General features: G+C 49.6%; 4 protein-coding genes across 5 annotated transcripts; 3 read left to right on the top strand and 1 right to left on the bottom strand.

Moving 5' to 3' along the window:
- Nucleotides 1-17,736: 17,736 nt before the first annotated feature.
- On the top strand, nt 17,737-22,819 carry CCN5 (cellular communication network factor 5). Of its 2 annotated transcripts, XM_077187375.1 has the most exons (5): nt 17,737-17,891; nt 20,169-20,385; nt 21,013-21,261; nt 21,837-22,030; nt 22,535-22,704. In XM_077187375.1, exons 1-5 carry the CDS (start codon nt 17,832-17,834, stop codon nt 22,556-22,558), a joined length of 744 nt encoding a protein of 247 aa, XP_077043490.1. In that variant the 5' UTR covers nt 17,737-17,831; the 3' UTR covers nt 22,559-22,704. The 2 variants fall into 2 exon arrangements, with proteins under 2 accessions (XP_077043490.1, XP_077043491.1); XM_077187376.1 differs by lacking the exon at nt 21,837-22,030 and having other exon boundaries at nt 22,535-22,819.
- Nucleotides 22,820-27,192: 4,373 nt separating this feature from the next.
- LOC129127711 (P2Y purinoceptor 1-like) lies at nt 27,193-30,084 on the top strand. Its single transcript, XM_054644552.2, has one exon. The coding sequence runs from the start codon at nt 27,794-27,796 to the stop codon at nt 28,844-28,846; it is 1,053 nt and encodes a 350-aa protein (XP_054500527.1). The 5' UTR covers nt 27,193-27,793; the 3' UTR covers nt 28,847-30,084.
- Nucleotides 30,085-41,900: 11,816 nt separating this feature from the next.
- On the top strand, nt 41,901-47,981 carry KCNK15 (potassium two pore domain channel subfamily K member 15). The gene is made up of 2 exons (XM_054644547.2): nt 41,901-42,270; nt 45,656-47,981. Exons 1-2 carry the CDS (start codon nt 41,988-41,990, stop codon nt 46,567-46,569), a joined length of 1,197 nt encoding a protein of 398 aa, XP_054500522.1. The 5' UTR covers nt 41,901-41,987; the 3' UTR covers nt 46,570-47,981.
- Nucleotides 47,982-49,777: 1,796 nt separating this feature from the next.
- On the bottom strand, nt 49,778-105,593 carry RIMS4 (regulating synaptic membrane exocytosis 4). The gene is made up of 6 exons (XM_054644631.2): nt 105,225-105,593; nt 73,844-73,985; nt 60,396-60,508; nt 59,657-59,758; nt 59,266-59,405; nt 49,778-57,417 (listed from the first exon to the last, which is right to left on the bottom strand). Exons 1-6 carry the CDS (start codon nt 105,319-105,321, stop codon nt 57,199-57,201), a joined length of 813 nt encoding a protein of 270 aa, XP_054500606.1. The 5' UTR covers nt 105,322-105,593; the 3' UTR covers nt 49,778-57,198.
- Between the last annotated feature and the right edge of the window lie 6,389 nt (nt 105,594-111,982).

Here is a 111,982-nt window from a genome sequence, read left to right as displayed (position 1 = left end):
TCTGGTCCCTGAGGTTAGCTGTTTATCTTTTGTATTTTTAGGGAAAATTCCAGGCAGCAAAGTAGGGGTAAAACTGATCTTGGAAGTTATTCCAATGCTTATTTCCCAGGAGCTATATTTAAACCTGTTCCCTTTCTCTTGCCCCCAGAAGTTAATACCAGCTGTGTGTCAGGGCTGCTGACACCTGCAAACAGCTTTCCAAAAATAATAAGAAGTATGTTTATGCTGGGCTTAGATCTTAAAAAAGGCACTTTTCTATTTTGGTTTGGGGATTTTTGTTGGTTTGTTGGGTTGTTTTTTGTTTTAGCTTTGTTTTCTTTTTCTTTTTTTTTTACCAGATAACAGTATCTCACTACAGCCTATTCTAAGGGGCTAATGGAAGAAAATGTGGTTAGATTCTTTAATTCTATCAGTGTAAATGCCACTGTCATGTATAAATATGACATAATGCTGTATTAGTCAACTTTGCCAGATAAGACATTCTCAGCCCAAACATCCATGGCTTCTGCAAAAGTTTTGTTTTTGAAACAAAGCCTTAACTTATCTCAGCAATTCCCATTTCATTTCTGCAGCTTCCTTGCAGGGCAGGGAGAAGCTCTGCCCCAGGGTGAGCCATCACTGGGGTCACTGGTGGGAACTCAGCTGTGTCCCATTCGGCTCCTGCTGGGGATCATGGGCTCTGCTCAATGGGAAGGGCACAAACCCCACTGAGGACCCACCCTGCTCCCCAAAGGGACTTCATTTCCCCTCTGCTCTCAAAGGAGCTGGAAGCAGACTCAGCACTGGCCTCCAAAAGCAGAAGCAGATCCTGAACTACCCCCTGGTTTCAAGCAGATTTTCTCCCATCAGCAGTGAGTGGGTGCTGGGCTTTTCCCAAGGGAATTGCAACTGCGGGGCCAAGAGTGTCAGAGAAAACAGAGAGGGCCACCAAGCAGCTCCTCAGAGGGCTGATGACTCCTCAGAGGCACCACTGGGCAGACCCCTCTGGGGAGCTCCTGTCTGGCACTGCTCACAAGGAAACCACAACCCTCACACCCCTAAAACAACACCAGCCTGGAAACAGAAAGAACTTCCACAGCAGAAACCCCCAAGACACACCCCAGGGAACAGATGAGGGTTAAACAGGTTGCATTTTCCCATCTTGGGGCATTTTTGAGCAGCACAGAAATTCACAGCCAGCTGATGACATGCCCAGCATGGGCACAGGATGCAGGAACTGGCAGAGCCACGTGGGCTGCTGCAGCCTGCTGCACTGATCCCCTAACCAGATTAGGGCTGTAACACAGAGGGCCAATTTGCACCCAGCATCGTGTGTTCCAACCTATTCTGAGCATCTCCTGCTCAATAAGGCTACCTGAAATGAGCTAGGGGGGAGTTGGACTTCTCCACATCCCACTGGACAAGAATGTCCCCCCCAGGGCTGGTATACAGCACAGCTTTGAAAGTGAGAAAACAGAGAGAAAGAAGGCAGAGAAACACAGTCAGTGCTTTGGGCTGTGGGAAAGAGCAGTGCTCTAAGTCTGGCAAGGTTTCAGTTTTGGAAATGCCTCCAAGGCCCACCCTGGAAGCTGTGGGATGTCTAAGAATAAAGGCAGCCCCACTCTAACACAGCAGTTTGGGTCCCAGGTGAGAGGAGCACACAGTCCCTGCAGTGCAGAGCAGCCTCCCCTCAGCAGGGGCACCACCCTGCCCTCTGCTCTACCTGCTCTGTCAGCCTTTGTCACTGCTCAAATCCAGTGCTCAACTTCAAGGATAAGGCTGTTATCATCACAAATGGAAGCAGGGTTCACCAGGCCAGATAGCTCAGCTCCTCCTGAGCTCTGGCTGGCCTTGGATTTCTCTTGTGGGTAAAGACAAGGAGCAATCTCAACCCTGTGGGTAAAGACAAGGAGCCAACTCCACCCTGTGGGTAAAGACAAGGAGCCAACTCCACCCTAGGGCAAGATGTGGCCCCGTTCCTCTTGTGCCAGTGCTGTCAAGAGAAGCTGAGAGAAAGCTGAACCAGCCACTGCAGCTGAGACAAAAACCTCGCCAGGATGTGATCTCTGCCAAGGACAAACCAACATAATTTGATGCCAAGACCAAGGAGATGAGGGGGTGGGTAGGTACAAGGCTTCCCTGGCCAAGTGCATCCACCACCTTCACCACAATGGATGATGCCTCAGGGTCTGGGGAAAAGCTTTGCTGCTGGGAATTACTGAACCTGCTGCTGTTTGCAACATTGGAACCACCTTGTTTACAGTGGGATGGTTCCCCCTCCTGCCTGGCTGAGTGCCCAGAGACCCCACCATGCAGGACAGGGGACCCTGGTGGTGCCTGCACAGCGTGGGACTCCAGCCCAGGTGCACAGCAGTCCCTCCCTGTCCCGAGCTCAGTTTTCACAAAGAGAAGCCCAGAGAGGAGAGCAGCACGTGAGCCAGGCATGTTCCAGCATATCCCAGTGGGTTCCCCCACCACACTGGGCAGGTCTCAGTGCAGCTCAGTCTGATTTCCAGCAATCAGGACCTGGGGACACGTTCCTCTTTTGTGTTCCTTAAAAGAATAAACACATCCTGATCCCAGCTGGGTGTAGCAGAGCCGTGACTCAGCAACGCAGCTCTGCCACCCTGTTTGCTGACATTGCTGCCCTCCTTGTAAACACCACACACCACCAGAGACAAGGTTTGCACCCAGATTCACCCAGTCTAGCACAACAAGCTCCTCCTAAGGGTTTTTAGCACCATCTCAAAAGGTTCAGCTCACCTGCAGATCAAAACCTCCACAGGAACAACACTGCTGTGTCCAAACTCTGGTTGGAACATGACCCCAGTGTCCCACTCTCACCTTCCTGCCCTCTTCCACAGAGCTGGAAGAGCCCTCCTGGCCCTGGCCCTGAGCCCACAGCACAGCCTATTGCTCTGGGACCTGTTGGGGAGGGGTGGAGGGAGGTGTTCCAGGCCCCATCCAGAACACATTCCCCCCCCTACCCCTTCCTGCAGCACTTCTCTCCAGGGAATTCCACCAGGAGCAGGATGCCCTGCTCCAGCAAAGGGTCACTGAGCAGGGCAGTACAGATGCAGCTCCCAGGCTGAGCACAAGCCCAGCTGTGGCCAGGGAACACATGGCTCTATTCAAGTCCACTTTTTGAATGAGGACCAAGACACACACAGGCTGACACCTCTGATTTTATCTCTGCAGGACAGGCCCAGGGGAACCAAGGCTTTTGCAGTTTTTCACGTATGCAAAGCTCCACAGCCCCAAACCCACAGTGCCCCGAGCTCTTCCCCCCATTATCCAGAGCTGAATGAGGAGCAGGTCTCCATCCTCACAGGCAACTCACAGCTACATCCAGCAAAGGAGCTCGACCAGATGTCACACCACGTTCCATGGCCAGGTGCTGCCTAGAAGTCACAGAGTCACTGGGCAGTGTGACAGGGATCCCAAAGGAAACCTCTGGCCAGGGTGCTGTCTGCACACCCAGCAGCTGTGCCCAGCAGGACAGGCTGCTCTGTCCCCAGAAGAGACTCTGATGCCGGGGTTTAGCAGCACATGTCACACTGTGGAGGGCTGAGCTGTTCCCCAGCCCTCAGGGTAAGCAGGTAATTAGATTAGCAGCACACGGCCAGACCCGGGCCACTGGAGGACAGAGAGGAGCTGAGGACAGCGTTTCTCAGGGCTGTGGTGCCACGGGTCAGCACCATCCTCTCTGGAATGGCACAAAGAAAAAGAAAGGGAAAAGGCTTTTGCCAAATCTGACCTTCTTAGAGATGGTTCGGATGGGAGGGAGCAGCAGGAAGCAGAAATAATCAGCATAATATTGCCCCCTCAGACTCTTTCTAATATCACAGCCTCAGCCCAGGCTGCTACCACAGCAGGAAACCCCAAATCTCCCCAGCTAAAAGCACAGCACATCCCCTGCACAGGGGAATTTGGGAGCTTCCAGCTGAACCAAATGCCACTTCTCACCTCCCCACAGGGTGCCCAGACAGCACCTTCTGGAGCCTGGTTTGTTGGGTTGTGGATTCACAGCACCAGCTTTGTGCTTCCTCATGGATTTTAGCTGAGCTCTCAGCCCTTCGTCCCACACTCATTTTGGGTGGGACAAGGGGGAGAGGGCTGGGAGCAGGGCTGGTCAGCTGCTGCCAGGATGCAGGAGACACAGCTCACACGTGGGGAGCTGCTCTCTGTGGAGCCCCTCAGAGCTGGGGAAAGGAGGGCATTTCATCCACTCAAACCCCCAGCACAGCAGGGATTTAATGCTGGGTTATTCCATGGATACAGGCTCTGCCCAAGCCATCCTGCTCAGGCTGGAACACAGCAGTGCCAGAGCTGAAGGGGGGCCCTGATCTCCTCAGCAGCACTCACACACCAGGGCTAAAGGATCCATCATTGCCCCAAAGCTTCATCTCCAGCCCAGCCCAGGCCAGATCTTCGTGGCTGTGCCCAAACCCAGATGTCAGGCCAGAAAAGGGAGCAGCACAGACCCAGAGGTGGCAGCCAGGTCCAGCCAAGAGCACAGATAATGAGGCAACATCACAGTGATGGGGCAGGTCCTAGGCCAAGCCAGAAGTCAGTCTGACCCTCAGGGCTAGGATCAGGTCCAGAGCAATGGTGCAGGGATGACACTGAGCCAGGAAAACAGTCAACAGGTGGAAGTCAGGAACAAAAGGACCCATGGCCAGGCACCACCATGGCTGTACTGGAGCCCAGCATTGCCCCAGCACAGCCAGGAAGAGTCTGAAACTCTCTTTAAGCTGAGCTTAAATACAGCTCCTGGGCCCATGGGCATGGGGCAGGTGAGGCTGGCCAGGGCTACAAGGCCCATGAGTGTTTGCAGAGCTCTGACATTTGCAGGTCACATCCTGCAAAGCAAAGCAAAGCTGGGGGGATTGTCCCCACTCTCCTATCACCCCGACCCTGTAGAGCCCTTAAACCTGGCAGACAGCAGGGTTTGGTCCTGGCATTGGTCCATCCCTGCTACTGCTCCACCCTGCCTGTAGATGGTTTTGGTACAGGAGCTCTTCTCCTGCCCAGATTTAGGATATGAAGAGCAGAAATGTAACTTAAATTGTCCTCCCTGATCCCAACTCAAAAATGCCAACCCAGGATGTCCAGATCACTCATCCTGAAATGCCAGTGAGGGTCTGGCTGATCCCAAACTGAGCACTCACATGAGTTGCTGACTCCTCAGACAGGGCTTGCTGAGCACCACCAGAAACATCAACAGCAGGAGCTACTGCAGGTAGAGAAAGGCAAGTGAAGGGGAGAAGAAGCAGAGGGACAAGGGGAATAACCAGGTGTTCCCACATTTCTGCCCAGTGCTGGCTCCTGGCAGGACTGGTACTGCTGGGTTGTACTGGAGCTCTGTCATGGCAAAGGTGGCTGCAAGCCCCAGGGCCAACGGGTCACAGCCTCTGCTTCAGCAAAAAGTGCTTGAAGAGCATCCAGTCTTCACTGTTTTGAGCTGGAACTTTCATGAGCATGAGATGTTTTAATTCATCTAATCCAGGGTTCTGACCCAATTAATATTCTCTAGGATCCCCTGGAGCTCTTGTTTTGTTCTGTTCTTGGCTTCAAGGGCAGGAGAATTGAAATCAGATTATTTGGAATAAAACAGCTTCAACTTTTAGGCCGCTGACTCTGGTGAGGTTGGCTTTGTTTCCAACCAGGTGAGACGCAAAACTGCCCAGAAAGAGTTTCCCCCCAGTGGCAGCAGAAAGAATTTGCTTAAAAGCGAGAGGTGAATGTCCAGGAGCGGTTCCGGCCCCGCTCACACCTCCAGCACCGCCGGCTCCGGCTGGGATGAGCCGGGGTGTGCGCCCAGCTCAGGGGCACGGGGGACACGGGGCAGGGCGGGAATGGGCACCGGGGACACCGGGGACACGGGGCAGGGCGGGAATGGGCACCGGGGACACGGGGCAGGGCGGGAATGGGCACCGGGGACACCGGGGACACGGAGCGGGGCGGGAATGGACACGGGGGACACGGGGCAGGGCGGGAATGGACACCGGGGACACCGGGGACACGGGGCAGGGCGGGAATGGGCACGGGGGGCACGGGGCAGGGCGGGAATGGGCACCGGGGACACGGGGAGCTCAGCACAGCGGCCACGAGAGGGAGGCAGAGCCCGTGCGCTGCGCGGACCAGGGAGAAGGGATCGGCCATAAGGGATAGGGGATAAAGGATCGGGGGTAAGGGGCTGGAGGTAAGGGATTAGGGGTAAGGGATTGAGGATAAGGGATCCAGGACAAAATATCGGGAATAAGGGATCGGGGCTAAGGGATTGGGCATAAGGGATAGGGGATAAGGGATCAGAGGTATAGGATTGGGGATAAGGGACTGGGGATAAGGGATTAGGGGTATGGGATTGGGGATAAGGGATTAGGGGTAAAGGATTGGGACTGCGGGATCGGGGCTGTGGGATTGGAGCCGAGATACCAGGGATAAGGGATTGGAGCTGCAGGACCTGGGCTGGGGGATTGGGGCTGCAGGACCGGCAGATTGGGGCTGTGGAACCAGGGCTGCAGGGCCACCACCACCCACCCCACCGCAGGCTCAGTCCCTGCCCTCTGCCCCAGGAGCCCTCAGTTTGTCTGCTCGGCCTGGCCAGGTGAAGAAGCCAAGCACCTGAGCACACAGGTTATGGCTAAATCCTTCCCAAGGGCTGTTTTCTCCTCCTCAGATGCCAAGGCTTTGTGTCATTCCCAGCTCACACTAAGGGACATCTTGCAGGCCAGCAGCAGGGCCAGAGGAACACCTGGGCAATCCCTGTGGTAGAGATCCCATCCATAAATCCAGGGCAGTCACCCCTCTATGCATTACAGAGGGACTGACAGACAGATGCATGAAGCAGGGCAGGAGCTCATGGGCTGGGCTGTCAGTCCCCACTGTGCACCCTGTGTCAATGGTTCTGGCTCAGCCCCAGTTAACACCATGACAGATTGCACCAGGTAGGGTCAGAATCCCAGTCCTGCCACAGGTTTGGTGCTCAAGCAGGCCCCAAAAGCAGTGAGGGAGCCCCCAGTGAAGCCCATCATTGTCACACACTGAATGAATGGTCCCTTTGGATACTGCTGACAAACCTGGACACTTGCTGCCAGCAGAGACTGGCCACTGGCAGCTTCAGACATGCCTGGCTGGGGAGAAGCAGCTGAAAAACTGCAAAATGTGTGGACTACCAGGGCCAGAAATATGCCAGGGGCAGGAAAGCAGCTAGTGGAGGGGAGGGAAACATGGGAAAGCTTCTGGTTGTTTTTAAAATCACATCATGCCAGGTTTAAGCATAGACTTGACAGCGACATACAAGAGAACTGGCCCAGACAGTGACTCACAATAGCCCAGTGACATTTTAAATACCTGATTTCCAGCTAACCAAGAACAACCTGAGGTCAACCCTGTAAGCTGCCACGTTGTGAACAAAACATTCCTTGCAAAAGTCAGCCTTTGGAGGGATGTTGCACAAGGAGTGGCACCTGGACATAGTGGAGCCAGTCCTCTGGCACTGTCAGCGTGCTCATGTGGCCAGGACAGTGCCAGCAGCACTCTGAGCCAGTGCTTGGCTGCCTCATGCATTTCCAAGACAGACCAAAAGCCCAAGGCTGCCCACCCTCCCCATTGACCAGCTCAAGAAAGAAACTGGGGATGGCAGAGGAATGCAAACCAGGCCAGAGGACTCATTCATCCTCCCACTCCAGCTCGGTGCATTCCAGGCAGCCTCAGCACAGCGTTCTGTGTGCTGCAATCCAGCCCTGCACACGCCTGCCTCTCATCCCCTGCCAGCCCTGACTCTCCAGAGCCACCTCGAGCTGAGGCTGTAATAAATCAGGCAGCAGCCTCCATCCAAGACACGCATTCCCTGGGTTGCTGTGCTGAAAAATGAGTGCTGAGCTTTTCATGTGAACACCTGCAGCCACCAGGCAGCCGTGCTGACCCAGGGTGGGGTATGGCTCCCAAATTAAAGGCACCTTGCTGTTCAGACTCTGTGAAACTGTGGCCAGTTTGCTGTGCTCAGGACTGGGATTTGGCTCCCACACCTGATCCTGCAGGTTCTGGGAATCCTGAACTGGCTCAAAGCTGAGTTTGAATCCATCAGCCTCTGAATTCAGTGATGACCATTGCTCTGTAATGAGCTGGTGAGAGATTGGCTGCTGTCATCTTATTGCAGGGGTTCCATGCTGTTGTCTCCTTACCACAAAAGTCCCAAACCTTCTGGGTGTTTTTCATGGGCAGCTCCTCAGAGCACTGACTCTTTCTCCTTCACAAAGCAGCCAACTGACCCCAGTTCCCTTCCCACCCAGCCACCCCAATCTTTTATAGCTCTCTTCTTCTCATTGGCCTGTTAAAGTCAGGTCTGTTCCTGATCTTTGATAATTGGCCCAGCTGCAACTCCTTAGGGGTAAGATTACTTTCTACACTATCTTTATTTTCTTATATTCTATCCCCCTACAATTGGCAGCAAAATCCTCCCAATGGAAGGAGGCTGGGAGGGAGACCTGGGAATGGGTACTCGCTGGAGGGATGTGCCACAGGCATCTGGAGAAATATCTCCAGCAGAAGAGATGGGAGCAGGGAGATTTTGCCCGGGGCTTCTGTGGTAGCACCCTGGCAGATCCAGCCTGGGGCAGGAGCACATCTCTGTCAGCCATGGAGGAAGGGCAGCAGTGCTCACTGATCCACTGGGGAAAGGCAGGAGAGTGAGCAGAGCCAGGACACAGGTGCAGCAGGGGCCACACTCCCAGTGACAGTGGCCAGGTCCAGTGCTGGTCCTGCTGGAGCTGGGCAGAGCCTGCAGGGCCAGGGGCTGGAGATGGGGAGTGCACAGCCTGAAGCTCCCTGTGCACCACAGAGGAGCATGGCCCCAGCTGGGGAAGCTGGAGCCAAGGCCAAACTCATCTGGCTCTGCTTTGCACACTGCTGAGATCTTTCTTGGGTTTATTTTCATGCAGATTCCCAGAGTGCAGAGACAGGCAGGAAAGTGAGAGCTGAAAGCAAACAGGAAAAAGGCAGGTTCTCTTCATTTCTATTTTTAGCACTATGAACAACATTAGTGTCATTATATTTAGGAAAAAAAATATTCAGAGCATTTCCTGCCTCCCCTTTCAATACCTTCAGCTATTTCCTTGCAGATGTTTCCAGGGACCCGGATTCAGAGGCAGGAGCAGCAAGGCTGGGCTCTCACCCTACAGACAAGTCCTGGGAGATGGAATTTGGCTCAAAGCAGGTGCCTGTGATCCTGCATGGGGACAAGGAGGACAATCAGGCCATGTAGGATGTGTGCAGGTCCAAGCAGAAGCTGTGTGACAATGCAGGACCTTCAAGCTTCCTCTCTGTGGGCTGTAGGACCTTTGGTGTAGTGCAGGGGAAGGCACAGTAGCCCTGTAGGGTTGGGGTTACAGGGGAGGCTGAACAGCCAAGGCTGGAAGCACAACTCTGCTTTGCTGCAGGGACCCTGGGCTGAGCAGAGCATCCCTGACCAAGCTGCTGGAGAAGGGACTGCTCTGCAGGAGAGGTTCACCACGAGTCTGTGGTGAACTGTGGCAGCAGCAAAGTGAGATCTCAGAGCTGGGGCTGCTGATGTCCCCTGGAGCCAGAGCCTGAGGCCACATTTCCCTTCACAGAGAAAAGCAAGGCACAACTTCCCAAGGAGATTTTCTGGGAATTGCAGCAAGGCACCTCAGAGAAAGAAAAAACAGTTCTTATCTCAATTGCTGCTCCTCTTGTTGGGCACAAGTGGAATTCATTATGGAACATTGTTTACCTGAAGGGAATTGGTAATTGGATTCTGTTTTGTTTTCTTGACCAATCTCTGCAAGCTGTGTCCTGTTGGTCAGGAGACAGTCACAAGGTTTGATTGAGTTCTTGTGCAGTTTCAGTTTAGATGTAGTGTAATATAGTATAAAATAATATAGTATAATAAAGTAATTAATTAGCCTTCTGATATCAATGGAGTCAGATGCTTAATTTCTCCCAGATTTGAGATCACCTTTCTTTTCCAATAAGAGCCCCTGCATTTGTCCCTTGTGCCCTTGTCCAGGCTGGCTTGGCCTGTCCTGCACAGCTCAGAGGATGTTCCTTTGCTCTGACAGTGCCTCACACTGGAGGACTGCAGCTTGCCAAGGGGTTCTGTTTGATCCTCCCAGGGATGATCCAGAGCAGGATGTGAGGGTGGCAGGCCACAGCTCAGCAGGACCACGGAATGTGAGGAAAACCAGGGTTTGACTGTGGTCAGCTTCTGGCAGGGGAGAGAGAGGGCAGCCAAATGCTGGGGAAAGGGCTCTCCTAACCCCAGCCACAATGCTATGTGTGGTTTGCAGCAAAATCACAGACCAGCATTTCTCCATGCAGCCTAGGGAGCTCTCTGCCCCAGGAAGAACATGCAGATAATGTTGGAAAAGTATCATGGAGAGCATACACAGCAGTGCCTCAAAACATTCTCTGCAGCCTGGGCCAGCAGGGAGGGCAGAGGAGCAGCCTGGCTGCGCCATGCACACACTGCTCCCCACACTCCAATTGCTGCCTGCTGACAGCAGTTCCAGGCCACAGTTTCCTTCCTGGAGCTTGGTTCATGAGAGGAGCTGCCTTGTAAGATGCTCCTCTGGGGCTCTGGCTAACTCCAAACGGGCTGGGAGCAGCTCCTGAGACAAGCCCAGCCATAGCCAGGCTGCCACCACCAGCCTTGGACAGCCAGGTGCAGACAGCCATAGAAGTCAAACATTCCCTTTCTGTATTTCTCTTCCCAAAACCCTGCAGCAGGTGGAAACCCACCCCAAAGGGTCTTGATTTGAAAGTACAGGAGGAATGCCTTGCAATCCCCAGTCCAGCCCAGCCCATCTTCCTGGGGAACAGCAGGACAAAAATGAGATTGTAACAGCCATTCTTCCCTTTTCCCCCCATGTCAGAGAAACCACCAGTTCATGGGAGACCCCCATGCCCCAGGGCACCTTTGCCCCAGCCTCAGCTTGCTTTCACAGGGGGATGTTCCTCCACCTTCATATGGCCACTGGCATCATTGATGGAGACCTGCTGCAGGGCATCTTTGAATCACAGGATGGCTTGAGATGAAAGGGATCTTGAAGACCATCCAGTTCCCAATCACCTGCCATGGCCAGGGACATCTTCCACCAGACAAAGTTTCTCAAAGCCCCATCTGACCTGGCCTTGGTCTCCAGGGATGTCCCAGGTTCCTCCAATACTCCTCCTGATGTTCTCCTGTGGTGCAGCTCCCTCAGACACAGCCCTGAGCAGGAAGCCCCTCTCCAGTGCAGATTGACTCCACCTGGCACAGCTCAGGCAGCAGGAGGTCTGAGGACACTGTCCTCTCCAGCTGTGTCCCCGTGGTCCTGCAGTGCTCCTCTGTGCCCACATGAGCCCCTGCCTGGGCTGTGCTGGTGCCAGCCCCCAGACCCTCCCCACACTCTGGGGGCACCTCTGAAAGGCCAATCTGGGCTGTTGCTTTGTGGTCAGAGCACAGAAGAAGGCCAGCCAAGCAGGCTGGCTGCTTTTATTTGGGCTCAGGGCCTGGATGGGGCAGTCCCCTCCCTGCTCCTTTGGGGGGATTCTCATTTGAGGGGGGATTCTCATTTGAGGGCCACCAGTTTACAATCAGCAGATCACTGCTCTCCCCCAGCACCGGGTCACCCAGCTCAAGAGGCAGGGAGAGAGCACCCAGAGCCAAACACCTTTTACAAATCACTCTGCATAGTTCACATTCTCGGCCGGTTTATGAGCGTTTTAGCTCCTCGTATTGATCAGGGCTGGAGCCGAAGTAATTACATTAATCAGAAATCATTTCCCATGATTTTGAGTCATCTTTGAGCTGGTGCCCAGCTGCTCTGCTCTCCCCCTGCTCCCTGGTACATTCTTTCCAGGCGACATCGCTGCTTCCATAACCGTGCTCAGACCCAGAGGTTTGTTTGTCTCAGCTGGATCCCACACACACCCTAAAGGTTTCAGTCGTGTCTTTGTTGATTTGGCTGGGGAAGGGGACAAGAGGAGGTGGTTTAGGTGAAGTTCATGCTTGGGAAATGTCTCCAGATGTCTCTGGCATCAGGAGGGGTGTAGGGAAGGGCTGGGGGCCTGGGATTCCTTGGCACATGGAGGCATCACTTGCTTCAGCTTTTCCAGTCTTGCTCAGAAGATGGAGAGCAAGCCCAGCCATTGCTTTGTTTCCTCAAGGTGGAATTTGGAAGTGGGACTCACCTGCAAATCCTTTGGCATGAGCAGGTCCCCCTGCCAGCTGGCTTGGCTGGTGACAGTCATTTGGGGTTTCCAGGTGCTGGGTGTGAGGGGTGAGCTGGCAGCTCCTCATTCCCCCCAGCCCAGCTTCCCAATGTGCCCAAGGCCTGTGCTGAAAGCTCCTGCAGGAGCCAGGCTCCTTCCAATCATCAAGGCCACTGAGGAATGCCCTCTTCCCTGCCTTTGGGAAGGTCCCAGCCACCACCAGGGGTTTCAGAGCATCCCCTGGAGATGTGCCAGCTGAAGGGAGCTGTCTTTGCCCCAGGGCACTGTCCCCTCCCCAGCACTGCCCTCCCAGCAGCCTGCATTCACCAGCACCCTGGGCTGCTCCTGCTGCTGGCCAGCCAAGAGCAGCCCTGGGGGTGTGAAGGGCTGTGACATCTGGGGACAGACACAGCCTGTGTCACCCAGAGCTCCTCCAGCACCACACACCTCAGGCACAACACCACTGCCTCATGTGTGCAGCACTTGCATCCTTAAAGCCTTCCCAGAGGCACAGAAAGCAGGGAAGGAACACAGCCCTCCCCAAAGCCTCCTAGAGCAGGGCTGGGAGGGATCACAGCCATCCCCAAACCCTCCTAAAGCAGGGAAGGAGCACAGCCATCCCCAAACCCTCCTAAAGCAGGGCTGGGAGGGATCACAGCCATCCCCAAACCCTCCTAGAGCAGGGAAGGAACACAGCCATCCCCAAACCCTCCTGGAGCAGGGCTGGGAGGGAGCACAGCCATCCCCAAACCCTCCTAGAGCAGGGCTGGGAGGGAGCACAGCCATCCCCAAACCCCCCTAGAGCAGGGCTGGCACAATTACAAGGTGAGTTTGGAGACACCTCCCAGCATCCCTGCCTGTACACCAGTGGGTGCCTCCATTTGCAGCTCTTTGGTGCTGCAGGGGATATGGCAGCTGTGTGAGAACATGCAGCACCCTCGAGCAGGACAAGAACTGAAGGAAAAACAATGTCTATTTTAGCCTGAAACCACGAGAAAAATAGAGATAGCCAAAAAAGAATGAGCAATTTGATCAGGAAACATGAGCAAGCCATCCAGCTCCATGGAAAATACAAAGGGTCTGTCAGTAACCACACAAGGTCAGGATCTGGGGATTATATCTTGTCTGAAAGATAAAACTTATAGTGATATTTTTAAAAATAAGTTTATGTTTGATACTCAATAAAAAAAAAAATTAACTCCCAGAGGATCACAATATTGAATATGTGATGATTTCTGACACTGTTTTCCAGATAACAATGGAAAACCTCATCTGGCTTAAGTTTCCAAGCTTTGTTTTACAAAAGTCTTATTCTTTGAGTTATCTGGATGTTTAACTTAGTGGGACAATTATGAATTGCTCTTGTCTGGACTGCAAGGAAAAAAAAAAATCTCCCAGAAGTATTGCCCAGGGTTTGATCTTTCTCTGTTGTCCCTTCACAACAGCTGATGCAAGGCTGTGCTGTGCTAATGAGAAGCCCCCTCAGTCTGAAGGATGAGCTCTCACTATAATTTTGGCTAAGCTAAGTTTTTCTTGGTTGTGATAGTCCATTTGCTCCTCATGTAATCACTCAGCTCCTTCCTCTTGACAATGTCAGACTCTGAGAGCAGAACCAGCCCCAAGCCCCATTTATCAGTGCTTCCTTTTTAGTGAAACCTCCCTAAAAACCTCTGGGAGGAGGTGAAGGATGCAGTGCTCCCAGCACCAGGCAGGGTTCCTGTGTCTCCTTTGGCAGGGGCCATGCCCTGCTGGCCTTGCCACCGTGGCTGGGAGCTTGGAGGGCTCAGCTGGTCCCAGATGCAGCCAAGGTTCCTGGTGCAGTTGCCTGACCATCAGAACCTGGACAGCAGCCCTGAATTCTTTTCTTACAAGTCACTTGGCCAGGCCCCAGCTGGTAAATACTTTCAGTCCCTGCATCCCAGCCTGGGGTGGGAGCAGTGACCTCAAGGTGAAAGAGTGCCCGGCCCATCCCTGGTCCCTCAGGGCAGCCAGTCCTCTCAGCCTGGCCCTGCTCAACAGTTCAGGTGTGAGAACCAGAGGGAATAAAAATGCCCAGACAGGGGTGGAAATAGCCATCAGCACCTCTCTCTGCTCTTGCTGTTTGAAACTGGAGCCAGATTCATTCTGGGTAGGAAACAATTCTCCCATCTTGCCAAAAAGCAGAGATATTTCAAAATTTCCCAAAGCCATGGTGTTTTCCAGAAGTCTCAGGAAAAACATGAGCAGCCACCCCAAAGTGTCCAACAGCCAAAGGAGACCTGAGGCATCTCCATTTCAGCTCAGGGCTCTTGGTTTTTCCAAGCTGGGTGTCTGTCCAGCTTTCCAGCAGTGCTGTTCACCCTCCATGGGCAGCCCTGCTCCTCTGCAGAGGGGATTTGGGCCAGGAGTGCCCAGGAGCAAAGGGAATGTTCTCCCCACCAAGCCATGGAGCTGGGCTCACCCACATTTTCACATCCAGGACCCAGAACAGCCTCACAGAGCTGGACAGACAGACAGCCTGCCAGAGATGGACATCCAGACCCTGCTCTGACTTCCCCCAGCCCCGGGGAGGGTGCTTAACACATGATGTAGAGTGAGGAAGGGGAGTGTCCAGCAAAGGAATGGCATGAAGGGAGAATATGCTCAATACCCATCCCAGATGGATGCAATTTCAGCTGAGCAGGGTGTGCAAATGAAGCTTTTCTGTGTTATTCACGATGGCACGTTCGGAGAGCAAACACATGAAGAACTCAGCTCTCTAAAATGTAAATTCACTGGGGCAGTTCCTTCATTTCTATAGAAACAGCACAGCTTGCCAGTGGCTAACTCAAAGGAGATGTATTCAGATGCCTGTATCAACTATTTTCTTGCACAACTGACCACAAAAAAAAAGAAAAAAAGTCATAACCCCCCAAAAACCTGACAATAATACCATGGCAACTGTGGAGTGAGACATATGGACTGAATTACTTGCTCTGAAATCACACGTATGGTACAGAACACTCACAGGTTACGTGCTCCAGAGGGGAAGGGCTATAACAGCATTTATAAAATGAACTGCTAATGTGCTGTTCTGCTGCAGCTTTGAACATCAAAACAGTTGCAGGGGCTGGATTCCTGTGCCAGGCTCTGCCTGCAGCCCCAGCACAGTGACCTGGGTGGGGATGTGGGACCCAGAGCTGGGAGAAGGGAAGCCAAAGCCAAATTCACCCATGGAGAATCCTCTCTGCAAAGGCAGATCATGGGAGAATTTGTGGGTACAACTCCAGCCAGCTCCACTGGGCACCTCCAAAACCCAGCCAGGTCCCAGTGAGGATTGCCAACGCCATCAGAAGTGTGGGCAGCTTGCCAGGCATGGGATGCTGGGTTTGGCCCCACCTGACTGCTTGACTTGGGGGTGTTGGCCTGGCTCAGGCTGGACTCGGGCTCTCTGTCACTGCCTGAGCTCTCACAGCTTCCTGGTGGTGTCAAACCATCACAGTGACATCAGGTGTGGGGGGAAGCAAGGTCCCCTCTTGTTCAGAGCTGAGAAAAGAATAGAGAAAGGAGCTGACCCTGTAGCCAGGACACATCAGGTGACAGGGGTTTCATGTCCAGCTGGCTCCCCTGGGCAGCCCTGAGCCTCAGCCTCCCCCAGGGGTGCCCTGCTGCCCCCTGAGACCTCACACAGGGGTCTGTCAGCTGCTCCAAGGGTGCCTCATTGTGGGAAATGAGAGGTTTTTATTTCTGTTACCAGCACTGCCACCTGATTTCTACCAGGGAAATTAACTCATGGCCATTAATCAGGAATCCCTAATAAACACAAGGCTGGAATAAGTAATTGTGGCAGGGCTGGGTCAGTACTTTGGCTCTCCCAAGGCACTCCCAGGGTGTTTGGCTGAGCTGTAGTCAGTGGGAGGACACTGCCTGTGGGGCAGAAAGTTGAACATGAGAGGCATCTGCAGCCTCAGATATCAAACCCTCGAGCTTGTGAGCACCTGTCAGTGGGTCCTGAACCACCCCCTGCCAGGGAGTTCAGAGCAATGTGCCCTCCTCATGCCTGCCCTGTCACAGGCAGGGCTGCCAGAGCAGCTCCCTGACCTCCAGGCACAGCCTGGGTGATGCACAGAGCTGGGGCTCCAACATGCAGAGCAGGGGCTCTGACCCTTGCATAAGTGACAGCAGCCTTTGGAAAGTGTCCTGGTGTTCCCACAAGCTGCCATGACCTCGTTAACAGCCTGGCTGCATGAAGCACAGCCACAGCAGAGATTTGGGGTGGTAATGTGAGAGCTCAGCCAGCCCTGCTCCCTGCTGGGCTGTGCCCACCCTGTCTGCCAGGCTCTGAAAAGTGTGGAGCTGAGCTCAGGATTGCTGCTCAGGTGACTGAGAACCTGTTTCACAAAGGCAAAACAGAGGGAAAAAGGCCAGAGGGAGAGATGGGGCATCACCCTTGGTTGTGTGGTTTTGGTGCTCTGCTCGTAGCAGCCAGCAGCTCCTGTCACAGACCTGATATCCAGCATCACAGTTCTCATCATGCCTGAATGAAACAGGCACTCTGAGCACACAGGATCATCCCCTGGCCAGCACAGGAGCAGCAGTCCTGGCCCCAGAACACATCCTGCAGGAGCCAGAGAGAGCTGCAGGACATCCTGCATCCTTTGAGCTCTGGGCTCACAAACTGTCCTCTCAAATCTTGTGATAAGGTCTGGGGAGTGGGAATATGGGGAAGTGGCTCTGTCTAGTGTAGGTCTTGAGGTGCTAAGGTTTGTCTTTCCTAAGAGCCAGCCTCACAGACATCTTCAGTCAGAGGGGACAAGAGAAAAGCTTGCAGGGGGCAGAATGAGAAAGCATTGGGAGGCAATGGTTGAACACCCGCTTTTCATCCCCAAACTTGGAATTCTAATTCTCACAATTGATTAAGATGATCATAATACTCCAGGGGCTGAATTGGCATTTACAAGGCTTGAAATCAGCAGGGTCAGACTGCAGCCTTCTCTGCATCAAGACAATGCAGCATGATGTGCATCCAACCACCCCACCCCACCCCACAGCCTCCCCAGGTGGCCACAGTCCCTCTCAGGGTGGGGATGATGTGGCAGCACCAGCACAGCAAATCCATTTCCAGCTCCTTTGGGTGACCCTGCTTCCACAGCCTGCCATGGACCGGGTGCAGCATTAAATACAGGGGTGGATGCCCTGTTGCTGCCTGCTCCCACAGCAGCAACAGGTCCCAAACCCTTCAAATCCCAGGAGGAAGGTGCCAGCTCTGCCTGGCCAGACTTTGATCAGTAGGACAGGGTGTGAAGCTTCCCTGCCAGGCTAGGGAAAGGGAGCTGGATCACTCCAGCAGCCTGGTTCCTCAGCCTGCTCCCCAGGGACAGCACAGCATCCCTTCCCTTCACTCCTTGTCCCTGTGGACAGCATATTCTCACCTTGAGAAGAGTGGAAATGGCAGCTGGAATGTGGGCTGGAAAAAAAAAAAAAAAAAGAAAGGAAAAAAAAGAAAATCTTGAGGCCTGTCCAAACCTACTCATGTTTATATTGGAGCCTGTGAGTGACATCAGAGCAGGGAGAGTATAAACACCAGCAGGACCTACCCTGGGCTTTAAAACCTGCAAACACTGCCTCCAAACTGCCTGGGGGGTGATGTGCTGCAGTGGCACAGGGAGAGCAGCATGAGCCTCCAGCTGGAGAAGCAGCTCCTCTTCCTCTCCCTGCTCTGCATTCTCTCCAAGGTAAGGCAGACGGGGCACCGGGGCAGCTTTAGCCGAGGAGCCCCCGGCTCTGGCAGCGTGGGCTGCAGGAGGGATGGGGTGTCACGGCCACTGAGCCCGGCAGCCAGGCTGTGCTGATGCAGGGGGCAGAGCTGTGCTCGGAGTTCGGGATGAAGCAGCGGGGTCCGAGCGTTCCTGGGCCGAGGCTCGCTGTCAATCCCCGGGGCGCACAGCAATGCCAGCAATGCGCTGCCCGCCGCCCCTGCCGCTCTCCGCGCTCGGTCCCCGCCAGGCAGCGAGCAGCAGCTGGGCGGCAGCGGCTCCTCCAGGCTCCTCCAGGCTCCTCCATCCCCGCCCAGGCTCCCGAGGCAGGGGCCAAGCCACGAGCACCAGCCCTGGCATTACTCAGCTCTCCCCACTTCTCGGAATGCTCACGCCAAGCCACTGCCTCCAATGGGATTTGGGTTGTCGTAGAGGTTTCATTAATTTTATTTTTTTTCTCTTGGACTCTGTGTGAAAATATTTGCCTGTGCAGAGAACAGGAATGTTGAAAAATTTGGGGCATCTCAGCTCCAAGTTCTAATGGCTGCCTGAATCCCCAGGCAGGGGTGTTGTGGCAATGTCGTGCCTATTTGACAATTTTCCCAGAGTTCAGACCTCTGACAGAAGCCACATTGTCATCTAAAGACAAGTAAATTACAAGGAGCAGGGAGAAATGGATTTATGGCTTGCCTAATCTTTCTAAAACATTGATTTGTAATAACAACCTCCTGAAAGATGAAAAATGCCCTTGGCAAACTGTAACAGAGCAGTGATTCCTGCCCCAGGTGCTCATGAGTGCCTGGAGAATCACCAAGGGCCATCGTGCTGCCAGCCCAAACCTGGCCACCACAGCTGGTCCCTCAGTCCCTGCCACATTAATAATGCTGCCCACTGGCAGAACTAGGACAAGACCCAGATTACCCCATCCCAATCCATATTTTAATTCCAGTTATTGGCACTGACACTCCTACAGCCCCTTGGAAAGCGTCTGAACTGCTGCAAATGGGGAGCAAATAGAGCACCAGGAGCCACCCTCTCTGTCTGACTCATCATGTCAGACCTGGTGCCCCTGGGAGAAACTGAAAGAAAAAGAAAAATGGTGTCTAAAACCTACATGGTCTGGCTGAGCTCATCGCTCTCCTGGCAGACTGAGCAGTCACACCAGTACCTGGACCAGGGCAGGGATGAATGTTTTGGTTGCAGGTTTGCTGTTCTGGCCCTGCATCCAGCAGCACGTGCATGGTGCTGAGCAGCAGGGCTGCCAGGGGGCTCTCATCACTGTCAGGCCAGCACTGATGAAGGATTCACTCCCAAACTGCAGAGCCAGCTCTCGTGGCTTCGGGCTCTATATGCAATAGCTCTGTCACATGTGATGTGATGGGAGCTCAGGAGCTGCCTCAAAGAGCTGTTGGGGCCAGGGTGGTTGTGGAGCAGGAAGAGCCAAGGGTATAAAATCCACCTGCCCAGGTGAACTCCTGTGGGCACCTCCCTGGCAGACAATTGGCTGAGCAGGCAAAGACTGCAGTGCACAGCCCTGCCAAAGTGATCACTCAGTCCAGGCACGAGGGAAAACAGCTCCCAGTCCTTGAAACATGTCTGTCTCTGGGCTCCTTGCCCAGTGGGCCAGGCCAGGTGAGGATGCTGCAGCCAGGGACAAGCAGAGGATGCAGCTGGACCAGTGAGGAATGCAGCGAGCTCTGCCTGGCTTCAGATCCCCACTGCTGATGCAATGTCCTGTTTCCTGCCATGAATGAGAGCTCTTAAGGCTGTAAGGAGCGAGGTGCTGTGCACTCACCACGTGGATTCAGTCCCTGCAAAGCCACCCCTCCTGGGCTGGGCACAGCCTGCTGCCTTGGGGGCAGGCATGGGGGTGGGCTGCTTTACCTCCCTGCCTTCCTCTCTCCCACTGGGCTGCCTGGGACTGCTGACCTCACTAAATAACCACCACTGCCTGGGATGTTCACCTTGTAGCTCCATCCTCCTGTGTGTTCAGAGCAGTGGCACATTAAAGCCCCCATCTTTCAGAGTGCTGAGCCTCTGAGCATCCTTGATTCTCCCTGGTTTTCCATAGGTGCCCTTCAAAGGGGACAGTAGCTTTGTAGCTTTCCAGGATGCTTTGAGATATTCCCATGGATTTGGAGCCTCCCTCCACCAAAAACTTGCCCCCATGGTTGAGACAAAGTTACCTGGCTGTCCCAGTGACAAAGCAGCTGCTAGCCCAAAACCACCTGTATGGATTCAGCTTTGCCCCCACAGGTTTGTGCCCAGCTGTGCCGGAGGCCGTGCTACTGTCCCTGGGTGCCACCCCGCTGTCCCCGCGGCTCCCCCCTGGTCCTGGATGGGTGTGGCTGCTGCAAGATCTGTGCCCGGCGCCTGGGAGAGCCCTGCGACTTCCTGCACGTCTGTGACCAGAGCCAGGGCCTCGTCTGTGACTACAGCTCAGCACCTGCGGGGACAGGAGGCACCTGCAACTGTGAGCACAGGGGTGCCCCCTTTCCCCGGGGGTACCCGCACAGTCCAGCCCAGCACACAGCCCCGCTCCAGCTCCAGCCATGGCCTCTCATGGCTACAGGCACCCTGCAGCACCAGCAGGGGAGTGGGTGAGGCTAGGAGAGCAGCTTTCCTGAGGATGGTGCATGCAGCTTGGCCGTGGGGCCGTGCCCCATCTCCTGCCGGCTCTTGTGCTGCTTTCTGGCTGAGAATTCAGGGTGGTTTCAGTGACAATGGACAGGGGGGTCCCAGGGGTGCCAAGGCTGGAGCCTGGGGGTCCTGCAGGGGAATCTCAGAGAAGCTTTTCCTAGCCTGGAAATCCTGAAGGCAGGGTCAGAGCCAAAGGGCAGGGGGGCTCTCACAGCTTGTGAGCTGTTGCTTTGAAAAAACAGAGATGAGGACAAAAGGCAGGGAAGGGAAGGAGACTGAGTGATGAACATGCTGCTGCACACCCATGTCTGTCCTGCACATTGCTTGGTCAATTCTGTGGTTCTCCACCTCAATCCCTTTGTCCAGCCCCCCAGATACCCCCAGCACTGCCCCTGCCGTCCCCATCTCTCTGTCCCTCTGTCCCTCTGTCCCTCACGGGCTCCCCGGCTGTCTCTTGCAGTTGAGGATGATGAGGAGGGCTGCGAGGTGAACGGCCGGCTCTACCGAGACGGGGAAGTTTTCCAGCCCAGCTGCAGAATCCAGTGCCACTGCCTGGACGGGGGCTTCACCTGCATCCCGCTGTGCCAGGAGGATGTGCGGCTGCCCAGCCCCGACTGCCCCTTCCCCCGGCGCGTGGAGATCCCAGGGAAGTGCTGCCCTGAGTGGGTCTGCGAAGGTGCCCAGGAGCAGCCCCGGGATGCCAGGGCAGGTGAGATGCAGGGCAGCTCCAGGGAGGGGAGGTGTGACCGTGTTCACAGGGTTTTTGGTTGAGGGAAGAGATGAGGATCTGATTCTGTGTTTCAGAAGGCTTGATTTAGTATTTTATGATATATATTACATTAAAACGATACTAAAAGAATAGAAGAAAAGATTTCATCAGAAGGCTGGCTAAGAATAGAATAGCAAGGAATGATAACAAAGGCTCTGTCTCGGACTCTCTGTCCGAGCCAGCTGGACTGTGATTGGCCATTAATTAGAAACATCTAACATGGACTAATCACAGATCCACCTGCCACAGCAGCAGATAATCATTGCTTACATTTTGTTCCTGAGGCCTCTCAGCTTCTCAGGAGGAAAAATCCTGAGGAAAGGATTTTTCATAAAAGATGCCTGCGACAGGGATGCCCACGCAAATCTCTGGGCATGGCCCCTTCACCCCAGGCCGTGAAACGCCAGCAGGGGACACCTCCCAGGTCTCTCTGCCACGCAGGGCTTTGCCTGCAGCACCCCAGCGTGCACAGCACCTGCCTGCAACCCCCCTTTCCCCTGTGTCGTGTCTTGCAGCCCCCAGGGCGGTGTCCCCGCTGCTGTGGTCCCCCTGCCCGCCGTGGGGCACGGAGTGGAGCCCCTGCTCGGCCACCTGCGGGCTGGGCTTTGCCAGCCGCGTGTCCAACCAGAACCGCCTGTGCCGGCTGGAGACGCAGCGGCGGCTCTGCTCGGCCGGCCCCTGCCCGGCCCTGCCCGCAGCGCTGCCGGCGGTGAGTGAGGCTGGGGGAGCTGCTGCTGCTCCGGGGGGAACGCGGCTGATGGCAAAGGGAAGGGCCAGCAACTCTTCTTACCTGTGGGCCCCCGTCAGCCCTCCTCAGCCACGAGCTGAGCGTGTCTCAGGACACACAAACCATCTCCTGAAACAGCCGATGGCCGGTGCTCACCAGAATGTTGGGGTCTCTGGATGTCTGAATCCAGGAGCTCTGTGGATGCCACACAGGTGAGCTCGGCCTGCCCCTACGGCCAGAGATGGATTTGCAGCTCCTGCCTGGCTCACTGGGCACACACGGGAGGTGCTTCTGCCACCTCTTTATTATCCTGGCACAACCCCAGTGTGGACACAGTGCTAATCTGCCTTTCTGGTGTGCAGGTGGCACTTTCTGCCCATTTCTTTCCCCCTGCACTGCCATGCTACATGCTCCTGCTCCCCAGCTGCACGGGACACACCACCAGCCCTCTCCATCTCCCCACTGATCTCCATTCTGCCTTTCCAGAGGGCAAGAGGAGGTCGTTTGTAGCTGTGCCCACCCCGGATTCACCCTGGAGCCAACGCCTCATCCTGGCAAAGAGTCTGGCACAAACCCATGGCACTGTGGTTATGGTGAAGATGGAGGGTGTTTCCACTGGGAAAACAGAGAAGAAATGATGGACTTTGGCTACAAAGGAGGCTGGAAACAGAGAACAAGATCCCTGTGTCACCCATCACCTGTCTCCTCTGCACACCCCGCTGCCCCAGGCAGGGCTACTGGGCAGCATTCCGAGTTCCTTAGGCTGAATGAAATGGGAAGTGGGGAAATGCTGCTCTGAACATAAACCCACCCAAGAAACCAGGAATTGGTCCTTTCCTGGACCAGTGGGGTTTCTGAAGAGATGATGCTGCTTCTCTGCCACATCATGCAGCTCTGCTTTGCAGGGACTTCAGGAGAAACCATCTCCAGCACCTGGAAGCCAAAATCCCTGGAGGGAACCCTCATGCCCTGGCCCTCCAGGGAAGGAGCAGGTCATCGAGCTCCCTGTGAGCCCACAAGTCACTGCCACACCAGGCTGAGCTGCTCAGCCATGCAGGAGCTCAGCCAGCCCATGGTACCCACCCTGCCTTCCCGGGCATGGGCAGGGTCGCCCTGATGGCAGCTCTAACTCACCTTCCCCTCATCCCTCCAGAATAAACACGAGCCTTCCCGCTCTGCCTGGCCTCCTCCTCTGGTGGTTTGGCAGGGCTTCGGCAAGCCAGGAGCTCAGACAGCAGCAGACAGACCGCCTGCCATCCAAGCACATTCCCCATGAGCCGGGGCCAAGGGAGAAGCAGGGAAAAGGGAAAACAAATCGCAAAGATGAGTCGGGGCCGTCTCCCGACGGGCTGGAGCTGCTCCAGCCATGCAGGAGTCGGCGCAGGAGAGCTGCTCGGCTGCTCTGGCTGTACTTTGTCCCAGTAAAAAGTGCTTCTGGGTGATGGAAAGTGAAACCCAAATGCCCTCTAACGGCCTCGCATAGATGTGCAGAGAGAACGTGCAGCCGGAAGGAGCTGCGGTTTGGGTGATGCGTCCAGGTGAGAGATGGACTTCTTAGATGGGTATTTCTGGAACTAAAAATAAAGATGTGCTCATCCAGGTGTGGAGCTTGTGTGTGCAGGGCGAGCCCAGCCCTGCTGCTCAGGGCCAGCTCGGTGGGTGCAGGGAAGTCCTGGCACAGGGTGGGGCAGCTTGGAGGCACCTCAGTTCAGGCTGCTTAGAGTAAGAGAAGGAAAAAGAAAAAGAAAATGTGAATCAAAGCATTGAACACATTTTTACAATTTATTATATCTTGGGTTAAATCCTTCACTCTTACCCAGCCAGAAGCTCTGCTGATGGCACAGCCCTGGCCATAGCAGTGCCCAGGTCTCCAGTGTTGGGATGTGCAGGAGAGCAGGGCAGGACATGGCACTGCTGCTGTGTCTGCAGCCACAGGCACAGCCCCTTCTCAGCTCCCAAAAATCAATGCCCAAACTCCCCTGTAGCTCATCCCTCCTGCTGCCAGGCCCACATTTCCTCCATTCCCCTGGGCTGGGATTTCCCCAGCATGGCACAGCCACCATCAGCAGCTCGCTGTGCTCCTGACCAGGGCAGGTCTGGGGCTGAAGGGACCAGAGCCTGAATGGCAGGGGGAGCTCCTCTCTCCAGCCCAAGGAAAAGCCTCCCCTGCAGCAGCAGAAATGGCTGCAGGGCCAAGGCAACTCATTCATTCCCTCAGGCCCTGCAAGAACTGAAAAGAAAATGAAAGTCAAGGATGCGGCTCAGCCACCTCATGGGGGTAAAAAAAAAAAAAGAGAAAGAAAAAAAGAAACCTCACTGCTCTTGCAGTAAAACACTGCCTACAAAGAGAATTATTTACTGCAATCATCTGGTGCTCAGCCTGAATACAAATCATTCATTCTGTTTGATGTGGGGCACATGGTGAACCTCCAGCAGGCGGCAAATCGCAGAACAAACAGTTTGGGTTAGTTTTTTAGTTCTCTGGTGGCCATGCCAAACAAGTGGTGACCCAAAGCCCATGTAGACTTCAAAACTACCACATTCCTCAACTGACATGGATAAAACACATTGTGGGTACTGAAAATCCTGGTTTTAAGCCAGTTCTTGTTCAAGCGTGTTGGGACTCAGCCACCAAGGCTGGGTGAGCTGCCAGGGCTGTCACACACTCCCAGATCCTGCCTAGCCACCTCTGGGTGATGGTAAAAAATCAGAAGGTCACTTTTTAGGCAGCAACCTGCAATTCTCATCTCAAACAAATGACTCAACACACCTCTGCTATAATTATCTTTTTTTTTACCCTGCAGAATGTCTCCCTGATTCACTAAGCATCTAAATAATGAATTAATGATTCCAAATAAATCAGAGTCATTTTTCCCTATGAATACAGGGAAATCAACTCTTGCAGTTTGATTGCTAATCTCACAATATTTCCCTCTAAAGCCCTGCTACCCTGGAAACGTGGTTATTTGAGGCTCTGACGCAGGGTCCTGGCTTTGCCTGCTCGTGTGGGGCAACAGAGGAATATTCCACCCCATCCACAAGTGATGTGTAAGGATAAAAATCCCCAAACTGAAAGAAAATTCACTCCTGTCCTCGAGGCACATCTGCACACAGCCCAAGATCTGCCAACCACACTCCTGAGCCGGTGATGAGCAGCAGAGCACAGCTCATTTCTGTGCAAGCACACGCAGCAGCTGAAGGAAAACTGTCCTGCTGGATGAGTAAACAACATGCATCAGAATTGCTTTTCCCAGCCATTCTCATGATTGATGATTTTTAAAACATAGAGTTGGGTGAGAGAGGGCTGGATGAGCCCCTTGTTAAAGTGAAACATTTTCAGAAACTGAGCACAGGAATGCAGTGCTCAACTGAAAAAAAAAAATATCAAGTAGATCAAATGGGTTTTTTTATTTTTCCTGGAAACACATGATTCAGGTTCTGTGTTTGCAGGAGCTGTCTTGGCCCTGAGTTCTCATCCTGACATCAGCACTGCTGTTGCCTGCCAGAGCCAGCAGCCAGAGGGGAGCATCCTCATGCAGGATGTTTGGGCAGAGCTGGCAGTAGCACCTGTTACTGTGAGTGAAACCATGGGTCAAGTGAACACCTAAAGCACACAGGAGGCAGGCACAAGAGAAAATCTCTGTGCTTGTGCCTCCAAAGGGTCCAGGGAACAGGAGATGTGGAGGGCATGGGGCTCCAGCCATTCATGGACAGCGCTCCCCATGCCCTGCCCTGCTCCTCTCTTCCCATGGCAGGAGGCACCAGCTCCAAGCTTTCATTCTCAGGACAGGGAAAATTTTGCCCTCATTGCTGAGAGCAGTTCATGACCCTTCCCATGCTCACAGAAGCCCTCCCAGCCAGCTGCTGTCTCTGCCTCAGTTTCCCCAAAGGTTGATGCTCTGGGACAAAGGGAACTGTTCCTCTCCTCTCGCTGCCCTTCCACAGCTCCATAAAGTTGCTCTGCAAGTGCCACCCCAAGCCCAGGCTGCAGGAGCAGCTGAAGTGCACAGAGACGAAGGGGGCAGCAGCAGGGCAGGACGGGGCCACTTCCCTGAGGGGTGCACCCCCATGGACCCCCCCGCTGCTGTAACTCCAGCGGCACAGACCCACCAGAGCCTCTGCAAACCGCAGAAAAGCCATATCTTCACCACAAGGAAACAGCTTCCACGCTTCACCTTTTCGGCGGCACACCCATAACGGTGAGATTTTATTGCACCGGCAGGAAATAACACACATTTCCCATCGCTTATCTGCTCCAGCAAGCACTTTCTGAAGTCAACAAGCACACTGGTACCTTCAACACTCAGCTAACCCCCACCTCATCTGCGTCTTGGGCCTGTCCACCGTGTACCCGAGCGTGGTCCAGCGGAGATGCTCGGCCGCTCCCGAGGAGGGATGGACGCGAGTCGGGATGGCTGGGCAGGACTCACCCTTCCTCCTCCTCCTCCTCCTCCTCCTCCTCCTCCTCCTCCTCCTCCTCCTCCTCCTCCTCCTCCTCCTCCTCCTCCTCCTCCTCCTCCTCCTCCTCCTCCTCCTCCTCCTCCTCCTCCTCCTCCTCCTCCTCCTCCTCCTCCTCCTCCTCCTCCTCCTCCTCCTCCTCCTCCTCCTCCTCCTCCTCCTCCTCCTCCTCCTCCTCCTCCTCCTCCTCCTCCTCCTCCTCCTCCTCCTCCCCACTGGCTGATGAGATACCAGCCCCCTCCCGCCCCTGCCCGTACTCAATTCCCGGAAAGCAAGCGGACGCGGTCTTTCCAGAGCCTAGCCTTTCACCTCAAGCCGTTTCACCAAGGTCGAAATGGCTTATCAGGGTAAACCTCTGATTGCTTCCCCGTTAACTTCCGCGCCTGCAGATCCGAGTGACTTCTGGCCCCGTTTATGCTGCAGCAGCTGCTCAGCAATGCGATGAAGGCTGCCCTTACTCGGGGTCTGATTTGGGGTCGCTGCTTTTAGCCCTTGCCCAAGTTTGGCATTATCTGCGTGTCTCCTGTGACAGGAAAGGAAAGGCACAGCCCATCTCACGTCCTCCCTGCACGGGTCTGGACGGCTCGAAGGACGAATGGGGAACGGGTTTTTGTATTTGGGGAGGGAGATGGAAGTTGGCAGCAGGAGCAGCTGTAGGGAAGAGGCAGTTCTTGCACAGGGCTCACTCTGCCTGTGCTGGGGGCAGCCTGGTGCATCCCTGCCTGCAGGCACTGCCCGCGGCACCGGCCATGGCAGCAGGAGCCCCATGGAACACTGCCAGTGTCCTCCTTACCTCTGCTCCTGTATTTCTGAGCCTCGCAGCCAGGAGAAAGGCTGTCAGCAATGGCAGTGAGGGAGGCTCATGGGGTGCAAGCTTCCATCCCCCGGTGTAGAAAACTGGGAGGTTTCTCCTGACCGCGAGTGGGACAGAACAGAAACAGGCTGAAAGCTTTGGCTCTCCTCCTCAGGCATCCCTCTGCCACCCCTCTGCCTCCTGCTCCCTCCAGGCACCCCAAGCCAGCCGGGGGGCTGCGTGACCCCGGCTCGGAGCGGGCTGGGGGAGGCGCCGGGGGAGTGGCGGAAACCGCTCGGCTGAGGCTGCTCTCGGCGTACCCTCCCCGTTTCCCGGGGAAAGTCCGGCGCCCTCCGAAGCCCCAGGCTGGGCTCAGCCGGAGCGGAGAGGTGAGGGGAGCCTCAGCCTGTGCCGGAGGACACGGAGCTGCCGTGGCACCGGTGCCCCCGAGCTCCGCCACCCTCTGCCACCCTGGCACGGCTGCCGCAGCCCCCATGGCCGCGGACGCTCTCTCCACGTGGCCCGGCAATGGCACTCGGGCTCCTTGCCCCGTGGATTCCGCCTTCGCCCATCGCTTCCTGCCCGCCGTGTACCTGACCGTGATCCCGCTGGGGCTGCTGGGCAACGGGCTGGGGCTGTGGCACCTCTGCACGGGGCCCCGCGATGGTGCCCGCCAGCCCCTCAGCCTGCTGGTGGGCAACCTGGGGCTGGCCGACCTGCTCTATGTCAGCACTCTGCCCTTCCTCGTCAGCTACTACCGCCAAGGCAGAGTGTGGATCTTCGGGCAGCCCTGGTGCCGCCTCACACGCAGCCTCTTCCACCTCAACCTCTACGCCAGCATCGGCTTCCTCAGCTGCATCAGCATCCACCGCTACCTGGGCATCGTGCACCCGATGAAGGCGCGGGGCAGGTGCCGGGGTGCCACCTCCTCCGTGTGGCTCAGCGTGGCAGTGTGGCTCTGGGTCATCGCACAGATAGCTCCCGACCTCGCCTTCAGCAAGGCAGATGGCAACAGGACGCAGTGCCACGACACGACGGGACAGGAGAACCTGCACGTTTACTTGCCCTACACCTTTGCTGTCACCATTACGGGGTTTGTCATCCCGTTCCTCATCATCATCGGCTGCTACTGCCACGTGGTGTTCGTGCTCTGCAGGAACGACAGCGTGGACGCCAGCCTCAGGAGGAGAAGCATCGGGCTGGTGATTCTCGTCATGGTTCTCTTTTCCATCTGCTTCCTCCCCTACCACATCTTCAGAAACCTCAACTTGTTTTTTCGCTGGCAGCCACAAGGGTCCTGCACACAGGCTTCAAAGGATATCTACGTTTCCTACCAGGTGACTCGGGGCCTGGCCAGCCTCAACAGTGCCCTCAACCCCCTGCTCTATGTGATTACCAGCAAAGACTGGAGGTCACGAGTGAGAAGCATCAGCCAAAGTGCCAGACAGTGTCTGAGGCCACCCTTCTGGAGCAAAACCTCTGGCCAGGCAGCTGAGAAGAAGAGGAACGGCATTATTTGTAAGGGGGAGGCTTCTAATGAGCTCTGAGGGTCCTGACACCCCCCTGCTTCTGCCATATCAGCTTGTGCTTGGCACCTCCCTGGGGGCAGCCCCCACCTTGACACCTGCTTTGCAGAGATGGTGACAGCAGCATTATGGGCTCTGTGCACACAAGGGACAGGCAGGACTGTCAGCATCTGAGAGAAAACTGGGACCAGATTTCAGAAGCAAAACTACTGAACCCGACTATTTTGCCTATGGAAAGAGATGATCACATTTGCTCCAGTCCACAGTATTTCCCTTCAGCCTCTGCTGCAGCAGGCTGAGCTGGTTAACATCCCCTTGCTTTCCAGCTCCTCTGTGACTGAGGGATGGAGGGTGTGACACCTTGTCCCTCCACTGTATCCTCTCTACTCTACTGTACATGGGTTTGAGACAGCATTCCCTCTTTCACCTAAGGAGACGGCAAATTTTTGCAGCGGAGGAAGAGCTTTGGAAATGGAAATATTCATTTAAAAATCAGGTTTTAAGTACATTACTAAGCTGTGCCAGTTCCTGGGTGATTGAGCTGTTTCAGGATCTGTGGGATCCTCTACTGCCCACCTCCTTTGCAGAAGAAAAAGACATTTTTGGCATTACTCCCTCTCTTTTGGAAGAGCACATAGCAGAACTAACAAATGGGCATTTTAAAGTTTTTGGAGGCTATTGGTTGGGGTATTATTTTGGAAGGTGAATGACTGCAGTAGCCTGAACTCCTGCTTTCAGCAGGAAAATGCCAAGAGAGTTTGCAAATCTTCAGGTGGGTGCTTGCATCTTGCATCCAGCCTTGAGAGGACATTAGATATGGCTTGTAAAAATTAGATGTGCAAATAAAAAGAGAAGCAGCACTGGCATGAAGGCTTGTGAAGGCAGGATGTGATGGTGATATCTATCATCACCAGGGGTGACAGATCTCTGCTGTTAAGGTCACAGAGGCTCCCAAGCAGTATTTTCGGTTTTGATCTCGGTGTTTCCCACTACAACCAGCTCGACCACTTCAATTGAATAATGTGATTTGCAGCAGCAGCAGCTTTTGGAGGGCAGCTGAAGGAAGTGGACTGTGAGTTAAAATCAGCCCTTTCTGGGAAAGCACTGGCCAAGGGATGGATGTTGTGCTCTTTTCCTGACATTTATCTCTGTCAGCTGTTCCTCACCCAGACGCACCTTGGCTGGGCAGAGGAGGGAGCACAGCTGGCTTTCAGTGCAGTTAATATGTCTGCAGTGCAAATAAACACCTCATGCTTTCACTTGTGAGTTGTTTGGCTTCTTTTAAAGCTTTATGGGAGCTTGGGAGCCAGCTGGCCTGTGGGCTGGAGCAGGGGCCTGCCTGCTCAGGGAGTGGTGGTGATCTTCCCAGTGCTCTGCAGACAGAAAACTGCTGGGAGACTGCAGGCAGCCAGTGGGGAGTGATCTGTGACAGGCACACACTGAGGAATCTGCTCAGCACCACTCAGGGGTCCAGCAGAGCCTGAAATGTCTAGCTCCCACCTCATCCAGAGGAAAACCAAAGGTAATGCATAAATTCACCAATGAGATCTTCTCTCTGTGTAGGAGGAAGATTGAGACATTAGGATCAGACCTGGTCCCTGCTCCTTGCACACATGCTCCAGATCTGGGCTTCTCCAGAGCTCTGAACTCTTCTCCTTTCCTCAAAAAACACCCACGCCTCTGAAAGCTGTCCAGCTCTTCCATCTTCACACATGGATCCTGTCTAAGATGCTACAGCTCCCCCCTCAAAACCTCCCAGGGCTCTTTATCCTTGGAACCAGAGGGTGGGATTGTGCCTGGAGCAACCAGGGCAGCACCCAGCCTGTCCCAGGTCCCACCTGTGGCATGGAAAGAAATTTTGGGAGTGAGTAAACGGGCAGGGAAGGCAGGGAGCCATCATAATTGTTCTTCCCCTTCTGCCAACTCTCTGCCAGACATCGGCAGGGCCACACAGAAGCATTTGCTGCTGGCAGGAAGGGGCCAGTGTCACTGGAGAAGCTGTGCCATGGTTACCTCCTGAATCATCACCCCTTTTGGGCTCCTGCCTTATGACCAGCTGAACATTCCCCTTTCCCTCCCTTGGCTATCTGTTGCCAGACTCTGAAGATGTCTAAAAGCAAGTGAGAGGAATCCCACCTGCACTCTCTGCTCTTCCCACAGCCTTTCTGCTGCAGCAGCATGGAGCAATGGTCTGAAAGCTGAAAGCAGATTTTTAACTCCTTTATCAAGATTAGACCCAACCAATAAATCAAACATGGTGGGAATTCTCCTCCTGACACTAATGGGAGCAGGATCAAGCCTGGAAATTTGGCAGCATTTCTTGCTTCATTAAATAAACCACTCTTGGTTGAGGATATGTTGCAAATGCAGTCAAGGTTTGTTATGTTACAGAGAACTTTTGAGCTGACAGCCCAGGGAAGCCAGTCAGGCAGAAATATCAGGCATACATACAGATGCACAGATGTACAGCCACTTTTTTCCTCCAAAATGCAGAACTGGGTTTTTTTTTGGCATGCAAAACACTCTACAAGAAGAAAATATTGCTATCAGCAACATCTAAATGCATAGAACTCAACTCTGATTAATTCTTTATTTCATTTTGCACACATTAGCTAAAATCTGGCTCTGACTCAGTTCAGGGGTGTTGGTATGGCCAGTAGAGCCCTGACTGCTGAACAAGTGTGGGTTGGCTGCCCTGTGGGCTCATGCCTTTGTGTCAGAGACTTCCACGGCCCGGGAGAGGGGAGCTGCTGCACACAGGACTGGGGGTGCTGGGGACATTTCTGTGGCACTGGGATGATGCACAGGTCCCTGTTGGACAAACAGGCCATGGCCATAACATGAGAACCCTCAGGCCCAGAGCATGTGTGAAGCTGGAGGAGAAGCAGCCAGAGCAGGAGGCTCCCACAGGATTTGGCTCCCCATTGCTCCAGGCACTCAGCAGAAGGACTTTGGTGGAGCATCTTTTGCAGCGTGGTGGGAGGCTGCAGTGTGCACACAAAAAAGGGATGAGTCACTCAGGTCACTGATGAAAGGTCACAGCATCCTCAGATTCTGTGAGAGCCATTTATTTCTTCAGCAAAACAATTTCATTGCTAAAGTACCTTTGGCTGCAGTGACAACAGACCTGACAGGTTATCTTATTTACAAAGGGTATCGATCAGACTGGGAAGGAATAGTAGATGCAATTATCCAGGTGAGCTGGGAAAAATGGTAAATATACCTGCCACTGGGGTGCAGTTGGTGAATATTTTAATAAAAGAGAAAAAGCTGAGTCTTTGTCTACACTACACGGAGTGCTCTGGCATCCGAGGGACCAACAGCTTGTGCAGAAGAGAGCAAATCACAGAAATAGAACAACACTTAGCATGCCTGTGTGAAGCCATCAGTCCAACGCCCCTCCTGCGGTGCCTGCAGTTATAAATAGGTGATGGATGCCGTGCTGCGCGGACCGGGGCAGCGGGAGGGCAGGAGCGCACGGCGGCTCCGGCCGCGGCGCCGCTCCCATTTGTATGTGCGCTGCACAGCGACTGCGGCTGCACCCTGCGGGCACCGATCTGTCCTCGAGGACTCGCCCAGCCCAGGTTTAAAAGAGTTGTGGCATTTTTTACGCCGTTCCTTTAAATATCCCCCCCGCCGCAAGAGATCCTTGCCCCGGATCGCTGCCCGAGCAGGAGCGGGGCAGCGAGAAAGCCCCGGGAGATGCTCAGCGCACCACGACCTGTGCTGCCTCCTCAGCATCCTGGGAGGAAGCTATCATTTGAATTTTGCCCAACACCTCCATTCTGTCATGAACAGGAGAGGTTCAGATCCGATCTGGCTCCCTGAAGAGCCCTTCGTGCCAACGCACAGCCCAGCCAGCGTGAAATTCTTCTGCTTGTTTGGGCTTATGGGCAAGAAGTTTACCCTAAGGAGCATCAGAGAGCTCCCAGGCTTTCCAAAGGCACCACAGCTCCTCCTTGGAGAGGCTGCTTCCGTGCTGTGCTCAGGACATCCAAGGACAGGAGACAGATTAACTCTGTCCTGGCTGCCTTTGCTCAGGTGTGGAGGTGCAGAGGTGCACCTCTGTGCCCAGCAGAGGTGGGGTTCAGAACCACCCACCACAGCTCCCAGGCTGCTCCTCCCAGCACAGCCCACCCTGCAGAACCTCTGTGACTCCAGGCAGTGGAGATGCAGTCCCATGGCAATGGGGAGCTGCTGGCACAAAGGAGAGCTCAGAGGCAGTTCACTGAGCCAGGAATTCCAAGAGCCAGGAATTCTCACTGAATAAAGTGTTACTTGGTTTGGAGGCACAAACCCCCCTTTGAAAGTGTGTAGTGCTGGCCACACAGTGCCATGCTGAGAGCCCAGAGGAAATGGGAATGCAGCTCCTTTGGGATGCAGCTCATCCATGAGCCTGGGGCTATCCAAGACCCCAGCAGGTCTGCACTTCCCATCATGAGATGCTGCAGCTTCCTCAGGGCTGTTGGAAGAAAGAAACTTTCTGTGTGCAAAGCTGAACCAACAGATCCATCCCTGGAGCCACTATCCCACTGGTCTCAGTGGGGAAAGCTCTGGCAGGGTGCCCCAGGGCAGACACCAGCAGCACAAGGGCCACAGTGAGGCAGAAGGGCTTCACGAGCTGAAACTTTATTTTCCTTTTCAGTGGGGCATGTAGAAGCAGAGGATGGCTCATGGACAAAGCAGCAGACTCAGCTGGGAGCACAGGACACATCCCCTCCCAAAGGCATAGCACATGATGGGTGCTGGACTTGCAGCCACTCCTGCCAATCCCAGCCTGGGGAAGGTTCTCCTTGCCTCCATAAAGGGGGCTCTTCACACGTGGTTCTCAAGCCAGAAACCCCCAAAAGGCCTTGCCCTGAGCCTGTGCCTGTGTGGAGATGCCCAAGGGATACCCAGAGCATCACCTCCTGTCACTGCCTCAGCTCCTGCCTCAAGAGACACACAAAGCACCTAAAAGTCAGTTAAATGTCTCAGATCACTGAAAAGCTTCTGGTTTATTTCTCCATTTACCTCAGGTGGTTTGCCTGCCTCCAAAAAAGCCTATTTTTAATTTAATTCCCTCTAACAGATTCATGGCAGATCTGGTGTCCCAGTGCCTGGAACAGCTGTGATTCCTGTGCCACCATTTGCTGTCCCAGGGACACCACACAGCCCCTGAGCATGGCTGGAAAGAAAGGGCCAGGGCTGGAGCAGGGGACAAGCCGCTGGGCCAAGCAAACACAGGGATGTTTTTGCATTTGCAATGCAGAGAGGATCTGTCTTATCTCCCCAATTAGTCCTTCCAGAGAAAAGCCTGGAGAGAAAGAGCTGGAAACTCTTTGTATATAAACAAGACTTAGTAAAATCTGCAGTTTTAAGGTGGAGGAAGAAACAAGTCACTAAAACAATGCTTACACTGCAAGAGAAAACAGATATTTCATTTTGTTCTTTCATTCCCCACTGGGAACCTGCTGTGCTGTCAGGCATGGGCAGCAGGAACACTTTCACAGAGCATTTACAGCTCCCTTGGCTGGGAAATCGCTTGTGGCCCCAAACCCAGAGCTGTTCTGGCCACTGGAGTGTGGGACCAGCCATGGAGCATCGCTAGCAGGGGAAGAAAAATTAACCTGGGAGGAATCAAACCCTGCATTGAAATAAGCTGGTGCCTGTCTGGGAAGCTCAATCAGCCTCTCAGCACCGGTTCTTCAGAGAAAAACAGGAAAGGACATCTTGAGTTTTACTAATAAATGCACTTTTCTCTGGTTGAAGTCGTGGGGCAGCAGGTTATTTTTAGCATCGAAAGGAGCCATTTGCTGTAAACTGTCTGCCCAGGAAGCGGAGCTCCGGGGGCCGCAGCCGGGACTGCAGCAGCGCCCCGGCCCCTCACGGCCCCTCACCGCCCCGCACGGCCCCACACGGCCCTGCACGGCCCACATGGCCCTGCATGGCCCCACAAGGCCCCACATGGCCCCACACGACCCCGCATGGCCCCTCACGGCCCCTCACGGCCCCACATGGCCCCGCACGGCCCCACATGGCCCCGCACGGCCCCACATGGCCCCACAAGGCCCCGCATGGCCCCTCATGGCCCCACAAGGCCCCACACGGCCCCTCACGGCCCCACACGGCCCCTCACGGCCCCACATGGCCCCGCACGGCCTCACAAGGCCCCGCACGGCCCCACATGGCCCCGCACGGCCCCACACAGCCTCACAAGGCCCCACACGGCCCCTCACGGCCCCACATGGCCCCTCACGGCCCCACATGGCCCCGCACGGCCCTGCATGGCCCCACAAGGCCCCACATGGCCCCACACGGCCCCTCACGGCCCCACATGGCCCCGCACGGCCCTGCATGGCCCCACAAGGCCCCGCACGGCCCTGGGCCCCAGAGCAGGGCTCAGCTCCCCCATTGACCCACCCAGTGAGGCAGAGTGGAAATTTTCCAGAGTAGAAATCCATTTTGATTTAGGTGAAATGTACATCTTTGAGTTAAGTCTGTAGCTTGCTGTTTAGTCTGACTGCCTGTTCTCACCAAGGGCCTGTGCTTGGAAGGACTGCTTCAGCCAAAAGACAAGAGTTAAGGGGGGATAGACAAAGCAGAGCAACCTGACCAAGGAGTTCTTTCTGATAAAGAAGAATTAGAAGCAAGTGCCACGTGAAATCTGTGAAATAAATATGTATGAACTTATTGTGAAATTGGATACATATGTATTTGAGAGGGAGATAAAAAGGGATCTAGAGTTCCCAGAGGTACCCATGTCATTTTAGGGGAACGATTCCCACATGTGTCCAGCGCTGTAATAAACATACTTTCACAAAAGTTGTAAAGTTTTGTTTCCCTCCTCAATCACCACCTCCAGCCCTGCCTGAGGCACATCCAGGCAGGCACAGGCGCTGCCTCCTGCCCCACCAGCCCCAGCGGGGAAGGGCAGTGCCGTGGGGTGGGGAGGACCCACTGAGTGCACCCAGCTTGTGGGCAGAGACCCCTGCACTGAGGGCACCCAGCATGGCAGAGCCCATCTGTTGGGGAAGATGAAACAGGAAAGCCTTATAAATATGATTGTCTGGCAAAAGATTTTGAGAATATAGAAACTATAAGCGAGATTGAAATGAAAGCAAGCTTTGAGATACCTCAGTTACTGAACAACTGGAAAACAACGGTGTGGCTGGACTGAAGGTAATCCCCTTTTGATCAAACAACACCCTCTGCTTGCAGACAGATCCAAGGGTGAGAGCAGACCCTACTAGCTTGGCAGAAGGGGCCCAAAGAGGAGTTTTTAGGGTTTAAAATGTAACACAGTATGGTAATGTAAAGATTCTTTTAGGCTGTATGTAAATGCTATAGGATTTGTATATTGTACTAGATTGGTTAGTGAGAATTAGAATATTCAACACATAAGAAGATTTATTGTATTGTAACGGGAACTTCGCTCTCTTACCCCTTTTACTCCCTTACTCTCTTACCCTCTCATCCTCTCTACCCCTCTCTTCTCTCAGCCCTGCTCTGAGCTGTGGCTGGCAGCTCCCAGCAGGGCCCTTTGCAATAAACCCCAAGTTCCAGACCTGGCTGCAGAGATCTCTCGTCTCTGTCCATCCCCACTGCCCTACCCCCTGAGGCTCCTACACCCATCCCTCCCCCTGGGGTGTCCCACAGGATCCCTGCAGCTGTCCAGGACCTTTCCAATCCCTGCAGAGCCGTGCTACCATTCCTCCTAGGACAGGGGCACAGCTGTCACCGGGGAACCCTTCAGAAGAACCTCACATATTTGTAATTCCTTCCCAGAGCCTTTGTCCCCCCCAGCCCTGACCTTGCTGTCAGTGCCACAGGCTGTGATGCAGGGCAGTCATTTATAGCACCATGATGCTGCTGGGAGCAGAGGCATGCCCAAGCTCAGGCCCTGCTCTCCCTGGAGCCATGTTCCTACACTGAGGCTGTGCTGGAGGCCACAGCAGCTCAGTTCCAGACTCACCTCGCCCAGAATCAGGACCCTTCTCCAGACACACTCCCAAAGCCTCTCTCCTTCATCCCAGGGATCCAGGGTCTCCTGGCAGTAACCAATCCACTCTGACACCAGCAGCAGCACCACAGAACCTCCCAGCCCCAAAACCCAATCCTGACTGGCCAACAGCTTTGATTTAACAGGCTCTCAGCAAATATTTCCACAGATTTTTAAGTAGAGGCATTATGATTTTATCTTATTATTTTATAATTAAAGCCAAGATCCTCAAACAAAATAAATGAACCAGCTAAAGCATCCAAGATCAAGAACTTGCTAAAGCAGAGCAGCACCTTTCCCATTTGGTTGTGGTCCAGGCGCTTTATGGCAGGTACTTTGTGCCTGGCTGATGTTCAGCTGACAGCTTTCCAAGCATATAAAAAAGTTATTAGGCTGAAAATAGAGTTTGTGACCATCAACTCTCAAGAGTACTGTCAGCATTTCCAGCCCAGGTCTGCTTTGTGTACAAGCAATGGCAGATCAGGCTGCTGGGAGGAGCAGGGTGGGAGGATGGGGCTGTGTGTCCCCTCACAGAACCCATTTTGGGTGGGAAGGATAGTTGGGAAAGGCTTCCCAATGAGTTCTGGGCTATTAGGAGGTGGCATGATGAGCTTTAGCATGGTTGGTACTGGGTAAGGTGGTTGAAGACAGTCACAGGTGGAACTGTGTCCAGCTGCTCTGGGGTTGGAAACCTGGAAGTCACATCCATGGGAGAGCACATGCAGGCAATCTGCATTTACAACCAGTTTATATCCAATGCTCCATTAGTTCCCTTGCTGAGCTTCCACATCACAATGCAGAGCAAAGTGCCTGCAGCCATCCAAGCTACAAAGAGCCCAGGAAGGAGGCAGCAGGAATTCTCAGAGCCCAGGGAAAGCTGTGAGCTTCCTGAGCCTGCAGTAACTCTGAGCATGGCCAAAGGACAGCTCCAAGGCAGCTCCAGCATGCAGGAGGATGTTTTACAGGATGATTTGTGGAGTCATGGGACAGAAGCAAACACTCCATCCAGCCTGGATCCAATCAGGGTGCTGTGTCTGCAGAGGAAGGCATTGCCAGGGCCCTGCATGCAGAGAGGAGGGATCTCTCCCTGTGCCCAGCTCATGCCTGGCTGGAGGCAGCCCAGCAGAGCCTGGAGTCTGCTATGGCTTAAGGACATCACCTGGGCAGCTGCAGCTGGTTGTTATTCATACCTTGATACATAATACTTTCTGGAAATTAACTAATCCATTGCTTTAGAAATACCCTGTGGCTTTGCCAGGCTATCTATAATCTAAGTATTAATGGCAATAAAGCTAGAATAGCTGATGCTTTTACTAAAGCAAACAAAAACATCAATTTGGTGAGTTTAAAAATAACCAAAAGAAGCAGAGTACATCAGGATGCTCCCCAAGCCCTCAGAGAGCTGGAGCACTTTGCAGCTGAAACCAGGGAAGGGGCTGACACCTGGTGGGATCTGGGATTGACTCAAGCAGACCCACACAACTGGTCCCTGTTTAGTGCTTTTCATCTGAGACTCCTAAGCAGCTTTGCTTATTTCAATCCATTAGAACTAGAAAAGCTTTTTAATAAACTCCCTGCCAGCCTGGAATTAGTAGATGTGGGCCAATTAGACACATTAATTAGGCACTGGTTTAAACACAGATGAGGTTTGACTTTGTTTACCAGCCTCAGAGGAAGCAGCTTCTCAAAGTTCACCTCCAAAGGGTTGGGAAAAAGGCACATTCACTCCCAGTCACAAGCACCTCCCCACACAAACACAGCATTTGGACTTAGGCTTTATTTTCAGAGCTCCTGCTTTTTCTTTGCCTCCCCATGCAATAAAAATGAGACATTTAATCTCATAATGCAACTTCTCGCTGAAAATCAATGATAAAGTACATTATCTTGCCTGCCCTGAACCCACGGCTCCAGCCTGACCTTCCTCAAGCAGAGTGAAGTCCTGGGAAACACAAAGGATGAACTTATGGTTTCCCATCAGGAAAGTGTGAAACTTCCCTGTGTCTCAGGAGAACAGGACAGGAAGGCCCTCAGCAGCCATCTGACACAGTTTGGTGTCACCCATCCCTGTGATCACTGCAGGCAGGAAAATGCAGTGTGTGAGCAGTGAGAGGCAGAGCAGGCTGAATCCAGCCTGAATTTTGTAAGCCTCCAGTCCCACTCCAAGCACAGTCCTGGCTTGTTACTGGGGGGTTCTCATTAGGAGATGGATCCTGCTACCCTTTCTCCTGCTGAGCAGCATTTATTCTACAGGAGCCTCTGACCTGCAAGAGGTCAAAGCAAGCCCCAAAAGGAGAAATCAGTGGCATCCCAATGTTTATAACTCCCAGGGCAGCAGGAAAAGGCCATGCTGAGGGAAGACCCATGTCCCAAGACACTGCAAGGTAAAGATTTCTCCTGGGGCCAGGAGAAGACCTTGAAGCTAGCCAAGGTCAGCCCACCACAAGCCACAGAGAGGACAGGGCTAGCAGAAGGGAGCACTGAGAGCTGCTCATACTGTGGCAACAGAGGTGCTGCTCCTGTCCCCAGTGTCCCCAGCTCCACAGAGGGGGAAATGCCACCCACAGACCCCTCTCTGTGTAGGCAGCACCTTGGGAAAGCCATGCTGGACCATCTCTGCCCAAGCCCTGCTGGCTCTCATCACAAACACAGGTTTGGAAACAAACTGGGCAGGATTTAATTGATGATCAGCTGAGATTGATGCTGCTCCTAAAGAAACTGGGCAAGCACCTTGTGCCTATTGTCACCCACCCAGTGGAGAGCATCTCCCAGGGGTTTCCAGGCTGTAACTACAATGGCATGTTGGCCCAACATCTGCACAGAGCAGCTGCCTTTCAATAACAGGCTACAGCATCAAATATCACCCAGGGACCCCAGAATCAGACCTGCAAGGCACTGCAGGCCCCAGAACCCCTCCTAAAAGATATGGGACAGGCACCCAGAGATGCAATCATCATAAGATCTCCTTCCTCTGCAACAGAAGCTTAGTTAGCAGCTCTGGCTCCTGTCTCCAAGGTGGGAAGTCATTGCTGACCAGTGGAAAAAATTACCAGCACCAGGTGAAGTGCATCTTCATGAGCAGGAGGCCCCCACACGTGTCTGGGGCTGGAGGTTTGACAGCATCCCAGGCCCTGTTAGCAGGGCTGAGAACACAAAGCAGACACATTCCTCCAGCAGAGGCTCTGCCCCATGATTTAGGAGGCTGCAAGCCCTGAGATGTCGAGCAGCACCCGACAGCTTTGCTGCTCCTGATGGATGCTGGAGTCTATTTTTTCTCCAATAACAACTTTCACTAATGGTGCTGGCACGGAGACTCAGCAAGGAGGAGGGAAGTGGCAAGTGGCCAGGGTGAAAAAGAGTTCACAATTACAGTAGGAAAGGCCACTGTGTCCCTTTGCTGGCCGTGGGAATGCTGAGGACAGGGATGGACGGGGTTCTAGGAGAGCACTGAGTCACCTCCTCCTTCAGGAGAGCACCCACAGCACCCAGAGCACTTTCAGCAGACACCCAGACATCTGCTTCTCTTATTTTTAAATTCCTCAAGTGACAGAGTGCCACAATCTCCCCCAGCAGTCTGTTCCAGTGTTTCACTGTCTTCATGGTTAAAAAGTTTTTCTTATGTCCAGTTCAAACCTTCATTGGTGCAACTAAATCCCAAAGCATCTTCTCCTCTCCAGAGAGGGAAGCAAGATGGATGAAGAAGGATGTAAGCCTTGTTGTTTTTTTCACTTGTGTGTTTTATTCCCAGCCAAAAGAAGAGTTTATTTTCCTGAAAGAGATACTATCGCCTGCAACACACAACTCAGAAGTATCTTTCTATTTTTAAAAGTGAAGTATAGGAGTTACATAAAAGCTATGGTAACCAGGAATGAGAAACAGGGTCTTCAATTTGTAGGCTCTGCCTCCTACCACAGCTAACTTCCCTGCTCCTTGAGGCTGACCTGGGCTGTCCACAGCACATCAGTGCAGAGAGGCTGAGCTCACTGCCCCCCACACCAGCACAGGCTGGACAGGCCCCACATTCCCTGTGCCTGCAGCCTCTCACCAATGTGCCAAAGAAAGCAGCAGAAACATTGAATCTGTTTTTCTTCCTTTCTGCCCTCTTAAAACAGCACTGGACACAGCAGGCCAGACTCTGCTCTGGTAACCAGCTGGGAAAAGGATGACACAGATAAAGCAGACAGATAACACAGACAAATAACACAGATAACACAGATAGATAATGCAGGTAACACAGATAGATAACACAGATAACAGAGATAACACAGATAGATAACATATACAGCACAGGTAACACAGTTAACACAGATAGATAGCACAGCACAGATGGATAACACAGATAGATAACACAGATAGATTGCACAGGTAACACGAATGGATTACACAGGGAACACTTTAGTGTTCCTCAGTGCCATGGGTGTGAAGTGGCCCAGAGCTGGGCAGAGCAGCAGGAGCCAGGGCTGCCTGTGCAGGGGTGATACCACAGGGGTGATACCACAGGGTACTTGGGGACAGCCACAGCCCCAAAGGCCCTTGCTTTCAGGAGGGCAAGCCAAGACGGTGTAGGCACAAGAACCTCCTCCAGCCTGGGAGCATCCAGGGGCAGCTTCAGGGAACAGGGATGTTACTGCTGTCACTGGCACGAGAATGAACCGTGGCCTCGCTAGGGCTCACCTGCCAGGCTGGGAGGGTTCAGGGCACACCAGAGCCAGCCTAGGTGTGCATAGCCCGCAGGAGCCGGTGCCCAGAGCCCACAGGAGCCGGTGCCCGGGGCAGCAGCAGCCGGTGCCCAGCGCCCACAGGAGCCGGTGCTCGGGTGTCCGGGTGTCCGGGCTCGCTGCGCGGTGCGCGGTGCGGGGTGATCCGTGCGCGGCCGGTGCGCGGGGCCCGGCTCGGTGCGCGGGCGGTGCGCGGGGGGCGGTGCGCGGTCGCGGAGGTGCGCGGGCGGTGCGCGGGGCCCGGGCTCGGTGCGCGGGGGGCGGTGCGCGGTCGCGGAGGTGCGCGGGCGGTGCGCGGGCGGTGCGCGGTCGCGGGGGTGCGCGGGGGGCGGTGCGCGGTCGCGGAGGTGCGCGGGCGGTGCGCGGGCGGTGCGCGGTCGCGGGGGTGCGCGGGGGGCGGGCGGGGGGCGGCAGCGGCGGCGGGGCCATGCGGAGCCCGGGCTGAGCGCGGCGGCCGCCCCTCGCCATGAAGCGGCAGAACCTGCGCACGGCCGCGCTCATCCTCTGCATCTTCTCCTACCTGCTGGTGGGCGCCGCGGTCTTCGATGCGCTGGAGTCGGAGGCGGAGAGCGGCCGCAAGCGGCTGCTGGAGCAGAAGCGCGGGGAGCTGCGGAGGAAGTACCGCTTCTCCGCCGACGATTACCGGGAGCTGGAGCGGCTGGTGCTGCAGGCCGAGCCGCACCGCGCCGGCCGCCAGTGGAAGTTCGCCGGCTCCTTCTACTTCGCCATCACGGTCATCACCACCATCGGTGAGTGCGGGCAGCCCGGCCGGCGCGCCCGGCATCCCTGCATCCCTCCATCGCTGAACCTCTGCACGCCGTGTCCCTCCATCCAACCTCCCTGCACCCCGTGTCCCTCCATCGCTGCCTCCCGTGTCCCTCCATCCCCACGCCCCTGCATCCCATGTCCCTCCATGTCCCTGTGCCCCGTCTTTCTCCAGCCCCACACCTCCTGTACCCCCGGGAGCTCCAGGGCAGGCTGGGGGGGTGCCCGCACGGCAGAGGCAGGTGTCACCCTTGCAAGGCTGGGACATCTCTTCAGGCCGTCCCTGAGCTGACCCTGTGGGACCCCAGTGCCCAGTGGTGGGTAAGGTCACCCACGGGCAGGCTGGGGCCGCCCTGTGCTGGGGGTGCTGCTCTGGCCGGGGCCCCAAGACACGACATTGTCCCAGCCAGAGCAGCTTGGGGAGCTCCTGCGGGAACCTTTGGAGCAGGCAGCTGCCAAAGTTGGCAGTGGTGTGGGAGGGCTGAGGTAGGGGTTGTGTCTGTCCCTTGTGCTGGCTGTAGCCAGTGAGCTGCGTGAAGAGCTGGGCAAGAATTGTTGGCTTCTTTGCTGGCTCAAAACTCTGGGCATTTGGCCATGTGAGATCTGCTTCACGGAGCCAAGAGAGCCACGAGCCACTGCCTGCTGCTCTGCCTGCACAGAACCCTGCAGAGACAGGGGTGTCAGCCTGGAGAGGAGTGATTAAATCACAATAAACTCCCCTGTAGACTCACTTATCCATACTAGAGCCCAGTGCCTTGGTTTGTCCACTTCAATTTTGCAAGAGGATGAAACTAAATTGAATGAGGGTTGCCTTAATTGAGGTGAGATTTGCCACATGGGAGTTGAGCATTGTTTAATGAATCCACTTTGATTAATTCATGCACCCTTAGCATCCCGTGGGGGTAGACAGGGATCCTGTCAGTGCTTGTGTCACTGCTTGTGCTGGGATTTCAGCAGATTTGTTTTGGAGGCAGGAATCCTGAGGCCAAATCCAGCCCCGGCACAGCCAGCAGCCCCCTCCTGTTCTTCAGGACAGGACTTCAGCCTTCCCAAAGGGCTTGGGATGGTTGAAATACCTCTGGTAGCTGGGAGCGTCATCCCTCAGGACAAGGGTTGGTGGGATCAGCTGCACTGTGTTACCAGAGGACAAGAGGTGGAAGAGGGACAGGTATCTCACAGGTCTTGCCTGGGGTCTCCCCGTGCTCCCATGGGATGTGGTGTGGGTTTGTGCAGCTGGGAACACACATGGTCAGCAAACCACAGTGGGCTCAGAGCATGGTTCAGGTCAGACCCCAGCAGGAGGGAAAGATGAACAGCTTCAGCAAAAATCCCCATCATCACCTGACAGGTTATAGCTTCATTTACATGATTTTCCTGTTGGCTGTGACAAACAATGGCTGTGCTTATCACACACCCCCTGTGATAAATAATTTCAGCCCAGGTGCCGTATTTCTCAAACACTGACATGTAAGATCTCTTTATATTGGGCTGTGCTCCAAATCTCAGTTTTAATGTTGTTGTAGCTGTGTTTACTCTTTCTAATTCCCTTTGTCATTTCAAAACCATCAGTCAAACACTCCTTCAACAGTCTCTCAGGGTATAACAATTGTTTTTCCACTTACTGCTCTTGTGGATCATTATCTTTACATCCTCATTGCTGTCATTGTATTATCTTGTAGCCTGGGACCTGGTGATTGCACTCAGTTATTAAGCTTGGATCTGACTGGGAGGTTTTGCCACTGCAGTCTCCTGTCTGCTCTCTATTTAATGAAATGTGGCATGCAGGCATTAAATCCATCATTTTTTGTTGTGTGAATTTGTGAACAGAGAGAGCAATTAGAAGCTGGTCCCTTGCTGCCTGCTGGACCAGCTCTGAGCACAGCATGGTGAAGGATAATGCTGTCCTCAGCCCCTCAGCTCTGTCCCATGCAGGAGTTTCCTGGAGCAGGAGGTGTGCTCAGGAGCCCAGGATAACATGGTTATCCTCCTCTGGCCCTTCCATCACTGGGTGCAGCACCTTCCCCAAGTATCCTGGAAATCCACGGGCACCAAGGACTGAGGTGAAGCCAAATCACCACTTAAGACTGTGGGATAACAAGAGGGTGTTTTTCCCCATGTTCCCCATGCAAAAATCACACAAATTCCTGCAGAAAGTGAAAATACAAATATCTGTTTGTGGAAGGCCTGGCAGCAGTGCAGGAAGGAGCTGGCACTGTTCTGCAGGCACTTGCAGAAGGGAAGTTTCAGGCCCTGGTATTTTCTTGTAGAAGCAACTCAAAAGAAAGGCTCAGATGCCTTTGGATGCCTTTGGATGCCGTTACTCCCCATGCCACGTGACTCCCTTGCTCTGATTTTGTTACTCATCCTCTGAGGTCAGGGGCCACCAATTTCTGCTAAGCTGCTGTAATTGAGGTGGGCACGGAATCGCTGGAGCCCGGAAGATTGCAGTGAATACCTCACTGTGCCTCACAGTGTGATTGTGTGTGTCCTTGAGTCACAGCTCTGAAACTTGGGCCAAGGTGGAGAAATTAAATCTCAGAAGGCGTTCAAGGAGAACCTTGTTGTCCTGGAGCTCCTTGTCCTCAGGAAAAGGGCTGACAGGGCTGACAGGTGACATCAATGCTCCCTACCCTGCATCTAAACCAGCACAGCCCCTCCTCCCCAACAGGCCAGTGGTGCTTTAGGTCTGAGTCTTAGGGACACTGGAGTAAATCTGGAGTGGGTCTGCAGAAGTCCTTCCAGACTTAGCTGCTCCTGTGGGGACTGTCCCTATAGCACAGGGTTGCAGGGTCACTCTGGCTCCTGTCCAACAGCTCCTACAGCTGAGACTCAAATGTGCATGTGACACTGAATGGCTTGGGAGGAGGAGGAGCAGGTGACAGGGGAGGTGGCAATGCCCCTGCAAGGGCAGTTGTGGATGGTCCTGGCTGGGTGTGTTCCTCCCCACAGGGTGATCTGGCGCTGTTGGTCTCAGCATCTTGCAGAGCCTCTGTTCCCCATCGCTGTGGGGTTCAGGTTACCCTGCACACCTGGCACTGGCACAGCATCAATCTCTGAATTACTCATGAGCTGCAGGAGGCTTGCAGACCCCAGTCCAGCTCTAGGCCTTCTCTTGGCCTCTCTGACACTGGGGGCTATCAGGAGGGTACCTTCTCACTTTAGGGGTCAAATGAGGTTCTGCCTACACAAATGTGCCATCATCCCAAAGGATGGTCATCCCATGGCCCCATTAGCATTGCCTACAGATCTGTTAATGAGTTCCATTCTTCCCCTCGTTTTTCTACTGCTCCTCTTGGTCACAGGGCAGCCTTGCTGGAAACCCCAGTGAGGTCCTGATGCCGCCTCTCCTCTTCCCTGTGTCCTTCACAGGTTATGGGCATGCTGCTCCAGGCACAGATGCTGGCAAAGTCTTCTGCATGTTCTACGCCATCCTGGGCATCCCCCTGACGCTGGTCATGTTCCAGAGCCTGGGGGAGCGCATGAACACCGTCGTGAGGCTACTGCTCAAAAAGATCAAGAAGTGTCTGGGCATGAGGACAACCCACGTCTCCATGGAGAACATGGTCCTGGTGGGCTTTCTGTCCTGCATGGGCACCCTGTGCATCGGCGCCGCAGCCTTCTCTTATTTCGAGGGCTGGACTTTCTTCCATGCCTACTACTACTGCTTCATCACCTTGACCACTATTGGCTTTGGAGACTTTGTGGCTCTGCAGAAGAACGAGGCTTTGCAGAAGAAGCCCCCGTACGTGGCTTTCAGCTTCATGTACATCCTGGTGGGCCTGACCGTCATCGGCGCCTTCCTCAACCTGGTGGTGCTGCGCTTCCTCACCATGAACTCGGAGGACGAGCGGCGCGACGCCGAAGAGCGAGCCTCGCTGAGGAGAGCCCGCAACAACATCCACCTCAAGCCCAAGGAGGACAGCCGCAGCAGCAACGCCATTTTTCTCCCCGCAGAGGACAGGACGAGCCAGATGAACCTGATCCCTCTGGTGCAGGAGGAGGCCGAGAGGCAGCGGCGCCAGTCGGCCGTGTCTGCGGCCGAGGTGCCGTCCTTCTGCACCTGCCTGTGCTACAGGCCCCAGGTGTGCGGCAGCCCGGCGCCCTCCCACCCCGAGACCCTGAGCTGCCACACCAACCCCGTGTACTACAACTCCATTTCCTACAAAATCGACGAGGTGTCCCTGAGCACGCGGGGGCAGACCGGCTCCTCCCCGGGGAGCACTCTGTCCTCCAGCAGCCCCCGCTGCCGGCAGCACCCCCGGCTGCGGAGGAGATCCATCTAGGAGCATGTGCCGAGCCACACTCACTGCTCCACTCTTACTACGGTGATAAATTAAGAACAGAGATGTCAGGTTCTTCTTACTCATTTCTTCAGTTCCTCTCCCTCCCCCCAGCAGGAGCCTCTAAATCCTGTTGGGAAATAATGATTCCTTTTTTGCAGGCACTGAATGACATTGTTAGTTTTTCTTTGCTTTTTCCTCCCAAGTAGGTTCAAACATTTGGGACTGGCAAGAGCCCCTCCCTCCCACCCCAGTGAGCTGCAGGTTTGCTCTCCCACCTCCCTGCTCCCCAAAGGCTGCATTGCTGCCCTCCCACCCTGCTGAGCCTTGGCTGTGGCTGCTGCCAGCACATGACTCTTGCTCCATGGGCTGGGCTGCATTTGCTGAGAGTGTCAAAAGCAAAGTGTGTGTGAGCAAGCCTTGCAAGGCTGGGGACTACCAAGTTGTCCCCTGGCACCAGGTGCAGGTAAGTCAGTGCCACACAGCAGGTTTGCAGCTGGTGGGTGGGCAGGAGGGAATGGGCTGTAGTCCTGAAGCTCAGCACATGGGGACAGCTTCATGGAGGAACTTCATCTCCTGTGAGCAGCCCTCTGGGTGAGAGCTGAGGCTTGTGGCTGGCTCAGTGCTTTTAGAAGATGGAGGCCCATGTACTCACTCACCTGCCCACCAGCACACCTTGTCTCTTACACCTCCCCACCATGGGTAGGTCCTCCTTGCTGAAATGGCTGGAGGGACACTGCCCCATTCCCAGGGGAAACTGAACTCCTCCAGCCCAGTCCAGCCCAGCCCAGTCCAGTCCCAGCTCTACTCTGTGCTGAGCCCAGCCTGTACTGAGGGCAGCCCCAGGGAGAGCCTCCTGAACTACAGTCACCTGCAAACAGCTTGGTCCTAAGCAGGTTTTTTTTTTTTCTTACCTAAAATCACCCCTTCCTTCCCCACCTTTCCTCCAGCTGGAAAGGTGATGTGTTGCAGCAGCTGTGCTGGCTCCTCACCTCCTCCCAGTCCCTGTGAGCCCACGGGTTTGTGCTTGTTGCTGCTGGGGTTATCTGAGGTGGGGGTGGTCCCATCTCCACGTTCATCCCCCTGTGGTACCTGCACAGCCACACCTGGGCTGCTCTTTCCAGCTGGTGACCAGCTGGTGACCAGCGTGGCCTTTGTCCATCCTCTCTCATCTGCATGAAAGCAGGGCTCTGACAGTGGTAGGAGCTCTATTGATTTTTTTTCCCTCCAATAATGGACATTTTAACTCTCAGTTCTATTTAAAATACCCTCTGAGGGGGTTTTTGTGGAGAAATAGCCCCTTTTCCTGGTGGGGAAAGCATGCAAAGTTGCCAGCATTGTGAAGGTCTCAGGGCAGGCTTTGCTCTCTCCTCCTTTTGTTCTGGGTGGCAGGTTAATAAAAGGTGAATCCATCAGGTGGTGGTTGATTATTTGTCACAAGGATGAGCAAAGGGAAGTGTCCAAGCCCCAAGGCTGGCTCCCCGTGGGCACCCAGGCAGAGAGGAGGATGCAGGTGCTGCTGGGCTGCCACCAGGGGCTGGTTTGTGACACCTTCACCTGGGTGCTCCCAGGCCCTTTGGGTGGGTGACATTCCAGGGGCTGGGAGGTCCAACCACTGCCTCATGTGCAGCAGTGGGGCAGCCCTGCCCCAGCTGGGTGAGCCTTGGGTTAAAGAGAAAGGGGGAGGAGGGGGGAACAAAGCAAGCAGGCTGTGAGTGTGGAAAACAGGCTTAACAATGAGGCTGTCATTGGCTTCTCAGCTCCTCAGCGTGTCACTTCACGCTGATCCCACCAGCTCAGCCCTTTTGTTGCCATGTCCCATCTCCCCCACCCTCCCCATGGATTTCAGCCCAAGGTTTGGCTGTTGCTGTGCTGCCCTTTGCCATCAGAGCTGAGCAGATGGAAATCCCTCCCTCTTTCCACGCTGAACCTTGGACATCTCCCAGTGGCCAACATGGGGCTGCACCTCACCCTCACCCACAGTTGTGGAAAGAAGCAGGTTCTTGATTCCTGCTCAAGGCACCTGCATGGTGAGAACACCTCTGGTGGAGCTGAAGCAGGAGAAAACCTGAACCCAGAGGCTGAGCCAGCCTTGCCCTCTCCCTCTGGATTCAGCAGGGCACTGCCCAAGCTCAATGGCTCCGTGGTTGTGTCCCAGAGACCATTATGCAGCCATGCAGAGGCAGCAGGGCTGGTGGTGTGACCTCCACACCCCGGAGGGCAGTGCTGGTGGTGAGGTGACAGTAGCTGCCTGTAGCTGCTGCTTCCACGTGGCCTGAGCTTCCAGGCAGCACTGCTTGGCTGCTCAGTGACAGCCTCAGCCCCCTCCTGCTTGGCAAGCTGGTGGTGGACTGAGGGGGGGAGATGCTGGGCTGCCCCTTGACACTCTAGAGACACCCCCCTCTTCCTCCTCCTCCTCCTCCTCCTCCCCTTCCATCACTGCTCCCCCAGGGGCTGTAGCTGGGGCAGGAGGGAAGCTGCCCCTTGGTCTCACCCTGATGACCTGCAGAGGGATTTGGAGGCACCACAAACACCTTTTAAGAAATTCTTAGTGAACTCTGTGATCCCTCATTCCCATGGGAAAAGGACTTGCAGTAGCTGCCCAGAGAATGGTGCCTATTCTCAGCACCACCACCTCCTCCACAGACCCCTCCAGCAGCATCCCCCAGACATTTCCCACCCAAGGGCTCACAGCTCCAGGTCATCCAGGCACAGCTGCACACCCAGTAACACCTGAGGGTCTCCTTCCCTGGGGCCCTCCAGGCTCCCCTGCACCCACACTGGATGCTCCCAACAGCCTGGGCCAGGGGTGGCTTTTTTCTGCCAGTAGAGTCTTCACCTCCAGGGTTTCAAAATCACCCTTGAATGGCCAGGGCTGACCATGAAGAGTCTTGGAAAGAAAACAGCAGGAGCTTTAGACTGGGTGGTGAGCAGAGCACAAATGGGAGCAAGCTTAGCTCTGTGCCTGGAGATGCTCATGGCCAAATAACATCCAGAAGTGGCTCAAGGAAATGCAGGTTTGAAGCTGGGGCTGACTGAGGGGGCCAGAGTGACAGCCCTTCCACAGAGCACTGGGCACACCAGGCTGAGCTGCTCTCATTCCCTACAGGCACAAGGAGAAGGAAGGGTCCAGCTGAAGTCTCAGGTTGAAGATGAGGGTGGTGACAAGAGAGAGAGCAGACACACTCCACAGAAAACCTCCAACACACCGTAGGAAAAAAAAAAGGTTTTATTATCACCATTATCAACATTTTCATTAGCTTAACACTGAATTGTAAATCACTTATTCATTACATATTGTCTGAATAAAACCTACAGACAGGAAAAAGTATAGCAGAATCCTCTCCTGACTACAGACGAGTGGCCAGTGTCCCACCTTCCACCCAAGGCAGCCCAGGCACCTCCAAGCCACCTGGGCAAGCAGGCTGCCAGCTCCATTGCCTGTGTTCCCTCTGGCTCCACAGAGGTTACATCCCACCAAATGATGTTAAAAACCTCCAGAAAGTTTTGGAGAGGCCAAAAAGAGCAGATCTCAGCTGCCCCCACTCCTAGGGTAAAGCAAGAGGAGTGTTGTAGTGCCTGCAAAGTCGCTGGGTTTTGTGGAGCAATTAATGAAGTAAAAAGGTTTAACCTGTGAAAGCAGATTTCCCTGCAGTGGCCAGGCCCTGGCAGTGGGGTGGGAGCAGGGATGGGCTGGGGGATGGCTGACCCATCCCTGAGCAGAGGCCAGCTCTGCCACACCAAGGGGGATGGATGTGTCAGTGCAGAGATGTGTGGGCAGCCTCAGCCCCCTCGGGCTGGAATAAGGCCTCGTGTCCAGAGGGAAGTGGGGACCCATGGAGGGAGCAGAGGGTGCTGGGGAAAGAAAAGGAAAGGTGGAGGAAAGCTCGCTGGGAGCTGCCCTTCTCCCAGCCCAGAGGCAGCTCCCTGTCTTCTCCTGGCTGTCAGGGATGCACATCCTGCCTGCCTGGGCTGCCCAGCCCTGCAGAGGAGCCCTGGCTCCTTCCAAGGGTGGGAAAGGAAACAGTTTGAATACATTGGCAGGACATGGGCATCCCTGGGGGGTGGCAGGCCATGGCAGTGCTGCGTGAGGGGGTCTCAGGGAGGCACTGCATCCCCAGGATGCCCTTTCACTGTGCAGGGAGCAGGAGGAAGACAAGCCCAGTGTGGTGAGGCTAGAGGAACATGCCTTAAGATTCACCCTCCAAACCTCACTTTCCCTTGCTCCAAAGCTAAAACCAGCTCCAGGTCAAGAGGATGGAATCACCAAAGAAGAGACCAGCGTGCAGCACTGGGTCAGAAGCAGCAGCCCCAAAGAAAAAAACTGCTGAAGGATTTGAAGCTCCAGGCTGGCATTAGTGGGACTTGGAGTCCCTGTGGGCAGATATCCTAACATCTGGTGCCCAAACAACCACAAAAACCAGCCCCTGCAAAGGTTGTGGGATGGCTTCAGCAAGGTGTGCCTCAGTCATTCTCTTGGTTGGTTCTGCTCCCACCATGGCTCAGTGAGAGGAGCTCACAGCTGCCTGGGCACAGTGTGTGCCCACATGGCCTCTCTGCCAGACACAGCCCTTCCCTGCCCCTGCACAGGGGGCTCAGCCCATGTAACACGCCCAGAGTGAATGCCAAGGCTGTCCATGGACCGGGCCAAGCTGGACTGCTTTGCTTGCCATTTTAGCCACTGCAAAGTCACAAAGGGAAAGTCCTTGGGTCACTGTCTCTGTTTGCTGGTGCTCTGGAAAGGGCTGGTGCAAGGTCCTTCTGTTTCAGCCACTGAAGTCCAAAGAACCAAATGCTACAAAGAAACTCTCCCTGGTTCCTCTCCTCCACCAGGATAAAAGCAGTTACCACGGGGAAGGGAGGGCAGAGGGTGCCTGTACTGTGGGGAGAGTGGAGGTTCCCCAGGGGTGAGTGTGATGCTGCTGTCCAGGGTGAGCAGCTGGGGATGGATCTGAGGCTGCCTGGTGACTGGGACATGGCCACTGAGCAGAGGAGTCAGGCAGTGAGAGCTGAAGCCACATTCTGAGAACACCTGATCACCTGCAAACTCCCTGTGGAATCACCAGGTTCACAGACATACACCTTGCCTGGTGTGCACTGGGGTAAACACAAAAAGCCTTTCACTGATCATTCTCTTTTCACCGATCATCCTCTTTTCCAAATGCTTGGCTCAAATCTGGCAGCTGCAATTTCATTTTAGATGCTCCCTCCAGGTCACAAATAGGCCCTGGACTCCTCTACTGATGGCACTTTGCATTCACACACATCTCTCTCTCTCTCTTCAAAGCATTTAATAAAAACCAGGAATTCTTCCAGCATTCCTTGGGGCTCCCAGCACCACTGGGACCTGCTGCCTGCACAGCCAGCAGCCTGGCAATCTTGAGAACAACATGGACACTTGTCCTGTGGGAAATGCTGGGAGGAATCCACAGGCAATGGACTGGGATGCTGTTTTGAAGCTCTTTTATTCTATCACTGCATCAGTGATGGAGCTGACTTAAAATCCAGTATCCTGATCCTGCCACTTTGGAAAAATCAGAGAGCCCAGCACTAGCAAGTTTCTGAAGCAAGGCACAGAACAACCTGTGCCTGTTTTACACCTTGGTCCCCTGTGATCCCCTGCAAAGGTGCAACCTCTCTGCCTTGGGTGGAATTTTCTAACAAAATGGACAAATACCACCTATGAAATGGACAAAATAACCCACAGAGCCTTTGAAGAAGAGCAGCCCAATCTGCTGCTCTGAAAACAACCCCTCCCTTTAGCCTGCCCCAGGTATCTTGAGGAAAATAGGCAGCTGTCAGGCAGAACTCAAGTGGCCCCAGAGTGCAAAGGCTTTTTTGCTTTATCAGGGCTACAATGGCAGTGGGAACCATTCTCGTCAAGTTACAAATACTAGATAGCCTAAGAAAAACAGGAGATTGAAACAGTCATGAAGTTTATACTGAAACTAATTTTTACCTCTGTAGTATGAAGTCACCTACAGCTGTTTCTTTCTTCACCTAAGAGAGATCTCATGTTGATGGGCACAGACACTCACAGAGAAGTCTATAGAATGAATATATCTCACAAGGCAACAGCCCAGTCTTTGTTTTTTTACAATCAAAGTTAATATGGACCTTTTTCAAAAGTGATGTTGTTCAGATTGAAGACAATTATAAACTGTATCAACAATATGTACTACAGCCTGCAAGTCACAATCTGTGCACACCCAATGGAATATATTATTGCTTGGTAGCCTATTAGACTTTGTTTATAAAAAGATTTTTATACAGAGTACAGGATTATGACAAAACTAGCTTAGTAGTTCTCATCTTGAAAATACAACATCTATTCTTTCAACAAAGTAGCTGAGAGTTAATGAACAATAACAAATATTTACTAATAATTTTATGGCCAGTTTGAACAGAATTTCTTATAGGACTCTTTTCTGGTGTTTATTTACATATGCCTCTTTTCTTTTGGAAAAAAGTTGATAAAATATAACAAGGAACATAGAAATCAAAAGAATGAGTAAACTTCATACCAAGAACATCAAACATTTTTGAAAACACTAAATTATGTTACCTGTTAAAAAACATACATATCATTTTGTCTTTAAAGAAAAATATTTTTCCTGTTTTAAAATATTACCAACAGCATGTAATAAACTAACTTAAAATGAGTTTCATAAAAAAGTTGTCTTGCTGTCTAAACATTACTAAACATGCTTAGGTTGAGATTCTGTTAACTGCCTCAACATCTTAAAAACAGCTCCTTTACAGGAACTTGTGATATTCATACTCCAGAAGACCTGCAAATTTAGAACAGTACAATGATAAAGAATCTGGCAGCTAGGAACAATAAATATATATTTTCACTCAAAGCAAATAATTCTGCAGTGTCCTTTGAAACAATCCATGGCCAAGAAATGCTGTCCCTGACCCTGCCCACAGTGCCTGCAGTGCAAAGGGATGCTCCAGCAGCTCCAGCTGCTGGATGAGGACCCATGGATTGAATTGCAGAGTGAGGACCTTGGCCATCCCAGCTGCGTTGGGGCAAAGGGAAAGAAACACCAGGAGACTGGGAAAAAGATCACATTTTTTTTCCTGAACAAACCAGGACCATGGTCACGGCTGCTTTTTGCTCAGAGCACAAAGAGGACAAAGCCACATGCAAGGCTGCTCTCCCTGTGTGCAGGGGATTCCCACTGGGGAGGGACCATCCCGCTCTCAGCACCAACATTTCTTTGTTTCCATAATGCAGGTAACATTTAGGGATTGGCTCTCCATGGGTTTTTTGGCCAGCAATGCTCCCCTTACCTTTACAATGCAGCAGTTCATGCACAAGGAACAGAGAATCACCCCTGAGTTGGGCAGGCGTTTATCTCTCCTCAGTCTCATCCCTCATAATCATTCACCAACCAAGAATACTCTGACACCTTTTTGTTCTTTTATTTAAGTCTCCTGCTTTTCCTCTCTCCCTCCCTCACTGTAACCAACAGCAAGACTCAGGCACAGGAAAAGACTCAGCCAAGAATTGCAAAGGGGACAAAAATTCAGTTTTCAGCTGCTCATCACTATGGCAAAATGCTGCTTTATACACGACCACACTGGTAATCCCAACTCGCACACCACATTGCCTTAGACAGAAACTGGCCAGCCAAATTTTTGGGGGAAAAGTGGGTTAGGCTTTATAAAAATAGGCTATTCCAAGCCTGAGACTTGTCTTGGATGCTACACTGGGAGTCTTAAACCGATGGGCAACTAGCAGAGTTCTTTTCTGACTACAACACACCATGGCCAGTGCAGGAATCATGTGTGTGAGTGAAGCAAGAATTGAACTGCAGGGTACCATGCAACTCCCCCAGCCTCACTCTGTGTCCTGTGAGTCTGCTTTGTGAAGGAAGCACTTGCCAGTCCGTGTGACTGTGCTGTGCTTGGCAGCCAGGGATTGCAGGGTTCACTTACTGGGGAGAAACAGGACTTGGAGCGAGTCAAACAAAAGCACTGGACCACAATCAACCACGTAAAAAATGCAGAAGAAAATCGCATGGAGCAGACTGTGAAACTGCCTCCAAATTACAGGATTGGAGATGTTAACAAAAATAACACAACTAGAACCATAACTTCTTTATTTCACCCTGACAGTGACCCTTCAGCATGATTAAAACCAGACGGAAGCTAGTCCTCGGTGTTGAGGAGTCCTGTGGTAACTAAATTGATCATCACTGAGCCTGCAGAGCTTTCAGAGGGGCAGGAAACAGAGACAAGTTGCATCTGCCAGGCACACAGGAACTGAGCTTTTCGACAGACAGTCGTTAAACAAAGTTTTCTGGGGAAATATTTTTGGCATTTATAGTCTCCTACTCCCCATTAAAAACTGCAAAAATGCTGCATTCGTCTTACTGGGCACAGGAAACTCAGGATTAACTTAGCTCTTACTGGTAGATAATGTCCAAACTAAGTACCAATACAAAGCTTTTGGCATAACTTAAGACAGAAGCCCTGTTGCCAGGTCTGGTGTGTGCCTGGAGCTCCCCACAGTCCTTTTAAAGTCATAGTTATTAAAAGATCCAGTGCTACAAACCACTAAATCTACCTAATCTAGTCTAGTTCATACACATATTGTACAATATTGCCTAGTACTCACTACATACCAAGAGGAAAAGATGCTGACTTGAATTACAGTAAATGTGCTTCTTTTTTAAAAATAAAAATAAAAGAGAGAGCGCCACAACATAGTTTGACCAGCATGCAACAAACTTTCTTCAGCTAATATATAGAAATTGTCTAATACATTAGAAAAAATAATTAGTGAGAGGCCAGAGACATATTTGATCAAGGAAATTAAGAGATTTATCTGAAATGTTGAGGCTTTTGCCACTGAAGACTCAAAAAATTACTCATTCTATGTCCTTTGTCCTCCTTCCCTCTTCTTTATATTATATAATTTTTTACAGATTATTGTAAGGCCTATATAATTTTTGCATCTATCCTGTAATTTATCTCAAAATAATTTAAAATGCCATAGACAAGCTAGGACCAAAAGCAACTGCTTTTACCATCCACTCAACACTCATGCTTTTACTCTAAGAAAGCTGAGGTCCACATGCAGAAATAAATGCTCAGTATTTCTCTATGACAGGCCAAGAATCTGCTCATTCCTACATGGGACATGGGACCTTCACTTTTAAACCACAAAGTAAAACATCTCTAAAAGTTTATTCTGGGACAGCAGTCATCAAATCCTCATTTAGGAACTAATACAAAACCTAGCCAAAACAGAGCTATCAACAGAAAATCTTTGGAGATTCTCTGTGATTCTGGATAATTTAATTGTCTGAAGGATCCAGAGCCCTTCCTCCAGCACATGGCTCTGCTGGCAGCAGCTGCCACAGCTCAGCAAATGTGCTTTACTCATTTAATGAACAGAACACATGTGCTGTGACCACTGTCATCACATTCCTCACTCACCACCTCTCTGTACTTTGGGGATCACATCTCCTCTTGCAGGACACTTGACAATGCCTGTGTAGTGCCAAGACTGCCTAAAGCTCCCCTCCCTCCACAGGGAGGGTTATGGGCTCTCCAGCGCCTTCTTCTCAGATGGCAAACTGAGATTCTTTTCTTGTGCACCCCCAGAACCCCCCATTTCCTCTCCCATGGCAGAATAAAACAAACAGTCCTGTTTCAGGTCTGGGAAGGAAGGACAGCATCTCCAGCAGATATGTACCAGTACCAAGGAGATGAAGGAAAAAAGCAGGAGATAGAAGACATCATGACTGAAAGATGCACAGCAACAAGTAAGGGAGTCAGCAAACTGCAGAATGTCTTATCTGACAATACAAAACACCTCAAGCTGCAAGTGTGTTGTTCAGCTCCCACTTCTAGCATTTTGGGGTTTTTTACTGAGCAAAATTGTGGTTAATTAGCCTGCTAAACTCGAACTCTGTTTAAACTGTCTGCTCTAAGTGGGTGCTACTTGTTCTCCCACCAAGTATGCTTCATCAGCAGTGTTAGACACATAATGCAGTAAAGACACTTGCTGGTAATTTGGCACAGTTTGAAAACACAGCAACGACAGTGTTACAGCTAACATGACTCAGTGACAGGGAACTGATTCTAAAGAAAGAGTTGCAGGTTTTTTTCTTCTTCTTCCTCTCAGAAAGAAAGACATTATAAAAAGACCTAATGCTTCCTCTTAAACTTTCCGTTCCTGCTCTTTTTTAGGCCAGATGATGACCTCTAAATTTTTCAGGTACCTTCTTGTGAAAGAATTCATATTAGAAATTTCTAACACGCACAGCTAAGAGAAATCAATTCCTTACTCCCCCCAAATTCTTTCGAATGCTGCAACTTTCCAGGGTTAATATTGATCTGAAACAAGGGTCCAAGAATGACAGCGAGAGAAGTGAAACAAGAGGTGTATGTCTAATTTGACAACTAGGACTCATGCCCCATGGCACCTCCTCCTCGGACGGAGAGGGCACAGTGCCCTCCCCCTCGTCTTCTGTCTAAGGTCACTGGGTTATCCTCCTCTTCCAGCTCCACAAGAACTGATTGAACATGCATTGCGCTTGAGGTCAGAGTTCCAGCAAACAAAACCTTGACAGCATGTTTAAAAAACAAAAGCAGTTCCCCCTTCCTTACTCACTAAGACCTGTCACAGCAGGGTCCCACTGTGCTCTCCAGGGAAAGCTGGGAGGACTGGCGCAGGAGCGGGCCTGTGGTGGGATCTACCATCGAGGAAGTTGGGAAGAGCTTGTACCAGCCGATTGCTAAAGTTGACAAATCCAGTTCTTCCAGGAGAACCCTGGCCACTCCCATGAAGTGCTTGCGCTCCATGCGTCCATAGTTTCCCCAGACTATCACCTTAGGGACAAGAAGGGGGAGCACAGTTAATCCTCCAACTTTCACACTTCCTTGGGCAGCACAAGTCTGACCAATCCTTCGACTCATCCAACTTTCTGGAGCTTTGCTACAGTCTGAGAAGACCAGAAATGTTTACTCTACCAACGTGAAGTTCTGCCTGATGATGTTACTATTTTGTTTTAAACACATGTTTACAAATCCTAATGTTATTGGATTTTTTTTTCTCCCATGAAACAGAGGTGAATGTGCATGTGGACAAGACACCATTCTGCTGGGCAGGGGCAGCACCTGCACAAAGTATCCTCAGGGCTGCAGTCCAACACTTGCAGGTAAAATCTGGTCCTGCCATATAACAGGCCTTGGACACCAAAAGGTGGCCTGGGGAGGAAGGGCAGGAGGAGCTCCTGATCTGGAAAAATAAACCAACAAAAAAAAAAGGTGGGCAACAACTTGGGCCAAAAGCCAACAGTTTGAGGAGAAGAGCATGTTTTAACTTCTGCACACGTAGCAGATGGAGATGAGGCATGGCCACTCACCTGGAGGAAAGGCAGGAGCCAGGGACACGACACGAGGGGCACACGTGAGCGACATGCAGGGCAAGCAGCACAGACGGCCCAGAACGGCTCACAGACAGGGGAAGGGCAATGGAAGAGCTGGCAGAGGAGCAGGGAAAGCTGAGTCACACTTACGACACGATGGAGACCAGTGGGTGGAAGAACAAATGCAGTGAGGGTCATGGGCTTAGGCATGCTGGAGGTCTGGCCAGGTGGCCCTGTCGTGACAAAGGTGACGACTGACTGCAGAGTGAGTCCGTGCTCTGAAGAGGAGAGGATGAGTAGGACGGGTTATGATGACAATTAGTGATCTCTGGCTAATCCTGACAGCTTCTTTCCCTAGGCTCCTAACAGCCACAACACTACAGTTTTCTGTAAAATGAGGTAGGAGAGACAATGAATGTCAATCAAAAACCTAAAGTTCACATCTCAGCAGGAGATGCAGCAAGCCACTGCACAAAGTGAGTTTGGTGACATGTCCATTAGCAAAAAAGCCAAGCTCCTCAATTTATTCTTGGAATAAGTGCCTTTCCTGGCAGCAAGGCAGCAGGTAAGGAACCCCATGCAAGGCAAGAGCAGACCAAGCCAGGTCCCACTCTATTTCAGTCATAAATATGCAGTTTTGTTGCATCAGGGGAAAATGCTTCTAATAAAGGCAAATGAGGTAGAAGTCACTGAAGAAAAGGGTCCAGCAGGTTAGCTGGCAATTTAGACACCAGCGGAGGTAAAGAATGGAAACTCATGGATTAATTACATTAGTATTACAAATAAACTTTAGCCAGGCTTTATTGGATGTAAATTATTTTTATAAGATTTAACAATGCAAATCACTCTTTGCTCTGGAAACATAGGTACAGAGTTGAAAATATGAGTATGGCAGAAAACACATGGCAGTAACAGAAAAGAGGTAGAAAAAGGTAAGATATGTGATTGGGTGATGGCAAAGCAGAATGCCCTGAATGTGTATAAGCACAGAAGGCAACCCATGCTGCAAGATCATTTTAGCACCTATAGGTACCACCCATCTCCTAACTGGTTGGGAAAAAAAGAATTAAAAAAAATTAAAAATCAATCCACTCATGGTATCTGGCAGGGTGTCAAATAATCATCAGCTTGGGTATGAAGAAAGAGGGATTCCTTTCCCTTTGCTAAGTTCATATTGAGTGCATTTGGTTTGACACAAACATTGGCTTTTTCTCATCTATGTTAATTAACCAGCACGACAGGACTCAGTATCTTCTTCCATGAGAGGTGGAAGAGAGAGAGGGGCAGACCTGAGACTTGCTCATCTTACCTGTAATACTTTGCCCTGGGGACTCTCAGCAAACAGCAACACCTGATTGTACAAAGGGTCCAATGACTTGCGAGCCACTTTTGTCTTCTTTTTCGCAATGCACACGCCATTCTCTAGCAGGTAAGCTTTGATGTAAGCAGCTGGAACAAAGAACATGGTCAAATATGAAGAAAATCTTCATGTTCACTTTAGAAAAGACAGTGTGGCATGTCTCAGGTGTTTCTAAAGAAGGCAGTTACAGAAGGGAAAAGATTTGCCCAAGCAGCTTTGTTTTCAGCACCACACACAGGCTGCTTAGTCCTGCCAAGCAAAAATTCAAATTTTCCCTGTTCACAAGCATTGTGGGAGGCAGAGGCTCAGGGCAGTACTTTAGGAGATCAAAGCATCCTACCTGGCAGTGTTTTGGAGCCAGGTTTTGGTGTCAGTCCTCGAGCCTGAATGATATCCACTTCAAGCTGCCCATTTCGCTCTTGCAAGCCAATTTCCACGTCCCCTAAACCAGAATGTCAAAATACATAGAAGACTTTCAAAATAATACATCATTGGGTTACAAAAATTTTTAAAAAACAATCTTCATGTCCCTCCTACACAAACTATAACAAACTGTATGTGCCTGATTTCCTCCTGTATTACTCTGGAGCAGCTCCACAGTGATTCCAGGCCACATTTTCAAAAGCAAACTTGACTGGGAGCCCTCTAAAATGGCTTTGGTGGCTCAGTCTCCTACTCTTTGTGGCAGAAAGCTTCTCATCTCTTCCAAATGGAAGAACCTAGGATTGCAAGCTGCTTTGGAAAATGCAATTATGGTGGACCATAACAAAATTCTTACAGAGCCTGATGGGCCTTACAGAAAGAAAAACCCCACAAGATGCATTTTCAGGATTTTAGCTGCATTTTACTCAGTCTGTGCCTTTCAGAGCTGAGGGAGAAAAGCATAAAGCTGCTGCTTTCCTCCTAATGCCACATTTGCTGCAGTCAGCAAAACCTTTCAGCCAAGCTCACTCGATTTAACAGAGAAATGGAGCAGGACAGTGTTAGATCAGCAGATGCTGGACACATTATTAGGTGCCTTGTAGGAGCTGCCTGTTCAAGGCTCAGTTAAAGCCACCCGACTCCTTTGTGTTCCTTACCCATCGAGGTGGTGGCCAAGGTCTGACGGCCAACAAACTGTGCAGGGCCCATGCTCCCCAGGAAGTCACTAAACTGCCCAGCAGATGCCAGATGGACTCCACTGAAATTCAAGCTGCAAGAGAAAATTATTTTGGCTAGTGGTTAATCTGCATTTTAAAGCAACTCAGTAACTAAAGAACCAGATTTATCTTTGAAATGAATGACGTCTATGGAGTCTTTTTTTGAGCAAAACTCGATGGTTTCTACACAGTTTAGTTAGATGGAATCAATTTAAAATCTCTCTCCTCGCCCAAAAAAACCCCAATAATGGCTGCAGTCACCAGCTGGTCAACATTTGTTTAGCTGTAACTAATTGCCTCTAAAGAGAATTTCTGCTATCTCAGGCTCATATGTGGCTGTCACCTCTTCAGGTTGATTGCTAGAATAGCTTATAGGATTGTCTCTTGGTAGCCATCCCTTCCCAATCCTCATTTCTGCAGAGGAAATAATCCATCTAGAGCAGTAGTTAAAAGTGAGATGAGCAGGGCAAGCATCAGTCCCCTTGGGACTCAATTCCCTATCCATTTATAACACACACAGAGCAATACATCTCCTTTTTGATTAGAGGGTCCCATTTCCTCCTGCTCAACATCAGAAGCATCCACCCTGTCCACACTGTGGTTTTCACATCTGCTTCCATGACTGTAGCCACAAAGAGGATCTGACTATGGGTGGCAACAGGACAACATCCTCAAACACCAGCAGTGCCTCTGCCACAGTGACCACAGCAAAAGAAAAGCTGTTGGGAGGACAGAGCCTCCAAATCTCATCACCAGGTACTGAGGCTGGCCCGTGGCAAGCTACAGGTGCTGGTCACTGCACTGGGACGTGTGTGTAGCAGCACAAAAGAGTCAAACTCTGTGGTACACTGATACAAAAGAAGATTTACCCAGTTGGACCCTGATTTACGCAGCTGTTTTGGAGGTTGTAGAAGAACTTGCTGCAAATGGTAAGGAGGAGGCTTGAGGCCAGCATTTGACACCTACATTTGTCCCACAGGCATCTGCCAAGCCATGACACAGCTGCTGAGCCACGTCAGGAGCTCTGTGCCGGGATACCCACGCTGCCGTGCCGGGTGCTGCTCTCTGCCTGCTGCGTGCCAAAGCCAGGCACAATTACAAACCTCCTCCACTTCTCCAAACATCCCTGAATGGGGGCAATTACCCAGGGAGTGATGCAGCCCCCGTTCCCCCAATCCCTCTCTCACAAAGGACGCTGTGAGGAGGCTGCAGGTTGGGTACAAGTGACGGCAGAGAGGAGCCCTGCCTGCGGGGTGGGCAGGCTCTCACACAGCTGAGTCAGCCACAAAGCCTTGGTGATGCCCCCCTGCTAGCCAGTTACATTTAAAAGACATTAAAAAGAAAAGGAATTCTTTTCCAACCCCATTCAACCAGCAGTGTGGTAATTTCAGGTTGGGATTTCAACTCTCATTAGCTATTTGCAGACCCGCTCTCAGCCCCATGGGAGTATTTATTTATTCTGACAGGGAAGGAGGATGCCAGCACACACACATCAGCAGCTCACCACACATGGGGACTGAAGAGGACATGTCACTAGCATGGGTTCATGGGGTGGCTTAGCTCCCTGTGACAGAGGCACTGCATTAAATGGCCCAGCTTTTCCACAGAACACTGCACCTCCCCTCTACGCTGACCTGGCTCTTTGAGAAACCTGGTTATTGCTGCTGGGCAGGGAGAGCTGCTGAGCCATCAGCATGGAAAAACCTGCCCTTGAGCTCTTTACAAATGTCACCTTTGTGCAAAGGGATGAGGGAGTCTTGGCCTCCTGGGTAACAGGCTTGGGAGGGGCTCTGCTTGGGTGTATTTTCCTCAGTTCAGTGTTTTTTTCAGCCTGCATCCACTGTTTGCACCAACACTCCAGGTGATATTCTGAGATACAACAGAAACAGCAGCGTTTATTTGGCACTTGTTGCAGAGAAGGCTTAGCATTTCTCTCAATTTCCTGTGTCACCAACTCCTTAGCAGCACAAGGTGTATCCCCAGTGTCCAGGGCCACACTCTGCTCCCTGTGGGCACACAATTCCTGCCCCACCACCCACCTGGCATCTGTCAGCCCCACCATGGCAGCCATCCCTGGGACCAGGGCAGAGTTGCTGGATTTGTGGCTCCCCAGGATAAACTGCACACAGAGAGAGAGAGAGGCCCAGGGCTGGAAAATCTGCAGGGACATGGGATGGGGGAAGCAGAGGAAGAAGGAGCCCAGAGCCAGACAGGCTTTATCAGGCTCGTGATTTGCCCATACAAGGAGGGAAGAAGTGAGTCCTGGTGCACATGAGGACCAGCGAGACTCCGTGACCCTGCTGGCTCAGGCATTTTGGGCTGCACACAGAGAGTCAAAAAAGGATGAAAACTAGTGCCTAGAGAACTCAAAATAGTGCAGGAAAAAGGGAGATCTGACAGACAAAGACGTAAGATTCAGCAGGAGATGAATGGACCATCAGCCAGAAGGTAAATGTTTTCTTTATTCTCTTCAACTCATGGAAGACAAATGGCCCAAACTCGGGTCTCACTCCTGCCCTGGGGAGTGTGTGACCTGAAGCAGCACGTAAATAACAATCTGGCAAGACAACTCATAGCTGTTCAGGGAAATGTTCACTGCTGTGCTCAGAACAGATGCTTGGGATAATTAGCAAGATGCTGAGGACCAGGACAGAGGAGGGGAAGCCCAGGATTGAGTGAAGCTGAGAGCTATGAGAGTTCACAGCACACCCAGAACTAGGTCTTAGAGCAATTCCTCTCCAGGGGAAAGTCAGCCATGTTACTGCAGAGGACACACAAAGGTGGGAGAAGACCACTCACAGAAACCCCTCTGGCCTCTAAATACTCAAAACAATTCAATAAACCATTTCCTCTTACCTGCCAGGGAGAATCACATCAAAGGCTGATGCCAAGCACTCCTCTGCACTATACCTGTGTGGAGAGAAGGCATCTGTGCTCTCACACCAAGCCACCCCTCCTCTGGCCTAGCAGGAGGTGTCCCTGCCCATGGGACTGGGCAGCTGGGACCCAGCAGGGCTGGAACCAGATGATATTTAAGGTCCCTTCCAAGCTGTTATGTGATGCTAACTATGAATGCTGCTAGCAAAGGCTCTGCCCAGCAGCTGGGGCAGCTCAGGAGAAAGCAAAAACACCTGCTAACAGAGCAGCTGATGCTGCAGCCTGCATTGATGATACAGAGGAAAAAAGCAGGAGAGTATGAAGGACAGTGTTAAAAAGCACAAGAACAAGAGCTGTTGGGGTAAAGGTGAAGCAATGGCAATGGGAAGTGCTTACAGCAAAGCAAAGGCTGCTGTTACCCTCCATAAATTCAGAAGTCAGAGAGCTCTGGATGACCTTGAAATGATGAATGCGCTGCAGTGCAAACTACAGCAAGAGGGCAGGACACTGCTGCAGGGCCACCCAGGCTGGGCCACCAGCACAGAGCCTTGCAAGGAGGGCAGTGGAGCTGCTGCTTGAATGGAGCTGCTGATCCCAAAGGGAATGGCAAAGCTCACTTAAAAACACAGGCCAAGGTCAAGACTCAATCAGTCTGGATAACAGCCCTAGTTAATGGGTTTACTAGCACTATAAGAAACTCAGGATTAAATTAGACAGTTAATGTTCCCCACTGTTGTTATATTTGACTGGGAAGGGAAGACATAGGAATTACTTCTATAATAGATTATGCCATTAGCTGGTGGAACTGGCTGCTATGTTGCACAGAGGCTGACCTTTTGCAGTCCTGCTTTATTAGACATTAGAAGCAGCAGCTCTAAATCTTGGCTTTGACCAATTCCTGGACATATATTTGGGTATTGCCAATAACCCTGGAATGGAAACAATTTCTGTCTGGAAAAATCATAAGCTATCTCCAAGAAAGCTACTGCTTTTCCCTTGAGGGGAGAGGGGAGGGGAAAATAAAACGGCAGAAATATAGTATGAATGTGGATTAAAACCAGCAGGAATGATTTAGCAGAATAGACTAAATTTCAGATGCTCAAATTCAGCTTGATGAGCTGTCTGTCAAAGGCTCAGAGAGAGGCTGAGATGGTGAGGTGAGGGGGACGTGTATGGTGAGATTGCTGGGACAGGCTCTCCCCATTCCCTCACTTGTTTTTCCTGCAGTTAAAGCAGGGAGGAAAAGAGCTCCAGGGAGCACTGTGACTTCTTTTAACTCCTTAAATGCAGCCCTGATGCTCCCAAGAGCCCTTCCCTGCCACTCTGGAACATGCTGCAGGCTCAGCAGACTTTTCCTGCCTGCCCTCTGCATATATCAAGCTGTTCTGACCTGCCCTTGATGCAGAAACCAGCTCTCCAGCTGAATCCCCACACACTGGATGTGCTGGAGACAGGCTCCTGAAGGGATCTGCCGCAGGTGACAGTGGTGTCTCCACCCTGGGTGACAGCCAGCAGATGTTTCACACACACTGGAGCAATCCTGGAAAGCCCTTCCCCTCCCATTGCCCAACATGTCTGTCCCTTAAGGGGAACAATCACTACAACCTGGTTATCACCGACATGAGATGTCTTTTTTTTTTTATTGCATCTAAAGAGAAATGCTAAAAATAGCCAGAGGAATAAAGAGGGAGAGCTTTGCAGCTGACTTGCAAATAGCAGCTGCCAGAGCCAGCAGGGCCCTGTGACAGGACCATCTCACGCTGCAAAGAGCTGCACACAGAGAAGATTAACAGGTGACACTTGTCAGCCTTTTGTCTAAAGGGCACAAATCCTCCACTGAGCAAGGGCAGTGCAGCCTTTGAACAGCAAAGCGAAATTAATTATCTCTTCTCTGGCCCTTTGCTTTCACTAATCATGATTTACGGGCTCTGCTTTGCCACAGCCAAATGGGGATGATTTTAACAGAATTAAAGATTATGGGTTTGCTGAGGAATTGGTCCTAAGTTGAATGCAATGCTGTTGTTGGCCAGAAGGCAGAGGGAGAGCACAGGGAGGTCAGTGATGTCTCCAGAGTGTCAAGGACAAATGAAGGACATTTTGCTGGAGGATGCTCAGACCATGGTCTTCAGCTGTAGGCAAGGAGGCAGAGCAGGGACAGTGGAAAATAACACTGGACACTACTACTAATAATAATATAACTGGATACTATTGATCCTGGGATCTCTGAGCCCACCAACACAGCAGAAACCTGCATCAAGGCTAACCCTGGCTGCACCAGCTCCCACCAAGGCTCAGCACAGGCTGCAAACACCACTTCAGCATCAAATAACCATTGCTGTGCCCAAACTGTGCCTGGCACAGGAGCCAGCAGGGATGGCAGAGGGGACACACCTGGGGACAGCAGAGACACACCTAGAGACAGCATGGACATGGGGACAGCAGGGACACACCTAGCGACAGCAGGGACACGCCTAGGGATAGAAGGAGCCGGGACAGCAGGGACACACCTAACAACAGCAGGGACACACCTAGCGACAGCAGGGAGCCGGGACAGCAGGGACACCGCTAGGGACAGAGGGAGCCGGGACAGCAGGGACACCGCCAGGGACAGAGGGAGCCGGGAGAGCAGGGACACCGCCAGGGACAGAGGGAGCCGGGACAGCCGCGAGAGGGAGACACGAGCCCGCGGCAGCGCCGCAGCTCCCGCACTGCTGCGGGGCCCGAGCAGAGCAGGTACCAAGCAGCAGCCCGGCTTTATGGCACACGTAACAGAGCCCACAAACCCCTTCTGTCTTTGTGGGACACGTTTATATGCAGGATAAGACTGGGTGTGTGTACAGACAGGGGAACAAGAAGCACTGTGGAAAGGGACCTGGGGGTCCTGGCTGATGGCAAGTTGAATATGATCAGCATATTCACATATGATCAGCATATTCACACTCCCTGGAAGCTGGGAGGGCCAATCCTGTCCTGGAGGCATCAGACACAGCATGGCCAGCAAGGGAGGGGATTGTTCTGCCCTGCTCTGGTGCAGCCTCACCTCAACTCCTGGGGGCAGTTTTGGCACAGCAATATAAAAAAGACATTGAACTATTAGAGAACATCATTCAAGAGATGCCACAAGGATAGTGATGGGACTGGAGGGGAAACCTTATGGGAAACACCAGAGGTAGCATGGTTTGTTCATTCTGGAGGAGACTGAGGGGAGACTTCATTGTGGTCTTGAGCATCCTCATGAGAGGAAGCAGAAGGGCAGGAATTGATCTCTTCCCTCTCATGACCAGTGACAGGTCCTGAGGAAATGGTATAAAGCTGTGTCAGGGAAGGTTTACGCTGGATATTAGAAAAAGGTTTTCACCCAGAGGGTGGTCAGGCACTGGAACAGGGCACTGGTCACAGCTCTTGAGTTCTAGAAGCATTTGGACACCGCTCTCAAGCACAGGGTGGGATTCCTGGGGTCTCCTGTGCAGGGCCAGGAGTTGGACTTGAGGATCCTCGTGGGTCCCTTCCAACTCAGCATATTCTACACTCCATGGATCTTAGAAGCTGTGTGCTCAAACTGGGGCTGAAACTGCCCAGACCTTCTTCTTTTAAACACAACATTCCTAATCCTGTTTATTTACGAAATCTGTGCAGCCTCTGAAGACTGTGTTCTTGTGCTGCATGCTGTAGGTCAGGTCATTACTCTACTCTGTAGAGTAATTTAAGAGTGGCTTAAAGTCTCCTTGCCAGCTGCTTGCTTCTCTGCTCTTTCAGGGTAGCAGCATTTCCTGACCTACTCCTTGCAAAGATCCATGTCCTTCCCCTCTGTGGGCAAATCATGCAGTCGCTCCCTTCATGGCACAGCAGCTCCTCCTTATATATGACTGGATGCAGAACTAGCTTTTCAGAGTTTGCTTGTAAACTGATCAGGATTTGAATGCTCAGATGGACAACGCCGATTTCAATGCAAAATGCTATGAAGAAAATGCAGAGCAGCTGTGCTGATGCCTCTCACACAGCGTATGTGGCTCTGCTCAGTCCCTTCTGCACTCCCACCCGCTGGTGGCTACAGATTAGCATGCAGAGTGTGCAGAGGCAGACACTTTTAGGGAAAATGTATCATTAATTTCTTTTCCTGTCCGTGCAGAGTTTGTCCGACCTCTTTTCTAAATCTATTTTTAAATTGCTCCTGGGACTCTGTATGCCAGGTATCCCATTATGCTGTTGAGAGCGTTTGCAGAATCAGCTTGTCAAAATCTTGTAATACTCACAGGAAATATGGTCAGAATGCATCTCCACAGGTCAGACAGTCACACCCAGGTCCCAAGACCAGAGCAGCCTTATTTACACCATCTAGGACAGCTGCTTTTCTAACCTGTTCTTAAATCTTTCCCAGAGAGTTTATTCCTGTGCATTATTTTACTTTCTCCTTCCAAATATTTTTCCAGTTTTTCCTCTTTACACATCAGTCCTAAACGTCCTTTGTGAATTATCAGTTTGAAAAACAGACCACATATTCCCTTTCTTTTCTTCTTGATACTATACCTTTTTATAAGTCTTACAAGACTTTGAGACTGGTCTTGATTGTACTAATGTGTAATGGCCACACACTCGCTGCTGTGCCTGTGCAGAAGAAATACAGAGTAAGGCATTCATCTCCCTTCACAGGCTGGGTGTAACACCCTTTTGGTCCAGGAGCTCTCTCAGAATAGGAGAATTTTGTGTCCTCACCCTTGGACCAAATCCCCATTCCTGTCTCTCTGTTTCACACATTGCACACCTTGACTCCCACAGAGCTCCACTGCTCCGGGTTCAGCGAGGTGGTGAGGCCAGACAGCTTCAACACAGCCACCCCCTGGCACACCCAGACACAGCTATTTCTAGAAGATAACATTTTGTCTTGTTCTTTTCATGGATTCATTTACACTATCCACACAAACACCTATTTGCCATCATCTCAAGTCTCCAGAGGTGATACATTCTTGAAGAGCTGCTCCACTATGTCTGCTATGTGCATGGGATGTGTCTGGGCCCAGGGTTCAGAAATTATTGTTCTGTTCCTGTAAATAAAAAAGCCTCTTTTTTTTAATCATCTCATGGCACAAACTTGCATTTAATAAGCAAGTTGCCTAAACACAGCCATGCATCTCAGTGGTTTGACTTGCACAGCTGAACTAACAGATACACCACACATCTACATCTAACATGGAGCTAAATTCTCCAGCTCTATCTTTAAAAAACAGGGACAGCAACAGATTCCTACAGCCAGAAGAAATGGGGAGAGGGAAGTCTCCTCTGAGACTGATAACATATTTGACAGTTATTTTATTTGAGCATTAAAAAAACCCCATCAGAACTCCAATTTCAGGGAGCAGTAATGTTCTGTGTAACAATCACACTCATCCATATTGCATGTTAACGTCTTTTAAATCGCATCTCCCAGGCAGGAGCCAAGCAGAATCTATCAGCTAAGGAGGAAGGCAGAACTTGCCAGTGTCCATAACCCCATCTTTCAAATATTTATAGTGTGCAGGAGGAATATGCATCCAGGGACTGGGCACAGAGCCCCTTAACCTGCCAAAGTCGATGTGAACGCTGCAGGAGCCTTCACTTTGGCTGGGAAGGTTTTCCATGACCCAAACCCACCCTAACCCCACCAACTGCACACCTCTCCTGTGCCAGGCAAGATCTCCAACTCTGCCTCTCAACAAGCTCTGTTTCTCTCTGGGCCACTCCAGTTTCTGTAGCATTTTTAGCACTGTGACGTGCTGTCTTCTGCGCTGTAACACATTGTACTCCGCTCGCGTATCCCGCTCCTTCTGCTCTGCTCTGTGAATTCTGCCACTGAAACAGTGCTATAAAAACTATGCAGTGAATTCTGCACAAAGACCTCCCCCACTCCCTTCCCCACCTTGCCAGGCTAGCTCCATTTTTAGCAATCACTAGTCATCTAGATGCACTGAATAAAAGATAGCTACCTGTCTTCAGTGAGCAATTCTGTCTGCTCCCAAGGGGTTGCTGAAGGTGGGATTCACTGTATTTCCTGCTGGAACCACAGCTCTCAAGGTCACATCCTTTCCAAGCTGTGCTGGTCAAGCTTTGCCTGCACAAAAGGATGTGCTGTTGCTGAACAGCCTAAGGAATTTTTTGATATATTACAGAAATAATCTCCATGCCTTTCCTGGTTTCCATCTCAAAAGACACTGGTTTCTTACAGCCTGAACTAATATTAGCATGTTTCATTACATTTTTTAAAAGGACTCAGATAAAAAGAGGCCTGAAGATAATCTGTTATAAAAGACTCTAGAAGTCTCTTGGCTTTGGAAGTCCAACAAGAAACATTCAGGAATTAGCTGCAACGTGAATCTCCTGAATGGGGCATTGAGGAATCAAGTATTTTGGTCATTCTTGAATGTTGATGGATAATTTCTGGTGAAGGGAAGTGAATTTTCATGTGGTCACAACCCAGGCTAGTATTTTCTCCTGCTTCCTGTTAATTATTGTTCCACAGTGAAGCAGAGAGGGGCAGGCAGCTTCCCCAGCCTAAGTCCCAGTGTTGGATTACACCAGCCCAGGGGCAGAGCTGGTACAGAAGGAAGCCAAGAGGTGCGAGATGCCCCTGCAGGTGGCACTTATGCCAGGCTGTGTCCTGCTCCTGGCCAGGGCACAACAGGGCAGGGCTCAGGCAGCACTGCCCTCACCAAGGAGAAGAGAGCTGAGATGGAAACAACAAGATGCCTCCTCACTGGACCTGCACACTCATCTCAGATAATACCAGAACAATCCTCCAAGTCTTTGTTAGTCACCACCTGCTGTGCTTTTCTAAGGTAAGAATCACCTGATCTCTCCAGAACTTAATCATCTCAGCAGTAGCCAGCAAGAACAAAAACCCTATGAGTACCACTCACTAGGCACTATGGCAGCTAGCAGGCTTTTGTTCCAGGTCCATTTTTATCTTTCTGCTCCATTTTCAGGAAGAAAAGTGTTTGGCAGGAACAAGTTACATGCAAGTCCAGAATCTACTGCTTTTTGAATGCTGTACATGGTCTCGTGCAGCTGCAGCAAAACCCAGCCAAAACAAGATGTAGATGGTGCAAGAGCCAGGATGGAGCTGAGATTCTGCTGAATCTCACAGGGCTGTTTGTGAGTTATTCCTATATTGGGAATTGTATCCTTGCAGCAATCCTGGTGTCCTGAGACTACCCCACAGGCACTTACTACAGCGGGCAACTGTTTCCTCAAGCGAAGCTTTAAGAATAGACATAGAAGAAAATATTCACTGCTGTAGGATTTGTAACCAGTGCTAAGATTGTTCTGGATGAATTATGAATGGGAACATCTGTGTATGTGAAAGCACAACCAACCTGGCTGCAGCAGATCTGTTCTCCAATGAAAGGGGAAGAACAGACAATAAGGTTAGAGAGCACATCACTTCCATAGCCTGTTTGAGGGCAGACTGTAGCCATAGAAAGATCCCCCCAAAAAAGGGAACAAAAAGGTGGCAGTGCTGCTTGAGATCAACAGAGATGAAAAAGAGCAAGACCCTGAGGTGAAAGATCACTCCAGAACAGCAGGTAAGTCCTAGAAAGTGTAAGAAAAACACAGTCCAAGAGCCAGTCTGCTGTGAAGAACAACTCAGCAGACACAGCAAGGGCTTGACAGATGGTGTCCCATGCCCTCCCTGCAGCACACAACCCAGCCTGGCTCCAGCACCTGGATTCACCAGGCTTGGTGCCCACATGGGGTGGTGAGAGCATGAGGGAATCAAACCTGGACATGGGAATGACTGAAAACAGTTTTGTTCATGGTAAATATCTACTTCTCCTTCTACAAAGTCTCATATGGAGTTTTATTATATTCATTTCCTATACACTAGTGCACAACCACTGTGCAATAGAAAATCTGGATAAGAAGGTTGGAGGACTTCTTGTCTGACAAAAATTTACACAAAGCAGTGTGTTCACAATGTCAGCGTTTCCTGGCATGCTATATGAGCTTTAATTCCAGGAGATGCATCATTTAGCCCAGCTACTCTCCAGTATACTTCATTTTCAGGTAAAGGGAGTATTCAAAAGAAAGCCAAGCACACCTCAGAGGTATTCCCCTACATAAGCCTCTCCATGAAAAAAAATCTGGATATTATGCACGCTGGTATTCACATGGAAGCAGCATTGCTCAAAACCATGCACCTCAGAACAGTCTTAGACTGTGATACCTTGCACTAGCACAGAGCAGCTCCCTGCAACAAACATGAAAATGCAGTCAGTGAGCAACACTTTCTAAAAAGCAGTTTGTATGGCTGAGGTATTTAGGCCTGCTGCAGCAAAGTTTCACCAATCTTTGATCACTTCAGCATGCCATTTTTGGAAGTTGTCCTGTTAGTCCTTAAATTGATAAGGATTATAAGAACACATGGAAGTTGAGAGGTTGTGAATCCATCTTTTTCCAGGTGTGGACACGGCAAAGGGATGCATGGGTGGAAAGAGCTAGAACAGCATTGCCTTGCTGAAAACCAGGGGTTTGACAGTCACTGCTGAAAACTCTCTGACCTGGGAGAATCTTTCTTTTATTAGAAAGAAAATCAACTTGCCTCAGCTAACAGAGACATATGAATCTTCATTCTGCCTCCCTGGCAAGACAGCTACAGCAAACGAGAGAGGTCAAGAGAAATCTGATTTAGGAGAACACATTTCTGTTCCTCGAAGCTATTCCCCAAACAATTCCATTATTTGCTGCAGGAAAAGAAAGCAGAGAAACTCCCCTCCCACCATGTTTCAAGAGAATTGAGCCCTCTTAGCTCTTTGTACTCTCAGCCCTGTTTGCTTATCACTTGTGGCTCAGACAGATAGCTGCAATTCCCACGGGGCTCCCAGAGGATATTAATTATCCCACCCAGGAACAAAGCATCCAGGAACAACTTAATCACACTTTTCAGAGAAAGGAAGAAACCACCCCATCGCTGGCTGAGGTGCTGGCAAGGATGATCTGGCAGGGCTCAAGGCTGTTAGGCTCGTTCTAATAAAGACAATTGCATTGCAAGACAGGCTTTTCCTTTTTCTGTCCAGCTGGTAGCTACATGTCACCTGCCCTCAGGGTGAGACAGCACTGGTAGGGGTGCAGTATTTTGTTGGCAAAAATACTCCTCTTCCACGAAAGCTGATGGAAGCAGTGAGAGGACACAAACCAGGGAACTACACCCCTTCCCAGGAGGATAAGCTATGTAAATATAAAAAAGAAAGAATTTTGCCCTGCATGAAAGCAGATTCTTACTCCTCATTGCCCAGGGAATGAACTTAATCACTAATCCTCTGCATCTAGTAGCGGAGGCAGAACTCCAAGCCACAGGACTGTGCTGGTGTAGCAGGAAAATTTCCCTGGAGACAGCAGCTCACAGAAGAGATAAGGTACATCACAGCTTTGGAGTGACAAGATTGCTATCGCAGTCTGTGCCTCATTACTATTTTGAACCTTCAGCACAGATCTATGATGCCTTTCCAGGATTAGCCTACTTCTAAAGCTAAAGAAAGTCTCTCTTAATTTACAGCCTGTTACTTATTTAACACCAGAATCACATTAATTGAGAGTGCCTTTGGACTATCTCAGCATTTTAGCTGTACAGTGTACTTGGAATACCACACAGGACTCGAGAGAGCATACAGAGTGATGCCAAGTGTAATCCTTGGCTTGAACAGGACACCTTTTAGGTATAGAAACATTGTGGCCACACACCTAGAAAGCACAAAATCAGATGGTATGTACTGCCTTCTTCTTTAAACACTGTGGGTTTTTTGCTTGCAAAGATTCCCATGAATAGTCATCTTAGTAAAATAATTAAATTTCCATATATGGCTTCAAGTAATGGAAATACAAAAACCAGAATTGGAGACAAGTCAGGTCTCAAAGTTCTGGCCTAAATATCCCCTGCTTTGCACTCTGGTATAAAGTCTAAATGCAAGCATGTTGTAACTTCTCTTGGAGTCAAAAATCTTTTCTGAAACACATTCTCTTAGGACACTAACTCAGATGAAACAAAATTAAGTTTTTTTCCGAAGTACACAGAGGCTCTAGAATATATATTTTGATACCAGAATTTTGCCATGTTATCATGTATTTTATTACTTTCACCCTTTTCAGTACCTTGAAACTTCCTTCTGCCCCAAACCAAAGGGCTATTTTGAAACAGGGGAAATGGAAAACTATTGTGCAACATTAGAAACTACTGGCTTATAATTTACGAGCAGTAATGAGCCTCTGCTATTGACCCTGAATTACTCATCCAAAGGCAAAGTGGTTAAAAGTAATGGGTATCTGCTTCAGCTCAGAGTAATGAGGACACTAAAAAAAGTATATAAACAGTCAAGTATGTGCCAGCTATGCAGACAGAGAGATCTGCTCTAATTGCATGGGCAGTACACCTGCAGCACAGGCAAGTCAGAAAAACACATCGTCCATCATGCTGCAGGAAAATTAACAGGTTCAGGGACAGTGCATCCCACGAGTGATTACCCAGCTCCTTTCTGATGACTTACTTTCCCTCTGACCCATAGCTGTTCATGCTGTCCTCGATGGACTCGTGGCTGGCCTGGCGCACGGTCCTGCTGGGCATTTCCACAGCCAGGCCGGTCTCTGTGCTCCTCTGGATGGCTCCCTTCAGCCTCCGGCCATCACCATCTGGGAACACAAGGGGAGAAAAGGCAGTCAGCCTCTATTCCCAGAGCCTTCTGCACTCACAGGGCCAAAGAGAAGTAGAGGAGGTATTTTGGAAGACCAGCCTTTATTATACAGGAAATACATTTCTTTATTCCTTTATTATAAAATATAGAATTTTATAATTTTATAATAAATTTTATATATATATATATATATTTTTATATATATATTATATATATATATATTATATATATATATTATAAACATATCAATTATAATAAATTCCTTCATTATAAAACATAAAATTCCTTTATTACAAAGGAAATTTCCCTTACCCAGCCCTGCTTCATTATCAGCTCCCGAGTCACCTCTGGAACACACTCACTGCTCCACCATGCCAGGCCCAGCAGATACTCAGAGCATGCACACCCTCCCTACCTGCTCCAACCATTTGAACCAATTAATTATCCATTGAGAAGGCAGCCACACCAGCTGGCTACACCCAGAGCTACCCAGTCAGGGAACACAGCAGCAGCAACCACGGACGGGCACAGCTGATGCCTCCAAGCCTCTCCCAAATCCCACGTTGCTGACTCAGGTTGTGTGGAACAGCACAAAGAGTGGCAGGTCCTGGTGGGCATCGAGGGCACAAAAAGGCCAGGCAGCACCAGAGGTGCTGTCAAAGCAGGAGCCCTCCCAGACCTGCCACAGGGGAATATTGGGCACAGCTGAAATGTTCCCTGGTGGCACCAGCATGGAAAGCCCTGGAGAGGACTATTCCCCTTGACAGACGCCCTCAGCCACAGCATAGAGGGAATTAAGTAGGTTCTGGTTCCTCCTGGGTGCAGTCTTCAGAGGCTCAGCCCTCTGAAATTAACAGCTGCTATTTTCATCCTCCATCTCAAGCAGTCTGTTTCTCAGAACAAACCATGTTATGTAATGAATATGTAATGAATACCATTACTATTAATTGCTGTAGCTGGTGTTAGGAAGCTCCAGATTTCATCCCACATAGAGCACTCATCCTAAAACACATCTGCTACAAGTTTTCTGAACAAAGCAAAATTATCTAAATCCTCTAAAGATGCTCAGTCATTACCCTGGATTCAGGCAACAAACCTCTGACCCACAGTGCTCTCAGAAACCTTCCAACTTTTTTGAGTACCACCTCCAGAGGAGAAATGACCCAGCTATTGAGTCTGGAGAACTCAGGATCGCCAAATATTAAAGAAAGCAAATCTTTCAAAGAACCACAGGATGGGTGAGGTTGGAAGGGACCACAGTGGGTCATCTGATGCATCCTCCCTGCTGGAACAGGGTCATCCTAGAGCACACTGCACAGGATTGCATCAAGACAGTTCTTGAATATCTCCAGTGAGGGAGACTCCACAACTTTCTGGGCAACCTCTTCCAGTGCACCCACACAGTGAAGTTCTTCCTCATATTCAGGTGGAACTTCTGGTGAATCACTTTCTGAACTACTTTGGAAATATGAGGGTATCTGTAATAACCTGCCTAAAATACACTGTTATTTGTAGCAGGCTGCTTGACCTAAAATACTTTTCTTTAGATCTTGGTGGGAAGAGGGACTTTGGCAAAAAAATTCCGTAACATATCAGAAATGCTTCCTATCTCACTTCTCCAATTATATCTACATGGAAATGGAAAGACAAAAATTCTCCTATCAATACAGCTGTGAAGTACCTTTTTCTCTACTATCATGATGTTTCCAACTGGGTAAATGTGCTGGCCCCAGGGCTCTGTACCAGCTGCTGTCCTCACATATGGTGCAGCCTGTGTACACATGTCCCTGTGAGCTGAGGGGATCGAATTTCCACATTCTGGGTTAACATTAACTACAGTTTGTACTGTTTGTGTGCCTAGAGCAATGCATGAAGCACATTGTATAAATCAGGAAGTCACACAAATGTAAAACATATTTCTCATGTGCTTTCAAAACCCAAACCTTCAGGCAAGAATATCAATATGGGCATCAACAAAAGCGAAGCTTTGTAAAATGGCCATGCTTGTTCTCCCCATCAGTGCAGAGCAGCTCCCTTTGATTCACCCTCCTTAGCCTTGTGCAGCTCACTGGAGCCTCTGATGCCATTTGTAGGTTCCTCTGAGGGCACATCCCACAGCCATGTGGGCAGGCTTGATGGTCCATTTCACTTGTCTTGCATTCACCTCCACAAACAATCTCTGAGTCATCCACATGCACCAGTGCCCATCCTTCCTCCTCGTGTGCACTCAGAGCACTCATCCTCCTGCCCTTTGAGGTTACTCCTCACAAGAGCTCTGCTGGCAGCCAGAGTCAAAGCATCAAATGACATAAATGTAGGAAACAAATTAAAAATGTCCCATTGCCCAGCCAAGCAACATCTGCTTAAAAAAATCTCTTCTTTCCCCAGTCTAATGAGATGTGCCTGGAGACACTCAAAATTAAAAGACTATTCATCCACAGCTGGAAACAAATGAGAGGCTTGGGACAGAGCATGGGTTTGGAGCAATACAAGGTGCTTGCTCTCTTCTATCAACTATCTCCTGATTGAAAGCCAGGGAAATAAAGCAGAAGGGCTCAAAGGCAAGGAAAGGCAGCACTGTGGGAGCACCAGGGCACTGTACCAGAGATTTAGCTGGCACAGAGCAAGTTCAGCTGTAGAGCACCACATGCACAGCTTTCCACTGCTGGGTGGGTCATTTTCTAGTAGTCCTGATTGCTTTTGCAGATTGGAAAAAAAAAAAAAAAAGGAAAAAATGACAAAAGTTTAACCAAGAATCTCTGTAAAACAAGACAATGGGAATAACGGACAAAAATCTTTTGTTCCTTCCTCTTCTTCCAGACAGGGATGCAGAGCAACTCCTGCATCTTACAAATTATCTCTCATTATTCTGGAGAAAGGTTGGAGAAACCTTTCTCCCCCTACAGTCTCTTTTTGTTGAAAGTTTCCTTTAAACAGAAGGAGAATAATTTTTTTTGTCAAAAAGGCAAGCTCCCAAACCACAGTAGCCAGAGGCATGACTGAAACAGGGTAAGAGATCACCATATGCACTAGATATCAGAAAGGAGATACAGGTTCCTAAACTATCCATCCCCATCAGCTGGGAGAGGAGGACAGATCAGGGATAGCACACCTGGAAAGGAAATAAATATGGATGACACTGCACTTCTCATCAGTGAGCCAAAAATATTTCACAAGCAACAGTCACCTAGCATCAACTTTCTCTGGTCAGTGTGGAGCATGGCATAGGGGCTGTGCCTCCTCCCCTTCCTGAAATCTTTGTGCTTTGACACCTTTGCCAATGAGAAGGTAAATGAGATGCATCTATGTGGGTGTTGCCTGGCAAAATCATTTGTCTTAATTTGTCAGTGGTATCTGAAACAAGTAAGAGCAGTATCGACATTTTCTGCAGCGTCACCAGATTTATTCCCTGCACCTCTTCCAATTAAGCAGCAAACAACAGAGGTTAAGCAGTCAGTCAAGGCTGCAGTGCAACACCTCACAAAGGGAGGATTTCAGTTCGGGATGACCTTGGGGAGATGAAGTTTTTTGGTCAAATATGCAGGATGAAGATACACAGCACCTCACTGACGCCAACAACCAGAAGGGCCCAGGAGTCACTCTGCCAAGCTCTCAGTGTTGACAGGTGCTTTGATTTTGCTCTGCTCAGCCAAACAATTTATGTTTGGCTAAAGAATATCTTCTAAAGCACTATCCACTCTGGGTGTGAAGAATATCAAGAGATGAAGAATCTGCCATTTGCCTGCACAGTTTATTTTACTACCTGACATTTAGAGATGTGGCTTAAGTTTGCCTGGTTTCAGCTTTCACACATCAGGTTTTTTTAGTGCCCTTCTCCACCCCAAGAGCTGCTTTGTGTTCTCACTACACAGACTTTTCTGCAGTGCAGATGAGTTATCTCTCAATCTTATTTTGACAAGTTAAACAGACTGAGAACTCTATGTCTCTCATGCTCTGGCATTTTTTTTTCTCCTGGCCTTGAATCTTTCTAACAACCTCCCCAGGTTTTAAACGCCCTTTTGAGAACAGAACTGAAGTCTGCATTTAAGGGCAGAAACACACAGAGGTAAAAATCAGCTTGTGCTCTCCTCCTCAGTACTTCTGCTGGCATCTCCCAAGACCACAGTAAGCTCCTGGAGGAGACACCTCATCTGGAGGCTCTGCAGTCCCTTGCCTGTCCTGATGGCACCACCTTGCAGAACATTATAATAAAAAATATGTAACAAAACAGATTTTATTTGAAGAGAAAGCAAGCAAAACTCCAGACAGCTTTATAGAGCTCTTCCACACTCAATACTATTTACTCTCTTTCTAATGTCCACATCGCCTGTGAATTAAGTGAGGTTTAAACTCATGCTTGCTCCAAATCAAATGAAAACACTGAGCATCACCAGGCCTTCAAGAGAGGCCTCCTGCCTTTGAGGCTTTTCCTTGACAATTGCTTTTTGATCATGAAACAAGGTTTTAATCCACTTATCACAATCACATTTTTAGGGCCATGTTGTTCTAGGACCAAGCCCTAACATACTTACCATGCTTACCCAGTATCTGTGTCTTCTAAAACTTGGCAAAAAAAGAATTTCTCACAAGACCCATTTTCTCTACATTCTTCTTGATTGATATTAATAATATTCCATCATTTTATTCATTATTAATTAGATCTCATTATCATATTTCCTGTCATTTTGAGTGATGTCAGACCAGCCAACCAGAAGCTCCTTCCAGGCAGCCCAGTACCAAATGAAGAGGAGTGAGGTGACTGTGCAGGTGCCCCATGCAGAGCAGAGCACCTTCTGGAGAGCTCCCTTAACTAAACTCTCAGCTGCCAACCAAGAGGCAGCTCTTCTCAAGGATGGTGCCACTCCTGTGGAAGAGCTGCCACCAAGAACTGGATTTGCCTGAAATTATGGGGTGGGAAAAATAAGAGCGGTGCTGCTCCCTTTTCTCCCCCAAGGAAAGAGTAACCACTCCTCATGTCCTCTTCTACATCACTCCCACACACAACTCTTTGAAGCTCTTCCTCTCTGCTGCTGACAGGGCTCTCCATGCTCAGAGGCCAGCAAGTCTTGAAAAATCTACCTGAGTGCTGCAATAACTCATCACAAGGTCATCATTATATAATTATTACTCCTACACAGAATTACTCTACGATAGATGTTTATTGATGGCACTTCTGAGAGACGAAGTGTCTCTCACTGTTATCCCTACACTGTCTAATCTCTTGTCACTTCCTTTTCCTCCACCCAGGTACTTGTTACAATCTTTCTGTTTTCCACGTTGTTTTCAATTTTCTCCTCCACTGCGGCTTGCCACCATCACAAAAAGAACCCAGCATGATGCATGTGCTACAGACCCTCCTGTACTTTAGAATTAATTGGTATTGATTTAGCCCTGAGATTAGGCATTGACTGACTTTCAACTCAATCAGCCTGGCTCCTAAATTACCCAACCACTTCCAAGCACAGAGCACAGTGGCACCCAAAGCACATGGACACACAGCACCACCATGGGCCACCCAAGACACCCAGGACCTGGCAAAACACTGAGAGTAGCTGTTATCCTTTCCCAAACTTCAGCTTGAGGAGCCAGAGGGGAAATCAGGAGGAGAAATCACTTGGATGCTTACTTTCATTTGTTCCTATTGCAAAGCTCAGGAAAATATAACATTTTGTATTTTCCAAGAAAGTCAGTCCAGCAAAGAGACTGCATCCCCACTGCTTTTCTTATCCAGGTGCAGCAGTATGGAACAATTCCCATCCAAACATGCTGCAGGGCATCAGCCTGGGCAGACTCTGCTCCCTGGATTCACACCTGGGCTCCTCAGCACATGAATCGCCTGCTTTGCTCCAAAATACAAACCTGAGCTTATGAAGCATGAAGAACTGACAGCTCCAGCAAGGGACCACAGAAAAACCCATCTGGCAGAGTCAAGGAAGCCTTCAGAGCACATTGGAGATCAGGTAGAGCAGAGCCAGGACAGGACCTGACTGCCTGCAGAGGAGATTTGCCTGGAGCTATCTCCTTTCAGCTCATCTGCCTGCTCTACCCTTGGCTCAAACACGGGCTCACAAGCCCTTTCATTTTATGCTGTCACTAACTTCATCCTTGGTTTTGACCCCAGGACTTTTTTCTAGCTTTCTTCCCCATGGAGATCTGCCCCTGAGAAAAGATGAAGTGGTTTGGGGCTGAGAACGAAGGGAAAACATCAAGCACCCATCTGGATAATATCACCTGCTGCGGTGAGGGAGGTCCCCAAGTCCAACAATTTGGGATGTCTGTGGTCAAAATGCAGCAGTGGGAGTCTCAGCTCAGCTCCCCATCAGACTGCTAAAGTAGTGACCATTTCACCTCCTACCTATTTTCAGCTACGCTGAGAAAAGAGTCAGCACATTAACTTCTCCACTTGAAACTTTGTCACTGCATTGTTGCTCCTGAAGCGTTTAAAAAAAATTCCTCTGTTTAGTCAGATGCTGACTCCCTGTGACACGTACTAAGACTTGTGTGCCATGAATCAGTTCTGAGATGAATAAAAATTCCATTGTTCAGCTCCAGAGGAGAAGAAGAGAAACCTTCCCACTGCCTAGAATGAATACCCAACACCTGTGACAGCCTGGCACACACTGAGCTGTTGGCTGCCAGGGTGGGCAGCACAGGCCCCTCTGCAGGGCTCTCTCTGTGCAGAACAAGCCCTGATGCTCTGCTAAGGGGCTGCTTCTGCTGAGGGGGAAAAAAATAAAATATATAAATACTGAATTGTCACTTCAGAATGCAGTTTAACGAGATGAACTCAATCTCATCATGCCTGGCAAGCCCTGACATCCTGCCAAGCATTCCCTACATCAACATCCTAATGGAGTGTGAATTATGAGCACCTAAAGAGAGGCAGTTTGTACTGTGCTCCAGAACATGCCAGGCTATCATCACAGCCTGAGTAATCCACCAGAATGACAGAAAATGGCTGGGGATAAGCAGGGGCACTAATCAGGCTGTATGCTTCGTTCCCCTTGTCCTAGTTTCAGACACCAACAAAATCACACCCTTTCTTTCCAAATTAAGCACAGAATCTTTGTGGGATAGAAAAAAAAATCAGCATGTTAATTCTAATCTGTGGAGGTTAGGTACATTCACAGGGTTAGGAAAGTTCAATCAACTCCTCTTGTGAGAGCCATAAAAATAGTAAAATTAGCAACTATTTGCATTGCTGTTACAGCTACCAACTCCAGCTGAATGCAGAGCAGGGCCAGGACACCCTGCCTGCATGGGAAACCTCTGGAGATGCCAATGAGACACCTCCAAATTCCCACTGCAGCACAGTGCCAATCCCACTGCTCGTGATCCACAAGGATATTTCAGCACACAAAAGCTTTCTCTCATCCTGGAGCTCAGACTGGCCCATCCTCACCCACACCCAGATGTGGGGATGTCAAACCAACTCCCCCTGAACCCAGAGGTTTCTGTTCTTTCCCCATTAGAAGATGACCAAAAATTATTCCTAAAGGTGTTCCACACAGCACTGGAAGGTTTGCTTTGCTGACATCCAGTGTAAATATGATCAAAGACCATAATTACCATTAGAAGACAACCAAAAATCATCCACAGGGTTATTTTCAAGTCCAGCCCCTGAGGCTGCCTTCCCTAGTTCCCCCACAACCCAGCCCAAACCCCAGCTCCTCAGACACTTAAAGCAGCATTTTTTCCTCCATGCTGGTCTGAGCTGCAGTTCAGTTTAAATTCAGCTGTGCCTGTAGTTAAGCAAGTCTCCACCCCAGCAGATGTTATCATCTCTTGTAGCTTGTCTGGGGCATGGGTAGAGCATCAATTTTTCCTCCTTTCTTCAAAAGCTCCATTTTCTTATTTTAGACATCTTTTTTCTCCTCCTTTTGAGGTTAAAACCAAATAGTTCCCATGACGCTATTTTTAATTGCGACCTTTTTGATAATTCATCTATATAAAAAATTTAACGGCCAAAATTTTCATTAAAATTTTCATTTAAAAGTGTCTAAAGAAAAAGTTCTGCAGCAAACACGTAGCCAGGAAAATCCTTTGGAGATTTTTTCCTTCCCTGTCAAAAGAGAGAAAGCCAACAGCCAAAAAGGTAAACACATATGTTCCACTGTCAATGACCTTCAAATGGAGTTTTTGAGTGCCATAAAAATTGTTTCACTTTTCACTACAAAATGCTGCAGTACCATAACACTAACAAAAACGTTTGGTTCTTTCAGAGTAACTTCATGGGAACCACTTTGCAGCTAAACCCAGCTCTTCAGAATTCATTCCATGTCTCTATTTTGTTTGCAGCAGCAGGATCCAAATAGCTTTATCTGATGGATGCTTTTGCATTTTTATTTTTATAAGAAAATGGAACACACTGCCCCCTTCTCTTTCCCCAATCTGCCAGGCTTTGCAGTAGAGTCTGATTAAATGAAACGTCCACAGCCACCCAGAAAATTCACTGCTCTAATATTTCTGCAGCAATGAAACCTGAACATTGCTCTCTGTCTGTAGCCCAGGTCTCCAGGGAAAGCACAGAACTGCTGATGCTGCACCAGTTGTCTGGGACAGACATCCCACATCCCAGGCCCTTCTTCATCTGCTGCTTTTGTGCTTGGGCAAGGGGTGATGACTTCAAAATGGAATCTTACTATGGTACTTAAGAGTCCAATAAACCACAGATACACACACACAACACTCTCCCACTGCATGGCAGTTGGGGGATTCAATCTTTCCACTTCTTGCATTTGGGGTTTTAAGCCTCACCAAGAGTTAAACACCCCTCTGACATCAGCCCATCTGGGAACCCCACAGGATCTGCAGCCCAAATATGTACCAGGTCAAGGAAAATTTAGCTGATGGGCTCAGAGAACACGTACATTTGGCACAGGCAATTAATTGAAATTATTTATTTAAACTACAACACTGTAATATTTACTCCCTAGAAAGCTGAGGGAAGTGTCATACATACAAACATCAACCAGCGGTGCTCTCCTTGTTCTCAGTTCCAAACTCTTGGAACTTTGCCAGCTATCAAGATGTGGGTATCAGGAAAGCATCAAAGTAGAAAGATGAGCAGCTGGTTAGTGTGCCAGCACCATCTCAGGGCTTTCTTCTTGTTAATTCACAAGGAGAATTAGAGGTTGAGCCAATTTATGTCCCCGTGGCTGGAAGTCCTCCAGCTACACAACATAAGTTCTGAAGGCCAGGTGAGGTTCTCTACTTAATTACAAGAGAGTTGAACCAGAGCACCCTGATGTCCTAATTCTGCTATCCACCTCACACTATTAATAACTGAGGATGTTGCTTAAGTCCAGGTTCTGAAATATGAATGAGCCTGAGCTGCAGAAAACCTCTTGATTTAGAAAAGGATCACAAAAATGAGGTGAATTCACAAAAATAAAGCTACTAGAAAGAGCTATTGTAGAGAAAGATGGCAGGAGATGAAAGAGCTGCTCTGCCTGCTCACTTCGGTGAGCCAAGAAATTTTGCATGAGGCTGCTGTGCCATTCCTGAGCCTGCTGGACCTGTCTGCTCACCAAGTGCCCCCCATGGCAGAGCTCAGCATCTAGCTCTTCACTTTCAGGGGCAAAGTAACTTCAGCAGCCTGTTTGCAATCTGTGCTTTCCTGCTGCAGAAGAGGACTCAGGTCATGAGCCTCCTGAAGCCACCAAAACCTCCCAGAGGTGCTGACACACCTTTCTGTCCCACTGGATGCTCAGCTCCAGCAGTCTGCTTTCACCCACAAAGTGAATTTTAAACTGAGATTAGGTGTCAGGCCTTTTCTCCCAGGAGTGCTAGCTTATGTCTCTCTCTCTACCCAGAGCCATCTTTTCCAGCATTTTTCAAGTCTGCACATCTTGGACATCTCCCCCAAATTCAGCTGAAACTAGAAAGTGTCTGCTACACAGTAGTGATGGGAAGAAAGTCAAGACAGCAGCTTAAGCAATGAAGAAATAGTTGCCTCCCTCAAAATCACAGCTACTACACAGCAGGTAAAGTTTAGTTTTGACAGACAAAATTCAGAGGAAGCAGTTGACAAGGCCATATTTATTAATGAGATTTCTTCCCTTTTCTTCTGTCCTATTGATGCTCTTTTAGGAGCGAGCAGCTTTGTCAAGACCACGTGCGTGTGAGCGCAGAGAGGAGCAACAGTCTTGGCACAATGCATGAGTCATGCAACCTTTTGTTCACTCGTTATAAATACAATTAAAAACACAGCCCCATTTCCTTAACAGGCACAAAGCCACACAGAACCCTGGAGTCATTCATAAACTAGAATCCTCGTGCAGAATTGCATTTAGAACAGCATTTGATTTGTGTTTAGCTTGGGTAATAATTACTTCATCATATTTTCCTTAAGGAAATGAATGCTCAAATTCACAAGGAGTGAAACTTTAATTATACACACTGCTTAATAACTTGTGTCCATTTGGAAGCAATTATTTGATCCGCTATGGAAGCAGAGAGGGGGCAGCCGATGCTCTGGTTTCCAGAGAAGTTAAACAACTTCAGGCATTGAGTTCCTAACTCCAGACAATCTCACCAGATGTTACAACTGCTTGTGTCAGGCTTCACCAAAGGTGCTTTCATGGAATACCTGTAGCAAATGCTAGAGGAGCATGCTCTTCCCCTCTAGCTCTACAATTGCTTTGACTCACATGGGGACATCCCATGACAGGTCCATGGCTATGGAGTGTCTGTTGTGCCAGGCAAGTACCACAGCCCACTACAGGTGCACTAAAGGGAACCCTTTTCTTTCCAAATGGTACCAAGAACTGTACAAACTCTCTGTTTACAGCACACCTGTGGTGCTGAAGGGAGAGCTCAGAGAGTGATTGCATCTCCCAAAAGCCTGCAAATGGACCCAATGCACTCATAGTGCTTCTTTCACACAGATCCCTTTCAGGATTGAGGTTCTGGATCAAGTGCCAGGTTCTGCCTGGGTGGAGTGAAAGGAGAGCACCCAGCCCTTCACAACTGCAGTAATTTCACTGCAGATATCTCATGACAGCTGGAAGGGAAGGTCAGGCTTCAATGCCCAGAAGCAGGACAGGAGCCACGGTTCCTTACGCTGCTAAGTCATTCACAGTGACTAAGAAATCAAAGTGAGTTTGTATCACTGCAAACAGCCGTGCCAATCATCCATCACAGATATCTTCAACTGGGGACAAGTCAGGCCGTTACACATGGAAAACACCATCCAATACCAAAAACAGAGGCGCTGGAATTTAACTAGCAGACACCTAAGAAAAAACATTCAAGTAAAATTTTCACAGCCCAAAGCCTGAAGAGACACATGCAAGCTCTCATCCGAGTGACACACTCTCCCACAGATGAACATGGCAGACACATAACTGCCTCCTACATCTGCTTGCTGCATGCACAAAAGCAGCACTCAGATAGAAAAACATCCCAGATTATTTGAAGTCCTTTGGGAAATTCAGTTCACTGTTTGTCTATGCAGAGTATTGAGCTTTCAATAGAGGAGAAAAAGCCTTTTGGCCAGAGCTGGAAAATAAACATGATGTGTTCATCTCTGCTGAAAGATACTGCAGGATGTGGGAAACCAACCAAAATACCATGCCTGGATGCAGATTACTGAGGATGGATGCAAAAAATCACCAGATTAATACAGATTAGTTAATACAGGAGATTAATACACTTTAGGAACAATACCAAAATCTCATTTTCTCAATTATCAGCAACTAGATTTAGTAAGAATCAGTCCCTTGTGAAGAAGAGGCACACCAGACTTCAATATCGTATTGAACGGAATTTGCATTAATCACACACAGTGAACAACAGCCACACACCAGCACAGCATCCTGAGAAGCAATGCCTGTTTGCAGCATGGCTACCACATGGCATGTACCTGGCAGAAACTTCACCAAAATCCCATGATCTGTGCCAAATATTTCTGAACAAATTTTGTAGAGGGAGCAAGGATGAACAAAATGCTTTAGAGCGCCCTGCTAATCTCTCTCTACTACAAGAGCAGAAAAGAGAGCAGATGAAGAAGCAATTGTGACACAGACAGCATCAGCCTTGCAGGCAACACTGACAGTTCAGTGAGATCAAATAAGCATTAAAGGGCAGTGTGTGAGTGAAAAATTAGTTTTAATGTAACCACAAAAAAAAAAAAGTTTGATGGGAATCTCTTTATAAAATGTGCAGGCAACTACTGCTCAACAGTGATGGAAGAAGGTCAGGAGAGGACACCATGCTTACGAAGCACCTGCATCACTGTCACTTCCTCCCTTCTGATACCTGCAGGTAACTTTCATGTTTCTGTTCTGGGCAGACATAAGGAAGCCTTGGGATTTCTCAAGATGTTACTGGCAAGGTCAGAGAAGTACAATCCCCTTCCATCACCACCTGGGCTCCCAGCACTCTGTTTCACTCAGCTGTAACAGCAAACGTGCCAGTGACCTGTGCCAGCCACCCACCCCACCAGGCCCCACCCTTCACACTCATTCCAACAGGGAAACAAACAGAAGGAGGTAGGATACACAATTTTGAAAATGAGCTTGAAGGTGAGACCCTCAGTCCCAACCGATTCACAGCCTCTGATCACAAGTCACAAATTGAGCTCAAGAGTGAAATAATACTTTCCTCCTCCTCCTGCAAAGACAGGAGTTCAGGGCTCTGTTTCCCTGGCAACAAAAAAGAGCATCATAACAGCCTCCTTGCTAGCAAATGACATATGAAAACGTGTCTTTTTTTTTCTCTCCAGTGTCTTTCATCACCAGGGAATAAGCCTGAATTCAGAACTTTCCACTCAGCAAGAATGGAAATAGATATCCATTACTGCTATTTAAAATGCAGCATCTTTGAAGCCTTTAAGCTTGTCCAGAGGTAAGTAGCAAGTAAGGGATTTTCATTTATTAAGTTAAGCAAAGAAAGGAAAAAAAAACCCTAAGCTTGCTGAAGTTCACCTTTTAAGATAAATTATAGAACTTGAAGAGTTTGGAGAAAAAAATGCAGCTCATAAATTTATGAGCTGCATTTTAGATTCTGTTAATATTCACTTTTGAAAAGCATTAGAAATGAAGATTACAAATTTAATAATGCAACACATGGGAGGAATTATCCTCCTCCCCATATAAAAAGGCAATTTGCTCTTGCCTATAAATTGACTTTCTATTACTGTCATTAAACCAGCATAATGTGCTATAATTAGGGTCTGCCCTGCCACAGCTCTGTGGCAACCCACAGCCAAGAACTCATCATGCCAACTTTATCAGACATCCTCATGAGGCAACAGGGGCAGTGGCACTGCTGGGTATCTCCTCACTGCAGGATTTTGGGGTGCTCATGGACATTTATGAAGGGTCAAAAAGAAATTGGATTAAATCAATGAGGAAAAAATTCAAGAGCAGAGAAAGTCCCTAAGCCATGAATCATTGGAAGGTGGGCCAGCATCCTGAAGGAGCATCCTAAGAAATCTCCTTCCCTTCTGCCACAACAGAGAAGTGAGATCACAGTCCTCAGACTGCAGCAGCTTCCCATCCATTTCCTAAGCTGCTTCCAGGTTCTCTTCCTCTATAGTTTGTGCAAACTGAGTGCACTGCATGGTCTGTGCAAGCCCTGGCACAGCTGTAGAGTATCTGCCACTCCTCTCCCATGCTCATGTCTAACTCCACCTGTGCCTGGACCATCAGGGATGATTTTGCAATGCCCACATGAGAACCTACCAAGCAGCAAAAGCATTAAAATCTATATTCAGTGGTTTCCTCAAACAGGCAACTACATTTAAACAGCTCAACTGAAAGAGCATTAAAATTATGCTGGCAGGTATTTACTGTCCCATTTCCCATGGCTCTTTCTCCATCTTTCAGTTACTGATGGGTTGTGACATATTGAAATAACAGAAATCTCAATAACAGAAACCTCTCTGCCACTTCTCAGCACTAGCACCATTCTTCCCTTTCACCAGCCACGTACCTAAACAGCCAGATGTTAATTCTGTCATCTGCCTTTTTTTTTTTACCATTTTCACTCATTTTTTATGCAGCAGGCAGCTGGAAGACTTGCTCACATCTCAGTTACTTCTGGAACAAATCTGAGCAACTAGCACTGAGGGAGTGAGCTGACAGCATCTGCTGGTGGTTCTTGCCCTTCCTTTGCTCATAAATTATCCTGAGTTTTAAAAGAAAAGCAGCTGGTACCTGTTCAAGTTTAGCAAAGTATGACTGGTCAGTGCAGGCCCAGCAGGTTGGCAGGCCAGGCCAGGCCAGCACTGGACCTTCAAGCACCACTGGTCAGCTTTGGCAAGTCCTGCCCTTTGCTCCATGACAAGTCAGTTTTTAAGATTGCTGGATGACAGTTAGTCCACTTAAAAACTTCCCATTCACCCAAATATTCATTCAAAGAATCTTAATGGTTTGGAATGAACATGAAGGGGACTCGTGATAATCAAAGTGAGCCCATTTGCAAGTCTGACACATGCACAGAAAGCACTTTGCAGTCTCCACCAAAGCCTGGTTTAGTCTCCCTGTTGAAGCAATTTTTAGGTCAGAACACATGCAGATGTTTGGAGGTCTGTGCTTTGTCCTTGGCCTGTTTTGGAGAAGGATGTAACATTTTGCTTCTGCTCCAACTGCACATTTTCATCAGAGAAACCACAAGGCCACACTTGATTTGAAGTCACTACTGAATTCTATTCCTATGGATCCATGAATGACTATACATCCTCCTTCTATCACATAAGCCATATTCCTCATTGAATTGTCCTCCTGTTGTATCCATTCTCCTTAGAAACTTCCCTCTATGAAGCATGACTTAGCCCTTCTGAACATTACACAATATTTGTCTTTCCCATGTATTTTCTGCTACAGATACGTGACTTTTCCCCGTATTTTACTGTCATATGGAACAGCTTTCCCTTTCAACACTCACAGCTGCTTAATGAATTCAAAGTGTGACATTTTGTTTTCCACAGTGAGGTGTGTGAGAAGTGTAAACCATGGCTGAGAGATGTACTAGAAAACACAGAGGGCACTGAGCCCTTCCCACCAGCCAGACACAGCACTCTCAACAGCACCCACTGTACCTTGCAAGACTCAGCTTTACTCAATTAATTGACAGACTTCACTAAAGAAATCAAAATGTCAGCTTCAGGAAGTTTATACAAGCTTCTATACACAATAGAGTTTCACAAGCCCCAAAGAGATCCTCTTGTGCTTGGTACTCAGTGTGCTATCCCACCTGGACACTTGGAAGCTTTGCTCAAACAACAGTTCCAGGATCCAAGGGGATTCAGAGCCTCGAAAGACTTTCCAGAGCACTGCACAAATTCCTCTGATGCCACCCACACGGGAGGCTACAAATTGGCACCAGTAGTTGTCAAAATGTTGTTTTGGTCTTCTGGCAAACAAATCCACCCTCTGAAATGTTTGCAGGATGCCGAGATAAAAAGCAGCAATGAATAAAACCCAAAGAATTTTGAAGGGTTTATTTTTACCAAGTAATCAATACCTTCTGGCAGTTTTCCTCCAGCTCTAATAATACCAGTGAGGACAGTGACCCTTGGCAGGTTTTGTACACTGTTCTACAAACATTATCTAATTAACCATCACAATTCACTCCTAGAAAAAAGAAAACATGATCTGAAGTTCTTCTACAACAAGAGAGAGAGAGAATGAGTGCTGGGAAGGGCTACTGATAACAAGGTTATAGTTTGGGAGTTCCAGCTCTTGCACATGAGTCTAACCATGCTACCCCTCAGGGGCCAGCTGAAATGGTGTGTTTTTCACACAATCTGTGCTCAGCACAACTCTTGGTTTCACCCAGCTGTGAGAAAGCACTAGGACAATGTCCGAGCCGACTCATTAATAAATCAAGTGACAATAAAACAGTTGGATGGAGATGAATTATTGAAATCAAAGCAACTTAGTGCTCAGAAACAAAACTAAACTCTGTAAGCTAGGAGCTACTGAAGACAGAGCCTGATGTTCCTCAGAAGAGCTTTACTGAAATGGTGCAAACTGCCTGTCCAGTTCAGAAGGGGATTCAGCATTTCAGTGGGGTGGTGATACCTTGATCCTGATCATCAATATTAAAGATGGAAGAGGAATCTCAGGTCATCAAGTCAACCATGAAAATCATCTCAGGGGATGCTCACCTAAACCAAGTCTAAGAAGCAGGTCTAAATCCAGAGTCAGCATATGTGTCAATATAAATCCAGGTCTGAATTCTTTTGAACAGAGTATTTTTCTATTACTTTGGGGCAGCCATTACAGAGTCACAATATTTAGTCAACCTTTTACTTCTACAGTCATTAATCATGCACCATTTAACTACTGGTTTGTCATTAACATTCTTAATCCTTTTCAAATCCTTCTGCTTATTTTCACATCTTTTTTCAATCCCATTCTATGTGTCTTGCTAATTACACTCCTTAACTGTCATAGGCTGTTTCAACAGACATGTTGAGCCAGATGTGGTTTGATCACTTGCTGTTTTATGTGCCCAGTGAATCCCTTGCTATTGAGATATTTAAAATATAAACAGTGTTACTGGAATATGATCAACTGTACTTAATTATCTGGACAGCTTCCTGTAACTCTAGGGAGGAAGGGCAAATGACCATTTAACAACGTCCTCAAAACCAAGATTTCCAATCTTGTAAAAAAGAACAATGAAAAAGGAAAAGAAGGGTTTAGGGTTTCCATCTTCTCAAAATACAGAGCTTTGCTTCCTTGGAAGACAGTACTGGTTTCAAAGTACTGTTATTTGCAATTTTGCTGTGTCCTGAGCCAATCTTTCCTACCGGTCTCAGAAGACTCCATCTCCAGAAGTCAGCACATCACAGCCTAAGAGTCACAGGCCACCAAAAGTAAGGTCACATCCAAATGAGAGATGCCAAAACCTGATGACAGATGAATGAGACAGAGCAGATATCACCTGAAAACTTAAAGGAAAGGGAATTACTCACGGCCAAAAGGAAGAGAAGTACTGTGATATATGGGAAAGAAGGAACTGAAGGAAGTAGGTGGCCAATCACGATGGAACAACTCTCAGAAACACCCAGAGCACTGGAAATGTCAGCCCAGCTTTACACGTCCACACATTCACTCCCAGTGACAAGCTTGACTACACAACTTGACACAGAGCAAATGTCACCCTGAACACTTCCTCTCTTGCATCTCATTCTTCATTTCACTTCTATAACCATGTCCTGACCTGTCATGCAGGGGATGCAAAGCTTAAAACCACATGTGTGTAATGAAGAGATGAGTTTATGAAGAGCCTGGAAGAGCAGCCAACTCATTCAGCCCAGAGGAGAGCCAACAGAGGCTGGAGAGGGCCATTATATGCCACCACTGTTAGCTACTAATTCAGTATCTTCAAGGATAGAAAGAACTGAACATTTCCTTCTCTTCCACACCCACTTCCTTCTCTTCCATCTCCTCAGACATGGCTATCAGCTCAGAGGAGAGCAGAACTCCCTGCACTTGATACCCCTTGGAGAATTCTGTCCAGGCATGGTTTGCCACACCATTGAAGCCAAAATGTGCAGCTAAAACAGGTGAAGGAACAAATACCTTCCAAGGCATCATCAGCACTATGCAGGAAGGTTGTGCAGCTCCCACGTGCCAAGAAAAATGCCATGGACACCACAATCCCCAAATACACTCACATCATGCAACCCCATTAGATCAGCAGCTCCTAATTAATTTAGAGTGTGGATCAGTCCTCAAACACCTTTTGCTATCACTAAGACCTCCTGAAAGTGATGAAGAGGAATCATTATGCATAACACCCTCAAGAACTTGCTGTAAACACATTTGGCAGCATAGGGAGGTTCCTTTATGGCATAATCCATTTTTACATACACCTAATATTTTCAGGTTTTCAACTGATTGTCAAGAGTGTTTGTAGAGGCTGTTAATGAATCTCAGTGCTAAAAGCAGTTACAATTCTGTAGCTATTAATATAACGTGACATCAGTTATATCAGCTTCCGAGTGAATCACAGTTTGCAATCTTGTAGGTGTTCGATAGCTGTTGTCACATTGAAATAGAACATTGTTAAATATACCCCAAGTCTGTCCTAGTTCTACAGCTCTTTTCCCCCTTTCTGCACTGCAGCCTTAGTGGACTAAGCAGAGGAATGTCAAGAGGAAAAAGCAGGTTGACTCTTAGACCACTCAGATCAGCAGGTTTTAAGGTGTTCACTTTTGACTGCAATTTCCTCTCAAAATTGAAGACTATAAGCGGTTAAAAGAACAGGTCACCAAACCTTTTATGATGTCTAAACCCTCCAAAATGCACTTATATCAAGATGTTAAGCTTTTTTCCCCCCTCTTTGTAAACTGAAATAACAGGCTGATAATCTTTCCTGACATAGTAGTTTAGCATTAAAACAGGCAAAATCCAGTTTTCAAACCATTAACTGAGTATTAACTGAGTATCAGATGCCAAATGCTGCTTTAATCTGCATAACTGACATTCACAGAACACTCCTGTCTTGGTCAGCTTGCATATAAAACCACATTCTTAACAAAACTGGCACAAGCCTGTGAAGTTATTAATATTTTGCTCAGTGAAGCATTTTCAGACCATCATGTTGTCCCTGCTTCAGGACTCAACCCTCTCACCAAGATTTTTCATGCAGGTATGCATACCCTGTATGTGTAATCTTTGGAAACCCAGCCTTAGAGCTCCAGAGCAAAGATGTTTTAGAAAATATACAGCTTTCTGGATTTCAGGAAATTAAACAAAATTATGGCCTGAAATAAGACTTCCTGATTTTTACAGTCACTCTGTCCAACAAGCTTGCTGCCTTTCTACAGCAGACAGCTGCAGTGAACAGGCTGTGAAAACAGTCGAACTCACCAAATAAAATGGATAATTTGCCTGGTATTATTCCTAGAGCAACAAGCCAGATTTTGCCTCAACCAACCATGCAATATTTCATAGAGTGTTTTAGTAGGTAAGCCAGGCAGTACTGAGACAGAAATAGAAAAATATTGAAATAGGGCCCACACGATGCCAGGTTTAGAGGCACTTGGCTTGGATTGGGTCTTGGGAAAAACTGAGTTTAGGACATAGCAGTGTCTCCTGTGCAGGAGCAGTAAAAGTGTTTCTGCAGAGACTGAGCAGCCAGGTCACAGGAACAGATCTACTCCTGTTACTAGGCAGATGCCAGGAATTCAGTGGAAACAGATGAAAAACAAGTTTACAGAATGATTAGCTTGGGACTCTGGCACGACTCAAAGCAGAGCACTGGGCAAGACGGGAGAGCTGAGAATTATTGTTATGAAACAGTTCAGAAGTGGGTCTGGACAAACAGAAATTATTGAAAAATCAAGTTCTGCTCCTTCCCCTAGCCTTAACAGGTACTTTCTCACACCTCACATTTACCCTCTCAGACCCTTTAGACCAGATGTGAAGATCACAAGTGCTGGGTTCTATCATGTATGATCCCTTTATGCTGTAGCACCACTGTGTGAAAAACAGCTTTGTTGAGTACCCACATTCCTTGAATTGCACATCCACAGCCTGTACACACTGGGCAGGCAAATCCTTAGTTAAACATCTCTTTGTCCTTGCCATTTGCAGAACCTTCACATTCACAATAACTAACTCCAGATCTCGCTCCTGCTCTAATAAAATACCAAGCAGGAGTCAGAAACGTGCACTGGTGGAAGGTCTACAGGCTGCCATACAGGAAACATCTCCACCTTTGTTATTTCTTGCCAAAGCTCTAGCTTATATTGAGAACAGCTTTCCCTATGTCAAGGGAAAAGAGCCAATAAACATATCTGGAAAAAAAACCATGATGCTAATTTTGGAATACCTGGCAGAAGTACAGAAATATAGGAAGACAAGGGGAAAATAAACCTTGGGGAATACTGAAAATCCTGGCGGGACACAGAGGTAGCAACAAAAACTGAAATATTTTTAGGCAAATTGAAAACATTGATCAAGACATGATGAAAGCTCCAGGTAGCCATGGAGGAAACTCCACCCAAAGGTGTGAGGCAGGTGTCCAAAACCAGCTGTGCTCAGGGCAGCTGATGGCTCCTGCTAAGGAAAGGGAGGAGGGAGCAGACCAGCAGGCTGCAGATGGACATCAGCAACAGGCTTTTTCTGGGCTGAAAGGACTGTCCCAAAGCAAGACCAGAGTGTCTGTCCAAACTGAGTGATCTCAGAGCTGCCTGATAGCAGTGTGGGTGCTCTGATGCCAGGTAGGGCACAGCTACTGAAGTGCCCATCTGATGGAGGGAATGCTGCTTCCTCAGTGCAGCAGAAAGCAAATCCAGGTGCTTTTGAGCCCAACCATGATCATGAGAGTGTTGCTATGCTAAAAGAGGGAATCATTGCCTTACTTAAGACACCCAAAAGCCCAGTGAGAGCATCTCTTCCACCCTCAGCCCCACAAATGAAGAAATCCACATGATCCTGCACTCCCAAGGCCCCAGATGGAGGAGGAAAGTACATCAATGACAGCCTGCGCTGACACCACAGCAGGAGAAGGGGTGTCATGGGATGCTGAGGTTGCCATGGCAATGTCCTCATAGCACGTAACATTTTGACACTGTCTGTTTGGCGAGCAGCAGCAGCGATGTGGCAGCCTGCAAAGGCAGGAGGAAGCGGCTGTGCGAGTTTGCCACGCTTGTTCCCGCAGCCGGCAGCCAATTCAAACTGTCTGGGCATTGGAGTTTGACCAATCTGGCAGCTCCGCTTCCTAAAGTGCACGAGGAAGCTTTTAACAGCAACTGCTCCATAAATCACCCTGATTTAACAGGCTCTGTCTGCCAGGCTGAGCGCTGGCCTGCACGCCCACTTTCAGCACTGCCTGCCCTGCTTTCCACACCAGCGTCCTCAGTGCTCCCCTGTTGTATCTGCTGGGAATGTCCCAACAAAGGCAGGATGGAATGATGAATCTGACTCCATGTTCTCAGAAGGCTAATTTATTACTTTATGATACTATATTATATTAAAGAATACTATACTAAAGAATACAGAAAGAATACTCACTAAAATGCTAAAAAAGCTAATAATGAAAACTTGTGACTGCTTCCAGAGTCTTGACACAGCTTGGCCCGTGAGCCAAAACAACTCACACCAGAATCCAATGAAACAATCACCTGTGGGTAAACAATCTCCAAATATAGTCTACATGTGAGCACAACACAGGAGAAGCAAATGAGAGAAGAATTGTTTTCCTTTTCTCTGAGGCTTCTCAGCTTCCCAGGAGAAAAATCCTGGGCAAAGGGATTTTTTCGGAGAATGTGAATGCTACACTCCCTCATCCAAGTTCAACTTCTTGAACTGCAGGGTCCCAGGGAGGATCTGCTCCTCTTCTCCAGCTGGCTTTGCACAACCAGGGCAGCAGCCTCAGCCCCACATCTGCAGAGCTGTGGGGTGATCTTCTGAACTGCCAAAAAGCAAACACAGCCCCAAATCCCATTCACTTTCAACAAATACCAGAGACCAAAACTCACAGCACTTTTGAAAAAGCCCAACTTCGCACATTTAATATTTAAAACAAGCACTGACTCTTGTAGAAACTGCTCACGGCAGAATGCTTGGTTTTATCTCAAGGTACATTAGATAATGTGATCTAAGCCTTTCCCCTTTACTTACATTACAACAAAAATCCTGTATCTGGAGGGGATGTACTGTGGACTATGTGATCCACAAAGGCAGATGTGTGGGGACCAACCCACACAAAAATGCCTGGGTTTTTGGCAAACATACCAAAAAATTCACCATTGAAATGCAACAGTGGGTTGTGACAGCAATTCCTGCAATTCCTTCTGCTTTGGAGGTATCTGGGGGAAAGCAGAATACTGACAAGCTTCAGAAATTAGTCTGGAGCACTGTCTACCCTTATTGTGAATTTAATTTAAACTGTTACAAAGGTGGAAGGGCTCTGCAGAAGTGGTGCAGAGCAGTTGCTCTAATCCCACAGGCTACTGGAGAGGTCTCAGGGCAGGAGATAACAGAGCTTCAGCAGAGGAACAACAGGACAACCTAAACCTAAGGAACAGGGAAAGTTACTGGGTCTGAGTTGTCATGATACTTTCAGGAATTAATCAACTACAGCAGCTGGAAATCCAACAGGCATTAGAAAGGAAAAGCCTTCTCTTTTTTTCTTCTGACAATCTGATTAAAACACAAATATGGATACAAAGCAACCACCTTACAATCTTGAGTGAAGGCTTCCTACCTTTCCGCTGGAGCTGTGATAACATGCATGAAATGCAAGAAAAGAAAGGTGAATAGTAAAAATAAAAGAAAAAAAGAAAAACCCACCCACACAATCCTCACAGGATGCTGATAAGTGCTAAACAAGGAGCTGGATTTACAACAGGGGAAAAAAAAAATCTTAATCTTCTTAGACATCTTGGCTGCAACACAATTAACATGTTTTCCATCCACGTGGCAGGATACATTCCCTGCTAACTGTAAATATGCATACTGCTGGTGGGCAGCTGGCAAAAGTCCCACACCACTGGGAAACTGTCACCACTGGGAAATGTCAGCCTCATCCATATTGCCCAGGGAGCGGAGCGAGGGGCAGCCTGGCCCCACACTCCTGTCCCTTGGTGACACTGCTGCTGGATCATTCTGCAAGAGTGGAGCTGCTGCCCCTCAGAGGATGGGCAGCTCCAGAGAGGGACACAACCATGTGCTCCTTGGGCAGAGACACTGTAACCTCTCAAATCAGATGCCACCAATGTGAAGCACAGTAAGAACCACTGTGATCCTCATTCCAGCTGCTAACTGGGAATGACAGCCTGGCAGTCCCTTGAGCTGAGCATCACAGAATGAAGTGATGAGAAGGGGCCTGACAAAACAGGCTGCTCTGAAAGCAAAGGTTTTCAAGGATGCTGCACTCCACCTCAGTTACAGACCATCTCCTCCAGCTCCCAAATTAATCCACAAACATTGCTGCATTCCTGGAGTCCAGGGGATAAAGCATCTTATTACAGACATTTACCCCACCTCCCAGTCCCACAAATATCCCATAAGCACGGGTCTCTCTAAACAACAGATATTGAATTCAGACCAATACCCATGGGATGAAATAGCTCAACCCTCCAAGTCAACACAAAGAAAATCACTAAAGGCACATGTAAAACCAGTAATTTCAGAGCACTGAAAAAATTAACATACAAATGCCAGAAAGGGAACGAGTAGCCAACAGCACTCATGCTGGGAATGATCTGGAAAATAGCATGGATCATACTCTGAGTGTTAGCAGGAGCAAGAGTGTGTATTTACAGGAATAGTGCATACAAAGTGTGGGAAACAGATACTCCTCACTGCAAGGGGCCAGACAGCAACAAGGGCACTGTCCACACTGCTCCTCCTGCACAATCCCAAATCCAGCAAGAAGGCCAACAGGACATTTGGGAAAAAAAAAAAAAAAAACAACCAACCAAACAAAAAACCAACAACAACAACAACAAAGACCAAAAAAACCAAAACACCTGATGAAAACAAAACCATCCATCAGGTTTCTTTAGTCCAAACAGCAAAAGGAGGGAGAGGTATGCCAGGCAGCACTGGCTGTCATTACAGCCATTACTTGGCTTGGAATTACTGGCACAAGAAGGAACAGCTTTGTGATGTGAAGAGTTGCTTTGAAAAGCAGTGATCAATTGCTTGCAATGTTGCTGGGAGCAATGCAATAGCAATCTGCTATCTCTATTCAGATTTAAGCTAAATTTTAGGGTAAACCATTCTTCTGATTAGGAGTAAATTAGTTACTTAGGGAACAGATATAAGTGACCCCTCTACCTCTACATTTGCAAGAATAAGGACACAGACAATAGCTTAAGTTTCTCTTAGTCATAAAACAGTTTTGAGAAAAATGTGTCATTTACCTCTGTACATGGTGTACTCTCCAAATTGCTGAGCACTCAGACATTTTAGACTGGTTTCTGCAAGGCTGTATGAGTGCTCTGTGTTTTGGACAAAACTGATAGAACACCCTGATGGCATGAAGGTGGAACATTATCCATGTCAGTGATTTAACTGTGGATGGATCTGGCTATAAGGTCGGGCTACAGAGCTTGCTGTACCCCTGTGTGGTGAGGCTGTATCAGGGCTACTCAGCCTTTACAAATGTGCTGTTTTGCAAAAGCAAAGCCAAGGATAAAACTTAAATGCAGATTTCAAGGCATGGTTTGACAAACAGCAGAGAGTGCCTAATTTGTGTGTCATCAGCAGATGACTTAAGCAATGGCACAACTGATGGATCATTGTGTTGCAGAACCCCAGTCGTGACACGTGTTGTCACACAGTACAGGAACCTCCCAGAAAATAAAACCAAACCCCAAGGGAACATCATCTGGATAGATGGGATATTCAAAATGTGTTGAACACTTCCGCAGAGGAGCAGAAATCCTTATTCAAATATGCTAATGGTGCTTCTCAACAGATGTCTGTGGGAGAGAGGAGGAGACGGCAGGGCTGAGAGCCTTGAGTGAGTCAGGTCTCACTGCCCCACCAAAACCATCAATGACTTACAGACCATTTCCTAAATTAAATTGTTCACATTTCTAATCTAACTGAAGGCATTCAAATATAAGCAAATAGTGCTTCAGACAACAATTGCACAGATAAATTATTCCTCAAGACAACTACTCCAATCAAACTTAATTCTTCCCTACACAAAGCAGATCCACACATTCTGTCAAACAGGAATGTTGAAGCAAAGTAGTTCCAGCGTTTCACAACTTGTCCTGATGCAAGAATCTGACAGAGCAAAGATAATTTTTTTTTTGCCTGGAGAACAGAGTGCTTTTGAATTAATAAATGTTGCATTAGAATTAACTGCACATGAAATAGAAGCAGTAAAAAAACTGTGTCTCCTAGATAGAAAGCTTTCCAGGGACAGATTCTTCTACATGGAAACCAGCTGAGAGCAGAATTAGAGAAAAGAGACATCCTTTTCCTGTGGCTGGCGGGGTCACATCTAACCCACCCTCAACAACTCCTGCACACACAGCTGAACTCAGCATCATCCTCTGAATACCTGGAAGTACATCAGGCCACCTTCGAGGGAAGGAGACACAACGCTGTGCTCTCCATGGCTGCACGTGTGTGCTGCAAAAGCTCAGGGGACAGCACAGAGCCACCATCATGGCCCATGACCCCATCCACATCCCTCTCCCCTATAAACCCACACCCAGCTGACCACCAAGGAAACTTCTAGGCAGCACTTTGTGGCACAGTGCTTGAGCTCCCTGGGCTAGCAGCTGCTGCTCTTCCTCCACCTTACATCAGCATTTCTAACAATTCCCAACACGGCACAGGCGGATGCTGCCGGTCGGGGGGTGCTGGAGGGCTCTGCAGGATGCCCCATGGGAGACAGGAGTGGGAAGCAGCTGGTGGCCCAGGAAGGCAGCCTGGCACGCTGAGCCCTGACCGAGGCCACGTCACCCTTCCCCGCGCTCGCCCATCTGTCCCACCGGCCCCATCTGCCGGGTTCTGCCATGGAGCACGAGCGCCCTGCGACTGACGCTGACATTCTGCTTTGCCTTTCTACAGGCACAGCAGGAACCTGGCCCAGGACCACGGCTCTCACGTGCAGCCACGACACCGAGAGCAACACAAACAAGGACAAGGTTTCCAATCGCTCGCTCCTCGTGCTGACTCATTCTCAGCCTCCCGTGGCCACTAAAGACAAAACCTGTTGTCTGTACCTGCGGTCCCCCGATCACACGTGCAGCAGCAGCAGGGCTGAGAGCAGAAAGCTGCTCCAGTGCTCAGGGCAGGGAAGGGGCAGCAAGGATTGCTCAGCTCTGCCTGACCAGGTGTCAGAATCAGTCGCTGTATTTAGGATCTGGATTAACTCATAACCGGGTCTGGGATCACCAGCCTCTGCAGGTCTTACCCACAGCCTCATCTTCCAGGCTGCTGCTCCCTTTCATACACTTTCCTCTGATGGAAGACTGATTTGACAGCAGCTCTTCCAGAACTGTTCTCATTTTTCATTTCAACTTAATCCATTTATGAAACAAACATGTTTACCTAGAGCTAGAATGTGCCCAGCAGGGAGAGAGACATTTCTTACAATCACTAGGATAATCTACAGCCAAAGATACACTCCTTACTGCGCAAGAAGAGGGAAAGGCCCTGGATTTTACTGCCTCCTGTACCAACCAAGAGAGCTGGCACCCCTGGGTTTTACTGCCTCCTGCACCAACCAAGAGAGCTGGCACCCCTGGATTTTACTGCCTCCTGCACCAACCAAGAGAGCTGGCAACACATGGCCAGGCGAGCTCCAGGGGCTATCTTTGCAGGGATAAACTATCCATTCATTTATAAAACATTGATTAAAAAAATAGCTAACATTCCAGATGGATGAATAATTTCCCCTGTTCCCTATATGTCTGCCACATGAGCACGGCCACCGATCTTACAAACAACTAACAAAACTGGTTAGAGGCTTCCAGAGCTCCAAAAATTAACTCTGGATGAAGCAAAACCAAAGTAAGCACAAAAAGGACTTAACACACTTGGGCTATATTTAAAAAAAAAAAAGAAAAAAAAAAGTAAAAATGGACTAGTTAAGTCTTGAATCATAATTTTCTTTTAAACCATATGTACCCCAATACAGTGCTGCAACTGAGATATATCCATGGCAACATGAAAACACACATAGGGGCTCTCTCTATTTAATAGCTTTGTAACGCTTAATGTTTGAAATTATAGAGCAGGTCAATGTTTAAAATTATGAGGAAGTTCAATACATAAAACCCAAACAAAAGAATATCCTAAACTAACCTAAATATCCACAGCCCCTTCTTACACCCCAATAGTTTAAAATGTTTTTCATCAATCCATTAAATTGGTATTTCACATATTTTCTCTTCAAAGCAATTGATCGTAACACAGTGCCTCTGCCAGTACTTTATTATGTGTGAAAGCAGCAGCCTGGGCTGAATTTTATCTCTAATTCAACTCTTTTCTGAATGAGCAGCTGACACAAGGAAGGCTTACTGTCAGTATCTAGGAGACATTTTGACTTTGGAAACCATTTTCTCTCTGCCAGACACTTGGTTCCAGCTGGCTGAGACACGATTGATTCTCCAGTCTTGCAGCAAGGACAGGGGTCTGCCAGGCTGGACAGTCCCTGTGCTGAGGTCCTGACCAGAGGGGGGACACTTACCAGTCCCTCACAGCTGCTCTGTACCTTCCCTTGCTTCCTGACAGAGCAGCCCTGCTCTTCACACTTGTGTAAGGAACCTGGTGTAGATGCTCAAGTTGGATCTGGATTGCAGGGTAGCTGCATGTGCAGTGTGACCCATGGCTACAATTCCACACATCCAAGTCTGCATCCCTGTCAGGGCACGCTAGAGATGCCTTCTGCCAGTGCAAGCAGGTGTCCTTCCCTAGAAAACCAGGGTGTAGGATGAAAGGAGCTGGTGCACTGCAGGGTCTCACCCACCTGGGCCACAGCACAGCTGGAGCACACACCCAGACCTGAACAGTGCTGCTGGGTCCTGCAGTTTAGGCACAAGAAAGGGAACCCCATCCCTTCCAGTGCTCTTGGCATTTACCTACCTGTCTCTCTTTAGGTGTAGCTCCTGTCCTCTGTAGTACACAGGGTTTTGGTCTGGAAGCTCTCACCCCTCCAGAGCTGAGCACTGCTTCTGACTTCCCAAGTCCCAGTGGGTTCAGCACTGCCACATCAACTGTCCCAGCTACTCAAACCACCTCCTCTCTCCTGCTCAAAGCTTGCTTGTTCTGCATGTGCAGCTCCAAGTCAGTTGTTGGTACTCCCTACAAAATCCTTACTTTCCGTTCTGCTTTAGCCACATTTCCAAACCTCATGCCCCACACAAGGAGTAAAATGGCTCTCCTCCACGCCATTAGCCTTAAGGATGACCTTCATTCTGAACTGGGGAGGGCTGTGCTAAGGCCACCATCAATCACAGAGGGATTTCATACACCCCACTCCCCCAGCTTTCATTATGAGCTGCACCCAGGTGCACCACAATCCTGTTATTAACCTACACGCACTTGCCACTTGGCAGTTCAGTCCTCAGCAGTTTGGTTCCTTCTGACATGTTCCCACAGGAATATCAGCATTCCAAACAGCTGATTCTAGCCAAGACCAAACGTATGGCAGATCCTCAGAACAGCTCAGATTTGTGTTCACAAGATTTGTGTCAGAAACAGGCATTCTAGAAATGTGCCCACAAAGAGTGCATGACTGACTTTTACCTCCTCTTACTCTACTGCTCCATAACTGAAATGTAGGATAGACATTTGCATAAGTTAAACCAACAATTATTCTGATAATAACTGCAGCTTAAAAATCCTTAAACTTCACTGACATTGCTGGGGACCTCAGTGGAGCAAAGACAGTGGCACCCAGCCAGCAGGAAGGCCAGCAACATTACCATGCTGAGATCAAAAGAGTTATTAACCCTGAGTCCTTGATCTGCTGAGTGCATTTTGGCTATTTCAAAGCCCCACTGCAACTTCCTGGCAAAAAAAGCTCCGCATTTGCTCAGAGCATCTTCTTTTGTAGATGCAGCTGAGGAATGAAAAGGGCATTGGAACCCTGAAGTCTACATCCACCTCTTTGGAGAGACATATGGACATGAAATACCTGAAACTCCAGCACCCTCATGCTCTGGAAGCACTCAAATGTGATCCTGTCTCTTGCTCTGTTGCTTTCCTGCCTCCACTGGCTGCCTGCTTCTGCACATGAAGAGATCATCTGCACCCAGATTCACTGCTCAGAACCCCATCCAGACACACTGCAGGTCTACCAGGCAAAGGAATTGTGGAAGATGAGGAGAGTCTTCTCACCTTATGTCCACAAGGTAGACAGCAAAGAAGAGCCATGGCAGAAAAGGAAATATTGTATAAGTAAAAGTATATTCTGTATTTTTCAAAAGCAGAGTCATTTTTCCAGACTAAAAGGGTGAAATACTGGAAGTCAGAGGTATTGTTACCACTGCCCAAATGCGGCCACGGCTCTCAGCACATCTGTAAATTTCCTTTTAGACTCCTTTGATACTACCCACCCATAGTAACTTAAATGAAACACCTTGAGAATTTTTCTTGTTTGTACATTTAAACGATCATTAGGCTGTTTTCCCCTTTCAGAGGAAAACGTCACATTTCCCTTAAGCTTGGTCATTTATCAGCTCTTCTCCTTTTTCTGTAGGACGGCTATTCTCTTAAAGATGTGGTTCTCAGCTTCAGACAAAATGGATGATGTGTCTGTTTGAAATAGGATTGTTTACTTTGTCAATGCCCCTGGGATCAATTTCATTTTTTTTTCTGCCTCCTCCTATAGAGAACGTTTTGCCAAGTGCAGTATTCATCTCCCTGAATGAGCTATCGAGATCTATTTTTTTGACAGAAATCATGCTGCAACCCAAACTGATCAGAATCTCTCACTATTTCAGAAGCATGCATGGGTATGAATAATATAGAATCTTATCTGGCACAATTTCAGCATTTCTCTTATAATTTCTCTTTCAAGTAATCTACTTGCATGAGAAAATTATACACTTGTAGTTTTAACACCAAAAATAAAAAGCAGCACACGTTCCTCCTGGCTGGTTGCTCATACATGTCTGAGCACACACTCACAGGCACAAAATACAGGAGCAACACTGCAACATCCCCATCGTACTGAATCCACCCTGAGCAGCTTCACTAACCAGACAACTCACACAGGCAAGATCTGCCCATAAGCTGCTGGAGAATGAGGTTTTAATTGGAGATTTATTTAATTCAGAGACAAGTACTTGTGTTGTATTATGAGCAGCTTATTAACATTCAATCATGAACATTCACTAAGCATGAATAAATAAAATTCAGCGCAAAAACGGTTTTTTAAGCGCTGAAGAGGAAGCATTCACCTAAACTATCACCTTGCTCAGGACAGGAGGGGCTGGACACCAGGGAATGAAATGCTGTCCAGGCATTGTGTTGGGTTCTCATACTTGAGCATGTCTCACTATCAATCATGCCTGAAGCAACAGCGCTGAGACTTCCCAAAGCTCCCGTTATTGTCTTGTACGCTCCTCGGCATCCGAGCCAAATCTGAAGTGCAAATAAATCATCAGCAAAATTTTTAGATAAGAATTTTTAAAACTACATCTGTTGGAGGAGACAATCCTCTGCCTGCCACCCCTGCATGATGCTGATGACAAGTCTAGGTTAATCACACAGATGATGAATTGATTCTTACGTCAACTCCTTTAAAAACAACATCGTTACAGGTGTAGCAGCTGGCGGACTGATGTATTCCTGCTGGCATCTGCACATCTTGGGATGAGCCACTAGACAAAGGAGCATGCCGGCATTTTGAGGGATGCAACCATGACAGTCAGTGTTAAAATATGCTTTAGTTACCAACTTTTTATTATTTGCCACTCACAAGACTCGCAGGTTCAGTCTCTGGTACAGTGTGCACTGGGAAAAACACCCCTCAATTATCAGGGAGCCGCCGGGAATGGACAGAGGGCTCTGGGCTCTCCGACCGCTCTCCATCCACTCCCGCGCACGCCCTCCCTCCCTCTCTCCCTACCCACGCAGCGGCTGTGCTGCCCTCTACTCCCAGCACCTTCCCCAGCACCCACCACCCTTCCTCGCCCCTTCTACCCAATGCCTTGCCTACTTCTCCCTACCAGTGCCCCTCTTTTTTAAGCTTGGTGTCATTTTATGACCACCACCAACTGTCTGAGGCCAGAAAGGTCTTTCTGATGCCGGCAAAAAAAAAAAAAAAAAAAAAAATCACTGCATCCATTCCGAAAGGCTTTTGTTTTGGGATTTACTCTGCCCTCATTTAAACGGAATCCCATTATTCGTCTCTCCAAAAGCAGCACGGTGTACGGCGCTAACAACCCCTGGGAACAATCAGCCCGAGAGTTGATGGTGTATAAATCAGAGCGGACCACACCACCCGGCAGGATGGACGCCTCCTCCCTGAGCTCTGCCCTTCATTCTCACAGAGGAGGATGGAGCGTGAGCCGCTCCATTTGCAAATAACCCGTGTTTCCTATCGATCGGCAGCCGGAGCGTGTTTCACCGCTGGAGCACACTCCCAGTTTCACCCTCCACAGGCACACGCATCCAGCGGTGCCCAGCATCCCTCGGACACCCGCACGGATGAACCCCCGGCCCCAAACCCCCGGCGGGGTCGGGGATGGCGCTGACACGGATCACACCCACCCTCGCCTGCCCACGGCGGACGGACACACAGCCCCGGGAACCACCGCCCCCCGGTGCTCCCCGGCCCCCCGTACCCGCGTCCTCCTCGTCGAAGCTGTTCATGCAGGGGAAGTAGATGGCCAGGGCCTCGAAGGAGGCGGAGAGGCTGAGGCGGCTCTGCGACCGCTCCATGAAGAGCCCGGCTCCGGGGGCGCCGCCGGGGGTCTCGCCCGCGGCCGCGGGCGGCTTGGCGAGCTTGGCCGCCCCATTCTTCACTCGGAGCACGGCCCGCGGCGTCTTGGCGGCGGCGGGGCCGCGCTGAGGCGGCGGGGAGAGGAGAGGAGAGGCGAGGCGGGCGAGGCGAGGTGAGGCAGGCGGGAGCGCGGAGCGGCGCGGAGCGGAGCGCAGCCACCTGCTGCCGCCCGGCCGGCCCTGCGCGCCGCCCGCCCCCGCCCCGCCGCAGCGCCGCCAATCGCGGCCCGGGGGCGGGACGGGCCCGGCGCGGCCGCGCTGCCCCCGCCCGGGCGGCCCCGGCTCCCTCAGCCCCGGGCGGCCCCGGCTCCGCGATCCCCCTGGCCCGGGCGGCCTCGGCTCCGCGCTGCGCCTGCCCCGCCCTGCCCCGAGCCCGGCCCGGGGAGCCCCGGTTGTGTTCTCGCCTTCCCTGGGCTGGAAAGGTCCTTGGCATCCCAAGCATTGGGATAACGCAGGTGTAGGTTTGCTTGTGAATTGATCTGGGAAAGTGAAATTGACAGAAATAGATTTATTTCTGAAATAGACAGAAATTTATTTATTTATTTCTGAAATATTTATTTATTTCTGAAATAGACAGAAAATTTTTTATTTCGCATTTATCCAGCGAGAAAGTGACATTGACAGAGGAGGAGATGCAGGAGGAAGAGCGTGGTCCTGGGTTTGATCTCAGAGTGCAATGGCAGAAAACAACCTTGAAGATTTCAGGTGTAGAACCTTGAAGGTTTCTTCCAAAAGAGAGGGGATGTAAGTGACCGCAGTGTGAATGGAAGAGCAGCCCGGCTCCCAGCCTTCTCCCACATACCTCTCTTTAGACACATAAAAAAACCCTTCCCAAAATATAAAAGCCACTATTTGGATGTATACAAGCTCCCAGGCAGAAAGCACATAAACCAGGAGGTTTTCCTTGGTGTGTTACATTAAATAGAAAGGCTGGTGCCTGTTGTGGCTCAGCATTAAGCCCATTCTGCAGCACACCGTGGGATAGAAGCTGCTGTGCTCTGTGAAATGAGCAAATTTTAGATCCTTCCCCAAGTCACATTTTTTTTCCAACAAGCTTTATGGAGAATTAGTGGTTCAAGACTGCCAGCTGTCCACAGGTGCTGCCTATGGCAGAGACATCACAGCATCTCCTAGTCCTGCTTTGGGGAAGGAAACGCTGTATAGCCTTATTTATTCAGTGCAACAAAACCCTGGGATGCTATTAGACAGAGTGTTTTGCGTGGTCTGCACAAAAAGGTTGCTGTTCCCTCAGGGAACAAAGGAAGATGTTCCTTGTGCTTGGTCTGTCCCCCCATCCTGATAACTAAATGTCACCCCACTGAAATGACAGGCCTGCTTGTGCTAATCCAAAAATGCATATTAAGAGTCCAATATCTCCCTTAGGAAAAGTGTGGCTAAACAACCTGTATTCTCCATTCTCAAACAGTTAATACATCAATCCATTAAAAGTTTTCTGTCTACTGAAAGTCCTACCACAGCTGTATGGTATTTGTGGCCAGTGCCCAGAAGCAGCAGGAGCAGGGCTGCTCCCAGGGAAGGGGTGCCAGGAGCAGCCTCTGCACAGGGCAGGGACAAACCTGTGGCCAGACACAGTCCCCTGCCATGGGAGGCAGAGCAGGACGTGATGGCAGTGCCTCCTATCAACACACCAGCTCCAAAGTCATCCATGGAAAGCCAAACATCAGTTCAGGATCAGGTCTGAGACAGTCTCACCTACAGCCTAGGCAAGAGCTAGAAGCCCCCCAGGCTTGGAGCTTAAATGGATCTCCTGACAGAGGGGGTAAATGTGAGTCCCCAATGAAGGTTTTTGGGGTAATTGCAGCCAGCTAGTGCACTCAGCCCTGACATCCAGGTTCTTCATTACTGGTGATGCATCCAGAATGGCAGAGGTCATATGAATATCAGATACCAAGATGAGTTTCCAGGACTTCCTGAAAGAAAATATGTTATTTAATTCAAAAACTAATCAAAACTTGCTCTGGAGTTGGTGAGTTATATGAATTACTTCATCAAAGCTAGGCTAGGCAGGCAGTAAAGCAGAAGGAACAGAATGAACTTATTACAGACAATGATATCTCCAGGTCTGAGTTTTGAAAGGCAAAGGAATCAGTGAGGAATGTATTACCATATGTTTAAGAAGAGATTTCAATAGCACCAATCAAGGCATTAACAGCAGCTACAGGCACAAATTTAGGTGCATTAAAACTGTTAAGACAGCTCCTGTCTACTGGTCCTGCCAGCACATTTGATCAGAGGAGCAAGAGGCATCTGTGAATCAAAATTTGCTTGCAGGTTGCCAGGCGCAGAAGTTACCTAGAAGTGCTGACAACTGGCTTTTTTTTTTTTCATTTAAAGACTGCAATAAAAAATTTAAATGGGGAATAGAAGTTTAATCTCAGCTTTATGCTGTGTCCATCTAAATTGCTTGTTTCACTACATCTTGGAAGCTGTGGGACCAGCCATGCTTGAGTCCTTCCCTGCTCCTGTCTGCCACAGAGTGGCTTGGGCTGAGTGCTCTAAACATCATCCCTTAGCTTTGGTGTCATCTGCTTCTCATTTGACTGCTACATTTTGCTCCTCAGGGCCAGGGCAAATATGTGTCCTACAGGGCTCTTTGATTATTGGCTGGGCCAAAACTTCCTAAACCAAAACCATCTGCCTTAAAGTGAGCCAAAATGCACTGACAGCTGGAAATGGGATGGACAGTTAAAGGACTAATGCCCTCTGGATGCCTGGAGGAAACTGTTTGTTTTGGCTGCCTGTTTAAGGGAAACAGGGATTTGCAATGAAGCTGGAAATTGTTAATCTCTAAGAGTTCTTCTTCATTGATTGACATGGACAGCAAGATCCTTGGGAGGGACTTGCAGAAGTGAGGATAAACAGGGAGGAAGATTCCCGTGATGTTGTAAATAAGCTGAGAGTGCAGGCGAGAACAAATAAACTCCAAGATTTACTGCCTCCAGAGCAGCATGTCTGTGGCTGCCCCAGTGGAAGTGGTTAATTGATTGTTTCCCCAGTGAAGCAGGCTCTGACTGATTGAACCATGGAAAGCTCTGATAGATTTTTCCTGCTGGCTCTTTCTCTTCCCACTAGTCACGTAGCTTATATTTTTGCCTTTATTCTTAGGTGTCTAGGTCAGCCTAGGAAGTTCATTTTTATACTGGAGCAAGAGGATATGCTGCCCTCTCTCTCTTGTACTCCCTGTGGTTTTGTATATGCTTGTTTGGAAATAAAACCAAACTCTCTGTTTTGTGTATGTTTGCTCTTTCTGCTCTCTCTGCCCACTGCTTGCTCAAAAAATAGTCCACATGCTGGGAGCTGAAATGCAGCACAGAAACAAGCCCTGCTAGTGAAAACACATGCATAAATCTGCTCAGAGTAAATACAGCATTCCTAAGGGTGAGGAGGGTTGGGCTCCTCCCTGTCTCATGCTACCCCTTCCCTGCCCTGAGCAAAGCTGATGCTGGAGCCAGGCAGCTCATGGCTGGCAGCACACAGTGTCCTCCAGCACCCATAAACAAACACAGACTTGACCATCCCTGCTCTTCAGGGCTCTAATTGATTCCACTTAGAAGTTCCTCTTGGCTCTTCTGGGCAGGCTGGGAGGCAGGAGGTGAAATGTGCTGAGCATGGATACCCAGAACCAGGGACTAAACAGCAGAGAAGGATCTGTGGTGCCATGGCATGGCATCAGTGCAGGGTGATGCCCAGAGGCACTGGCTCAGGTGCCCAACACACCAAAGTACCACAGCTTCACTGGGTTTGGTTGTTGTACACTTACATAACAATATATATTTTAACTTATTTATTCTTTCTTGCTATGTGTGTAGAGGGAATACTGCAGGCTGATGGCTCAAAGAACCAGGCACAGTATAAATACAGAGTGAAAGCCTTTATAAATACAGAGTGAAAGCCTTTCTCTTCCCCAAGTGCTCACTGTCCAAGAAGCCAAGACAAAGAACAGAAGGAAGTATAATTTTTTTAAATTCAAGTTCAGGGTACAAAGCATATGAGTTTTGGTTGGCTTGCCCAACACTGTATAAGGAAAGTCTCTGTTGGAGCTAGGAACTGACTGTAGATTTCCTGCCATAATCTCAAAACTACCTTCTGCTTTTCACTAATAGAAGAAATGTTCTAACCTTAGCAAAATTAAATTATAAGCCAGACAGGTTTTTACAACATCCTTTGTTGGCTGGGATCCAGGCAAGCCAGGAGTGCTCTGGTTTGTCACAGCTGAACCACATAATGCCCTAAAGAGCAGCCAGGCTGCTACCTGTGTGGGGCCTTTCACAATGCTCTGCACTTACTTCAACCTGACAGCCCATCTAAAAGCACAGATCCTGTTGTTTTAGTCACATCTCTCTCACGCCCTCTCTAGCTATCAAAAACAAGCCCACAAAGGTGCTAAATGACTGGTGAGACGGAGCCCAGAGGATGAGTAATGAGAGGCTGAGCCGTCAGCCTCGGGTCCCTTGCTAGCCCTGCTGCTTCTCACATTTGTCTAGCCAGGGTTCTCCTGAGGCAAGAGAGCTCAAGGCTGCACAGCACGTGCTGGGCTCTGTTTTTACTGTTGGTATCTACTAAAACTGCATGGGTTCGGCCCATTCAGTGACTTCCAAGCCCTGACAGCAGGAGTTTGGATGGGCTGGACACTCCCATGGGGTATAATAACTCAGCAGACCATCTTCTGCTTTGCTGTGTCCTTCTCAGGGCTGGGGTTTGGGTCAGGCTTTTTTTGGTTCAGCCAGCCAGGATGAGTAAAAGGCTGTTAAATCAGGCTGATTCTCTTCTGATGACTAAAATGCACATCCAGACTGATGAAGTGCAGGGTAGTGGTGATGTGCAGGCACATTGTCTGTTGCAATATTCACTCACGTGTGGAAGGGAAGAGGAAGCACCTGCGTGTAGAAAGTGCTGTTAAGAGCAAATACTTGCTTATCCACTTCCCTGATTTATAATAAACAAACTATCTCCCCAGGGGCTGTGCTATTCCCCAGCTCTCCAGGCTGGGAAATGGCTAGGCACAGTGAGGAAAAGCTTGAGATCTTGGAAAAAGAGAATGGAAGATCAAAAGCAAGAAGGAGGCAAAAAATGCAGAAGTGTGGGAGGCACAAGAGGAGAAGGAAAGGACTGGGGAGTTTAGCCAGTCCAGAAAAGTTTTGCAGCCAGAGGCAAGTTCAAAAGATCTGAGGAAATAGACTTGGGCACATCCTGTGGCTGGGAGAAAAAGAGACACTAAGCGGGAGCTCATGTACACCAGCAGCCCATCTAGCTCCTCCAAAAAGAGAGAAGCCCATCTGGAAACCCCATCAATAGTCATGAGCATCAGTGTTTTAGAGCACCTGGCTGACTGGCCACACAAGAGAGAGGGGTGCAGCTCAGGCAAGGTGGGTGCCTGTCCTGTGTGGCTGTAAAAACACAGAGGCTGCCGGAAACCTGAACCACGGGGGTTTCATTCTATGAAGCATCTGACAGAGCAGACATTTTGTGGCAAATTTCCCAAGAGTTTGGGAGAGGAGTTTGGCAGATTGTGGCAGAATGAAAGGATGGAAATCTGCAGACAAACCATTTCCTTCAGTCCTTTCATTCATATCAGCTCGTGGTGTTGGCATTGTCACAACAGAGGCAATGCTGGGAATGACAGGTGGAATTTAGTGCATTTGGATTTTAATCAGCAATTATTGTAAAACACAATGATGCTTCAACTGGTGGGTAATTTAGTTCCAATTCCAAAAATATAGACTCATCCATTCTAAATGTCCAATCTCTTCCCTCCAAGCAAACTAGCACATAGAAATGTATGAATGATAACCAAGCAAAGTAATGATGGCTGGAGAATTAAGATGGCTCAGAACTACCCAGCCAAATTACATATTAATAGAATGGCAGCCATCCCAGGCCAGGCTTAGAGAGACTCAGGCTGGCTTCTCTCACTGACACTCCAAGGGCTGTGTCTCTATCTGATTCCCCTGTGCACTCACACAGGCACAGAGGAAAGGAGAGGAAATATTTAAATACTGTTGTAGCAACAATATTCAGTGCCAAGACTGGGAAGTTCTGCTACCTGTGCAGCTACAGCATTTCTTGGCAGGAATACAGAAAACAGAATCATAACATCACAGACATTTCATCTTTCTGGTGTTCTGAGTTTGTGAATTTAGCTTTTTAGCTAAGAGTGCATTTGTGAGCTACCACCACACCTGGCATTCAGAAGCTCTCAGAGCTGAACATCTCCCAGCCGCTCTGGGAAGGATTCCATAGCAGGGACCTGCCCATGCCCTGGACAGCACTAAACCAGCTCAGACCCTCCTTGGGAGAAACCCAGCAAATGAGGGCACATGAGCTCTATGCTAATGAGGCTCAGGCTACCTGGGAGCTGGTTTTGTTTGGGTTTTATGAAATTACAGAATATTTTGAGTTGGAGGCAGCCTCGTTCCACCCCCCCTGCTGTGGGCAGGGTCACCTTCCACTTGACCAGGTTGCTCAGGGCACCATCCAACCTGGCCTTGGACATTTCCAGGGGTGAGACAGCCACAGCTTCTATGGGGAACCTGTCCCAGGGCCTCACCCCTCTCATAGGTAAGACTTTCTTCTTAACATC

The sequence above is a fragment of the Agelaius phoeniceus genome, chromosome 17 (genome assembly GCF_051311805.1).
Source record: "Agelaius phoeniceus isolate bAgePho1 chromosome 17, bAgePho1.hap1, whole genome shotgun sequence".
In the NCBI taxonomy this organism is placed as follows: Eukaryota; Metazoa; Chordata; class Aves; order Passeriformes; family Icteridae; genus Agelaius; species Agelaius phoeniceus.
Note: the sequence above shows the minus strand (reverse complement) of the source record. Positions and strands in the feature narration are given on the sequence as shown.

What these genes read in the sequence shown, in the direction of transcription:
- CCN5 (XM_077187375.1), top strand. Translation starts at nt 17,832, where the DNA reads ATGAGCCTCCAGCTGGAGAAGCAGCTCCTCTTCCTCTCCCTGCTCTGC. An exon ending in TGCTCTGCATTCTCTCCAAG is followed by an intron (nt 17,892 to 20,168) that starts GTAAGGCAGACG and finishes TTGCCCCCACAG; the next exon opens with GTTTGTGCCCAGCTGTGCCG. An exon ending in GACAGGAGGCACCTGCAACT is followed by an intron (nt 20,386 to 21,012) that starts GTGAGCACAGGG and finishes TGTCTCTTGCAG; the next exon opens with TTGAGGATGATGAGGAGGGC.
- LOC129127711 (XM_054644552.2), top strand. Translation starts at nt 27,794, where the DNA reads ATGGCCGCGGACGCTCTCTCCACGTGGCCCGGCAATGGCACTCGGGCT.
- KCNK15 (XM_054644547.2), top strand. Translation starts at nt 41,988, where the DNA reads ATGAAGCGGCAGAACCTGCGCACGGCCGCGCTCATCCTCTGCATCTTC. An exon ending in CACGGTCATCACCACCATCG is followed by an intron (nt 42,271 to 45,655) that starts GTGAGTGCGGGC and finishes TGTCCTTCACAG; the next exon opens with GTTATGGGCATGCTGCTCCA.
- RIMS4 (XM_054644631.2), bottom strand. Translation starts at nt 105,321, where the DNA reads ATGGAGCGGTCGCAGAGCCGCCTCAGCCTCTCCGCCTCCTTCGAGGCC. An exon ending in CTTGGCCACCACCTCGATGG is followed by an intron (nt 59,759 to 60,395) that starts GTAAGGAACACA and finishes ATTCTGGTTTAG; the next exon opens with GGGACGTGGAAATTGGCTTG. An exon ending in TGGCTCCAAAACACTGCCAG is followed by an intron (nt 59,406 to 59,656) that starts GTAGGATGCTTT and finishes TCTTTGTTCCAG; the next exon opens with CTGCTTACATCAAAGCTTAC.